Here is a 144,179-nt window from a genome sequence, read left to right on the forward strand (position 1 = left end):
TTCTATTATTTCATCATACATTTCTTCAATTTCTTCGTCATCTGCAGAGCTAGTTGGCATATAAACTTGTACTACTGTAGTAGGTGTGGGCTTCGTATCTATCTTGGCCATGATAATGCGTTCACTATGCTGTTTGTAGTAGCTTACCCACATTCCTATTTTTTTATTCATTATTAAACCTACTCCTGCATTACCCTTATTTGATTTTGTGTTTATAACCCTGTAGTCACCTGACCAGAAGTCTTGTTCCTCCTGCCACCGAACTTCACTAATTCCCACTATATCTAACTTTAACCTATACATTTCCCTTTTTAAATTTTCTAACCTACCTGCCCGATTAAGGGATCTGACATTCCACACTCCAATCCGTAGAACGCCAGTTTTCTTTCTGCTGATATCAACATCCTCTTGAGTAGTCCCCGCCCGGAGATCCGAATGGGGGACTATTTTACCTCCAGAATATTTTACCTCCAGAATATTTTACCTCCAGAATATTTTACCCAAGAGGACGCCATCATCATTTAATCATACAGTAAAGCTGTATGCCCTCGGCAAAAATAATGGCCATAGTTTCCCCTTGCTTTCAGCCGTTTGCAGTACCAGCACAGCAAGCCCGTTTTGGTTATTGTTACAAGGCCAGCAAAAAATCTTGTGGGGACACCGTTTGGGCCAGATGCCTTTCTGGCATCCAAGGATCTTAATTATTTAACAATCCCAGATACACTAAAAACTATATCAGCCATCCTTGCTTTTGTTCGATAATTGAAAGAGGGTGTTTTTGAAAGCTAGGTTTAGAGTTTCGGCCTTCTGTTTATCAGCAACCATTACATTACCCGTACTGTCAGCAAGAGAAGATATTGATTTATTTGTAGCGTTCATAGATTTTACATATGACCATAATTTTTTGAGTTTCTTTTTAGAATCTGCAGATAAAATATTGCTATCAAATTCGTTAAAAGATTCTCTCATTGACCTTTTGACAGCTGCTATCATTTCATATAATTTCTATTTGTCAGTGGGGCAGTGACTATGTTTAAAACGACTGTGCTGAATTCTCTGCTTTCTCAGCAACTTCCTAATATGTTTGTTGAACCAAGGAGTATCCTTTCCCTCCCCTATATTTTTGCTAGGCACATATTTCTCTAGCATGTGGTGGACAATACCTTTAAATTCCGACCAAAGATGCCCAATATCTTTGTGTCCCGCAAAGAATGCTTGGAGCTGACTATGAAGAAATGCATTACTGACACTTTTATTTGCTTTCCCAAGCAAGAAAGCTCTACAATGTTTCTTTTGCTTTTTTGCAGCTTCTACGGACATAGAAGCAAAAATGACATTATGGTCGCTAATTCTTTCTTCTAGGTTAACTTCTTCAAAAAGATCAGGTCTGTTTGTCACCAAGATATCTAATATGTTCCCATCTCGAGTTGGTTTTCTAACCAATTGCTCAAGGTTGTATGTTGACAGTACTCCTAGAATAACTTCACAAGTGTCTTTGCTTCTGCATCCTGTGATAAATGTGTAATTTTCGCAGACAATGGACGCCAGATTTAAGTCTTTACCTATAACTAATGGATAATTTGAATGTTTATTTCATATTTACTCAAGACTTTCCCTGGAACGTTCTTCAACATTTGTTACTGATGCTGGTGGTCTACAAAAACATCCTAATACAATGGTCACTCCTTGTCTGATTGACAGCTTTATCTAGACTATTTCACGGTCTAACCCAGTATAGACCTCAACTGTGTTTCAACAGCTTTTAACTGCAATCACCTGCTATATCATCAGTCCTATCCTTCCTAAACATGATCCAATCCGAGTTCAAAATGTCACTGCTACTTATGTCTGGTTTCAACCAGCTTTCAGTACCTAATACAATATTGGCATTACTACTGTTTATTTCGGAGAGTAACTCAGGGATCTTCCAACAGACACGTCAACAATGTAGTAACATGAGATTTAGCATGTTTAAATCCTTTGGAATGACCTGTTTAGGGGAACTAACAATTTTCACAGTTGGTACAGTCACATCAGTGTAATGAACTGGAAATTTTTCAAGCCAACAGTTTGTTTCCTGTAGGGAGGAACATAATCTAAAAAAACCATTGGCAATCCGCAAGTACTGTGCTACCCATGTAGCTGCTACCTGTGTATAGTGCACCCCTTATCTATTGAGGGGCGTCCTACAGCTTTCCACCCAATAGCATAGGTCGAGGAATCTAAAGCCAGTTTCGTCACAGAGTACACGTAGCCTCTGGTTGAAATTCTCCACTCGACTCCAAACCAGAGGACACCAGTCCATCCTGGATACAATGCTGCGAATCGTCAGATTCTCCACTCAACTCCAAACCAGAGGACCCCAGTCCCTGGGTACAATGCTGCAAATCGTCAGTTTGGCTTCCACTCCTTGAGAGATGGAGGCCACCTTCGCTAATTTAGCCAGTCACCGAATGGATCCAAGGATTTCCTCGGAACTCCAACGACTGGCGTCTTTGGTGTCGCCATGTGCAACAGTCTGCAGCTGACTGCACCTTGCATGCTCGATATCTGCCAGAAGAACCTCTTCCACATCCCGGACAAAGCCCCCCAGCAAGCACACTGAGTAAACATTGGACCCCTTCCCTACCCTAGCCGCTATGTTCCTGAGGAGTTCCATGACCTGCCTAACATTGGAGCTCCCAATATCTAACAAACCCCCATCCTTACATGCCTGTCCAGACCTTGCTGAAGGAGCAGCCACTATCCTGGCAGAAGGTGCATTCTGATCCAGCCCAGCATCAGATAGCACACTGAATCCATTAGCAAAGTGTGTGGGATTTGGCAGGAGCCTACATGCCCTATGCAGCCTTTGCCTTGTGGCTCGAAACCTCGACACAGCCTGCCATTCACACTGAAGTGAGAGTGAACCGACTGGCTCAGTTATATTTAAGTTACTTACTTCTTCATATCACATTTCAATTGGGTTGCGCCTTTTGCCAGTCTGTCACATACGCACATAGGTCAATGCCTCCTCTCCTACTATTGTTGTCAGTGCATATTGTTCAGTGTGCAGCTGAGCCATAAGTTAATTCTGTTTATACCTTCGCTTTGCTTGAATTGATGTATATCTTCTCATTCCTCTAGATTTTATGCTTAGGTGTACAAATCAAAAGAATTACTAAATTCTACCCTGATAAACGCTACATTTAGAGTTATGTACACTATATACATTATCGTGTGATAGAAATAAAAATGTTACTTTGCATCATCATTCTAGAAAAGCTTTTATACCTTCGTGAGGGTGGAGACCCTTGTCTCTCCCTGTTTTCTGATATACTAATCTGTATGTTTCGGGGTAAGGTATTTTGGAGATTATATATGGTCCTGAATAGAGTAATTGCTACTTCTTATTCAGTTAACCAAGTTTTGTTGATTTAGGGTTCATCCATAAGAGGACTTGTTGCTCTTCAAAAAATTGTGTAACACGTTTCAGTTTCTTATTATAAATTTTCTTTCTATACTCGGCATTGTTTTGGAGTGTTATCATGGCTTGTTTGATTTTGTCCTGTATTGTCACATCTGTAGTGGATACTTTTGGTATGGGCGATTCCCACTCGTTCATTTGTTTTGTCTTGAACATCAATTCGTTAGGTGTGAAACCTATTGCAGAATGTAGAAGGTTATTGACTATTTGCATTAAAGGATTTATTTATTCTACCCAGCAGGTGTGTTTGTGAGGAGTGTATGTCCTAATAAACCAGTTAAATTCTTTAAAGACTCGTTCTACTAGGATTGCTTCTGTGTAAAAAAAAAGCTTAGTAATACATGTTTTATGCCCTGTGATGTCATAAATTGTTTCCACTTTTGCTCAACAAAATATGAAACATTATCAGTTCGTAGTACCTTTGGTTTTCCTATTCTTTTCGAATAGTCTTCCTCATTTTGTTCTGATATTTGATATTTGGCGCTGTTGCATTTTTAATGGCATACATTTTGATATGTATTGAGAAAATATCATATAATGTCACTACGTATCTTACACCTCCCTTACTTCTTGGATATGGACCAGCTATGTCCAGGGATATTATATCTAGAGTGATTTTTGTGAGTAATGGGTGTGGCTCAGTATATTTTGACACACTGGACTGTTTTGATTTCTAACATATTTCTTACTTTCTTAATATCTATAGGACTCACCTTCTCAAATTTGGAAATAACAGTGTCGCAATTTCTTCAGTAGATTTGTGTACTCCATAATGTCCCCATACTTCATGTGTGTGTCTTACAAATTCGTCGATATACTCTTCAGTAATACACACACACCATTCATCAGATTTTTCATGTTTCCGATGAAACAAAAGGCTCTTGTACTCCTGATACCACTTACATACCTTTCCACCTTCACTCGCTTAAGGTTTTGCATGACTTTAGCCCCATCTGCGATCTTGCTGTTGTATACAAAACTTTTGAAAATCAGAATGTCATGTCTCTGAATTCCTCTAAACCTTGTGGTAACATAGACAAGGCTTCTGCAATAACATTTTGAGTTCCTTTAATATAAATGATCTCAAAATTGAATTCTTGTAAATATCGAAAACACCTAGCTAATTTAAGGTGCATGTTAAAAGAAATGACAGTGACTGATGGCCACAGTAAACTTTGGTGTTCTTACCCCACAAAAAATATTCAGAGTTTTTAAATGCCCATACTACTGCTAAACTTCCTAATTATGACACAGAGTAGGCTATTTCTGCTTCTGATAATGTTCAACTAGCAAAACTTATGACCTTGGGTACTTCTTTACCTTCTTCTTCTTGCATCTGGGACAAACATGCCCCTTACCTCTGAGAGAAGGCATCTGTGCTTAGATAAAAATCGTTGGACACGTCAGGGTGGCTAAGAATGTCTGCATTGACTAATGCCTGCTTAATGTTATTAAAGTCCTCATGACACTTATCAACCCATAACCAAGGCCAATTTTTTCATAGGAAGTTGAGTAATGCATCACTGTTCATCAGTTGCTCTGGTACGAATTTACAGAAAGACGATGCTAATTCTAAATAAGCTTTTAGTTGTTTTTTATTCCTTGGAGCTGTACGGTTGCGTATGGCATCAATTTTTTCGGATTGGATAATATACCTTATTTTGACACAACATGTCCTAATAATTTGGCCTGTTCCTTATCAAATCTAGACTTTTTTTAAACTGCCCTTTACTCCATATTCTGCAAATCATAGAAGTACTTGTTCAATCAGCCTGATATGTTCTAATGACGTGGGTGTGGCTATTAACATGTCGTCTACATAAACAGTGGCTCTGCTACGCAATTCTGGTCCTAAGACTTTGTCCAGTGCAGATATAAACATACCTGCACTAATGTTCAGTCCAAAAGGTAGCACATGGAATTCGTAACTTCTGCCACCACAAACAAATGCTGTATGTTTTTGACTTTCTGCATGGAGAGGACGCCTTGAGATCGAGTATTCTGAAGTAAAACTTTAAAAGCTGTTCATCCAAGTTGTCTGGTCTTATGCGTACTGGTACTAAAATCTTGTTGATACCTCTAGCACCGAAATCTGATCTTACAGATCTGTCTGGTTTACTTACTGGTGATATAGGACAGCAACAGGTTGAAAATGAAGGTTGTGTAATTCCCCATTTAATCATTTGATTGACCTCTTCCCTTACTGCCACTCATTTTGCCTATGGAATAGGATATACACCACACAAAATGTTTCATGTGGATAAACTTCACATTTATATTCATAGTCTTTGATTACTCCTGGCTCCTTAGTGAAAACACATGACAAATTAGAAAGTTCTTGTCTTTGCATATCATTTAGTATGTGTGATTCATTTAGTTTCTGTTCTAACATTTCGTAACTGACATCAGTGTTTGCTTCTTCTTCAGTATCAAAATTATTTGTGAAATATATAATTGGAAAGGAATATTGTACTATTACATTTGACTCTGGTTTGTTTTTGTTTCTTTTATCAGGTGCTTTCACTAAATCAATGGAAAAAATCTGATCTTTTACATAAAAGTGGCATTTGCCATTACCTATGTAATGTGTGTTTTGTATGTTCTGGACGTGTACATGCCAATACGAAAATTAACTATAAGGTTGACAATTATAAGAAAATTGCACTTCACTGCAAAATGTTCAGTTTGTAATGGAATAAGTGTCTGGTGCTTTACCAGTTTAGTCTTACTGCCTTTAGCAGTTTGTACCTTGCAATTTTGGACAGGCAATGTTGGAAATATGGCTCTCTTTTCTTAATTCACATAAAATGCATGGGTCATAAGGTTGGTAGTTGAACCTGTATCTATAATTAACTGTGTGTCAATATTAAATATGTTCACCTTAATAATTTCTTGTACTTGTTCTTTCTGGAAATTATTCATTTTGTCTAGCTCGTGCTGAAACAGATCATCCTTTATGTCACCTTGTTTGTAGTTTTTCTTTGCCCCCATTTCCTGAAAGGTCACTAACCTGGGGCTTAACTATGACGAGTTGGGGTTTTCTGACAGCATAATGTGACTTAATTCATTACTTGGAGTAATTTCAGTTAGTTGCTCAGTGTGGGTACTTCGCCAATTTTTGTTGTTGGCTGCTCGTGTTATTCCTTCGCGAATGTTCATGTTATTAATTACAGCTGCTGTGCTGTTATTTTGCTGCCCAGGGGTTGGCTGCAGTTCAACATAAGGCAGGGTATTGTTGCAGTGCATTGGCCACTGATGCGGCTGACTGTTTCTGTTTATGTTCAGCATATGGCCTTCTGATGGTGGATTGAAATTACTCCTGTTGTTTTCAACATTTCTTTTAAATCGTTTGTTTTTTCTGTTCCCGTTCCTGTACTCGTTACTTCTGGGTATGCAACTTTGCTGTTGTGTGCACCATCCCTGCTCTGTGTTTAGATCACGTTTCACTGATTGGTTTACATAACTATGTTGTTGTTGTGCCTGATTTTCTGTTGTTCTATTCGGTACAGGTCTTGCCTCATAGATTAACTCGATAGAATCAAGCACTCACAGAAGGTATTCAGAGTCGTACTCTGGCATTGTGACAAATTTTTCTCTAATGTGCGATGGTAAACGACTTTTCAAAGTTTTTAATACGTCTACCTGTGATATGGGTTCGTCCAGTAGCGTGTCTTGTTCAGGTATTTTTCAAAGTATGTGCTAGACTACCATATTTGCCATTGAATGCTGCAGGGTTGAACATCTTGCATCTGAGTGTTTCTTGTACTGCCGTCTCAGACTGGCATGTGTCGAGGAAAGCACGTTAAAATTGTATATAAGTGTTGCAAGATTCGGCCACTTCAGTTGCCCATAAAAGACGCCACCTAGCGCATATCCCACAAATCTGATTTTCTGTGCTTCTGTCCAGTTGCGTGGAAATAGTCGTCGAAAATCAATGATAAATACTACTGGGTTCATTCTTTTACCTTTGGTATTGAATGTAAGAAACTGTCGATGTCTCAGCAAGTCCTCGTCTTAAAAATGGTTGATAGACATATGTCATTTTCTGTTGTATTTATGTTGTTATTAGAGTTACCTGTAATTTCGGTTGGTATTTGCTCACGTATTGGACTTGCGGGTGTGTTTGCATTTTGCACTCTACAACTGTCACTGGTACCTACTGGAGGACCCATGACAATTTGTGAATAAATACTTATAGGTTGTGATTTGTTCACTGTAGCCTGTTTATTGTTTACATTCATATTTCGAGATCCAGTAATATTTTCTTCTAAACGATTGCGGATCGTATTTTCCATGGCTTGTAGATTAATGTTTACCCTGTTCACTATTTCCTTTTCCTTTTTCTTAATAACTTTTTCTACTATAGCTGTGTATAACTTACAATCGGTTACTAAGTTCTCTGCAATAGTATTACTCTTATCTAATGTACCTGCTTCAGCTTGACTAATGATGTCACTTAGATTTTTGTTGAACTTCTGTCCCTCCTTCTTAGCACATGATGAGACAATTTCTAACGTTGCTACCCTTAAAGTAAGCTCTTCTATAGCCAAAGGTACACCTTCACAGTTTTTGTTTAGTTTGTTAACGGCAGTGATTACCTTTTTTACTGTTGAACACATTTGATTCTGTGAGGCTTCAATGTTTGTGTTTACATCTGTGATTTTCTTTATCTGTTGCTCTACTAGATCATGATAGTCGTTAAAAGAATCTACCTTCTGTTTTAATTCCGTTACTGTTCACTTCAGAAAATACTTAAGTTTTTCGTCAATTTCAGTGCGAAAATGTTTGGCTAAGTCATTGAACTTCTGTGAAACCACGCCTTGCAAATCTTTGAATACTTGTTTTTGTTCGTGTTTGATTGTATTTAGATTTTGTGTAACAGTGTTTTGTTTCTGTTTTACTGTGTTCATATCTTGTGTGATGGTGTTCAGATTCTGTGTCAAATTATCAATTTTAGTATTCGTATCTTGTTTCACATCACTGAAATTGGTGTTCATATTTATCTAATTTCGTATTTATGTTAGTTAATAACTGCCATAGCTGTGCATCAGTTGTAATACTGTGGTTTCTGTTAGCTGTACTTTCCAAGTTAATGTTTACTGTGTGAACAAGTGGTGTTTGTAACATGTTGTCAAGATTCATATTTGTATCACTCTCCAATGTTTCACTCATAAGTGGTATACCGTTCTGGGAGATGCATGAGTTTGTCTCGCCAATTGTAAACATTGTGTCATCAACGTTATTACGCTGTGGCGCATCACTATCATTTGTCACAACTGTGACACTCATCTAACCTACTTAAACATTCTGTGGTAGACATACAATGCGCCTGAACTTCAGTTGTTCGATCACGCAGTTCTACATCAGTTTGGCTGATGGCGTTTTCGCTATTGCTACCGACAATGGACATATATTTTTCTGTGTGTTGTATGAATACGCAAAAATAAAAAATTCAAAAGAATGGAAAAATTTTGTGTGCTAATTATTAAACTTGATAATTGTGATTTACGCGATGTCAAAGCCTGTTTTACATGTGCTATGACACACAGACTATTGTGTTGGAATTCTTTGTTTCACTGACAATACGTGTCACATTTAAAAATTCCTGCAAAGTTTCTACATTAAAATTCAAGGAAGGAATAATGAGGAATAGGTTTCTATCTACATTAAAAGAGTCGCTACGAAGCATAAACAAGCAAGCAGCTTGCATAGCCGTCCTACCATTGCTGTGTCGAACAAAACAGTTTACTATGGAAACTTTTTATATAACCTGCGACCAACTCTTATTTCATTCCCAAAATTTCTCCTCAATTTTTGCCTTTTAGCTCTACTTGCTCCCTATCGTGATTCATGCATCTAGATAATACAGGCAATCAATTTTTATGACCAACAACAATGTCATAGAAATTTCTTAATATAACAATAGTTAACTAACCCTACTTACAACCGGTGTCCTAAAGTCGTGGCACTTAGGTCGCGAGATGCATTATAATAATAAAAAAATGGAGATATATAATAAAAGTGGAAAAATTAAAGGATAGTCCAATTGCACTGTTATTAAATGTTCTGCCTGTACGAAATTGTGCTGTTGTTCATTCACTTTACCTTGTGTTGTTTCTCTTTTTCCTGTGTCGTCTTCTGAAAGCTGCTCCTTCATGTTTATCTTCCTTAAATATGACTGTGGACTTCCTTTCCTACATTTCAACTTTATATGCTGGTAGCTGACTCATGGAACACCAGTGCCTCTCAAGATATGATGCATGAAGGAAAATCCTCCCAACTTGGCTCCACTTCACTTCAATAAAAATACAGAATCACATATAATACAAAACACTCATAGCACGTCATACCCCAAGAAATACATCTTAACCATCCTTTTACATGACAGAGAGTGAAACAAAATGATGTACAAAAAAGTGAATGATGTTTTTTGTTCATTTGTCTTCGCCTTACTGCGAACATAATTAATGTCTTTGCCGACGCTTTAGTCGGTGTTTTGGTTCTGTCATTATCGCTGTTTTATTTTTTAATAAATTCTGACTTTACCATATTCGAGGGTCTTTCACCAAATATCTACACACTACACTCTGCGCAAGTGAGAACATAAACTGAAGTGTGAAGTTTCTTTAAATATCCTTTCTTGAGGAGAAAAAGATAGCTCTATTTAAGGAGAAAAATACAGTTATTTGTGATATTATTTGGTGCACGGGAAAAACCGGAATGACTAATATACATAGGCTCTATAAATATTGTTTGATGTCTTTGCATATACATATTTTTGCCATCATAAGAATATCAATGTTCTGAAATGTAGTTTCACTTTCAGTAGATTGCCAAATAAAACTGATCAATAATGTATGTTATGAAGTTTGCATCAGTCATTAACAAACTTTATCATAATTACTTTCTTAATTCTGTTTCTGTATTCTGCCTTTTGCATCACATCTCTCATAATCACTTTCACCCCTTCGGTACTGTGTGATGTGATGTGACATTAAGTGTACATTCCATGTAGTGTCAACACTCCACCATTTGACGTTAATGTCATTGAAAGCAAAGTTTCCATGGGCATGAATTTCTTACATGAGCATTCTCCCACCTCTATCTTTAAGCCATCTTTACACAGACGACTATAGTACATTTAAAATTAGTTGCGACTTCTGACTTTTGGCTGACCAGAGGAGGACATAACACTACTGCCCAGGTAGCACCAATGGTAAGCTAGCTTTTCCTACCACACCACCAGTGGCTCTGCTGGTAAAGCACCCCTGTTGCCATACCATGAATAGGCAGCATCATGTGGTATCACGATTAGATGCAACAACTTTCGTCATCTCTAATTGTAAATTTGCATTTTCTCTCATTGAAGTGTCTGTAGGCGTCAGTTATTGTGTACAAGTGTTTTGTGTTGGCGTTGCATTAATAATAACAGAGCAGTATATCTAAATACTACATTTGTACTACAAGTGTCGTCCAAGAACACGTCCACTGGCTGGGAAGATAACTTTCTGCTACAAAACATTTCCTGGAATCCAACAAGACTAATAGATGAAACGCCATACACTCAGTTGTGATACATAAGGCTCCAACAATGCAGTGGAGGAAAGTGATTATTTGCCTCCAGGTGCAAAGAAGTGTTCCATGAGATGAAGCTGAAGGTGAAGTTAATGGAACTTCTAGTGCTGCACAAATCAAAATTTCAAGCTACCATGTCGATGAACTGGATAATGTCTAAGGGCACAGTTTAATCAAGTGTCCTCTGTATCACGCGCATTTAAATCTGATCTAGCCAATATTGACCTAGGTGAAAGGAAATGTGACAAAAAACAACAAGAAGTTTACGCTCACTGAGGCTGAGAAGAGAAGCCACGTTGACAAAAGAAGCCACTGCTAATGTTACACGACAGAAATAGTTGTGAGTTGTCAGCCATACAAAGTAGGTAGTTGGAGGGACATTGATTCATGAAGGAGTGTGACAAGTTTTGACAAATATATAACTTCTTTTGCCATGTTAAAATCTGATTCCTTTGTCAAAACACAGCATAGTTTGGAAATATTCTTCTCACTAGTGTTGTAATGCAGCTGAAATTGCGACAGAATCCTGAATAGTATGTTATTAACCTAACAGCTTAGTGCGAGTCAGGTTAAAACACTTTATCAAATGGCTCATTCTTGATATAAAAATAAACATGTAACTTCTTTATTGATATTGTTACAAAACCCACATCTGTTCCCAGTTCACCAGCTATCGATGGGCCTCAATAATTACGTTAATTCGTCGAAAAAAATCTGTAGCAGCTTGAAAAACGTGGAAGCATGTATGTTTCGCATAATAATCATGTAGCAAAACACTGTCGTCTTTGAGTGCTATCATTTGCCAAAATCTGGTTTCGGTGTCTCAAACCATTTATGAGATACAAGGCGTTTATGAATATTTCATTCTATTTTTTTCATTAACACACGAGTTCGTTATGGAATGCTTTACATACATTCCATATTGTCGAGTTTGGAAACAGCGATATCGTTCCAAGTTTAAAAAATAACTCAATATATTATCTATACTTTATATGCAGCAACATGTAAGCTAACATGCACCAAACACAAATTCATAGCGACACTGGGTTTCGCTGCATACTAAGAATTTCTTGCAGTAGTTTACCTACTATTGAATTATCACAATAACTGTGACCATTAACCAAGTAATATGCGATTCATCATGAAGCTGACGGATTAAACTACAAGATGTTCGAGAGTGAGAGCTTATTACCGAATGGTTTTTTTCAGAATGGGTTGAAAAAGATCGCAGATTGGCCAGCTTGGTGTTCATGCATTCAGGTGATCCTGGCAGATTTCACTGAGAGTAGGCCTTGCAGTACACTCTGCTCAAGTGCTGAGGCTTTCTGTAATGGCATTGTGAACTACCGTTCACACAGGGGACCACAAATTCTACGTAGCTGCACCTCATTCAGTATGGCGTCAACTGAAATCCTGTGGGTGAGTATGAATTTTATGGTGCTGGTTATGGAGTTAGAGTTAAATACAAGGAAGATGAAACCCAAATGTTGGATCCGAAAATAGATTTCGCACAGGTATAAGTCAGGAGCCACATCACATTTATAAAAGAAAAAGCACTCGACGATGAAAACGCATGTTGCAATGACAAACTAACCAACTGGCCACGTCACACTAGGGAGCTTTTTCGTGTGTATAATCCACAGTTTATAGAATGATTGGTCTCACAAATCAAGAATTTTATATGATTTGCTTTTTTTGGTTACTTGCAATAGGTTTATTCATTTATTCATCCAAAAATCTTTAAAGATTGTCGACTATGTGATTGGTTTGCAAATATTGCCACCCCCCACCTCTCCCACACACACTGCTGCAGAAAATCAAACACTGGGCTCTGTACTTGTAGTTACAGAAGCTGCGAAGATGTACCTCCCGACCACTGTTTTCACATTTACGGTAATAAAATGAAAGCACACTGAGATAGTATGTGTAGAGCAACAGTAACTGCGGCAGGATGCTTGTGTTTCGAAATATCGCCACTAGAGAGCAGTGGTGGAACTAAAGAAGCGCAACAAAGGGGTACAGTCAAGTTGAACTTTTTGTGAGATTACAAAATATGTGTCTCTTAAGTTGCGCCGCTAAAAACAGGGAGTTCACACATGAAACTGCATTGCAATTGTAGTATGCTATGAACTGTGGCAACACTTATGTTGCATGTGTGAACCTGGCCTAAGAACCTCTCTCTTCGCACTTGAATTACTCTTCTTGAGGAAGGTAAGGAGGCGTCTGTTGTCGTTAGACATTGACTGCACTTACGATGGGTCGAAGTATGCTGGGACGTTTGGAACTAAATGGATAGTTGTGCGTAGTAAGTACTGATGATTGCCGGTCAGAGACAGGCGGTAGGCTACATGAATAACAGCGACACGTTGGCTAGGGGCCTTTACTTGACTGGGCATGACGACGCCTAGGACTGCCTGTCAACGACTGACAGAGCGAGTGATTGATGATGATGATGATGATGATGAGATGATGTGGTGATAGCTGTCCATCACAGTAAGGAGGAGAGTCTGCTAAGTCCTCCTGGCGTCTGGGTGCTTGTTGTTGTTCTTGTCCTTGTTCTTCTTCTTCTTCTTCTTCTTCTTGTATGTGTCTACTACTGACACTTTGGCATCTGTCACGTCCTCCCAGCTGGCGGCTCCGGCGTCTTCAGCGGTCCTCGCCTCTTTTTCTTTGCTTGCATTCTCACTTTGTTCTATCGAGGCAACGAGAACTTCCCACTCAACAGGAGTGAGTTGAGGGCGGGCGTTGTAGGACCTGAGAGTGTCCAAGTCGATGGACACTATATTCTGCAGCTGCATCTTGGAGAGGGGGCAAGGAGCTTCCTCCATGATGACCTGGGCTGCCTTCGTTTCGCCACAACGGATGTCTGTACGGTTGCGTCTTGTGTTACCACCCCTGTGGCTTCCGATATTACTACAGGCTCCAGGGAGGTGACAGTCTTCGTATTGGCGTCCTTCTTCTGTTCTGGACGGGGCTGGCTGGCCAGTGCATCACGGAGACTATGCACCAGCTGCCGAGCCTCAGCTAGTTCAGCTTGGAGTGTTGCCCTCTCTTCCGCCATTGCGGCTTTGAGGGCAGCAATTTCTTAGTCGTCGTCGGCACACACCTCGCTGTCTGTGTCCAGAGGATCAGCCGCGTCATCGACCACCCCGTATCCGCCAGAGGGCGGGAGGGGGGGGGGGGGGGGGTCCACGACGCAGCGGCCGCGGTCCGCGGTTGTGTCCGCCTTCTTGCGTCTTCGTCTTGTCGTCTCACCGCGACCCCAGCTCTTAATACAACTGCAGCAACTGCAGCCACAGGTGGCGCAGCAGCGTGTGGCGTCCTTCTTTGTAGAGTGGCACGAATCGTATGCTTGCGCACACTGAAGGCACGCCACTGGATTTCGACAGTACTTGGCAACGTGACCAAGTTTTTGGCAGCGGTAACACTGCTTCTCCGCTCCGTCGTCTTTTTGCGTCCCCCATCTTCTGTTGCGCCAAGCATCATTGGCGGCATCTTTGCCTCCCTTTCCGAGTCGTCCAAGCATCCTGGGGAGTGACAGCGTGGGTAGCAAGCGAGCACTTAACGTGCAGCGATTCGCCCACCTCCCGGCTTAAGAAATTAATGCTTGTGGGAACGTGACTTGACGCTCCTTCCCGTTCCGCAGGCGTCTGCTATGAATAGCATACAATGGAAAGTATCTTCTGTCATGCACTTTAAAGTCTTATGCAGAGTATAGGTCTACCTAGGTTTAATTCAGACATTTTTTTCCAATCTGGACTGTGTACAACAGTGAGTACTTAAATATTAGATTAATCTTGCATTAATACATCTAACATCTTTGAGAAACACACTTTCATCGCAGGATTGTAACATATCTGTCTTGGCGAGTTCTCTGTAATCTGTGTCGTTGTCGGCGTCATTTCGGAAGAGGTGCTGTGAAAGGTAATACAATATAACGAGTGTCTTTAGAACAGATAAGAGTAATGAAATCCGAACCTTCAAGTCCTAAACGAGATCGAGATAGGTAAGTGTTAAGAATGTCGGCCGTACGGTATATTCCTAGTGGAAAAATTTTGAACCGCGCTAAGTTGCTTAAAAATGGCGGCTAAACATGGCTTTCACGAGTATAGTTTTGGCGCGATATACATGGTGAATCATGGGTGGCGGTTTAAAATATGTAATTGTTGTTTTACTTTTTGTCGAGGAAGATAAAATAAGTAGCAAAGTGGATGTTTAGTAAAATTATTTTACATTTTATATTGATTGCTTTGTGGCTAACCGCCCGGCGCGACTCCATTTTCAAACATGACTTGTTTTGTGGAAAAAAGTGTTGCGGTTTTCGCTGTTTGGTCTTGATCATTCTTAACATTTTCGTTGTGTGTCAATGAGGGTGCAGTCAGTAATTTCTGTTCCGAATATTTTTTTTTGATGATCGCGAACAAAGAATTTCGGTACGATCGATCATTTTGAGGCTGTTTGTTGAACGTTTGTTGAATTGCAGATGCTTAAGTTTGTAATGCATTTTTTTTTTTTTTTTTTACCCAATCTTCTTCGTGTTTTGTGGTTATGGCCGAAGTGTGGCCGTCTCTTGCGTGGTATGTCATTGTATTGAAATAGATGACCGTTCGTGAAAATAACTTTCGACGGTGGTTGACAAAGGTCAATGTTGCTTGTTGTCGAAGAAACATGTATGAATAATAATTATTTAATTCGTTTGGCTGCGGTAACATAGTATTATTGAGCGAACAGTTTTTCCATCGAGTTCATGTCCTAAGTTTTAATTTTCTGTAATAATGGTGTCCTGGAAACGTCAGAGTTCGTTGTTGAAATGGGGTTGGTAAATTTTCATTAGACTCTGTACACAGTGAATATCTACTCAAGAGTTCAAACTTAAATCTGGGATTCATGTCTTAGGTATTTGTGTTAGCTAGTGAACTGTTAATTTGACGTTAAAAATAAAATTTATATACCAAATGTTAAAGCTGTTTGTGCTATAAATATTCTGGTTATGTAATGTGATACTGGACAGCTGTGGGGAATTTGTGTTCTTCTCCGAGTAGAAATGTGTAATTTTTATGTTAGAAATTGATTTCAAGCAACCTAGACCTTGAGCTAGGCTACTGATCTGTAGCCAGAGTATTCATTCTGACAATTACTGCCTGATTTAGCCAAGAATGCTTTTACTTTACATTTTAGACACAGTGCATTTCTGGTGGTCCTATCAACTACCTCGCAAAAAATTATGAAACACCTGTATGTACAAGCCCTCTCATATTCCTTGATTTTGAGTGTGTCATGTAAATGCATACTGATATTAAAGATAGTTGCATGAATCTCACTGCTAGTATCTTCTGTTTACATTCTGGAGTTACAAATGGAAATATTTATTAACAAATATTCATTGATCATCTTTTGCGTGAATTCAACTAGGAAAAAGGCTTTTTGTCACTCACTTAAGGTTTTGATGAAACTAGGCATTTTTGGTCTCCTTATAAAGGTTAATAAGCATACCAAATTTTAGCATCCTGTTTCCATTTTACTGTGCTTAAAAGTTCTGAAGTTGTCTTTTTTCTGTATTGATTGCACATTTTTTCTAACCTCACATGTGCGCACAAATGTGTGTGCCCCTTTGCACTCCAGTGCACAGGGCTTATGGACTATCAGACCAAGAAAGGTTAGCAGTGAAGTTGCAGCAATTATAGACCATTTTCTAGGAGAGTAGTTATACTGTTGTGTGAATTGAGCAATAAAATTGAAAGAACATCAGCCGCAGCTTGCAGAGGAAGAAGACAAACCTGTTGATGGCATTTGTTCCTGATGTTGGTAACAAATCTATGAAGATTAACAGTACTCTGGAAACGTAATGTCTGGTGTGTGCTTTGCTAGACAACCCATACGATAACATTGTTGTTCTGTTAAGGAAGGCCTTGGACTTGGTTTACAAAGTCTGCCATATCCTATGCCATTGTCAGAGCAACGGTGTCGCACAGATAACAACCAAGTCAGCAGTGGTGGATCACTGCCTCTCCAGTGGACATGAATTATAATGGCACCAAGTTGACACATTCTGGGATTGTCTTACAAGAATCTGGCTACATGGGCTGGTAAATAGACAGGGTTCCAGTCGAAGGCGGCTTAGAGCCATGAATACAATTAGTACTGAAATGTGATCATCTATCCTAGTGAACATACCCACCCCTGTGATGGCAACACACTGAGCACTGCAATCTGTTCCTGCAGTCGTGTGGCCTGTTCTCTTGATCCTCTACACCAGCATAATGCAGTGAACCCTGATGTACTAAAAGACCCATAGTCCTAGGATGGTAGTCAGTGCTCCATGACTGGTGGCAAGAATGTGGCCAACTGTAAGCTGCCTCAAAGGTGACATTTTTCATTATGGTTGGAAAACTGCTGGTCAGCTGACTTAATGCAGAAAATGGAAAGTATTGATAGGAAACATTTTAGACCTTCATAGAGACCAACAAGACTAGGCTCCCCTTGTGATTTGAGTGGGCTCACACTAGGAGCTCAATCCTAATTGTGTGTTCCTGTTTGTACACAAATGTTCAATAAGGGATGTAAAAAGTGTTGAAAAATGTTGCTGACAATAAACATGCTTAGGTGTTTGCTATAGTTCTACATTGAGCAGAGGTTATTTAGTAGTAAAGTTCTGAGAGTGCACTTTCCAAGAGATTTTGGGCAACAGTTGCTGTACTCCCATATATATCTTTCCCATTGATCATTAGAAAATCAGAAATTAAGAGCTTTCTTCCTTTGTGTGTTCATGAGTGAGTGGAATGGGGGAGGGGATTTTACCCTGATTCACTGTAATTGACATGTTATGCTGTCCTACTACAGCTTTACATGTCTGCTTGGCAGTGGGTTTCCTGAATTTTCATTGGGCAGATTAAAAAAAATCATGTATAGCTATATTAAAGCTACTAAAATTTTGTAGTCACTTGTATGGTAGGTGTTTTGTAGTATTAACTCAATTTTCCCCCTGCATAAGCAGGTCTGATCTGAATTCTTCTTTCATCAGTTGGGAAAAAGATTCTTGGTTCCTGCTTGTGTAGCCCATGTTTAAACTTTTGTTCTGTTTACAACCCTGCTTTCTTCAGTTTTTTCTCTGCTGATGAAAGCAACTTTAATGCTAATAATGCTTTCAGTAAGGAAGAGAAACAGATGTATAGGCATGAGAATCCTGTCAATATCATAGGATAAAATCCCCCCCCCCCCCCCCCCATTCCACTCACTCATGAATGCACAAAGAAAGAATGAGCTCTTAATTTGATTTTCTAATGGTCAATGGGGAATAATATATGGGAGTACAGCAATTAACTAGCTCTTGCAAGCTTGCTCTTGCTGTTAAGTTTGTTGTGAAGCCATTGTACAACCGGTCATGAAAAACTACAGAGAATGTTCCAAATATCACATTTCAAAATAGGTACATAGCATTCTCAGTACTGCTAGTCACTTTGTTGTACCTCGAATAACACTGCGAGATTACTGTCTGTGACTTAATGGTGGGGATGAGGGAAGTCAATGCTGCCATCATTCCACATTTCTTCAACCTGCTGACAATCTAGTTCTGGTTGTAAAATGTTGCTGAGTTTGTAAGCTTTCTAATAAAATTAAAATACTAATATGGGTCCTGTGAGTGGACACACAAATCTGAAATTGAAAAGCCTTTTACTCTGAAAGTAAGTTCAGCCACTGCTTCAGCAGCAAGTGTCTCAAATTAGCATATGTAAATATCAATTACTCTAGACAGACAAGTTTGAACTAAATGTGAAAAATTTTTCATTTCTTGAGTAATTTTTGAAAGAATGTGAACACTTATACATGCAGTTAAGCACCAGCTCTCAGTGAGTGTTGTGTGTGTTTGCAATAGCTTGCTAGAAACCTATACGTAAATGAAAAAAAATTGAAAATCACTGCTGTGCATTGTTGAACATCACTAACATGAAACAATCACACCATTTGGCCTCAGTTGCTCTTTTGTGCTCATGTGAGATGGGTCATATTCATTTATGGTTAAGCCATTTATCATTCTGTTAAATGCAGTGTGTTTTTAACTGAAGTAGTGCTAAATTTCTTATGGTGCCAGATAAGGTCTCGTGTAGTGTCAGAAAATGTGTTGTATAAGAGATACTAAAAGGTATCAGATAGATTATATAATGGTAAGACAGATTTAGGAACCAGGTTTTAAGTTGTAAGACATTTCCAGGGGCAGATGTGGACTCTGACCACAATCTATTGGTTATGACCTGTAGATTAAAACTGAAGAAACTGCAAAAATGTGAGAAATTAAGGAGATGGGACCTGGATAAACTGAAAGAACCAGAGGTTGTACAGAGTTTCAGAGAGAGCATAAGGGAACAATTGACAGGAATAGGGGAAAGAAATACAGTAGAAGAAGAATGGGTAGCTCTGAGGGATGTAGTAGTGAAGGCAGCAGAGGATAAAGTAGGTACAAAGACGAGGGCTGCTAGAAACCCTTGGGTAACAGAAGAAATATTGAATTTAATTGATGAAAGGAGAAAATATAAAAATGCAGTAAATGAAGCAGGCAAAAAGGAATACAAACGTCTCAACAATGAGATCGACAGGAAGTGCAAAATGGCTAAACAGGGATGGCTAGAGGACAAATGTAAGGATGTAGAGGCTTATCTCACTAGGGGTAAGATAGATACTGCCTACAGGAAAATTAAAGAGACCTTTGGAGAGAAGAGAACCACGTGTATGAATATCAAGAGCTCAGATGGCAACCCAGTTCTAAGCAAAGAAGGGAAGGCAGAAAGGTGGAAGGAGTATATAGAAGGTTTATACAAGGGCGATGTACTGGAGGACAATATTATGGAAATGGAAGAGGATGTAGATGAAGACGAAATGGGAGATACGATACTGCGTGAAGAGTTTGACAGAGCACTGAAAGACCTGAGTCGAAACAAGGCCCCCGGAGTAGACAACATTCCATTAGAACTACTGACGGCCTTGGGGGAGCCAGTCATGACAAAACTCTACCAGCTGGTGAGCAAGATGTATGAGACAGGCGAAATACCCTCAGACTTCAAGAAGAATATAATAATTCCAATCCCAAAGAAAGCAGGTGCTGACAGATGTGAAAATTACCGAACTATCGGTTTAATAAGCCACGGCTGCAAAATACTAACGCGAATTCTTTACAGACGAATGGAAAAACTGGTAGATGCAGACCTCGGGGAGGATCAGTTTGGATTCCGTCGAAATGTTGGAACATGTGAGGCAATACTGACCTTACGACTTATCTTAGAAAAAAGATTAAGAAAAGGCAAACCTACGTTTCTAGCATTTGTAGACTTAGAGAAAGCTTTTGACAATGTTGACTGGAATACTCTTTTTCAAATTCTAAAGGTGGCAGGGGTAAAATACAGGGAGCGAAAGGCTATTTATAATTTGTAGAGAAACCAGATGGCAGTAATAAGAGTCGAGGGGCATGAAAGGGAAGCAGTGGTTGGGAAAGGAGTGAGACAGGGTTGTAGCCTCTCCCCGATGTTATTCAATCTGTATATTGAGCAAGCAGTAAAGGAAACAAAAGAAAAATTTGGAGTAGGTATTAAAATTCATGGAGACGAAGTAAAAACTTTGAGGTTCGCCGATGACATTGTAATTCTGTCAGAGACATAAAGGACTTGCAAGAGCAGTTTAATGGAATGGACAGTGTCTTGAAAGGAGGATATAAGATGAACATTAACAAAAGCAAAACGAGGATAATGGAATGTAGTCAAATTAAATCGGGTGATGCTGAGGGAATTAGATTAGGAAATGAGACACTTAAAGTAGTAAAGGAGTTTTGCTATTTAGGAAGTAAAATAACTGATGATGGTCGAAGTAGAGAGGATATAAAATGTAGACTGGCAATGGCAAGGAAAGCGTTTCTGAAGAAGAGAAATTTGTTAACATCGAATATAGATTTATGTATCAGGAAGTCGTTTCTGAAAGTATTTGTTTGGAGTGTAGCCATGTATGGAAGTGAAACATGGACGATAACTAGTTTGGACAAGAAGAGAATAGAAGCTTTCGAAATGTGGTGGTACAGAAGAATACTGAAGATAAGGTGGATAGATCACGTAACTAATGAGGAGGTATTGAATAGGATTGGGGAGAAGAGAAGTTTGTGGCACAACTTGACTAGAAGAAGGGATCGGTTGGTAGGACATGTTTTGAGGCATCAAGGGATCACAAATTTAGCATTGGAGGGCAGCGTGGAGGGTAAAAATCGTAGAGGGAGACCGAGAGACGAGTACACTAAGCAGATTCAGAAGGATGTAGGTTGCAGTAGGTACTGGGAGATGAAGCAGCTTGCACAGGATAGAGTAGCATGGAGAGCTGCATCAAACCAGTCTCAGGACTGAAGACAACAACAATAACAACAATTTGATGACGACTTATACCTCAGTAAAAGCTCTTCAAAATTTTCAAGCTGAAGACCAGATTTGATAGTCCAATATAAAGAATGACATGGATGTTGCTGTTACTATTACTTAAGTTTTTGAAAGCTGTCACAACGTGATGTGATCCTTTCAAAATACAGGCAGGCAGTTAAAACATTCTTGTTCAGTAAGTCTGGCTTTGTCTAAATCATTTAATACTAGCAGAACATACGTCAAACCACACAAGTAACTTTGTACAACTTGTCAGAAGATTCGAGGAAATGAAAGTGATGCCAGTGATCTGAAGGTGATGTTTCATGAGCCAGTGTTAAAAAGTTGCTGGTGTAAGGAGATCTGAAAAAAATTCAAATTTTAACTTTAGCTTCTCCCTCTTGATCAAAGAAAAGAAAGTTGGAATTCAATGTTAGTGAGTATGCAGTTAAACAGGCAAGCTAACTGAAAATGTAGGTATTGTATCAATTCCTAAGCCAAAAATAGCGGTGGATGTTCACCACTGATATGGAAATATTATTTGAATGTTGCCAGGGTGAAAGACGAAAGTTAGCATTCAGAATAATGTGTATACACAGAAGAGACTTATCCTTTGCAATCTAAGGAAACTAAATTATTGTTTTAAGTGGGTGAACCCAAATATTAAAATTGGTGTTTCTGTGTTCATTTTTAGCTGTTGCTGCGAGCACTCTGTCTCTGTGGTAGCCACCAAAATGTAATATTGCGTTTGAATGCTGAACACATTCAAGGAACGTGTAAAGAACTTAATGAATTTCTTGTACATGACTCTGATAATGGACTACTTGCTTAATCACTGATGACTGTCCAAGAGAGAACAAATTGTTAGAATTTTGGTGGGAAAAGTTAGGTTATAACGATTCTAATAATGAAATTACCTACAGCCAGTAGGTTAACACATGTTCAGATGGAAATAGTGATGCAGTATAGGGCTGTTGGTGAAGACACCGATATGTTGGTAACAAAACTACAGGCACTTGCATCATGTTCATTTTTGTCAGTCAGGTTAGGGCTCTGAACAATTTTTAAACAAATCTAACCCTGGAAAAAGCAGTTCTGTTGGTGGACTTTGTTGAAAACAATAGTACTAGCAAACCATTGATTTGAGTGATGATCCATGATGATGAGTGATTTGTTAATGCTGTCCAGAAGGAAATGAAGTGGTTATCTGAACACTACTAGTGTCAAGAAGCTGCATTATTTCACTGATGGTTTGCTGCTCAATATAAAAATAGAAAAAAACCTATAAGCTTTAAGATTTTCCATTGATGTTGAACATTATATCTTTTTTGCTATTAGCTACTATAAATCTGTGCGATGGATTAGAAGGAACTGTAAAATTAACTGTGAAAAGTTTTATTATGAAAATCTAATCAACTAGAGGATGATGTACAAATAACAGCATCTGGTGTTTACTATTTCTGCAAGGCTAATATTGACCATTCTTTTCCATTTCATAGAGAGAATCCTACAGAAGAAACTCAAAGAGCAGATTTTTGACAATCTGCACAATACCTGATACCAGCAATTTTCACAATAACAAACCATTTCCCTGTGATTCATTAGAAAAGTAACTTGTTCTGGAAAGCGTTCCTTGATTTTTCTGTTTCAATGAAAATGTGCCGCAGTGGGCATGTACCTCTCAAGAGAACTACTTTCGTGGCAGCTGTCTGTTATGACAGGTGGTACTTAGCTTTTGTGAATAATGTGTGTGATGCAGATGTTGAAGGTTTTTCTCCACCCACCTGGACTATCAGTGTCATTCTTGCAATTCTTTTGGCCTGTGAAGGAATATTTGTTTTGTGCCTAACATTTTATGTACTGTTGGTGTACCTGAATGAAGCATGTTAAGAATGTATTACTTTTATGAAAACCCTATAAAGGTAACAGAATCTAAATTCTGGCAGTGGATTCAGAACATACATTATTAAAACTTTTCATTGGAGAACTGAAAGAATCTTTTGTGCAGACTTTTTCAGTTATAGTTACAACTTTTGGTTTTGTACTTCTATTGTTTTAACAAAACATTTATTACAGCTAAGCAGTCTACAGTATGTGTGACCTGAACAATGTTGCAAATACTTAATATATATAAATAAGAAACTGATCTGATAATTAACCAGAAGTTGAGTGGAGTTACTAAATATTTTCTGGCAAAGACACCATCTTCTCCTGGCATTTGGTTAAATGATTAGTGATGTTGAAAATCAGCTAAGGACTTTTTTTTCCTTAAAGTCATGCAATTAAAATGGAAAGCTTCAGACACAGTATGCAAGCTGTTTGAAAACTTTACGGTATTCTACTTCAAAAATGTATAAAATACATGAAAGAAATTTTGCATTGGTTATTACTGCCTTGAAGAACCTACTAGGAATTACCTATGTTTTGTGTGTCCATTTAAAGAAAACACTATTTTTCTTTTTTAGAATGTCTACAGCCTTGAGTATTATTTAAGACCATAACTGTGTTCTCAGTAGATTGGAGAAACATGTGGTTTTAACGTCCTTGTAATTTTTTGTAGAAAATCACTATATTGGAAATTAAATGTGAAGAAGTTTGTCTGGGGCATAAATAATTTACAAAGATTTCATGAAATTCTGAGATGAGATGATGAGTGATATGACCTGGGAGATTTGATGATACTGGTACTCCACATCGATCCACTGTAGGTGATTGCCTTCTTATTTTTTCATATTGCTCCAACCAGGACTTCCCATTATTGTTATACATTGCCCTTTGTCAAAGTTGCTTAAATTAGTGGTTTGTGTATTTTTGGCTTATATCTGTGCTAGAATGATTTGCCCCAAGTGCTGATTGACTGAACTTTTACATACTAAACATAAATGTTGTTCATTATATATACAGTGTGGTTTGTTTTTCCAGCTATTGATGTTGTACAGAAACAAATTATCTGCAGCTTCATTTCTGAGGTCTATCAGACTTAGTGAAACTTAAGTAGAAGTAGCTTGAGTGGTTCTGGACACGTGAGTAGGTGAATAATTGAAAATGGGAAGTGATGTTGAATATAATTTGGGAAGTCTGTTGAATGTATTTATTATTTGAGACTAAAACAAGACTTGCATATGAGTCTAAGATTTCTCGCTTCAGTGATAGTGGGAGACCTTAAAACAGTGCCAAAGTTTTTGTATAGGCTATGTAAAATGAGTCACATTTTTAATAATTATAATAATAATAATAATAATAATAATAATAATAATAATAATAATAATAATAATAATAATCCGCACACAATGTGCACTAGGGGGAGGGGTGGCTGCAGTTCGCATGTATCTATCTGTATCTATGTATATTTCCTTTCCAGGTCTCCATTTGGACTAGACATGGACAGGAATGAAGAAAATGACAAAGATCGTAACAAGGAAAGAGATCGTGACCGAGCTCGTCGTGGAGACAGGCCGACCAGATTTGGCCCACGTAGTAGCAGTACAACACGGGACAGAGAACGTGAACGTGGAAGGAAATCCACTTCTGATAGACGAATCTATGTTTCCAACATAGCTTATGAGTACAAATGGCAAGAATTAAAAGATTTATTCAGACAAGAAGGTGAGCCTTAGTTCAATCTGTAAACAATGCTTTGTAAGTATTGTGTGTGTGTGTGTGTGTGTGTGTGTGTGTGTGTGTGTGTGTCCTGGGGAAGAGCCTTCCTTTATTCAGTTTTGTGACATGTTTTTCAATATTTGGTAGTTTATATTTAATGTAGCAGAAAATGTTTTAAATTGCAAGAAATGATATTTTGCTGATAATTTTGAGAGTAAATTTTTATCTTTTTATCAGTGTAACTAACCTCAAATCTTATTCAGTACATTTGTTGACATTTTTATTAGTAGTTATAATTTGCATTTTTATTTACTGTGATAAGTCAAAAGTGATAACGCTTGCACAGTCTTGTCAGAGGTACGTAATGGATAAAAGTGACCTTGTACTCACTCTACATTGATTTTGCCCACTGTTATGCGTACTTATAACTTGTTTCAGTATTTTTGAGCTGTCATAGAATCCTGCACTTTTTATATCGTAGAGGAAAAGGTATAAACATGGAAACCCATGTTTGTGTCTTTAAGGTACCTTCTTTTGTAAAAAATCTACATTTTATATCTTCATGAACAACTATAACAAGTTTAAAAATTAAGAGGCAAAATAATTATCAATCATTCCTATTCAAAAACAGATTTAAAAAAGCTTGTAAAATGGAACATGAAAAAAGGGGGGGTGCAAATACGGGCATCCACAAAAAGGTGCAAGAAATATTTTGAAATATTTTAATGAAATGGGTTAAAACAATACAAAGTGGTACACTAGTCTACAAAAAGCAAATTTTGTACTTCTATACATGAAATCTGAAATTAACAGTGAATGCAAGTAGCTCCTTTAGTGTTTGTGCAGTCTTAAGTGTGCCCATGTTTGGCACAAAATACATTTAATCCACAGCTCTCTTATCTTGAGAGAACTTTTAATCAAAGAAGATGCAACTTGCTTCGCATGAGTCTGGTGTATCGCCATCGTTCACATCAAGGTCGTTATTGCTGTCCACAAGGTGAGGGCTGCAGAAGCCTGAAGAGTCAGATGATGAATCGGAGAGTTTTGTGGAACAAATTTTCTTTTTTTGAGGGCCTTTGGGTTTTGCACCTCTGTACACTGGGCTGCCTCTATCCCCAAAGAAACTAATGACTTGCTCTTGATAGCACTTTGTCAAGTAACTTTCTCAACTGATCTTTGTATAACAATCCCATGATGTGGCAGGTGGTTGCTGCTTCTCGTCCCCGCATTGTTTTTCTCTTAATATGTTGCATGGTGAAACTGCATTTGTTGAAGTCCCTTGAACTTCGCGTTTCTGTGGCTTCTTCAACTGGCATAGCTAGAGCTTGATTTGACTGTAAATGAGCATAGCTCAAAGTAGTAGTGACGTCTGTTGGTTCAGAGATGAGGAAGTAGAGGAGCATGTGATTCAGAATTTTTTTGGCAACCAACGTACCTGCTATGAAATCAGTGTTGGTGAAGTTGTAACGGTTCCTAGGGTATAACCCGGTTACTTTGAATCTGTTTATTGCTATTTCAGCAGATTGGGTGTGAAGGTAGGCTTGGCCAAAAACCTCCATGATCTAAGGTGTGAGGATGCCCATTGTGATGCAGCCATACTCAGTGCCTCTCTGTTTTCAGAGGTCCCATGATCGTCTTATGTAGAGGTTGCAGTTCGTGAATGCAATGTTGAGGAAGTGAGAAAAGTCGTGGTGTTCTTTCACAAAGTTGGTCACATCTGGATTTCAGATTGCTATAATGACTATCCAAAATAAGACCTTTGTTCAGTTGGACGTGTTTTCTTAATGAATTGAATGAACCATCTGATGAACAAATTGTTTTCAATGCATCCTGAAGGATAGGCCTTAACAATTGCACCAGGGGGGCAGCTGCTTATTAGAGCTTGGGACAAGTCGGTTCTAGGGAAAATTATCATTGGCAGAACATAATGTCATGAAGCACTAATGCATGTGATTGTAGCCCCTATTTCTGCAGATGTTAAAGCTAAAATTTGTTTCTTCCCTTTCATCCCTCACACTTTTGCAATTTTGCTTTGGGCAGTGGGCAGGCCTGTCTTGTCTACGTTACACACTGTCTGCTGGATACGGGTGTTTGTTGAAAGTGTGTTACAATAAATCAAAGAAAACCATCACATTCTCTTTATTGAAGCCTAAGGGCCTGGCATGTGAAGTCCCACAACATTTGTGAATGCACATGAATGTTCTTGCAGCACCTTTCACAGAAGCCTCCTATACTTTCACAGCTGCCATGGCACATACCATCTGATATTTATACCACTGATGCCCCTGGTTCTTACATTTGTAGTGCTCCTTTTGTTTTTGGCAAGCAAGGGTGAACAAAAGCATTAGGGTCTATTATCACAGTTTCAAGATTCTATTTGTTTGATTGTTGCTGTGTGAGTTGTGTATGTGAACTTCAAACAAAATTTGACTAACCACAACCCCATAAAATTGTTTAAATCTCTTACGTTGTTTAAGAGAAGAGATGGTGTAATTATGGGCCTTCCTTAAATAGGGGCCCATTTTTACACCAACCATTCTTAAGCAACATGGCCACTATCATGTCTAACCTAAAACAGTGTGTTATGTAAAATGTGCTTCTAAAGTAGCTTAGGATTTGGTTGTTCTGGATATCACTGAGAAATTGTTTTAAAGTAATCAGGATATAAAAAGAAAGAAAGATTTCACTTACATTTGCAGTCCTGAACAAATACTAGTTCACAAAATAACTGACCAGTTCACAAAATAACTGACCAGTTCACAAAATAACTGACCAGTTCACAAAATAACTGACACTGTAACTACACTGCTTGAAGTGATGCTTCCAACTGTTCACTGCTACCATCTGTCAACAACAGGCACTGTTTTCAGCCCTTTCCCATACTCTTTGTAAAGGGTGCCCATTTTTTCACCTTTCTGCTGTGTAATGTAGGAACTGAACTTTCTTCAATAATTTTAATGCCATTCAGTAAATGATCAAGCCACACTAATAATTCACCTCTCTAACTTGCAGCAACAAATTGGGTTCCTGTTGATGGGTATGCCTTACATTTTTGTCTGTAACACATTAGCCTTTTAATCATTTCTATACCCCTCAAAGTACAATGTACATCTGTTTTTTGAGCTCCATTTAGAGATGTCATTCACAACTTCATAACATAACTCTTCAAATATTATTGGGTATTGTCTCCTTAAATTTCACGTCTTGGCTGACAATGACTGAAGGCCTTTGTGGAAGGTGAACACAAAAGCCAGACACCAAGGCCAACTACATAACTTCTGCAATGTTCTGCTGGTTCTATACTGTGATACTGGCTGTTAGCCTGATGCATAACCAAGAGTTACTTAATCTTGCTCACCTTATATCAGCACTGTTATTGCTGGAAATTAATCCAACATTGTCTGTAAAATATAACAATGAAAATAATAAATATTATTGGATAGATAAATATACTCGCCAAGTGGTGGCAGGAAAACACAGCATGAAAAAGGTCTTACATATGTAGCCTATTAGAGCCAGTGGCTCCTCCTTCCGGCAGAGGAGTAGAGGGGGAAGGAAGAGGGTTGAGGTAAAAGGGCTAGATAGATTTAGGAAAAGGAGTAGAATTTGGAGAAATCACCCAGAACCCCCTGGTCAGGGGAGACTTGCTGGACAGGATGAGGAGTGATGAGGGATTGCATCAGACAAGGTTTGAAAACCTGAAACCTTAAAGACAGAGCACTGCCTTCAACATCATGCATGAGTTAAGGAGTGAAATGTTAAGTGTATTGTGTGTAGCAGAGGTGGGAGTAACTACTACTTCCATAATTTCATGCAAGTTTTCCACATCTCTCATTTTCTGACCAGTCTATTTTTCGCTGTCTTCCCTCACACCTCTGTTTTATACAATGCACTTACATTCTTCACTCTTACTAACTTATGCACAATGTTCTAACAGTAATATAACATATTACCTGTTTCCCACCTTCAAAGCTCTTCTCCAGTTCAGTCCCCACGATGTGTCTCCTTCTCATTCTATCCTGTAAGTCTCCCTGGCCTGAGGTTCTGGGGGACTTTTCTCAACTCTATCCCTTTTCCTAAACTTCTTGAGTCCTTTCCCTTTACCCTCTTCCTTTCCCTTAAACCCTTCTGATGGAACTTCTTCTGAAAGCTTGCAGAAGTAAAACCTTTATGCGTGTGCTCTGCTGCTGCTTGGCGAGTAGGTTTTTTGTTCGTACAATCTTATTATATTGTGAAACAAGTACGATACTTATGATAAAAAGGTGTATTGTATATTGTGCTTCTGTGAATAGGTGATATAAATGTGCTGTATCATGTGGAACACCACAAACGTTGATGTTGACTAAAAGTCCAAAAAAGTCTTTTTTGCAGATTACATTTGACTTGGAGTATAACAAGTTTTCTCTTTGTCCTCATAACATTACAGGCATTGTCACTCTTTTCTATGGTACTCACCCAAACTCCCAGGCAGGAGCCAATGACATTGACAAATTTCTCGACCAGCAGGTCGGCCGATCTTGTATGATGTGTGTAGTCTTGGCTTCCAGATATAGTGCATCAATGTTTCATGATACATGTGCATAAATGAAACACATCCAAACCTTAGAGTACCTCAATCCAGTGCTGACCGTGTTCAAAAATGCTTGTCAGCACATCACTTCGAGAAGTGGGATAACAGTACAAACTTCAAATTTTTATCCTCATTCATCAGTGCTCTAATTTTTGTGTGGGTTCAGTTAACAGTAATTACAGGGATGTGCATATTATGAGTCAGTCCCCCAGGCGGTCCACATCTCTCTTGTGGATACGTTGTGGCGAGCACGTGGCCCCGATCTAGTTCAGTTCTCCTTCCTTTCTGGGCTGTCCTACCACCCTTCCCCATCCCTCTTTGTCCTCAATCCTCCCCCCTCCCCCTCCTTACCTACCTTCAAACTCCCTCTTCTTTTGGGGGTAATGTATCGAGCCTTTGTCTGGAGACACTTTCGAACACTCCAGGATCCCATTTCCATTGTTTTTTTCCCCCGTCTTACACTTTCTGCCTCTGTTGGTCTTTCCCTACGTTCACTCTTCTCCTTGCTTTCATGCCCTTACTTCTATCTCTGCCTCATTTTCATTGCCCTATTCTCCTTGTCTTATTCTCCGCTTCGGTGTTGAGACTCTTTCTTCTACCCCTCTCTCTCTTTCCCCTCTTCCCTCTCCTTTCCTCCCTGTGCGTGTCTGAAGGCCGACCCACTGTTCGCACACGTAGCCGGTGACGGGATAACGCATAATTCCTCGCCCTGGGTCAACAAGTAAGGCACGCATGTATCCCCTGGTAAAGGTAAGGCCCAGGGAGGGATTGCCTGAGCTGTTACTTTCCGAACGTTCAGATTGGTCCCTCCGTCCGTTTCTTGGGAGGTGTGACCTGAGGACAAACCACTAAGACGGGAGTGCCCTCTGAGGGGGGGGGGGGGGCGGCACAACGATGGAGCACGCCATCAGAGACGTTGGCAATCATGGGGATTCATCCACAATTGATTTTTCTTCTTCTTTTTCCCTGTCTTTTGCCCAAAAAAGAAAGTTAGCTGAAATTCCTGTTACGAAAATTCTGCTACCACCACCACCACTGTGAAGTTTCTTGTTGTCACGAGGTCTTACGGTCAAGATTTTATAAGTCAACCCTTAGGTCATTCAGTAGGGTGTAGATGCGATTGCAGGACCAGCGAAACCTTGTACTCAGTTGCGCTACGGTACCTTGCTGTTGGAAACAGTGCCCCCTCCTTGGTCCCTCCTTCACTTGCGACTTTGCTTGCATTTGTCCTGCGGCTCCAAGTCCTCTGTTCCACCTGCAGGTCTTTGTCAACAATTACTGGCTCTTGCCTTGTTTAGCGATGCAGGTATAATCTACATAGATGGTTGTGTGGTCGATGGACGCACTGGGTTTGCTTTCATAAACGGCGACTACGTTAAGCATCATTCCCTGCCTTGTGGGAGCAGTGTTTCCATTGCGGAGCTGGTTGTTCTTTATCGTGCATTCGCTCACCTTTCTTCCTGCCCTGGGGAGTCATTTGTCATGTGCAGTGATCCCTGAATAGGTAGCAAGCACTCGACCCATGTTTTTCTCTGGACCATGTGGTGCGCGGTAATAAAGATGCTGTTTTTGCTCTTGCCGAGTGTGGTCACTCAGTGACGTTTGTGTGGACCCCGGGCCACATCGACATTCAAGGAAACGAACGTGTCGATTGGTTGGCCAAGCAGGCCACCACTTCCATACCCCTGGAGCTTGGTCTCGTGGAAAGAGACCTCCGGTCAGCCCTACATTGCAAGGTCCGCAATGTTTGGAGCTCTGAATGGTTGGTCTTGAACAAGCCAAATAAGCTCCGCATGGTCAAGTCGTCCACGGCCGTATGGAACTCATCCTTGAGGGGCATGAGTTAGGGACTCAGCTTTCTGCCGTCTCCGAATTGGACATAGGCAGTTAACCCGCAGCTATCTCCTTCGTCGTGAGAACCCGTGCAAGTGTCACTGATGCAGGGCTTGACGGTGGTCCATCTTCTGATGGACTGCCCCCTTTTAGCCCCCTTGCAGCAGTCCTTTAATTTACCAGCTGCACTTCCTTTAATTCTAGGTGGTGATGCCTCTATAGCTGACTCAGTTCTACGTTTTATCCATGTAGCTGAGTTTTATCACTCACTCCAGTGTGGGCGCTCTCGCATGATTTCACAGGCTACACCCACTCCAGTGCCTTTTAATTCTGACGTGGATACCAAAATAGTGTCTTCTATGGTAAGAAGTTGTGTTGGTACCCTCTGTCAACGCTTTCCAGCTGGAGGTTCTTCGTTTGTAGTTGAGTTGTTGACATTTTACCTGATCCAGCAACCACTGTAGTCTGTTTACTCTTATCAACTATTTGCTCTACTCCTTCTTTTCAAGTGTCCTCTATTTTGTGTTATTGCGATGTTCATTTTAGCTCTGTACCCCTTGGTGTTCCCTCCCTCTGGGTGCAGAGGTTACACTTTTACTGTATAGGCCTTTTCTAATTATGTCTGTTTGGAACGAGGGACTGATGACCTTGATGTTTAGCCCCCATCAAACCCCAAAACAAACCAACCAACCGAGTGCCCCTTCCAGGCCCAAAAATTACTTCGAGCCACTCCTACACACATTCCATATACAGGTGGAGGCCCACTGCACCTTGAATTCGTTGCATGGCGAGGTGTATACCAGGCCACTCGACGGACTAACTTATGACGAGATCATGTCTTTTCTCCCTGATCAAGGAGTTAGGGCTGTCCATCGGGTCATGAAGAGGGTTGATAAGAACATCATACCGACCCGAACCATATTCCTGTCATTCGACAATGTGCAATTGCCTTCATGAATTAGTGCGGGTTATGAGATCATTGCTGTTCGGCCGTATGTATCCCGCCCTACAAGGTGTTACCAATGTCAGTGGTTTAACCATACGCGGCAGTCTTGTTAAAGTGCGGTTAAATGCATTACTTGTGGCGCCTGTCCACCTCCGTCCGCTCGTTGCGTCAACTGCTTGGGCGACCATGCTGCCTCCTCTTGCGACTGCTCCGTCTACAAAGATGAGAAAGGTATACAGGAAATTAGAGTGAAAGAGAAGGTGGCAACCTCAACTGCTCACAAGTTATTCAATAGCAGAAAGCCCACTGTGCTTCCGGCAGGGATATACAGTACCTTTCTTGCCTCTCCTCAGCCTACCAGGGAGGTAGCTACACAGACTTGCGATCTAACGTTTAGTGATTCGGTCATCAGATCGGCCAGTGCCAAGATTGCCCAATCAATGTCTCCTCTTCCTCCCACCAACCCTAAGGCTCAATCATCTACTACTGCCAAGACGAGGTCCTCTAAATCAGATGCTTGAACCTTCAAAAAAGAACATGCAAAGATTTCTTGCGTACCTGAACTGCGCAGCCATCAGCTGTTCTTTCGACCAAACGTAATTCTTCAAATAAGGCTCATAGTAAAAAGAGTTCTCCATATCCACCGAGGTGCATTTCTTCTCCTGTGCCACCTAGCGGTTGCTGTCCCTGGCCATCTTTAGTTTTGCTAGGCCGCACCGCTGGAAGCTGGTCACCTGGCTTTTCACTGGCGGAGGAGGTTGCCCCTTCTGACAAGCTCAGGAAAGTGGCAGACACAACTATTGAGTTGATGGACCATAACTCACCACCTATAGATTGCAGCAGCAGTGCTCCTTCAAAGCCAAGCCCTCAGCACCCATCAAGGTGACCCTTTCTCTTTTTTTTCTCTTTTTCATAATGGCACTTCCTCAATGGAATATTTGTGGCATTCGGTCCAACTGAGAGGAACTACTATTGCTCCTTCGAATGCACTGCCCACTTGTTGTAGGTCTCTAAGAAATGAAGTTAAGTCTATGCAATTGTATTGACCTGGCACACTATACCTCTGTGCGTTTTGACCTACCATATGTGGCAGGTATTCCGGCTCATGGATGGGTCATATTGCTGGTTCGGGATGATTTCTACTACGATCCAATCATATTGCACACAGATCTGCAGGCAGTTGCTGTCCGAATTACTCCCCCCACTTTCACATTTTCCATTTCTACTGTTTACACTCCATCATCGCCTTTACTGCCTTTACTAGGGCGGACATGATAAAACTGATTGCTCAGCTTCCTACACCATTTTCGTTGATTGGAGACTTTAATGCCCACCATCCCCTTTAGGGCTCTCCAGCATCCACCCGAAAGGCTCCCTCTTAGCAGACCTTTTCAACCACTTCAATCTAATCTGCTTAAATACCGGTGCACCTACCTCCCCTTTGGATGCAACACATACCTATTCCCACTTGGATCTCTCATTATCCACTATCCAATTTGCATGTTGGTTCGAGTGGTATGCTCTGTCTGACACATACTTGAGCGCAATCCATCTCCTGCATCACACCCCTTCTCCACGTTCCACTAGCTGGAACATCTCCAAAGCCAACTGGGGGGCTTTTCACCTTCATTGTGACCTTCCATGATCCTGACTTCTCCAGCTGCGATAGTCAGGTCGCACACCTCAGAGACTTTATTCTCACTGCTGCTGAATATTCCATCCCTTGTACTTTATCTTCTTCCCATAGAGTCCCAGTCCCCTGGTGGACTATGGCATGCAGTGACGCTATTCATGCTTGGCAACGTGCTTTACACCCCTTCCACTGCCACCCCACAATGGCAAACTGTATCAGTTACAAATGACTCTGTGCACAATGTTGTCGTGTTATTAAAGAAAGCAAAAAGGCTTGCTGGGTGGCTTTCAGCAGCTTATTCAACAGTTTTACTCCTCCTCCGGTTGTCTGGGGGTGGCCTGTGCCGGCTATCTGGTGCCAAGGTCCACTCCCCAATTTCTGCCCGGACTGTAGTGAATGACGTTCTTGTGGATCCTGAGGATGCCTCAAATGCCTTGAGCCGCTTTTTCGCGGATGTTCCGAGCTCTGCCCATTACCACACTGCTTTGCTCCCCCAGACACAATTGGAGGTGGTATGGCCACCTTCTTTCGTCTTTCTTTCTTCAGTCCAGTTCACCATGCGGGAACTCGTGCAGTCTATTGGTCCCAATCCTCTGCACCGGGGCCTGATGGTATCCATATTCAGATGCTGAAGAACCTTTCTCCTGCAGGTAAAGACTTTCTTCTTCGTGCCTGTAATCACATCTGGGCTGAAGGTCGTGTTCTCACATGCTGGCGTGAAGCAATTGTTGTTCCCATTCCCAAATCAGGAAAGGACAAATACCTTCCTTCCAGTCTGCAAGGTGATGGAGTGCACGGTAAATTCTAGATTGGTTTGGCTCCTTGAATCTTGATCCTTCCTTACCAATGTCCAATGTCGCTTTCGTAGGTGCTGTTCTGCTGTTGACCACCTAATTACATTGTTGACCTTCATTATAAACAACTTTTTGCATAAGCGCCAGACGGTGGCTGTGTTCTTCGATTTTGAGAGGCCTCAAGACACCTGTTGGAGGGTGGGCATTCCCCGCACTATGCTTGCTTGGGGCCTTTGCGGCTGCCTCCCTCTTTTTGTTAATGCTTTTAATGGATCGAATGTTCAGGGTACGTGTGGGTTCTCATGGTACGTGTGGGTTCTGTTTTGTCAGATGCCTTTCGCCAGGAGAATGGGATGCCCAGGGCTCTGTTTTGAGCGTGGCCCTTTATGCCATAGCTATCAGTCCAATAATGGATAGCCCTCCCGCTGACGTTTCAGGCTCGTGTTGCCTAGACCGTCTATATTCCTGGAGTGTCGCTAACGGTTTCAGTTTTTCTGGTGAGAAAAGTCTGTATGAACTTCGGGTGTTACAATCCATTTATTCCACTATCCTTACATCTCGGTCCCGTTGTTCTCCCATTCGTGGAGACGAACAAAAATTTTAGGTCTTACATTTGACAGGAAACTTTGCTGGTCTCCACATGTCTCACTTGGCTGCTCGTTGTACCCGTTCCCTAAATGTCCTCAGTGATCTCAGCAGTATGTCATGGCGAGCAGATCGGTCCATTGTCCGATCGAAGCTAGATTATGGGAGCTTTGTCTACTCTTCCATCCATCGTACGCCGTCTAAATTCAATCCACCATCAGGGGTTACATCTGGTGACTGATGCTTTCTACACCAGCCCTGTTGAGTCTGTATGCCGAAGCTGCCGAATTACCGCTAAACTACAGACGTGATATGTTGCTTTGTTGGTATGCCTGCCGACTGACGTCAATGCCTGACCACCCGTCATATTTCTCTTTCTTTGAAAACTCTCTCGAACGCCAATACGGGCTGTAAGTATCTGCCCCGTTACCTCCTGGAGTTTGCTTTCATCGCCTGCTTCAGCAACTTGATTTTACCCTCCCTACGACTTTTCGAGTGAGTGAGAGCCCGATGCTACTTTGGCTCCAGGCTCAGGTTCGCGTTTACCTTGAACTCGGCTCGCTCCCAAAGGAGAGGACTGCGGATTTGATATACCGCTCGGGGTTTGTCGAACTTCGTTAGACTCGCTAATAAAGTTTTTATTTACACGCATGGCTCAAAGACTACTGCTGGTGTCGGATGTGCCTGTGTCGTTGGAGAGGATACCTTTCAGTATCGGCTCATTGACCAGTGTTCAAGCTTTACAGGTGAGCTTTTTGTTCTCCATCAGGCTGTTCAGTATATCCGCCGCCACAGTCATTCTCCCTATGCCATCTGCTCGGATTCTTTGAGTGCCATTCAGAGTCTGCGTGACCCATATTCGGACCACCCTCTTGTGCAACGAATTCAGCGGTCGCTTCAGTCGTTAGCTGATACTAGCGCTCGTGTTCTCTTACTTTTGGATTCCTGGCCACATCGTGTGCCTGGGAACGAAGCTGCTGATGCTGCAGCCAAGGCTGCTGTCGTCCTGCCTCGGGCAGCTTCCTTTTGTGTCCCATCAACTGATGTTAGTGGGGTTCTTTGTTGGCGCGTTTCATCATTGTGGCATGAGACTTGGTTCTCTCTCCATGAAAATAAGCTTAGGGCTATCAAACTGATCCCGACGGCTTGGACGACCTTCTCACACTGATCCCGGCGAGAGTAGGTCATTTTGGCCATGTTGCAGAGTGTGCATTGCCGATTTAGCCACTGCTACCTGTTGTCAGGTGACCCTGCCCCGCAGTGCCCCTGTGGTCATCCATTGACGGTGCACCATGTTTTATTGTCCTCTCCCCGTTTTATTCACTCTCGTCTAGGTCTGCCGTCTACCTTACAGGAACTTTTAGCTGATGATGCTCGAGCAGCTGCTCGTGTCCTTAATTTTATTACACTGACGGACTTGTCCAAAAATATTTTGTTTCTCTGTGGACTTGTAAGTACTTTCTGATGTTGATGTTGCCCCCTTGCGTTTTTCTACGGTGTTAGTGCACTAATGTTTGTGACTGGGTGCTAATGACCTTAGTAGTTGAGTGCCCTAAACAAAGAAAGAACATCAGTACATGATACAGTTTATAAAATTTGGAGTATGAAACAGTTTCATAGTGTTAATATTGAGAAAGAAGATAGGTTGTTAGGGAGAGGCTTTAGTTTTTTAAACACTTAAGTGCTCTCTTGTATTGGTTATTATGACAATTTCTTTTATTCATTGGATGTTAGGGTTTTACAGGAGAGGTGGTGGTCTGCTTAAAAAGGTTTTTGTAAAGATTGAATGGTATCAATTTTGTTGTTTGTATCTAAATTAGGTACGAGGATATTTTACTATTGTCTTTGCCATAGATTAACCGAGACATTCACTCAAGTACACAGCATTGTTGTTTAGAAAGGGGGTAATCATGATTTGGTAACCAGGGACATTTACTTACTCAAGTCATAAGTTAAGTCAAATAAGTTTGACTGTCAGATGGAACCAATTTTGGGGAGAAACTGATTAGGAAATTAATTTTCCTCTGGTACTTTGTGACATTAAAGAAGAAGTGATAGAAAACTCCTCTGACATTTGGAAACTTGGAAGATTTAATGAGGTACAGGCAGCTTTAATATGTGATAAGGCATTGTACTAGCTGTATTTGGATATTTGTTTCCCTGTATACTCTCATTGACTCAAGTGTTCAGTTATTATGGCATGCCACTGGGAAGTGATGGAAGACCCCACTAGGTCTCTTGAAAAACTTACTTACGAAATAAGAGCAAAAGTTAGATACTGCGCTTGTAATATGTCTAGTGGTCTTAGTCATGTCTTTGTGTTCAGCCATCTAAGTACAAGTGTGTGTGTGTGTGTGTGTGTGTGTGTGTGTGTGTGTGTGTGTGTGTTTTCAAAGTAACAGTTCTGAAAAACCAACAAGTGATTTTTTGATACTAAAGTTAGTAAGGTATTTGCCACTGTGCAGCTATTTTTTGTAACACTGAACTGCTTGAATGAATGCTCTGTAAACAGGAGTGGCTCATGATGTATTACATGTCATGTTTTCTTGAAATTATATGGAATTATACTAATTACTAGAGAAAAAGGTGCTATCCAAATGTAAGTTAATGAGTATTTGTATCTATTTCAGTTGGAGAAGTTTCATACGTTGAACTCTTCATGGATGAAAATGACAAACCACGGGGCTGTGGAATAGTAGAATTTGAATCGCCAGAGTCTGTGAAAAAAGCTGTGGAAAAAATGCACCGGTTTGATCTTAAAGGCAGAAAGCTGGTTGTTAAAGAGGTATCTCATTCTATACGATTTAAAGTGGTTGCAAAATAATATACATTTTAGATTCACATCACACTTTTCCTTTAGGAAGTTAATGGACATAGCTGAACCACATTTGCTTCTGTGCTTAAATTTTCTAGGATAGAATGTGTTAAAAATGTCAAGTGTGTGAATGTTTCATTGATGTACATTGGCAGTAGTGGCTGTAGTGCATTCTCCATTTTGTCATTTTCAAGTTTCATCTTGGACCAATTCATATATAATCTCTCTCTCTCTCTCTCTCTCTCTCTCTCTCTCTCTCTCTCTCTGTGTGTGTGTGTGTGTGTGTGTGTGTGTGTGTGTGTGTGTGTGTGTGTGTGTGTCCACTTCATTGCCACTTAGCACTTCCAACAGGGCTGTGTTTTGTGATATTACAATTAGGGTTAAGTATTTTCTTATTATTCTGTGTTCTAATCTCGTCACATGGACACAGTTGGTTTTATCAAATACTGCTTTTATCATTACACAAAAGAAAACATTGGAGACAGATATTAAAAGCAGAACTCATGTATAACTTTCCTTAATGTTTCAGGACTTTGGTGTTGACAGAGACAAATATGGTCGTCCAATTAAAGGTGGTGGTGGCGGTGGTGGTGGCGGTGCTGCTGGTGGAGTAGGTGGGGGTGGCACTGCAGGCATGGGCCAGGGAGCAGGTAATTTAGCTCGAGGGAGAGATGACGTCCGTGCCAAGTGGGATCATCCTGCTCCACCACTACCATTGCAGACAGCATTTCCAGCATTGGGGTCTCAGCAGGCAGCAAATGCTGCTGCAGCTGCCGCTGCAAGTAGCAAGTGGGGAAATACATATGGACTTAGTCCGGAATTTCTTGAGTCTCTCTGGATAACTGGCCCTTTGAACACAAGAGTTTTTGTTGCCAATGTAAGTAGTGCAAATAATTTTGTGGCATTAAAATAATGGGTTTTGTTGCATTTAATTATATTTTGTGTAATTAAATTTACTTCTTAGAAATTTCACACTTCAAAACTGATTTGCTCCAGTCAGGACTAATACCACATACTTTATCTATGTGACACAAACAAAGAATCAGTTTGCTTGCAAACTGCAAAATATCTGCTGCTCTTTGTCCAGGACAAATTTGAAATACTCACCTCCATTTACTCAGATAAGGATACTGTGAAGGTGGTATAACAGATAATGTGCAGAGACCCTCGTACGCCCTCAATCTCTGTGCTCTGCTCATCTTAGAGTGAACCTGATGTAAACATTACACCATGTATTCTTCCGGGTTTGCTTGAATCTCATTGGGTTTCGTTTAATGTGGAGTGGAATCCAAGCTGTGACCAGTACAGTGAAGTATGATCATAAATATAAGTTTTACGTCGCGTTACATGCACATATCCCACGATAATGTGGGACAACAGCTTTACTGGCGCATTAAATTTGGACAGCACTGGCCAGCCAGCAGTCCAACTAACTCAAATTACGTGAGCAGTTGCAGTTCAGATATGAAGGGACGAGCAATAAAACAATATGGCTTTGAATGTCATTTTATTTCTAAAGAGAATGAAATATTTGGAGAAACTCCAGTACTACTGCCTGCTTCTTAGGTGACCAGACAGCATAAAATGCTCTTGCTCTCACCTGACATAGTATTCTAATTACAAGCTAGAGTGATGAAACTTAAAACAGGGATTTTACTGTACTGTTGAACACTGAAGCCACTTAAGGTATTGATTACAGTTCTTGCTTATGCGATTCTGAGAAATACATTTCATTCTGGAAGTGTCACGTGCTACGTTGATACGGAGCCTATCAACAACAGAATCCATGAAGCCAACTAGGCACTGCGATTTCTCATCTTTTATGAAGAGTCGTTCTATATCCCGCCAGCGTTCAGCAGTGACTTTGTGTTAGTTCCAGTATGTCTGGCGGCTTAACTTCTCTGGTCAGATCCCACAACTTGGCTCGATCAGTTCTGGTGGGTTCATATTGCAATCGTACAATAGCAAATGTTAAAATGCAGCATTTGTATGATGTGCTCAATGCTGTGGGGAAGATGAGTTTCATGTTTCTACAGTACTTACCTACCTCTGTAATAAAAAAGATGGACGTAGTCCAAATAATGATTTGTTTCCCATTTTTACCTTAAAAAATTAAATTGTGTGTTCTCAATGAACACAACTCCTATGAACAGTCTTTTTTAAAACATTGATAATTACGAATGTGTATTTGAAGTGAAAACAGGAATTCCATGTCCAATACATAATTAGAAACAAGAAGTCGAGCATAATTCATAAAAAGTGATAAGTTTTATGATTGAGATTTCGATATTTCAAATCGAACAAAAAAAGATACTGGGGACTATTGAACCAACGAACCGTTAACTGTTCTTCGTTAACATTACATTATGCTCCCAACTGCACTACACATGTGGTGTGGGATTATGTATCAACTGTGTTTCATACAGTGGCTGGGAAAACTTCAAAGCCGATTATCTCTGTAAATTTATGAAAAACATTACGAACAGCCTATTTCTCGGCGCTGTTGAAATAAAAACTATGTAGCTAAAGTGTGATTAAGAGAAAGTTGATGGCTGTTAACACATTTGAATATTGGTTTCACTTAAGGGAAGTTGGAACACCCTATCCCGACAATGTTAAATTTGTGATTCGGTTTCCCTGTATTTCAGGAACCACCTTAGCCATTGGCATGAAACTTCTACAAGACATGAAACTGTTTGTTCTGATTCTGTTGAAGTACAATAATTGCATTTTTAATTACATGTTTAAATTTTGTGTACTTTCATGAATGTTATCCTAAATGATTTCAATTATACAAAGACATGTTCTTTTAGTTCAGTGGACTCAGGATATGTATGTTAAAATTTGAATACTCTAGTCGAAGTGGTTTCTGAGATTTAAGGAAAAAAGCAACAGAAAATTTAAATTTTCAGAAAAAGCTTCTGAAGTTTCAAAAGACTGCAACTCACTTAATATGAGCTTATTTTTTTAAATTTTTAGTCACTCAGAAGCACCCAGCGCCATACTGTACATCATCCTTTTGATCTTTTACAAGTTTTTTCTTCGTACTGGACTCCTTAGTGGCCAACTATGCTATCTGCTTCATCAAGGCAAACCTTGTCCATTCGTTAAAGTTCTCTGATGCAGTTTGCTCCAGGATTGCCATATGCTGTAGCACTTTCACCCTACCAGTGTTGCGATCATTAAAAGCATCACTGATGCTCCACTTCAATGTTTTCATTGCAACAAAAAAAAATTTGGTGAGTGAGTCCGTATAAAATTATAGAAAGACTCAATGGGATTTTGAGTCCGACCATACAGACACTTCTTTAGTAATTCAGGACACGCCAGGTCTCTCTAAATAGGTTTTATAATACCCATTGTAAGACGCCTGGGAGTACAATTGGGGGGGGGGGGTGACTACCTTTAAACTGTTTGTCGTTTTGGATTGCTGCTTTGCTTGACTGTGCGCCCTGTCCACACCAGGTACCAGATAATCCCGCAGCGGTCGTATTGTCCTGTCCCACACTGCTGTTGGTTTGCCTGAAATTATCTATTGAAATACGGGTTTAGGGGAGCCACTTGACATTAAAACACAATACTGTCTGACATCTGGTATGAGCAAATATATTCTGAGACGATAAAAGAAAGTTACAGATTGCACTGTTTACATTCTAAGTCGTACATGTTAATCCCAATTAACAATCTTGATGATTAACTGTCCACAATATCACTCAAGGCGAGCGTATGCGTAACCGACACGACGCGGGTGATTGATGATGATGATGATGATGATGATGATGATGATGATGATGATGATGATGATGATGATGATTCTGAAGCCGAATGATCAAATGAAAGTTTTTACACTCGTCACATATTCAGATATCTGGTAATAGTCCTCCTTGACACTAGTAATGATATAACAGTTTGTAAAGTTAATTTTTTAGTTTCTTGGCTCTCACTTGTACAAGTGTGTAAGTAAGTATTGTGTGCGACTGATTGTAGATATGCGGAACGCGATGACCGAATGCACGTCCTCACACTCGCTACAACACACTGGTACCTGACTACACTCTTCTATGGTAACTAATTTTTACTGATTCACGTTCGTTAATTCCGGGAGACTGAACACGGCGCGGATGATAGATGCTGTGCGACACGCAACGAGAAGATACATTAATACATTATTGACGGCACTGCTTATTTTCAGTTATTTCCTGACACACTTTCCTCTGAGCTGTTTCCATATATCATCACTTTACTATAATAGCACTGGTAGGAGCACTTCAACTTCCATACTAACGTGCCTCTCACAAGCAGAGCTACACACTACACAACATATCAGTTCCGTGTCCCGCACTCGACTCTGCAGACATGGCTGCTCGCAAAGATACTCCCAACAAAGCCAGCGATATGACAGTATGCTTACACCGTGACTGCTGCTGGGATGGAATTTTATGGCTGTATGAACTGTAAGAGTACTGGGCATTGCGATAATTGCACCATGAATCCGGTCCGGGAGGGCAAAGGTGGTGTATTGGTTTTTCATCAGTTGACAGTCAGCGGAAGAAGGTAGCCCATACTGCCTGCTGCATTTTCAACAAATCCTCAGTATTATTTCTAATGGCTGTCCCATAATACTGCTGTAGTTCATCAATCATTTCGCCTGTCAGTTTATCTCTCAAGCTCTGTTTCAACTTTCTCAAACTGGTACCCATCCTCCTACCATTACAAACATGTAATTTAACCTTTATAATAATACAGCAATGCACTGCCTTCTATATAAAAAATACAGAGTTTGAGATCTTGAAGTGATGCATGTAGGTGTAGGGTATACTCAAAAACTAAAATACTTCCCATGTGATATATATAATCATTTTATTTGGATAATTGCAAATTTTATCATTGGATAAAAATCTGAAGACATGAAAAAATTTCTGGTTTAACTCCCCTTATCGTAACGTAGTAATAATATATCTAATACATAAATAGGACCTACTTCCAGGACTGTAGCTCCAGTGTGTGTGTGTGTACACTATGGCTTTTTTGACCACTCATTGTGTTTGTGTTTATTTACCTCAGGTTTATTCGTATGATAAATGGATTGTAGTTGTATAACCCCTTTCCATACTTCATAGTAGGGCAGAGGTAGTCGGCATGATGATATTTTGCCGACATACCCAAATTTAAATATATACATTGGCCAATAATAATGCACTTACTTGTCTCATCACACAACAGTCTTGTTGTTTAATTTGCATCCTCACAGGGTCAAATTTGTTGTTCCCAGGTACTGTCTTCTGTAATCACTGCATTGGAAGTAGACATTTTACAGTAAATGTGTTCATGCTGTTGTTGAATAGTTGTTTGTAACTGCATCATTTGATAAACATATATTCATCAGTTGATGTTGTATGTGGGTTGTTTTCTGTAGCTTTGAGTTTCAAAACCCTTTCTCTGTTATCTGACTTTCACCTTTGTTGTGGTGGGTGAACCCCAATTGCATGAGACATGTTAAGTAGGAATAAGCAAAGAAAAATGCAGTGCAACTTAAAGAAAAATGCTGTCTGGTGATATAAATGTTGAATTAAGTTTGGAATTTTAAATAGGAACATCTATATAAATGAAACTTCCTGGCAGATTAAAACTGTGTGCCCGACTGAGACTTGAACTCGGGACCCTTGCCTTTCGCGGGCAAGTGCTCCACCAACTGAGCCACCGAAGCACGACTCACGCCCGCCACTCACAGCTTTACTTCTGCCAGTATCCGTCTCCTACCTTCCAAACCTTCTCCGCAGTATCCTTTCTTTCAGGAGTGCTAGTTCTGCAAGGTTCGCAGAAGAGCTTCTGTAAAGTTTGGAAGGTAGGAGACGGATACTGGCAGAAGTAAAGCTGTGAGTGCCGGGCGTGAGTCGTGCTTCGGTAGCTCAGTTGGTGGAGCACTTGCCCGCGAAAGGCAAGGGTCCCGAGTTCGAGTCTCGGTCGGGCACACAGTTTTAATCTGCCAGGAAGTTTCATATCAGCGCACACTCTGCTGCAGAGTGAAAATCTCATTCTTGATCTATATAAATGTTGAATTAAGTTTGGAATTTTAAATAGGAACATCTCATGCCAGAATTTAAAGTTCAGAATGGTTCCACACGCTGAAATGAAGTCTTTCAAATATTGGTGGACTTCTTATATTATTTCGCTGTACTACCATACAGTGAAAAGTGGATGTCTGAAATTCAGTGTTAGATTGTAATTTTAAGTCCTGGGGTATTTACAATGCCTAGAAGTCTAAATTCAGAAATGTATGCACTGACACACGCGTAGAGATTGTTACAGGTTTTGTGCTCTTTGTCAGATTTGTGGTACTGTACTCGATCACCCCCTGGCCTTCTCATCACATTCCAGTCTCTCAGATCGCGACCAGTGAATAAAAAGTTTTAATAAAAAATTTCTAAAAGTTATTTCAGCTAGTAGTGGTCCACACCTACAAATGTCACTCTACAGCCTTGATGGTTACATTTGTATTTTATCTCTGACAGATATCACTGGACGTACAATTTTGGAGATGAATCAAACTTTGAAAGATACATGAACTATACAAAGAAAACTTTGTATTGCAGTAAAAACCATTTTTACCATTTCCAAATTACTTGAAAATAATGGTGTAAAACATGGGAAATAACTTGTACAGATTACATACAGAGCCCCCCTTAGAATGTATGTTTCATATGTCAATGGGCATCAAAAGTACTAATAAAGGCCTTGTTTATTATTTAATAAAAGTTACTTGAGTTTTTTGCTACATTTAGTAGCTGACATGAAATTTAGTGACACTTTAGCCAGCAAATTACACTAAAAATAATGCAAATCGAGCAGCAGTCTCCTGTTGATTTACTTGTTTGCAAAGCTAAGGTGATTTGTTTGGCTTTTTATTATTTAAACTCACAGCTTACAAAAAGTGCAGCTCACTTTTATAGTGTTGAAAATCTAAACTGCATCTTGCAAAAGTGACTTAAGCAGGTGTATACAGTAGCCTAGATTTATGTAGCTGTTCTACACTTCGTTAAGAAAACTGTGAAATACTGTTAAAGTGCATTAAATACGTAATACACCACAGATATGTCACTGCAGTCTTTATAACACACTCACTGTCTTCGTAAACCAGCAACCAAGTTGCAACTTCCAAATCAACCTAGATGTGCAGGTACGGTACAATTTGGCCTGTATCCCCAGTCAAGATTACAGGGGGGGAGGGTACCATATTAAATTTTAGCCTTTTAACAACCATTTTAGTAAAACAGTAAAAATTGTTTTATACTGACCTTTAATTTGAGGTTTTAACGTAAATGTGTTGTGAATAAATGGGTACAGTAGTTACTACTTCGAACAAAGAAATCGAAAATTGTTGGTTATTTTAATTTTTTAGTTAATTTCCTGTGTGGTTTTTAAGTTCGTAAACACAGTGGAAAGTGTTGTCATAGACATCTGCAGCAGGAATATAATTTCTAAAGTACACACTTTCGAGAAGTCTGTTTTTGCCAGCCTCTTTCAAAGTTAATACCTGCTGCACAATTCATTTCCTGTAGTCTTTGAAGGCATGGGCAAAACCCAAATCTGAGGGTTGTAAGTTGGTCATGAAGTTTATCAGCAGAAACTACAATTGCACTAATGTAAACTTAATTTTTTTTAATATGCAGGGCAACAATTTACTAATCAGAAATTTACTGTTGGGTGTTCAAATTATTCCATCAAGCCAATGTAATTGCTTCTAGAATAATTCTGGCGTCAACCACACTGGTGCTGTAGTCTGTAGTCTGTTGGCAGTGTTCCTACCTCTTTAAAATAATGCTGTTTTTTTTGATTTGTCAGTCACAAATGGTTTAATTTTTCTGTGGCCATCAGCATTTCAGCAGTTAACTTTGCCTTCATGGCAGTTTTCACCTTTGAAGGCAAAAGTTTTGTTTGGCAGGATGCCAAAAGAGATACCAGCATCATTAATGTTGAAAGTAATTTTATTAATAATTGATTGTTCCTTTGGTTTATATTTCTTCATTTGTTCTTATAACCTGCCATTCTGCCATTCACTAACATATTTTGTATCTACACTCTTTCCTTTGCCACATCGTTTTGTACACAACATTGTACAGGTTCTTAAACCTATCAGTATACCCATTGATATGCTGAAGCCCTTGATCTCGAGCACGTTGGTGACTTATAGTGCATTTTTGTGTTATATCACGCTGTTCACTGTAATGTTCAAAACATATGCTGTCTGAAACCAGTTCTTCACAATTCCTTCTAGTTGTGAATATTTAGACTAACTGGCATATTTTATTGTTTGTGGCCCAGTTGTGCTTGTACTTAAAAAAATAGCCTATTTTCAATGATTTTGTTCAGCTTGTACACAGGTCTTCCTATAGTCTCTGCTAGTGCCACGATCAACTTTAACTCTTTCAAAAAATTTTCTTTCTTTCCATTGAAAGTGTCTTTTTTGGTAACATCCGTATTTTCTAACTTAAAAATAGGAAAGGAAACAAAACTTCAAAGGAGGAACAAATGACACACTTCGGTCACTTAATATAAGGCTACAGACATGTTACACACACTAAATGCATAGCATGTCAGTTAAGGAGGGTAGCTCTGTTGATCAGAATTGACTCACCTCATATGTAGTAGTAGTTTTATCAGTGCTGCCAGTGATGTCAGCCTTAGCTAGCAGACAAACACTGTTAAGTGCATATACGAACCATAAAGGAAACTGCCATGTATTATGTGACAGATACTGGGAAATGGATGTCCTCTGCATACAATCATAATCACAGGGTGAAGTTGACACTGATACAGTAGGGTTACAGTACAGGAGTAGGTTTAATAATGAGTAAAAAATAGGAGTAAGCTACTGCAAACAGCATAGTGAACACATTATTGTGGCCAAGATAGCCACAAAGCCCACACCTACTACAGTAGTATAAGTTTATATGCCAACTAGATCTGCAGATAATGAATAAATTGATGAAATGTATGATGATGAGATAAAAGAAATTATTCAGGTAGTGAAAGGAGATGAAATTTTAATAGTCATGGGTGACTGGAATTAAGAGAGTAGGAAAACTGAGATACGGAAAAGTAGTAAGTGAATATGGATTGGGGGTAAGATATGAGGAAGCCGCCTGTTAGAGTTTTGCACAGAGCATAACTTAATCATAGCTAACACTTCGTTCAAGAATCATAAAAGAAGGTTGTATACATACAAGAATCCTGGAGATATTAGAAGGTGTCAGATTATATAATGGTAAGACAGATTTAGGAACCAGGTTTTAATTGTAAGACTTTCCAGGGTCAGATGTGGACTCTGACCACAATCTATTGGTTATGAACTGTAGATTAAAACTGAAGAAACTGCAAAAAGGTGGGAATTTAAGAAGATGGGACCTGGATAAACAGAAAGAACCAGAGGTTGTACAGAGTTTCAGGGAGAGCATAAGGGAACAATTGACAGGTATGGGGGACAGAAGTACAGTAGAAGAAGAATGGCTAGCTCTGAGGGATGAAGTAGGGAAGGCAGCAGAAGATAAAAAGACGAGGGCTAATAGAAATCCTTGGGTAACAGAAGAAATATTGAGTTCAATTGATGAAAGGAGAAAATATAAAAATGCAGTAAATAAAGCAGGCAAAAAGGAATACAGATGTGTCAAAAAGGAGATCAACAGGGAGTGCAAAGTGGTTAAGTAGGTATGGCTAGAAGACAAATGTAAGGATGTAGAGGCTTCTCACTAGGGGTAAGATAGATACTGCCTACAGGAAAATTAGAGACCTTTGGAGAAAAGAGCCACTAGCATGAATATCAAGAGCTCAGGTGGAAGGACTATATATACAAGAGCAATGTACTTGAGGAAAATGGAAATGCAAGAGGATGTAGATGAAGATGAAATGGGAGATACGATACTGCATGAAGAGTTTGACAGAGCACTGAAAGACCTGAGTTGAAACGAGGCCCCGGGAATAGACAACATTCCATTGGAACTACTGACGGCCTTGGGAGAGAGTCCTGACAAACCTCTACCATCTGGTGAGCAAGATGCACGAGACAGGCGAAATACCCTCAGACTTCAAGAAGAATATAATTATTCCAATCCCAAAGAAAGCAGGTGTTGACAAATGTGAAAATTACCAAACTATCAGTTTAATAAGTTATGGCTGCAAAATACTAACTCGAATTCTTTACAGACGAATGGAAAAACTGGTATAAGCAGACCTTGGGGAAGATCAGTTTGGATTCCATAGAAACATGGGAACATTTGTAGACTTGGAGAAGCTTTTGACAATGTTGACTGGAATACTCTTTCAAATTCTGAAGGTGCAGGGGTAAAATACAGCCAGCGAAAGGCTATTTACAATTTTTCCAAAAAGCAGACAGCAGTTAGTCAAGGAGCATGAAAAGGGAAGCAGTGTTTGGGGAGGGAGTGAGACAGGGTTGTAGCTTCTCCCCGATGTTGCTCAATCTGTATATTGAGCAAGCAGTAAAGGAAACAAAGGAAAATTTGGAGTAGGTATTAAAATCCATGGAGAAGAACTAAAAACTTCGAGGTTTGCTGATGACATTGTAATTCTGTCAGAGACAAAGGACTTGGAAGAGCAGTTGAATGGAATGGACAGTGTCATGAAAAGAGGGTATAAGATGAACATCAACAAAATCAAACCGAGGATAATGGAATGTAGTCGAATTAAGTCAGGTGATGCTGAGGAATTAGATTAGTAAAGGACACTTGAAGTAGTAAAGAAGTTTTGCTATTTGGGGAGCAAAATAACTGATGATGGTCGAAGTAGGGAGGATATAAAATGTAGACTGGCAATGGCAAGGAAAGCGTATCTGAAGGAGAGAAATTTGTTAACATAGAGTATAGATTTGAGTGTCAGGACGTCATTTATGAAAGGATTTGTATGGAGTATAGCCATGTATGGAAGAGAGCCAGGGTGATTAATAGTTTGGACAAGACGAGAATAGAAGCTTTCGAAATGAGGTGTTACAGCAGAATGCTGAAGATTAGATGATTAGCTCACATAACTAATGAGGAGGTGTTGAATAGGATTGGGAGAAGAGGACCTTGTGGCACAACTTGATTAGAAGAAGGGATCGCTTGGTAGGACACGTTCTGAGGCATCAAGGGATCACCAATTTAGTATTGGAGAGCAGTGTGGAGGGTAAAAATCGTAGAGGGAGACCGAGAGACGAGTACACTAAGCAGATTCAGAAGGATGTAGGTTGCAGTAGGTACTGGGAGATGAAGCAGCTTGCACAGGATAGAGTAGCATGGAGAGCTGCATCAAACGAGTCTCAGGACTGAAGACCACAACAGAAGATGCAAGTTGCAGGTGCATATCTTCATTCTTTTTCAAGTATTTCTCTAACAATTTTTCTCGTGTCTTCCCATCCGTAACCTCCAAAGGCTATTCAACCAATGGCAGGTGGAGGGAAGTTCATGCACGTACTGTAATTACTAAATTGTTGAAATTTGTGACCAGGTAACCAAAGGTAAGTGGTTGTCTAAACTAAATTATGCTTGACCAGTAACATTTTATTTCCTATGTGACTTAGGTAGCTATGAATCTGAATATAATTTACCAGTGGCTTTTGTATACGTGCCAAGTGTTGGCACTTTAGTTGTAACAAAGTCAGTCAGTTATTCTACTAAGAAGATCATTAGAAATTTTTCAGCACTTCCTTATATCACAAGATAAGGGTTAGAGCAGCAGTTCTGTGTGTGGTACATAAAGGGATCAAAATTACCTCATTTTAATGTGATATTGCAGGATCATATGAATTGAAAGTGCAGAAAACCTCTGTTCGTTTTCAAAAATGTGGTTAGAACATATTTCTTCTGATATTTCAGGAGCCACTTTGCCAGTGGCATAAATGTTTTTGCCGTAAATACAAGGGTTGGAACTTTTATAGTGGCAGATAACAGAACGCAGCATGTCATTCTCAATGGAGAGGTGTCTTCCGAAGTAAGTGATTTCAGGTGTGCCGCAGGGGAGTGTCATAGGACCGTTGCTGTTCACAATATACATAAATGACCTGGTGGATGACATCGGAAGTTTACTGAGGCTTTTTGCAGATGATGCTTTGGTGTATCGAGAGGTTGCAACAATGGAAAATTGTACTGAAATGCAGGAGGATCTGCAGCGAATTGACGCATGGTGCACGGAATGGCAATTGAATCTCAATGTAGACAAGTGTAATGTGATGCGAATACATAGAAAGATAGGTCCCTTATCATTTAGCTACAAAATAGCAGGTCAGCAACTGGAAGCAGTTAATTCCATAAATTATCTGGGAGTACGCATTAGGAGTGATTTAAAATGGAATGATCATATAAAGTTGATTGTCGGTAAAGCAGATGCCAGACAGAGATTCATTGGAAGAATCCTAAGGAAATGCAATCCGACAACAAAGGAAGTAGGTTACAGTACGCTTGTTCGCCCAATGCTTGAATACTGCTCAGCAGTGTGGGATCCGCACCAGGTAGGGTTGATAGAAGAGATAGAGAAGATCCAACGGAGAGCAGTGCGCTTCGTTACAGGATCATTTAGTAATTGCGATAGTGTTACGGAGATAATAGATAAACTCCAGTGGAAGACTCTGCAGGAGAGATGCTCAGTAGCTCGGTACGGGGTTTAGTTAAAGTTTCGAGAACATACCTTCACCGAAGAGCTAAGCAGTATATTGCTCCCTCCTACGTATATCTCGCGAAGAGACCATGAGGATAAAATCATAGATTAGAGCCCACACAGAAGCATACCGACAATCCTTCTTTCCACGTACAATACGAGACTGGAATAGAAGGGAGAACCGATAGAGGTACTCAGGGTACCCTCCGCCACACACTGTCAGGTGGCTTGCGGAGTATGGATGTAGATATAGAATTATTTACAACTTGGAAAAAACAGATACGTCTTTCGAAGTTTTACTGACCTTCACAGTAGTCCCAGCATTGTGTATAACCTGTTGCAAGCAATGTGGAAGTTGTAGGATACTCTTAGCAGTGCCGGTTGTGTTCACAGTTTGAGCAGCCCAGTCTATTGCCTCCTGAATTTGTAGCAGTTCTGAAGTGAATGTCGTGAAATGTTTTCTTTAGTTTAGAAATCGAATTGAACTCGTGGGGGCTTACTTCAGGAGTGTGCAATAGGTGGCATAGCACTTGGCAGCCCCATCAGTAAAACAAATAAGTAACCGCTTCCACTGTACGTGCGTGAGCATTGTCCTGCAAAAGTCTGATCCTGCAGAAAGTGTCATCACTTCTGTCTTTAAGCTGGTTGTAGGTTGTGTTCCAAAATTGAACAGCATAGAGACAGAAGTAATTCCACTTCCTGCGTGACTGGACCATCATTTTGTAGGACAATGCTCAAGCATGTACAGTGAAAGCTGTTACTTACTTGTTTGACTGATGGGGCTACTAAGTGCTATACCATATACTGCACTCCCCTCCACTCGTGAGTTCAACTTGATTTCTAAACTGAAGGAAACACTTCATGGCATTCGCTTCAGAACTGCTACAAATTCAGGAGGCAATAGACTGCGGTACTCAAACTGTCAACACAACCTGCACTGCTAAGAGTATCCTACCACTTCCACATTGCTTGCAACAGGTTATACACAATGCTGGTGACTACTTTAAAGGTCAGTAAAACTTTGAAACAAGTATCTATTTTTTACGAGCTGAAAATAAATAGTTGCCACTTTCAAAGTTTCAACCTCGTATTACAAGAAATGTGGATATCACAGATGTGTGCTCAAAATTTGATGGATATTTGATCGAAAAGAATCAAAAGTGCATTTTTGCTTTTTGTTTTAAATGATCAAGAATGAAAGTTACGTATCGTTAAGGAAGTCACAGATATGCCCATATTGGCATAGTATGTTAACAGTTCAGAACTATTTTTGTGTGTTCTGTTACTTTGAATGTTAAAAGAATTTAATTTTTATTAATGCTAGAGTCTTTCCCTTGTATTTAAATGTGTTTTTTCCTTTTTCAGCTGGACTACAAAGTAGACGAAAAGAAGCTAAAAGAAGTATTTAAACTGGCTGGAAAAGTGGTCAGTGCAGAAATTAGTACTGATAAAGAAGGCAAGAGTAGGGGATTTGGCGTTGTTGAATATGAACATCCAGTGGAAGCTGTTCAAGCTATTTGTATCCTTCTGTATTTCTATTGCGCCTTTGTGTGTTCATGTATAACTGGACATCAATGTGGTCTCCCGCTAAATGTTTTTTATATGGCAACTGTTAGGAAAGCAGGAGAAATTTCTAATTTTATAGGCAGTTACTGTACTGGTTAGGATTATTCTAATAGGATGCCACATCCAGATAGGTGTATAAAACATTCGACGTTCTGTGTATTCACTTTAATTAAATTCATATTTTCTCTGGAGTTTTAAATGTAGAGAAAATGTAAGTGCAAAATATGTAACATGTGAACATTAAGGAATTAAGACATTTCTCTCTTGTGCAAGAATCATTAAAATAAGTGATCTACTCAGCTTTGAAAGAGACAAAAATATAACAGAATTGAATATTTCATCTCTTATGTGACACATTTACAACATTTTTATGTACAGTGGACAGTTACTGAAATTTCTTTAAATGGCATGCACATACCAGCAGAGTGCTTTAAATTATTAGTCAAAGAATGAGCCAGCACAGATGCATGTGGCAAAATTAAAATACTTACAGATACTAATTTTTAAGACACGTATAATAGTGTACCATTCAATGCAGATTTTGGAAGGGCTTAGATAGCTTGAAGTCTTTGCCAATCTGCTGTTTCTAAATCTTGGTTTAGTTTGTCTTTAATCATGGTGTATTTCTCATAATAGTTGTATAATAATCCTTAATGATTTCTCCAGCTATGTTGCATAATCAGATGTTGTACGACAGGAAAATCACTGTAAGGATGGATCGCATAGAACACAAACAAGAAGGACCATTGAAACTTCCTGAAGGTTTGAGAGGCCTAGGAATGGGTCTTGGTGCTGGCGGAGCTCCACTTCAGGATGTTGCAAGTATGGAAAATTGATTATTTCTTTAAATGTGTTACAGATTGAAGTGACAGTGTGTAATTCATGTTACTAATGTACATGGAAGTACAAGGTAGGCCTTTCCATTTGTCAGTTAGGGACTTGAAAACGTAGAATCTATTTTGGACAAAAGTTGCACCCACATTATTTGTTTATAAATAATCAAATATAATTATATGAATGCATGGTCTGTTTCAACAAATGATCATTTATGTTGAGAAATGCATAAACATTTTACCCCATCAGTCAACAAAGTGCTTGTCTGATTTGAGTTTTTGACACTGTCTTTTTTCCACTCAGTTCAATAATTACAGAATTTGCAGAATATTAATGGTTTTTCGGGGCAGTTATGTCATGAATGTGAATGAACTAGACTTCATACTGCCAGAGAGGAAGGACTGGTGTGGGGAAATGAGCCCATGCCTTGTCCAAGCAGGGCAGCAGTCTGCACAAAGCATTTCCGCCACAGCAGAACTAACACATCATAGAGATTGCCATCCCTTCTGGTGTTGAGTTTTAATGAGCTCTGTGATGACCGGGATTGGTCTCTCCGGATAGTTCAAAGCACAACACAACATTCAGTAACAGCTACCATGCAAGTTGGTAGAGCCGTAAACAGGGTAACTAGACTCAACCTCTACTGTTATTTGATGCAACTACAGTTAAACTGCTACTGGAAACTACATTTAAAAGCAAGTTGGTTGAAATCTGACTATTGTACCAGCTTTCAAACATAAGCATTCCTTTGTTAATGCTAGGTCCTGTTGCAGATTTGTTACATGGTGTATATCTTGGAGGCTATTCTACCGTCAACAATTTGCGTGGCACTTGAACATAGTGCACTGATGCATTGTTGCATTGTTACATTTGTGCACTTTCATTTTGCAAGCATGTTCTCGCGTGTGTTCTTTCCAAATTTGAGTTCGCCAGATGCCCGATATTAGTAGTTGTAAAATTGGTTACATATGCAATATTTGTAGAAGAAAATAAGGCTATTTAAACTGATTTAATGGTCATCTGGATAAAACGTATTATGAAATAGGGTCTGTTAGGTAACACCATTTCTGCATTATGAGACTGCATTTGCATCTGTATTTCCATTGATTGAAATGCAAGTTTTTTTCAGGTTCCTAGTTGTAATAGAATGTACCTTAACATTAATGTCCTGAAGTTTATTCTCAAACTGCAGATATGTGTATCTTCTTTCCTGACAGAATGTAGTCAGTCAGTTTGAAATTGTAGCTAAGTGGTATTTTTAATCTTCAAAAATATCAATTTGATTATGGATCAGTAAAAAAATTGAATTTTGTAATGTTTTTGTCCTAATGTAAATTGTCTGTGGCTCGTGGTGTAGTGGCTAGCATTGCTGCCTCTGGATCACGGGGTCCCAGGTTCGATTCCTGCCTGGGTTGGGGGTTTTCTGTGCCTGGGGACTGTTAGTGTTAAGTGTTGTCCTCATCATTCCATCGTTGATGAATGTGACGAGATTGGTTTGTCAATGTAGGGACTTAGTATGGGCACTGATAACTGCGCAGTTGACGCCCCACAAACTAATCATCGCCTAATATAAAGACTGTTTTTCTGAGTGAGATTGGTTGTGCTAGAGTGGAGGTAACTGTATACAGATTGTTTTTCTAAGAAAGTCTTCTTTGCAACAAATTGGGCAAAATAGCGAATGGAAAAACAAAAACTTATACCCTCTAACTACTTTCTGGTACATAATGCATTGGGAAACAAATGACTTAAGTGTTGATTACTGAGGAAAGTGCATCCCCTTTTGTAGAATGTTTAAGTGGAGCAGTTACAGTGCCTTTAAGTGGACAGGAGGTAACAATTTAAGAAAGTTTACCTTACTTGAGTCCACTTCTAATGGTCATAGACAAATGATGTATAGTCTTTGTGCTCAAAAAACTTTAAGGGAATTTTAAGGGAAATGTGATCTGTTGAATTTTCTAATATTGAAATGTTTCTTGAAGAATGAATCGAAGCAACAGTGGAAGAGAAATTCCATACAATAAAAGAAGTTCAACACAAAAGTGAGAATATAGATTACTGGCAAGGATTAAGGGGGCTTCAAAAGTGGGGAGAATTGATTGTTAAAGAAAACCAGTGGGAAAGCAGATATGTGGCTCAAATTGTATTTATCAAACTGAAGCTTTTCACTTTATTTTTAAAGAGGTAATGCAGATCAGAAAATGTGGAGGAGACCGATTCTTTCTCAAAGAATTTTCCACATTGCGTGAATATGCAAATGACCAATGTTGTGGCTTGTTGCCTTGACCAAGGTCGAAAAGTTGACTATTGTGTTAATTAGGTAGGCTGCACAGTTGTGATGGTAAAGCCCATCTCACACAGTAAGATTCTGTGCAAGTTTGCTACATGATGCGCATGGCTGCTGGCAAGCAAGTGGGGGTGATGGCCACCTTGCAAGCTGAACCTCTTACATTGTTATGATTTGGTGTGGAAGCTAGCTGGTGGCTTGACACCGTGAAAGGCAGGGCGCATGGGTCGGCCAAACTGTCATCTTTCTCAGTTGATCGTAAAGAAACTACTCAGTATAATAATTTGCATATCTTACAGCTTTGCTCATCAACTTAATGATGAATAGCTTGTAATTTGGTTAATTATCATATTTATTGTGATATTTTAGGATTAAGTAAATTACTGCAAGACTTTCGTAAGGTTTGCAGTGAAATAGATGTTTCTTTGAAATTATGTTCAGTGCTGTATACCAAATGTAGCTAATATATTGAATTTGTCTTCAATTTTTGAAGAATATCCCTATTACCAGGCTTGAAAAAATGGATCATATATAACGCACTTCGTCCTGAACTCGTGTATTAGTGAAAAAGTTAAAATATTCACAAAATTCCTCCTATCTTGTAAACGGTTTCAGACATTGTAATAAGATTTTGGCAAATGTTAGTATACAATGAGGAGAGTATTTCGTCATCTGATTAGTTTGTGGAACTTCCTACTGTTATATTAAAGTGACCACAGATTTTTCAATTAAATCAACAGCTGTTGAAATGAGTTACTATGGGTTTGGAACAACAGACATGAGGAAGTTTAACTTTTTATGGTAATGATGGGTAATTTCATGAACTTCTGACGTGTCTTAAATGATGCTGCAATTTCAACTGCATTAGGATCTTAGTGACATAAATATTTACAAACTGTGCTGTGTTTTGGCAGGAGAAGCATATTTAAACGTGGCAGCAATGGGACTTAAGTATTACTGACAACTTGCCACTCATGATGTTTCTCTGAAGAAAATTAAAAGCAATAAGAATTCTTGTGAAAATAAATTGATAATTTTGTTGAAACTTGATAAACTGGCCCCGAGTAGACTGCTTGCCAATTATACATGATTTGTTGACCACTACATGTAATAATTAGGCAGTAAAGAAATATCAGGTAATTCAACCAACTACTTCGAAACAATAGATGACTATTGGTTGGTGACATTGAGAAGTCAAGTACTCAGGGCTGATTTTTCGTGTGCCAGCCTGTACTGCTGAAATAGTATTGTAGAAGTTACTGTATTTTCTTTACAAAATGACATCAGACACTAGATTATGGGGTGCAGGCTTCATTTGGTAAGTCGGTCTGCCTTCCATAACAATGAATATGCTATCTTATCTTGGATAAAAAAAGACATAATGACACTCATGTCTGCCGTGCTGGCTTCCTTTGCATGTGGAATAAAAGAAAAACTTGCCTTTTTATAAGTATGTCTTCTGCTGTTCATTGAAATAGTGAAGCAAGCTGACATGTTCTTCTGTTATCTGAAAAGATGTGTGTATTACATATCATGTAATTTTTATGTAATTTACACAATTATAAAGGACATTGTCATTACCGGTTGTGGACACTGAGTAGAATATGAAAAGAACCGAAGTCCAGAGTTCAAAAAAGGTTTGAATCATCCAGAATGGGTGTGGACAGCGAATGAAACGAAGAGCTTGATACTGAACTAACTATGAGCAGCCAGCAGTGGAACTGCGATGAGTGGCTACGCGAAGGAAGAGTCCGGCTGAGGAAAGACTGAGACAGAGGCAGACGGGAACGGGACCGATGCTGGAATGAGACCGGCCAATGTTGATGGAACGAGGCAGACTGTTTCCCGTTCCTGGGAACTATAAGTAGAAAGCCACAACCAAATTGAACTATGAAAGACTGTTCTTAGAATTCGTTCCTCGCTCCTTCCGTTCAGCTTGGTGAACAGTTCCTTTGGACCCTTCAGTTCGTGAAAACCTATCTCTACTGATGAAGCTGTGGTGTATGGGAAGGTGGTGTTGACTGTGGAAGGATACAATTTGATGTAGACAAAATTTGTAGTTGGTTTGATGAATGGCAGCTAGCCTTTCATGTAGAAAAATGTGCAGATAAATTAGGAAAAAAATTCCTGATTTTCAAATAAAATAAGTGTGCTGCTTGACAGTGTAAGGTAGATTAAGTGTCTGGGTTTTTTATGTTGCAGAGTAATATGAAATGGAATGAGCATATAAGGATAGTAGCAGGGAAGGTAAATAGTAAACTTTAGTTTGTGGGTTAATTTGTGAGAAATGTGGGTCATCTGTAAAGGAGACCTCATAGTTGAGTATCTTACTGTGTTTGAAATCTGAGCCAGGTTGGATTAAAGGAAGACAACATAGCAACCCTGAGGTTGACTGTTAGATTTGTTACTGGTAGATTCGAACAACACACGTGTTAGAGATGCGTTGGGAAATTAAATGGGAATTGCTGGAGGGAAGGTGACATTTTTTTCATGAACCCTATAGAGAAAATTTTGAGAATAGACTTCTGAGTGTGATTGTACAGCCACCAATGTACATTTTATGTAAGGACCACGAAGGTAAGAGATATTAGACCTCGTACAGATGGATGTAGACAGTTGGTTTTTTTTTTCCCACACTCTGCAAATGGAACATGTAAGGAAATAGAGGTACAGGGTACCTTTGCCACACACCATTTTGTGGCTTGTGGAGTATTTATGTAGATGTAGATTACTGTTTTATATTACTTTACATAATATAGAATTCATAATGCATATTTATCTTCCACTTTGGAGTGATAACGAAATGCAGAGTTAGACAGTAGTATTGTCCTGCATAATACTTCCAGCAATGCCAAGAGAAGTGACACAGGTATTAGTGTTGGTGTTCACGAACAGCTGAAATTGCTAAAATCAACAAAGCTTCAGCACCTGATTGAATGCCCATCAGTCTGTAACAGATTTTAGTCTGGGTTAGCCCTCTTTCTACCATAGTATGTAGCAGTGGTCACACTTAACTTCCAGAAGTGAACTACAAAACGTGCGTGCAATATCTTTATCATCAATTTCTTATATCAACTTCAAACATATTGTGATCCCAGATGTAATAAAGTATATCGCCCATGCCAACCAGCATGGTTTCTAGAAACATCAGATTTGGTGAAATCTGACTTGCAGTTTTTTCAGGTGATGTCCTGAAACCCATGTACCAATGCAGTCAGGTACAGTATTTTTCAATATCTGAAAGGTGCTCAAGTTAGTACCACATCTGCACTTACTACCTAAAGTGATTGGAGAATCAAGGAAATTTGTGACTGAATTGAGTTTTTTCTAGTGAGGATGCCGCAAGTCAACTTGAATGGTCATTCATCTACAGGTGTAGAATGTACAGTGGGAAGTGCTGCCTGCCATGCATTTACCAGTATTTTTGTTTTGCACAGTATGGGTGTTGATGTAGAATTCTTGTTACAAAGAAAATTGTTTTGAGTCACGTATGGAGGGAGCAGACATGTGTTAGGAGGGGGAGGTAAAACTGTAGATATTACAGTTCTTGTTACAGCCTCTTCAGTCTAGTATGTAAAGTGTCCCCTTGGTGCTACTAGCTGCTGGTCAATTCTTGGAGTTGGGATGTGGGGATTATTGGAACCTTCCTTGGCCTTTTCTGGGTCCTCTTTTGCAGTACTGAGATATATCCTAACTATTTTCACTAATAAATCATCTTCACACCAGATGCTTTTTACTTTTAACATAAAGCATCTTCAGCAATCATTCCTCTTCCCTCCCCCCTCCCCTCCACCCCAATTTCCTAACATCCTTCTACAAACAAATGTTAAATTTTTAGCATTTTTGTTTCCATGTCGTGTAAATTGTTTTGCCAATTTGGGTGACTACAGAACATGAAAACAAAATTATATTCTGTCTCTGTGAAGTGCAGTGTGCTAGTCTGATTGTAAAAGAGATTAGTTGGCTCCTGAAGAGACATTACCAGCTAAAGTACACCATCTCACGAAGCCTGTGAAAGACAGTTTCCTCCTTAGAGTGTGTGGTGTTTATCACTGAGAGTGCAGACAATACTGTCTGGCAGACCCTACAGGTGATAGTCGGACTGAACGTCTATAACTCTTCTATTTGGAAACATTGGTGGAAGCTGGACATGTATTAGATACCTGGCCTAAAACTGCATTCCACAACTCTTGTATCACAAAGGCTCATTTCCTGGTAGAACATAACTTAAAGTTGTAGAGATGAAAATGTCTGGGGCTTCAGTTCTGCCTTTAGGAACATCAAAAGCTATTCCCGCTGCAGACGAATTTGAAATTCCTTTCTCCATATCCCCTAAACACAATATGTCTATGTAATATTGATAAACACAGCTTGTGATACTTTTACAAAAGTTTGAAGATATCATTATTGATTGAATTTCCAGGAAATTTACCAAGTGTAAGTGACCATGTTGGTGGTCTGGTTGGAGCTGTTGCAGGAGGTGCAGCAGGATTGGGAACTGGAATAGGTAAGTTCCCAGTGTCATTTGCAAAACATACTGTTGAATGATGTGCTGGCTGATAATTGAGCTTAGGGTCGGGTACAAACCATTTATCAGAATGGTGCTGCTTGTCTATAATTTTGCAGTGTTTGCAATGAAAATTGTTTTGTTAATTTTCCAAACGATAAGCAAACTGATTCCTTAAGACGATAGTGCAAATTGAAATGTGAAAATTATATTTAAATTTTGAGTGGTGGTGACAGGAGTAGGATGACAACTCAAATAGATGCTAGTAGGTACAAAAAGAACACTACACAACGTGTGTGTGTGTGTGTGTGTGTGTGTGTTTCCATTGATGCTATCCATTACAGTGGCATTGTAGTTCTGCTGCAAGTCCCTATGAGATCTAAAAACTCGGGAACATTTGTAATTTTGCTCCAATGGTGTGTTAGAGTGAAATGGTGTAGATGTCCCTCAACACATCCCTGTTTAATGTTTAACTGGCAAAAGTTCGTTATATGTCTGTTATTGAGTAGAATGTTGTTGCACAGTGTGAATTTAGAGAAGAGAGTTAGAGGAGCAATGAGTATGTGTCACATTTTGTGTGAAACTCAGGAAAACCTCAACAGACACACACCAAATGATGCAGCAAGCCTACAGTGCCGAGTGATACAGCTGTACTGTTAAGAGTGGTTCACACGGTTTAAAAATTGCCAGACAGAAGCTAAAAGCAGACCCTTGTTATGGACGCCTTTGATGCCTATTGACAATGCTCATGTCAGGAACTTGCACAAAAATGTGCACGTCAGTTCAAGGCTGACTGTCAGGGATTGCAAAAGAATGTAACATTTCAGCTGGACCATGTCATTTAATGCTTACATAGCATCTTGGAATGTATCGTGTTGCCAGAAAGATCTTTGCCTCACAATGTGTGAATAGCTTCCAGATTGCACAAATGAGAATGAGATGTTCCTTCAGAGAATCATAACTGGTGACAAGACATGGCTGTTTTGGTTATGTTTTGACCAAGGTTGTCTTCACAAAGGCTCGGAAAGGTTCTCCGAGACAAAAAAAGCTGGTCAGGTCAGGTCAAATTTTAAAGCCATGCTGGCTGTTTTATTTGACTTTGAAGGATTAGTTCATCATGAATTCTTGTAACAGGGATCAACTTAATTGATGGTCGTATTGGTCCCTGTTGAGACCTGAGAGAAAATGAGGGAAGGAAACTTCCTGAAATGGGGAGACAATTCGTGGCTTTTGCATCATGATAATGGACTCGCACATTCATCTCTGTTGGTGTGTGACTATTGCATTAAAAACAAAATCGCTGTGCTGTGTCATCCTCCATACTCTCAAGAGCTGGTTCTACAGACTTTTTATTTCCAAAGTTGGAAACTGTTTAAAGGACCAAGATTTACAATGGTAGACGAGATCAAAAAAAATTGGCAAACGGCTCTTTGCACAATCCAGCAAGAGGCATACCAAGTCTGCTTCCAGAAGTGGAGAAGGTGTTGGGAGCAGTCAGTTTTTGAGGAAAATTTTTTTGAAGGAGACCATGCACAATAAGTAAACAGTAAAAAATCTTGTAGGCGAAGTTCTGAAATATTTTGAACAGACCTCGTATTGTAAACAGTTTAGTGATACCAATCAAGCAGTAGGTGTCCCATGACAATAGTGGACATAACATATAGTGACAGAAAAGCCACAACACATGAGGACATGCTTAAATATTATCTGTATTTATTTTCTATAGAGATAGCATCATACATGGATCTCACTGCAAGTTTTAGTACAACATACTGTTAATAATGTCTACAAGATGTGCCACATTGAAAAATGTAACATACACACTACCTTCCACAAATTTGGAGACCACATATTGCAATGTAACGAGAGGTGAATGATCTACGTGAGTTACTGGTTAGAACAGGTATGTTGTTCTCAGTTCAGTTCAGTTAAGTTTTGTTTGTATGAATGTAGGACACACAGCAAAAGTAACCCCAAAGTGCCAGATTGCTTATGATTAACAGGTAAAGTACATTGTTTTGCACCCACCAGTGTCACACAAATATAAAAGAAATTGAAGATTTCCAGCATGAAGATAATCTTCACTCGAGCACATGGGAAAACGGCAAGTCAGGAAAAGTATTAAGAAGTATTTGTTAGTGACCATGAATAGACTGTTTAATTCAACACAACTAGAGATACACCTGTGAATGATTCAACAGTGAGACAGCACCTGGCAGAAGAAAATCTTCCAGGATTATGAAGCAGCAGAGAAGCCATTGTTGCACAGTGTTGTCTGCCTTTTATCGCATGAATACTTGAATCCTCTGTGTGTAGTTTCAACTGTGAAACATTTGGGGGGGGGGGGGGGGGAGGGGTTCTGGTGGTGTAGGGTCTTTTGGAAGGAATAGTCGGTGAAAGTAGACGGAAAAATGAACCAAAAGGGTATTGTGCCATTCTTCAACAATACACTCAGGCATCTGGTTTGTGTCTGACTGGAAAAGGGTTCTGCTTGCAGAAAAACAGCACGAAACATGACAGCCAACTTGTCAGAGCTGTCACTTCTGTAGAGCTTCAGAAAGTTTTGGAAAATGTGGAATGGCCTCCCCTGTCCCCGATAGTAACCCAATCAAGGTTCTGAGGATGAATTGGACTGGATGATCTGAAAATGGGAATCATGAGAGGGACACAATTCTGGAACTCAAAAATGAAATTTACCTAAGGGCCGTGCTGTTCAGGTGTTACTTTGTTTCTGCTGCCAGTTGCGGCAGTTCATTATGTGACCTTCGGGCTACATATGCATCTCACATATAGGACCTTGGCATACTGGGGCCATATGTTTCTGCATGGCTCCAGTAAGCCAATGTCAATTACGTTTGAGGTGCATAGGGGCCAGAAGATGCAATTATGAATTGCCGAAACTGGTGGTGAACAAAATCACATCACAATTGCATGGCTGTTGGGTGAATTTCATTGTTAAATATTTGACCAGCCTATGTACCATGTCCACAATGGGTAAACATACACTTGTGGGGAGGTGCTGCAGTAAGAATGGAGACTAATTTCAACCAAAACCTTAGCAAAATCAACCTATCACAGGCTGAGATTGTGAGGCAGTGATGAAAGCAATTCAATAGTTTCATTTACCTATGTATTGTGTGAGCTTAATAAACTATTGAATCTCCCCCCCCCCCCTGCCCTGTTTTGGGTGGTGTATCAGTTTCTCATTAAGTGACAAAGTACCCACAGCAGGTAAAACCTGATGATTTTCACTAGCCTTAGAGGAGTTTCATGGCATTCTACAACAATCTTAGAGTAGCTGCATGGGCTGGTAGAGGTGTCAGAGCTACTTTAAATGCTATGGTCTTTGCAACACCTATGCAGATTGTCCTCCAGTTGAGGCTGCAGCTCTGTATACCATGGCTCCAGTATCTTGGTCTGCTAACAGATCAGTAAACTAGTCAGTCATTTAAGTGGTATTGTGGTTCTGTATGTCATTGCTCACTACTTACTATGGTTCTACAGAAAGATTTGTTGAAGGATCTGGTTGTTATTGTATGGTCAGTTGGCATTTCCCCAAACATTGCTATACTTGCATTCTTTATACTTGCATTACTGCTGCAATCTGCATATGCTAAATATTTTCAGTTTATGTAACTGTGTGCCAGTGCTGCTGCCTCCATTGTAACCGAAAGATATAAGGGGCACATGACCAGCATAGTCTCCAACCCTGAAATCTTGAATAAGAACATTGCATTTTCATTGTGGATTGGGAATTATGGAGTAAAAAGTACGAAACTTTGGTGACACTTCCTTTGCTATGCTGCAGGTGGTGCTGTAATTCATGAGTAACACCATTTAATTCCAGAACAGTATAATCTTGTGGAAAATGCATTGGATAAAAAAAAGCAGTGTTCAGTAATTTTGAAGAAAAAAATTGAGGTGTTGCCTCTCACTAATGGGAGCTTGCTTGTTAGAATTATTTCACAGTAAGTGCTCAGAAATTCTTACACGATCTTCCTGTATTGTTTGGAGACCTTTACTTGGATTTGTAACAGACAATATGGTTTCCACTTGATCGTTGTCCACACACAATATGTAGCAGCATGGGAAGTATTAAAGCACTTGCACAATTGTCAGTGGACTGGAGAATGCAGTCCAATGTCTTGGCTTGCAAGATTGCAATATCTTTCTTGCCTGCCTGACTTAAGTTTGTGGGGTTACTTGAAGAATGGAATTTATAATGAAGTGCAACAATGCATGATAATGTGGTTCAGATTACATTGGAAACACTTTTCACTTGTGTTGAATAATTCCATGTGTGGGTAAATGAGTGCATTGAAATGGGTAGTTACTGTGAAATAATTCGTACAAATGAGCAGCCTGTTGGTGAGATTCTAGAGGACACCTCAAACAAGCCTCTTTCACAATAAAACGGAACACATCTGTTTTTCTTATTTTTATGCAATACATTTTTCTGTAGATACCACCATTTTGGAACTCAAATGCATTGTCACTTACAGTACCATCTATCAGAGAACAACAAAAGTGTTACATACAGAAGTTATGTATTTTTCCCTTTGAATCTGAATCTACATTAAAAATAGGATGTTCCTATTTGATGCTGAGGTTGTCCCCAGGGTATGGAGTAGGGGATCAGTGTACGTATCCTCAGATAGCATTTTAGAAAACATTGAACATGTAATTTTCTGTTTCTTAATTTTATGTGTAGTTCTCGGAATATTTTTCTATCTCAACCTGTAATATCTTCACTGTACTATTGGCTCTCATTAGTGCCTCTGGAGTCTGGTGTTTCAGGTTGATGACCCTCTGTTGTCTTACATAAAAAATATCTAACGTTATAAATGTGAATGCCATTTTCCGTAACAACCCATTACCTAAGGGGGGGGGGGGGGGGGTACTTCATGCCCACCCTAAAAAAAATATTGCCAATTGTTATTGAACTGTATTATCCTACTTTTCAAATAGGAACTAATGTGTAAGTGCATGTCTGAACATGAAAATACATTTCAGCACACATAGTAATATCAGTGATTTTCAGTAATGTGTGCTACCAATTTTGAGCACCAAAAATATTTAAAAAATGAAAATTCTAAGTGTTGCCTTCTCATCTGAACATACATACATGAGAGAGTGTAAGGAGGGACCTGAATCTGGTAATACAGAATATGACATTCAGTGGGGAAATAAACTATTAACTAGACTTCTAGTTCAAGGCAGAATGGTACAACAGCCCCAGTTATGAAATAATTCATTGTTGCACTTAGCACATTTATGGATTTGTTTTGAAGTGTGGAAATGTGGCTTGTACTATATACTGTAGTTCCTTTAATGATTGACCAGCTTCCTGCAATCGGTAGTGAATCTTCTACTGAGCTATGTGACTTGGAGATCTGCATTGTTGCCCTTGAAAATGCTATTGTTTGGGATCATGAAGTTCATGAATGGCAGCAAATGCAAATGATCCCGAAGTAGCTGAACATAGAAATTTCCAATCAATGATCAGTTCAGGTGGACTAGAGGATCCTGTCTATTCCTTGTACACACAGCTCATACCATTATGGAACCACCAACTGCTTGCAGTGTCTTGACAGCTTGGTCCCACAGCTTTGTGGCTTGGTGGTGATTCTTTTGGAAAATCTTGAAATTTTCAGGGAATTACATTGTAGCTTGAAAAAGCTGCTAAATCTCAATTAATTCAACAGATTTCATAGTTTGTGAATTCTTTTTTGAACCTAGCATTAGAATTTAATTTTATTGCATTTTGTGTGTCACAAATTTTGAAATACTTAAGTATTTAAGAGAGAATTCTATTAGTATTATTGCATATAAATTATCAATGTTTAAAAACTGCAGTGAAACTAGAGCTTGTGGCTAGAAAATATCAGTTGGGCAGAAAGAAAAGTCGTTATTGTGAGTCCCCCCCCCCCCCCCCCCCTGCACTTCATTAATCCATCTGGAACTTCTATCATGTTGCTACCCATACCTGAAATTCTCAGGGAATTTTTTTCCCCAAATTTGAGTAGCCACTTTGTGCAGGGTTTGTGCCACAATTAAGTTATCCAACAAAGCCGTGGTTTTGAAGTAGTCTCAAACTGATTCGGTCACGAGCACAGGAGAGGCTGTGCAGGAGAAGATGTGCATTTAGCAAAGGCACTTGCTTTGTTGTCAGCTGTCAGTTCATTAATGCCGTACCAGGTACGGGGAGAAGGAAGGAGGGTTATTTTGTGTGTTCAAAATGACACTCATAAGCAGCCAAATGATGTTAGTGCCACCGAACTATTGACCAGCTGCCATTGTTTCCGATGTGATACGATCATACGATGGCTCGATAGTTTCTCATAGCTCATTCAGTGTAGACGAATTCTGTTGGTAAACTTTTTTTTCGGGGCCCCCACAGGCAGAAGTAGAGACGTTGGGGACCCTGGTGGGTACTCGGCAGCTATTCTTCAATCTGCCCTTTCTCAGGGTGATTCTCATCAAAGGATGATCTGACATGGGAGTGAGACAGAACACTGTTTTGTTGTTAAAAAAAAACTTTCATTTCCAAACACCTTTCGCATTGCAGGTAAAGTTCATGTTTGCAGCATATGAAGATACCTCACAAGTTATGGTACATTCAAAGAAGAATGCTTCAATCAAACTGTGTAATGACAGACAGCACCCCACATTACTATTCAGTAGATTAACATGTTTGTGCATGTTACCATAACTACACTCCTGGATATTGAAATAAGAACACTGAATTCATTGTCCAGGAAGGGGAAACTTTGACACATTCCCGGGGTCAGATACATCACATGATTACACTGACAGAACCACAGGCACGTAGACACAGGCAACAGAGCATGCACAATTTCGGCACTAGTACAATGTATATCCACCTTTCGCAGCAATGCAGGCTGCTATTCTCCCATGGAGACGATCGTAGAGATGCTGGATGTAGTCCTGTGGAACGGCTTGCCATGCCATTTCCACCTGGCGCCTCAGTTGGACCAGCGTTAGTGCTGGACGTGCAGACCGCGTGAGACGCAGCTTCATCCAGTCCCAAACATGCTCAGTGGGGTACAGATCCGGAGATCTTGTTGGCCAGGGTAGTTGACTTACACCTTCTAGAGCACGTTGGGTGGCACGGGTTACATGGAGACGTGCATTGTCCTGTTGGAACAGCAAGTTCCCTTGCCGGTCTAGGAATGGTGGAACAATGGGTTCGATGACGGTTTGGATGTACCGTGCACTATTCAGTGTCCCCTCGACGATCACCAGAGGTGTACGGCCAGTGTAGGAGATTGCTCCCCACACCATGATGCCGGGTGTTGGCCCTGTGTGCCTCGGTTGTATGCAGTCCTGATTGTGGCGCTCAGCTGCACGGCGCCAAACACGCATACGACCATCATTGGCACCAAGGCAGAAGTGACTCTCATCGCTGAAGACGACACGTCTCCATTCGTCCCTCCATTCACGCCTGTCGCGACACCCCTGGAGGCGGGCTGCACAATGTTGGGGCGTGAGCGGAAGACGGCCTAACGGTGTGCGGGACCGTAGCCCAGCTTCATGGAGACGGTTGCGAATGGTCCTCGCCAATACCCCAGGAGCAACAGTGTCCCTAATTTGCTGGGAAGTGGCGGTGCGGTCCCCTACGGCACTGCGTAGGATCCTACGGTCTTGGCGTGCATCCGTGCCTTGCTGCGGTCAGGTCCCAGGTCGACGGGCACGTGCACCTTCCGCCGACCACTGGCGACATTGATGTACTGTGGAGACCTCACGCCCCACGTGTTGAGCAATTCGGCGGTACATCCACCCGGCCTCCTGCATGTCCACTATACGCCCTCGCTCAAAGTCTGTCAACTGCACATACGGTTCACGTCCACGCTGTCGCGGCATGCTACCAGTGTTAAAGACTGCGATGGAGCTCCTTATGCCACGGCAAACTGGCTGACACTGACGGCGGTGGTGCACAAATACTGCGCAGCTAGCGCCATTCGACGGCCAACACCGCCGTTCTTGGTGTCCGCTGTGCCGTGCGTGTGATCATTGCTTGTACAGCCCTCTCGCAGTGTCCGAAGCAAGTGTGGTGGGTCTGACACACCGGTGTCAATGTGTTCTTTTTTCCATTTCCAGGAGTGTATTTTTGGTTTACATTACTGTTCAGTCTGAATCGTGCCTCGTCCGACCAAATAACCATCTCTGCAAACTGTTCCTGCTCGTGAAACACGCCCTCAAACCACTCGATGTACTACATGCTGCAATGTGGCTCATTCTCATTCATAGAGTGCAGTTATCTTGGAATGTATATTTTTCACATCGAGTCTTCAGAATTCGTCTTACACTGGATTGGCTCATCCCACTTGCACATGCACCCTGTTTCATGGATATTTTTAGGTGACGTAGTAAAATGTTGCAATGCAGCAGTGCTAGAAGCTGGACTGGTTGAGGTTTTTGGTTGGTCACACCTTCCCTTAAGCACATGCTGAACAGTACTATTGGCTTCTGATTTATCCTGACTACTGTGTTGTTGAACATGTTGGTGGCTGAGTTGCATAATCATCATGCAATTGTCCTTGCAACGCCTCCATGTTTTTGTACTTCTCGTACCACTTCAATATGGCCTTGGGTTGCTCAGATAATCATCTTAGTTCATTCATTGCTGCACTCTCATCTGCTGGCAAACACACACAGAGATCTGTAGTGTGTCCGATGGACTAAGGTACTGTGCAAAATTGCAAGGTTTTTGATACTCTGGAGCTATCCTTAGATGGAACATTGAACACGATTGTGGAGTGTTAAAATGTTTTCATACCCAAGAATTTCATGGTGTGCAGAGTTAACAGTAGTGAACAAGTAAGGTACGTGCCACGTTGTCGACACATGCTGTCGAACATTAAACAGTGTGATGCCTGATAGCTTTTTGCATCACAGGATGAACTCTGCAAACAACATACTGTAATCAGTCTTTGTGTAAGGACACTTGATTAATTTTAACTTGATGCAGATAATCAAAACTTGATTCTAATTGTTCAGATCTGCTGAAACACTTTGTCTGGGAGGAAATATATTATTTTTAAAATTCTATGTCGACCAGGTTTTAACATTGATTTGTTCTTTGAGGATGTCTTACACTTGTCTTCCTTCTTTAGTAATAAAGGTTTAAGCAACTGTTACATGAGTGTCCCTTTTTGAAAGCCCCTAAAATTGTTTATGAGCCATAATCATCTGTTGTTTCCATTTTGTTTGAAGACAGCTTTAGAAAACAGTTGTAGAATTCCTGTTCATATGAATCTGTTCACTGTAGGCCTTAAAATAAATTTAAGAACAGAAAATTGTGCATCTCCACACGTGTAAGCTCAAATTTGTGAAATACATAATTTTCCTCCTTTACATTTGTATCTGGATAATTTGGAGGCCTTGTGTGAATAGTACTGATGGTTGTTTTATGTTCATGTGCATTAAGTGTTGACTCTAAGAAAATTTGTGATCTGGGCCAACATGCATGATCTAGCTTGTGCAAAATGAACCAGATGCAGTTGGTTCAAAACAGTCTTAACATGTGCAATTGGCTGACAAAATTCTAGTATTTGTAATTTGCTCGGGAAAGCTTAATTTGAGAACATGAAGGATATTGATATTTACTGATCCTGTAAAATCCGATATTAGCAATCCTGTCTGTAAAGAATTCCCACTTTTAATGGGTATATTTGTTCCAGTGAAATTGCCAGAATTATTTTACGAGAGTGTGGTTTAATGGGCCTTGCTTTAAGAAAGTCAGTCAATTGTTTGCAAACTGAAATGGTGATTTCCAGACATGTTTGAAAGTTTCCTCTACTCTTAATTTCTGATAGTTACATCAAATTGCTGATAAAGTAGTCAGTAATTCATAATCAGTTGTTATTGCCAATAGGTTGTTTTTAGTTCATATTTTTGGACACAGATTTTCACATGTAGGTTACCTGATCTGACACAACCAAAAATAATTGTAGAGTGAACAAGTTGATTTGATTGTACATTGTGGAAGTTAGGTTATGGGCAGCGAAAGAAAGAAAGAAAGAAAGAAAGAAAGAAAGATAACAGATTTTTTTAGACAGTTGGAATGCTAAACTTGCTCACAAAGTAAAGGATACGATTTGGCTCTTCCTCCTTTGTGTGGTATGTACTCAGGGTGTATACAATCCGGGTAAAACCCGGGAATATTTTAGAATTCTGGGAATTTTTCACGGTTTTCAGTTAAATTTTTGTAATTTTGACTGGTAAGAACCGATACTCTTAACAAAGAATATTACTGTATCCCGCTACTGCAGAATAATACTTCAGCAATAAAACATGAACGAGTGAAAAAACGAAAATAAAACTTAAACTGCAAAGTAAATGCACCATATACAGCAACAAAACAAAAGTGCTCATGCAAGTGTCTGCCAACAGCAAAACTTGTCAAAGGCTTTAGGAAGAATATGCAATGATTCATAACAACAAATTGCCTCTGATGAGTGTGAGTCACAACTTTTTACATTAGATTCGTTTTAGCAGTTACAAGTGGAATCATGCGCATTTGCAGTTGAGTAGTACCTTCTCCCACTTCAGGCTGCAGAAACGTGGCTGTTGGCTGTGTAAGCAGCAGGTTCGAATGTCTTGTTTCTTTTATGACCTAATGTAAGATCTTTTAATGTTTTAACGTATGAACACACGGCTCCCTACGACATCATTGCTGCGCAAGTGCGGTGACGCCTGTCATCTGGCGCTCTCTGGCAACTGCAGAAACGCACCTAACAGGTCGCGGGGAAATATTCAGAATGGTGGTTTGAAAAGTGTTACTATTAAAGAAAATTTCCTTTTACGCAAGTTGAACTACGTAAGAGAATGTACGTTGAATTTCTTAAATCAAAGAAGGTTGACTCTCTTTTAAAAATCGTCTTTGATGACGAGCCATTTAGATAAATTTTGAGCCCAGAACAGACATTTATGTCGTTATTAAAAATTTTAATGGCACATTTGTGTGACATATCTTAAATTGTAATACGCGCATAAAAGACCAACATTATATGTGAAAGCTTAGCTTCTCTTCCAGCGTATTAATCTTATAGACCAATATTATAAGTGACAGCTTCACTTTTCTTGTAGCAACACTGTGTATATTAATTTAAGACATTAACTTTTCTGTTTGTGTGTTCTCACTACTTATGTGATGTTGCTGTTGACCGACTTCATCACGTGTCATAAGCTCTCAATACCTCGAATCATAGGTTGGTGAAAATCACGTGACATGAGCTATGACTGGCTTACAAAAGCGGATCGCAAACTCGATTTCAATGCTTCGGAAAGTAACGTGCGCTGTTTGGTGGAATTAGAATTTATACTTTCTTAATACAAAAATATGCAGTGTACATGTTACTGCATATCAAAGATCTTTCCGAAACGTTTTCCCCCCTGTGTTTCGTTTTCTAAAGTGCCGGAAATTCTACGCCTGATTATAAAACCGTAACCATTCTAAGGATGGATGGGTTAAACAGATTCGATAGGAAATTTACTGTCAGGTAACAGGGAAAAAGTAAGTTTTCACCCAGGAGAAAATGTATTTTTAACCGGGAAATCCGGGAGATATCGGGGAATTTTTTCTTTGTCCGCGTATACGCCCTGGTACTGAAAAATTAAGGGGACATTCCTGAATGCTGAAACTAGTATCTCTGAGGCATTTTAAATGGAAAAAGTTTCAGCTTCGTTCTTTAAAGTTTAATTGCCCATTCACTTCTAAATCCTTAAGTTACCTGAATTGAGGGTGTTGAGACTGCATTTAGTAATGGCCCCTTCCCAAGTTACTCTCATTTGTGGCTTTCTGTGCATGGTTCGTTACTGTAACAATGGGAGGCAGAAAAGAGTTGCAGTTGTTTCATTAATTTTTTGTGCAGAGGAAGTGAGGTTCATTTTTGTTCACTACACAATCATCAGTCATGTCAGACCCCCAGAAAATTTATGATGTTAATACATTGTAGATGGCTGCTTTCTGACGTCATTATGTTAAGATGACAGGCGACAAGGATACTGAAAACTGTGCAGTTGCCCGAGGGAGCAGCCGATAGATGAAATTTGCAGTTCTCCCTTATAATAGTACAGTTGAAGCTTAGATAAGATTTTACATCGATTGGCTCTGGAGCTAAACTGAGACGGTAGGTGCCATACAGAATTGCAGACCGCCCTCTTCCTAATAAAATGATATTATGAAATGAGAAATGGATACATTCCTGTAGGTGAAAATTTATTGACAAAGGTTTCAAAAATTTCCTGAGATTGGGATAGAAGATTAAAGTGCATAGTGGCTGAGAAGACTGCTTGGAAAAAGAAAGATTTTACTTCTCCCACCAAAATTTATATAGAGAAAGTAAGGCATTAGACACGAAAAGAATTTAATGTTAAAATTTTGACACAGTTGATGACAAAACTATTATGAGCCTAGAAACATTTTTGATGCTGGTGGGACTGGGGTCTTCTTTACTTCCTTTCCAGAACAGGATGCCAAGGAGAATAATTTTTTATTATTAGTGGCATCACTAGTAACACACTAAAATCGACGTATTGCGGGATATAAAAAATGCTACTGTGGACCTAAAATTTTGTTAGCAGTACCTCGCTGTCTGCTGAAATAAGAAGTTTGTTAGTTGAAATGTGGAGATGGATTCAGTAAGAAGAGATAATTGTTATTGTTGACATATCTTCTACACATGAAAAGGTGGTGATATGTCAGAAACGTATGTTTCTTCTTTCTAAATGAACACACCACCTACAGCCTGTAGACTTGGGTATAATTCGGCCTGTGAACTCTAAATACAGATCAGGTTTTGCATGGAGTTCATTATCTTTGGGAAAGGACAGTGAAAATATTCTACAAATGATGCATGTGGAATGTTGTAACCCAGTGTGTGTTGAATTCATTTAAAAATTCTGGCTGTGGGTCAGTATCAGTTACTGAAGAATAGGAGTATTATTTCCCTGTTCGGCATTTAAGTGCTTTGCTGGGATGACAACCTGAGTTCTGCATACATTGGATAGGTGAGACTTGGATGAAAGGGGTGGGGGTGGAGGATTCTGCTGGACAAAGTTTAATTGTGGATGCTATTTCCTTATTCAGTGCGGATGAGTTTGTTTTAGCCTCAGCTGTACTAAGTTTCATTGTGGTGCTATAAACTACTTTTCCTTATTCAGTGCAGATTAGTTGGTTGTAGCCAATATCAAACTGTTGGTGTGATAACACTTCTCAGTACAATATGCTGGCAGAAAATGTCAAAGCACAAATCCCAAAAAAAGGGATTATTTTTTTCTGTGTAACTGTAGTTACCTATGGTGTTACTCAAATGACACAAGTTCCAAATATAAATTTGTTATTCATTCTGTATGCTTTATTTAAATTGACACCCATTTGTGGTTTTACACGAGACTACAAATTAATGCTTATTGTGTTCATGGACAGAGAGTGGCAATATGTTGCTGGGGTTAAGTTGTGTGCATTTGTGATACAGCCTGAAAATCTCCAGATTTCTGATTACAGATCACTTTGTTAGCAAATGACCTGAAACCCTATTGGAGGAAAAAATGTCTGTAGACATTGTTCTTTTACTGTATTTTGGTGATTGCGAAATATGTACTTCAGAATAACTTTTTTTTTACAGGAGCAGCATCAGCACTGTCTAATGTTGTTGGTCCAGCATCTTTGGGTAACTATTTTTCTTAACTTTACCGGAAGAAACTAAATTTAGCAAGACATGCAAATCTTAGATGTGTACCAGTATAATAACGTGGAATGAAATTTGCCTGTAATGTCAACGTTTTTTTCCCTTGGAAATATGTAAAAAGTGAATTTCATTGGTTTTATTACTTTGTTGAAGTATGATACATGCCTAGGATTTGCTGTTGAACTTGGTGAAAGTTAAAATTCTACCAGGTGTTACCAAGAAGACACGTTCAGTATTTGGAACACATCTGTGTGTGTGTGTGTGTGTGTGTGTGTGTGTGTGTGGGGGGGGGGGGGGGGGGGGTGCGCAAGTGAGTTGCATGTGGGTAATTTGGGAAGAGGCCTCTTTGGCCAAAAGCTTAGTTACGGAAGAAACTTACAGGTTTCATATTTACATTGATCTCTGTTCATAAACCTAACTTTCTGATTCTAAGTGTTTTGGTATCTTCAAATTTTGTACAGTATAGTTTATGGTGAAATAATTACCAGGTTTTTGTCATTTGCTCATTACCAAGACAATTTTCTCTTTATGTTCTTCTGGAAAGGATTAATTTGTTCTTCTCAAAAGTTCTTCGAATTTTCAATCTTGTTATTTTTGCTGTTGTGTATAAAGTTTATGACAATTTTGTTATTGTTGGACTTCTCACTTACCTTGCCCATTTCCAAAAATATTGGTCATTTATTAGATTCTAAAGATTCTCGTTTAGGTCCTCTAACCCATTAAAATGTAAATATGTTGAATCATTGATTTAAGTGATTACCATGGAATGTGTAAGAGGTCTGCAGCCCCCACAAAAAGATAAATGTAGTTTCACCTCACACAGCTTGAGGTACGCTACATATAAGTAGTCAAGCACCAGAGAGATACAGCTGTTAGTGGAATGCAGGCAGTGTGCAGTGCAGAAGTTGCTGAGAGCACTAGTCTGCAGGACGTGGTGTAATGGCAGAAGGTCGCCCGCAGTACATATTGTCGACTGTGTGTCCTTGACTCTGTTAAGCAGTTTACCAGTTGTAAGAAAAGTTTATTTTGAAGTGTCATACCGTGACTATATGTTATACATCAACCGTGTGGGTCACCTACTTTCGGAATGCAGTGAGGATTGTGGGGTGTTGTGCTGATTAATGCCATAGTGTAGAGATAGTGTGACCTCTGATAAGTGTAAATCATCATTAAGTTCTAAGGAGAAGGGATTAACAGCCTCACATTTGTGTAAAATTCAAAAATATAACATTTAATTACAGCAGAACGCCGTAGTGATTATTATGCAGTAGGACTCTCTTGATGTGTTAATTCATTATTCAGCAGCACCTCGCACAGCAGTATTAGCTTTTCAGCCCCTTATCTTTGGGACACATCAATCTCTTTTATTCGGGTCTCAGTGATTAATAATGCCCAGATCAGTCGGGAGTGTGTTAAATATCGTTTTGTTGGGAATGTCATTTTTGAAACATCTCATCCTACAGGCATATCTATAACATTGTTGCAGAACAAAGATCTCAGTTTCCGTTCTGCTCTGTTCTTCCATATGCCCTAATTTTAATTAAATTTTGTCTTCTCTTCCTTTTTTATTCTCGTTTTCTGCTCTTTTGGTGTAAATCATCAGATTTGTTTTTAGTTAACTTGTCTATCTCCACTAACTTGTCTTCGGATCCAAGAGTTTTGCAATTCTCTCAAGTTCATGCAGCAAGGTACTTTAGTAGTAGTAGCAGTAGCAGCAGCAGCTAGAAGTGCCCCATGGTTGATTCACTGCTGTATTGCCCTTGATACATCACTGGCAGTATCTACTTCGATGTGAAATCAGTGCCCCCATGAAATCACGTGTTTCAATAAAGTTTCTTACAACCCTGTCCATGATACATATCTGTGCCTGGTTTGGGGAGTGATGTAAATATTCTGAAACCTTGGTGGAGGTACTCTCACAGGAGTCTGTCCTGGTTGGAGTGTGTGTAATTGGAGCCTGTAATCAACTTAGCAAGTTCATGTTGCGCATCATCCCAGTATTGTTGATAAAAACATTTTCTTAGACACAGTATGTTAAGTCTGAAAGGGTTGTAGGTATTGCTTCATAACACCACACGCAATGTAGTGTGTTCAGCAGCCAATCCATAATTTTCCCACTCAGACACTTCAGGTTCTTTACCTTGTGGCTGCTAAAAGGTGCATGTTTATGGGCTCACAGGTTGGACACATGCATCTGCCTTTGCTGTACCCTTTGTCAGTATGGTGCATGTGACTCTTCCTGTTATTAATTTCCATAGAAAAATATTTTGTTAGTTTTTGTATTTGGGGATTAGCTAACTTGTACTCCTTGAAATTTATAGTTTAAACGGTCATAAAGTTAGCTACTTTATGAAGTCGGGTCATTTGTTACTGTGTTTAGATGGTGGAACATAAAAACTAATACATAAATGTAATTTGTTGTAGTTTGAAGTTCATTGTTGTGTCAAAAGGAAAATCTGTTAACAAAAATAGTAAATTATTAGACAGAATTGTTGAGTAGATTGCACACAGAATGATGTCAGGCAGATGTGCAGTTGGCTGAGCAAGTGTGGGTGAGAGTGGTAGTGGAGGGGTGGGTGGGTGGGTGGGTTGTGCAATGGCGTCAATGCGCTATAGGGGAAATGATTTGTGCTGGAGAGGAAGTGCAGTTCTAAATGTAACCATCTAAAAAGATCCACAATCACTCCTTTGGTTGTTATCAAAAAAGAATTCCGCTGAAAATAAAACAAAAGCAGAGTTTCATTTTCGCTTGACTTGTTAATGTTTTGCAACTTTCAGAGAAACAACACAAGTGATAAATTTCCTTTTGTTGCTGTGTTAAAATTTGCTTCTTTTGCCAAAACACTTGTTTACATAATGTCACCTTACTGACATGTGCAGACATAATAGGCAACAATCCTGAAATAATGATTATTTAGTTTACTACATGAGGAACTGAGGACAAGTAAGGTCAGTAGCTTACTTAAATGCATATTCTAAATGCAAAAATAGATGTGTAATGTTTTCAGTTCCATTGTTCCCAAACCTGCAGCAATTCTCGTTTTACCAGATATCAAAGGCCCTAAAAAAGTACATAGTTTCTTCAAAAATGTCTACTAGTTTTATGGTCAATAACGAAGTTCTGTGTGTTAACAGTATGGCAAAATACTACTCTCTTCGCGTGCTGTTATTTACCGAAATCGCATTTCAGTATATCAAACTGTTAATGGTAAGTGAGGAATGTTGTGGACATATCATTCTAGCCTTACTGCTGGTGCGTGTGATAAAAGCAGTGACATATGATGTAAAATGCACTAATGCAAAGTCATTGAAATCCATATATTTTTTGTTTCTTTTTGAAATTTGCATAGTGTCATAATTAACACAATACTATGATTATTAATGAAGTGGACACTTCACTGTGAGGCTACTAGGAACACATAAGCAAATTTTTTTACCAAATTGTTTTGGGACAAATGTTTCAGAAAGATTGCAGGGCGTGCACCTCGATTCTGTCACAACAGTACATCACCGACTGGTGGAAAGCGGAAAAACAATAGCGGCCTCCTCCTCCGAACAAACGAATGAACTCACCCAGTGCTTAGTATAAAAAGTTGTTACTGTGCACCAGCCACCATATCCTGCATGGACTTGCTGCCTGGAGGCAGAATGTTTAATATTGCCAATAGATGTACATCAGTGAATGCACTTCTATTTCTGTGCATTTATATTAAACATTCTGTTTATGTCCACCAACGTAGCTGAATGGACAGCATGCTGGCTTGCCATGCTGGGGCCGAGGTGCAATTACGTCTGGGTTGGATATTTTCTCCACTCAAGGAATGGGTGTTTGTGTCGTCTTCATCATTATTTCATCCTCATTGATGCGTAAATCACCGAAGTGGCATCACCTTAAGACTTGCACTAGGCAATCAGGTCTACCCACTGGGAGGCCCTTGCCACGCCCCGCTTCATTTCATTCTGCGTCTTGACAGCGAGTACTGGCTAACAAATGTCGCATAAATAATTATTGTCAGGGCAGCATGTCGTGTACAATACAATAAAGATATTTACGCATGTGCAAATAAATGGGAATCGTGTACTGCACAGAGCAACAGTTTTTTCATTCGACTTATGTATATTAATTTTTTTAATGTGTTCTGTGCTTAATGGGAGTTTCTTTCTTTTACAGGTTTGAGTAACAATGCAGCTTTGCCTGCCAGTTTAACTGGTGTGGGTGGCTTAGGAGCTGCTGCAGCAGGTGGCCTTATGGGAGCCGGAGGTGGTGATATTGGCTTAGGAGGAGGAATTGGGGCAGGTGGTGCCTTTGGGGGAAGCAATTTAGGTGCAGGATTAGGTGCTGGGGGAGCAGGACTAGGTGTTGGTTTGGGTGGAGGAGGAGGATCATTTGGAGGTAATATTGGCACTGGAGGTGGCAGTTCATTTATGGGTGGCGGTGCTGGAGGCGCCTTCGGTGGTGGAGCAGCAGGCTTAGTGGGTAATAGTGCGTTCGGAGGCGGTGGGCGTGATTTTGATTCTCTTAACTCTAGTCTTGGGGGTGGTGGAGGAGGAGGTGGTTATGGCTCTGGTTTAGGGGAAAGAGATTTTAGAGGGGCAGCGGATGGTGGATTTGCCAATGGACCATCAAGAGGAATTGGAATGGGAGGTGCAGCAGTTCCAGGCCATAGAGGTTCAGATACTATCCTGATCAAAAATGTGAGTTGACTCCTGTTCATTTTATGTGTAATGGAATCCAGAATAATTTTTTGTATTAAAATCAAATCACATCGTCAGCTTGGTGGCATCTGTAACATGATTCCACTTTCGACTCATTATTGATTACATAATATTGCATATGTGATGTATTTGTCTGGTACTGAATTGCATGATCGATTGCATGAGATATGCTTGGCTGTAAATGAGCAGTAACTTAATTAAGAAATTTATAGCCAATGTGAAATGTGTTGTACTAATTCCCACTCCTACCTGAATTGTCTTCATTGGACTGACCAAAGTTTTGACTATTGTTCTCATAAAAATTAAAGTACAAAAACAGTACCCATTAAGATGTACTATCACTTAATTGTTGAGTAGTTACAGTGATGTTGCATTATATTCTTGTATTTGTTAATAACAGGCTTTATGAAAAAGTTCCATATTATTTCATTTTCATTTGTCTTTTTCCGCCTTTGTTACTAAGTTGTTAATGGTCTCTCTTTTCAGCTTCCTCCCTCTGCAACATGGCAGATGCTTCGGGATAAATATGGGGAGATCGGAGATGTCAAATTTGCAGAGATTAGGGGTAAAGAGATTGGCTTAGTGCGTTTCAGCTCTGAATTGGAGGCCGAGCGTGCAGTCCGTATCCTTTATTAACCAATATGACTTACTCGCTGTGGAAATAATTTCTTATAAATGTTGTGAATGTAATGATTTTGTTGCATGATAATATTAGGCATGCAGTTCGTTAGTTAACAGCAAGGAAAGATGTTACCTTTTCTGTGGTTACTTCAGTACTTAAATATTCTGGTCTCGTGTTACACAGAGGGGTAGTTCATTGCCTTTTTAATGTTTAGTTCATGAGTGGTGTGGGAAGAAAGAAAACATTAAAGTGAAGGTGCCTTTTGCTGTCATATGGTTGAAATTTAAATTAATCTTGCCCCTACATTTTTACCATACTAATACAAATTTTCAATTGTAAAGAGGTTCATATTGTACCTTCGTACATTTTAGTGTAATAGGGTTAATTTCTCTTGTAGTTCATCTACATAAAAATATCCCAAGTAAAGATACGTAAAGTACCAACAGTTTGATTTCTTGATGAAAGAGAACTGAGAGGCTTGCACAAAAACTTGATTTCAGACTAGTTACACTTTAAAAATTTGTCTGAGGGCAGAGCAAAATGGTGAATGACAACAGTTGTGAACTGTTTTTCTTGATGTAAGTCAAAACTGACTTGAAAGTATGAATGGGTTGGGCCAAAAATTCAAGTGCTAGAGAAAAGAAACACATATAGAATGTCATCATACAGTTAAGCTTTTTCAACTAGAGTGAGCTAGTAAGGTTGAAAGAGTACAGGCTTGCCAGAGTGTCAGTATGAGCGAGAACAGGTTCGTCCACTTCGCATAGGCCAGGGATGCACAGACCTCGTGCTGTATTAATTTTTTTAGCTCATCATCTTTCTTCCACACCTAAAAGGGAGAGTTTCTCTTCTTGAGCGAGAGCCCATGAAAGTTCTTGTAGAGTCAGTCGTGTAACAGGACAACCATATAGACATCTGCCAAACATGTCCCATATATGAACAGTGGTGTTTATGTAGGGACTCGAACACGGGCCATTCTGTAACTTAATTCCAGGCTTCAGAAGACACTCCTGCTGAAGTCCACCACTTAGGGCGGTGGTGCCCGTAACGCCACATTGCAGAGATAGCCAGATACTTATCTTCATGTGGGGTTCCAGTGGATTGACAGACTTTTTCAACTCCCCTTTCGTACTGCCTTGTCTCCCTGTAGTATGTTAATGTCTGTATGGTACATGGATGGACACTGCATTGCATATACTTGGGTTGAATTAAACCTCCACAAATGACAAATGCTGTCTGTGTACCTCACTAGAACACACACTGGTACTCTCATCCTCCTGATTAGGATTAGTTACCTGATACTGTAATGCATAACAGATGACCTCAGCAGTTTGGTACCATAGGAACTTGCCACAAACTTCCAAAACAGCTAATAAATGGCTAATGATTTTAACTCTTCTGCATCGAACTGGAAGATTTTAAAAGATGTATTAAGACCATAGGTACCCTTCTATCAAAATAGTAAACATACACGTGTTCTCTTAATTCCACTACTTTTCATATCTAGTGTGTGACTATAATAAATGGACAGTGTTGAGTGCTGCAGTGTGGGCTGTATCACAGGATGCTGAAACATCATAGGTATGTTCATTAATTGGTGTGCTTGCAGTGTATGCTGAAAAAAGCTACACTTTCTGCCACAGGGTTAAAATATGGTGCTGTAAGCAGTCAGAATGTTGTGTGGATGTAGGAAAAATGGGATGACGACGAAACACATGATACTGGTGTTTCTAGCATATTGGTTAGGATATGATCAGAAGTTAAATCTGTTCAGTGTGGTCTCCTGTGTCAGTAATATGCAGCATACGTAACATGACATGGTCGACAGTTGCTCGCATCATATCAAGTGTAAGGGGATCGATACGTCATCAAAAGCAACCTTTCAGATTAGAACAACCCTAATACATCTCTGATGCAACGCAATCTTTCAGATATCCCCAGAGTCAAGTCACACGGATCTGGAAGCCACACCCCTTGAAATTACCTAGAGCTGATGCAGTTTTTACCAAAGGTTTCCAGAGCTAATCTTTCACATGGCAAGTGACGTGTTGCCCCATCTTGTGCAAAAATATACAGAGGGAGAAAAGGAAAGTTGCTACTAACCATATAGCGGAGATGCTGAGCTACGATAGGCACAATCAAAAGATTCACACAAACATAGCTTTCGGCCATTAAGCCCTTCGTCAGCAGTAGACACACCCGCATATGCGCTTCTGCAGTCTCTGGATGGGGTTAAGGAGGAGGCTGGGGAGGGGAGGGATAGTATGGTGGGAGTGGCGGACAGTGAAGTGCTGCAGTTTAGATGGAGGGTAGGAGAGAAGGTGCGGAGGGGGGAGGGGGTAAGTAGCGGAAAGGAGGGAAATAAAAAGTAAACAAAATTAAGACTGGGTGTGGTGGTGAAATGACGGCTGTGTCGTGCTGGAATGGGAACAGGGAGGGTGCTGGATGGGTGAGGACGGTGACTGACGAAGGTTAAGGCCAGGAGGGTTACGGGAATGTAGGATTTATTGCAGGGAAAGTTCTCACCTTGACAGTTCAGAAAAGTTGGTGTTGGTGGTAAGGATTTATATGGCACAGGCTGTGAAGCAGTCATTAGGATCGGGGTATCATGTTTGGCAGCGTGTTCAGCTACAGGGTGGTCCACTTGTTTTTTGGCCACAGCTTGTTGGTTATCACACCTACATAGAATGCAGCATAGCAGTTGCAGCTTAGCTTGTAGATCACATGACTGGTTTCACAGGTAGCCCTGCCTTTGGTGTGATATGTGATGTTTGTGACTGGACTGGAGTAGGTGGTGGTAGGATGATGTATGGGACAGGTCTTGCATCTAGGCCTATTACAGGGATACGAGCCATAAGGTAAGGGATTGGGAACAGGGGTTGTGTAAGGATGGACGAGTATATTGTGTAGATGCAGTGGATGGCAGAATACCACGGTAGGAGGGGTGGGTAGTACATTCCTCATTTCAGGGCACGATGAGAGGTAATTGAAACCCTGGTGGAGAATGTAATTCAGTTGCTGCAGTCCCGGATGGTGCTGAGTTAAGAGGGGAATTCTCCTATTTGGCTGGACTGTGAGACTTCGGGAGGTGGTAGGAGACTGGAAAGGTAAGGCACGGGAGATTTGTTTTCTACAAGGATGGGAGGATAATTACGGTCAATGAAGGCTTCAGTGAGACCCTCGGTATGTTTAGAGAGGGACTGCTCGTCACTTCAGAGGTGACGACCATGGGTGGTTAGGTTCTATGGAAGGGACTTCAGACAGCTGCTATCCATTTCATACCAAGAAGCCAAGTGTGTGTGTGTGTGTGTGTGTGTGTGTGTGTGTGTGTGTGTGTGTGTGTGTGTGTGTGTGTGTGTGTGTGTGTGTGTAAGGCCTTAATGGCCGAAAGCTATGTTTGTGTGAATATTGTTATTGTGCCTATTGCGGTTCAGCATCTGTTACATGGTGAGCAGCAACTTCCTTCTCTCGTATTGTTACATTCCATCCTGGATTTTCCATTGTTTGAAAATATACAGTGGTGTAGAGTTGTGTAGACACAGTTGCATTCATGGTTCTTACATCAGATGTCACCGTACACTTAAGACCCAAGATGTACCGTCTCGTGGAAAGAAACTGGACTGAAAACTGCACCACAGTCACATAAGCTGAGTGCAGTGGATATTCCTCCGAAAGATATGGTGAAGTTGAAGCCCATATGAGATGGTTCTGTGCATTCATGGCACCATGCAGCCTAAAATGTGCGTTGTCTGTCAAATGAATATTCCCCAGCTGCATCATCCATTTTTGGGCTTGCCAAAAGAACAAAGGGTAAAGTCATAGTGTTGTAGCCTATCTAGGGGCTTCATTTGGTGCACATTCTGAATCTTGTAGGGATACCAGTGTAAGATGCACCAAAAAATGTTTTGAACTGTTGACCATGCAAGAGGGAATTCCCATGACAGAATTTGAGGCACATGTTGCACTGTGAGCTATAGTCATTCACTGTCAGCTAAGCCTCAGCAACTTAACCAACTATTGCCATGGAAATGGGCCACCTTGCTCTCTGGTGCATCACCTAATTCACCTATTTCTTCATATTGCTTCATCATATTCTTTAGCCTGTCGACATGGAATCTCTTCACAGCTGTTCGTGTCACAAGGCATTGCTGTTATTGCTGTCATTCTGATAAAAATACTTCACCAGCATTGCACAGTCTTCCTTGTCAATAGCCATTGCGTGTTGTATGGAAAACTTCAATCCTTTTAACCCTTTACACAGTCACTTAACAAATGAAAGTAACATAATTTGCTTAGTGACAAACAGCATACTGGCATCAAAAAGTAATATTTCACATCCTGGCTGCTTAAACATCTATGTTGTCTCCTGGTGACAGAAAGTGGAACGAACTGTTCCCTTCCCTTCTCCCCATCCCTTCCAGCATGCTCCGTGAGTGCACCAATTAATGATCATGCTTAGAATGTTTGTCCTGCAAAGTGTACACCCTACACTGCAGCACTTGGAATACTGCCAGTTTAATTGTAACTACCCAGTATAATGCAATAGTTGTGATTCTCACTCATTGTTAAATATGGTTCCCAGTTTCAAAAGGAACACTTACTGGAGCTTCTGTAAAAGATAACACGTTTTTCGCATCTAAAAATAATGCGCAAACTCTAGGTAACAACATAAGCCTTTCAAAAATTAAGTATCCTCAGTAGTGGGCCCCGTCTCAACATTGTCACTCAAACTAATATATAAGTGTTACTAAGATATTTTATAAATGATTAGTCTGTTTGCAGTTGTGATGGACACACTTATTTTCAGCTGATAGCAATCTTGTGGTGGCTGGCTGTTGTGGCAGAGTGGTTCTAGGCGCTTCAGTCCGGAACTGCGCTGCTGATACGGTTGCAGATTCAAATCCTACCTTGGGCAGGAATGTGTGTTACCCTCAAGTTATTTAGGTTTAAGTAGTTCTATGTCTATCAGACTGATGAACCAGATGTTTAGTCCCATAGAGCCCCAGAGCCATTTGAACCATTTGAATTTGTCTTGTGGTATGAAATAGTATACTAATTGCCAGTCAGATTTTTTTAAAGTGATTTAAATTGTTTTCCAACTCAATTTTTTCCCATCTCTGTACTTTCTCTCCCCAAGTTTCCTTAACATTTTTACAGATATGACGGATCGCACTCGTTTGGAAGGCCGTACTATTGATGTATCTCTCTTCTATTAGGTAAAGTGGGAAGAGTTAAAAAAGTCGCTTGTCATGTCTCATTTGCACCTAGAAATATAGAATCCATAGTATATGCATTTTCTTATGTGGTCATTGTAATGGTGTGGAAGTCTTGCTCTACACAGTCTTCGGAGTTCTCGTTTTTATTGTGGCTTCTGCAAAGAAGAATTGTGAAGCCGCTTTTGAACTTTTCTGACTTGAAGATTGTCCATTGTAGTTCGTTGACTTCATGTGTCGCTGTTTATAAATGTACTGTGTGTGAAATTCAGTGGAAGAACGTTTGTGTTAGGATTTTGTACTTTTAAAAGTTGTTTCTCACTACATTGATATATACTGACAGTAAACAAAATTCAGTAGGAACATTGTATTTTAGTTGGACAATTGTATTATTGCAGTCAGTCTTAAATAAATGAATGATTTCGTAAAAGTAAAAGGTGTTTTCGATTTTTGCTGAGGTATCTGCACGATGTGTGTCTGGCATGATTGTTGTGGTTGTTGTACAAACTAGATTCTCTTGCCCTCAATTCAAGAAATGTGTTGTATTCTTGTGGTGCGCGTTGAAAATAGTGTCAGTGAATCTCAGGCATTTGTTTGAAACCTGTTTGTTTTAAGTAAGCAGGTATTTGCAGCAGCTGGATGCAGTGTCATATTGTTTTCACTGCCTGTTTCGCTAGTGGATTCATCGCTGACATTGAACAACAGGCTGTTTTCGGTTTAAACCTCATCAGCTTGACAGATGTATTGTTTCCCCTGGGAAGTTGTCTGGTAAGTTCTATAGGCAAAGGATAAATAGAATGGTGGTGATTGCACCTGCTTAATTTTTATTTTACTTTTGGCCAGTTCTTCAAGTAGTGCTCTCTGAATTCTGAGGAGTTTTATCAGTTTCCCTATTTGTGTCGATACATGTGTAATTGTTGTCTTGAGATATTGGTACTTCCATTATAAATTACTATTAATCCCATTATAAACTAAGTTTTGCCATTATGGTGAAACAGTTGTTTGATTACAAATATCTGTTGGACTGAAATTGAACGAACACTACAAGGAAATGGAATGTTGTGTATTACAGTTAACTTTTAACAGGCAGTTTCACTGCATTTTTGTTACTTCTCTTCCCCTTCACCCAAAGTATGCAACCTTGGTGTAACCAATAATGGGTTTAGAGTTGATTACATGTCGGTTGCGTGTACACACACACACACACACACACACACACACACACACACACACACACACACACACACACACACACACACACAGTGTTTGGTCTGTTAAACCTGAATAGTTAATAACGCAGTATGGAGTTCAATGTTTCGAAAATTGGTACAAAAGTTTAAAGGGATTCAAAATTTAGTTCAGCTGTAGGACACATTCTACTGAAGGTGGTAGTCTCGTAGGAAGTATCTTCGTGAGATTAGGCGTTAATTGTGTAAATCTTCATTCAGGTTTTGTTTTTGTTTGGATTTGTCTGGAATCTAATCTTCACATTTATTTTGGTGCTTTATTAAATACAATATGCAGCAGCTTTTTGTAGTATTGTGAGTGAAGAAATGTGACTGATCTTTCCACATACAATAATACATATGGTATTATTTGCAGCTTCTCATTTAAAGAATGTAAAAGTTCGTAAGAAAATTTCACTCTCGCAAGGATGAGATTGAATTCAGTGTTGCAAAACAACTGTATCAAAGCTGTTTGTGTTAATGGTTTTGCTGATACTGTTAAATGTGTAGTAAAAGCTTTTATAATTATTCACTCAAAAGAAGGGAATGAGATGTATGAAGGAATTACTGAATTTGAGTCAGTTTTTCACATAATAGTAAACAGTTTTTCTTTTCGTTGGGGTAATTTGGTAAATTGTGGGGAAAAGTGTGTGGCCTGTTTATAGTTGCCTTTCTGTGCCTGTTTCTCAGTGTTGCAAATTTGTGAGGTTTCAAGCATTGTTTGCCAGTATTTGTAGATCTGGCTTAAAGGACTCAGATAATTGATGCACTAAACTGCAGTGCAGTGTATCATGTTCCAATAATATGGGCAATGCTATTTGCTTAATGTTGGCTCAATTTAAGTTTTATGTATCTGTGTAATGTGGTTATCAAATGGAGTTGGCCAGATACTGGTCTTTTATAGATGTTACACTTTCATTTTAGTCCATTTGTTTAACCAACAACATATTAGAGCACCTCCACTTGTGGCAACAGAGTTACTGTGCAAGGGGGTAGGTTTTGGAAGCCTACTTTGAGATGACTGCTAATAGCAACTAAAACTTCTGTAGAGGGTCTACTGAGATTTCAGAAGTCATCATCCAGAATATTGAAAAATTTGAAATACGTGTGCACTCAGTTTGTCATCTGTTAACAGAAGTGCCATGTAAACTAAATTCGAATGTCAATTTGAAATTGAAATGTTAACTCTGGACATCGTGCTTTAACACTCAGTGGAACATTGAAGGTATTTTGATATTTTTGGGTGGTGTTAGTTGGCCACATGTTTCTTCTCACTATGTTAATTGATATTGCACAGTTTTAATTTGCTTATACTTGTACAGATTCAACATTCCATTTTCTCAGTTTCTATGCCAGTGAATGTATGTAAATCAATGTATACTTGAATTACTTCACTTTGCGTGAAGATTTTAATATATTATGAATGTTCCGTGATTTTTGTATGAAGTTGCCAGTGAATTTGTCCCCTCTTATACAGTCTGAAATTTGGGAAAGTTCTTTGCACCATGTATGTTATTAATGTTGCCATTTGTACTGTTTTCATTTTTCTTGGCGTTTTACAAATTTTTCAGCAAGTGCTTCTGTCTACTTTGATTCCCTGCTACCTGATGATAGAGAAATATTTCTGATTTTTGTGGAATTTATTTTGTGGAACTCAGTAAGCCATGAAAATCCTTCTTTGATCCTTCTTATATTAATTGCTATTTTGTGAACCTAGTTGCTGGGTTCAAGGTTGTACATAGCTGGTGACTCTAGAAAAAGGTGTCACAGTTACTGGAAGTATGTGCAGTATGAAGGAGTAAGAGAGGTGCAGAGAGCTAAAATTTTGGAATGTGGTGTATAATATACTGTAAAGGCTGAGATGTTTGTATGTTGCCGAAAAGTAAAAGAATAGTTCATCCTAATTGGGAAGCATTTTACTGCAACAGTTCCATTTCCATGACTTTGAATGATTTAGAGATGTTAGTGTTTCAAGGTGAAGTGGATTCTACTCCTACAGTTTTATAGATGAGAAAGTTCTATACTTTTCAAGGAAGTATTTTACTGTGTGTGTATTTTAGTGATTCTTCAGAAATGACATTCCTAAGTAGTTCAGTCCACAGTAGTTATATAACAATGTTCACCTTTCTCATTTATCTTCGTCTTTGTAATGAGTAGAGAATGTTCTTTGAAATCATTGCTTAAGAGTATTGTATAACAAAGGAAACCTTTTGCTTCTATTTGAAAGGTGATGGAAAATTCCACTGCCTTCAGTCAGTTTTTGTAAGAGATAAAACTTCATGGCACATAGTGTGTTGCTTACTACGCAGTAATGTTGGGCTACGTAAAAAATGTTAGACAATGTTACAATGTTTGCAAGTTTGAAAAAGTTATTGTCATATTTCTGGCTGTTTCTAAGTAAATAAATTGTTGTAAATAAGATACCGCACTTTACGGATACAAAGGTTGTTGAACTTTGAGGAACTGATGATGTTGCTTCCCTTTTTTCCACTGGAGAGAAAACTTGGCCCAAAATTCTTGCTTTCCCTGCTATTCAGAAGGGGGAGAAATCACATGAAACCAAATATGAAGTGACATTTCAGCAATAAAGTATGTGACCTTAAAATGAGGTTATTGCAGTGTATCCACTTAACATGCAGGGTTAAACAAGTGCCTGGTGCTTGTGTGGTTGTCGGCTATGGCCTAAAATTTTGGAAATTTCTGTTCTACACTTCGGTGCACTGGCACACAGTAGAACTTCAGAACATGTAGGGTAGCCAGGTGGAAAATGAGATCATGTGATAAGTTAGAAAGCTGTCTGATGCTTATGCATCACACATTTTAAAAGAATTTAGATTTAATACTTTTAATTTCCAGTACAAAACAAATGTAATCCAACCAAGAAATCACATGCAAGTGTGATAAATAATAAGTCTTCAAAAATCATAACTATTACAAAATATTTATGTAATGAAGTAACAAAATCGAAAATACCCTTTCGTCCACAGGTGAAAAGAATTCTAAATGTTTGCTTGTAATATTAATACAGCAATTCAAACAGAAACCAGGATTTTTGAATCAGTGTACATACTGTTCTGTCATGTATGTAGGCTTGGTCCATTTTAATAACTTCATCTGTTCCTTGTGCCATGCATTTTCCCCATCACTTTCTCCTGCTGTTGTACAAGGTGAGTTTGTTCAGAAGGTCTCTTTATCATAATTTCCATTGCTGGCAGCTGTTTTTTTTGTCCGGCAGCACCATTTGAATCATCAAATGTTTATTATATACAGAATGTGAATTGCAGTGTAGTATCATTTACAGGAATTACCATGTTACAGGCAAGGGTCTTTAATTCACATGGATAATAGTATTTTTAGTACTGCCTATCAGTACCATATATACGTGTAATATAATCACCAATTGCTAGAGATCTTGAGTCGATTTACTGGTGTTGGACCAATACTTCCACCATTTTATGAAGTTGTTTTTAGGAAGTAACAGACCCTTAAAGTTCATTCTTTGCAATCAGGCTTTGTGGCTACTGAAAGTAGTATGTCCACTTTCCTAGTTTTGCAGATACATATTTAAAACCTTCCTTTAATGTAATACTATCGTAATGTATTTCCAGGCTCAAGAGTCTTAGCTTTGGTGAAACTGTTGTAATTATCCATGTAAATTTGAAGATCAGCTTGCTTCTTATTCACTAACCTTTCCCAATATGACCTTTCCTGCTTAAATCCCATATTATCAAACATATATGTGTACATATCATATTTATAAATAACTGTTCATAATGTTCAGCATGTGCATCATGTTTTATATATATTTTCCGTCACTCTCTCTCTAAAAGAGTAATTAAACTATTGTGGGTAATACAATTAAAGACATTTCCTTAAAACTTCTGCCAGATTAAAACTGTGCTGGACGGAGACTTGAACTGGGAACCTTTGTCTTTAGCGGGCAAGTGCTCTTCAAAATACTCTACTTCCTACGAAAGTCAAAGATCTACAGTTAGTCTTCGTCCAGCACGCAGTTTTAATGTCCCTTGAAGTTTCATATCAGTGCACGTTTGGCTGCAGAGTGAAAATTTCATTCCAGCCATTTTCTTGTATTACATTTTGCTGTATGCTGTGTATCTGGTTTACGGGTTAACATTTGCTACTGCTGTGTCACCACTGTCAAGTTTATGTATTGGGAATCGTCCTCTGGAAAATATAGTTTTACTTATTTATTTTTATTTTATTTATTTGTGATTTGCATTGTTTCATATGAAGTTGGGAGAACTTTCCCGTAAGGCTTCATCGGGTTTGGGCAAATACACACACAAAGTGTGGTCAGTAGACTGAATAATATATTTTTGTAGTGTGTTAAGCAATCCTCCTGTTCTCTTTTGTTTCGATCATCAGAATCCTAACACTGGGTAATTGGCATATCTCTGGGTGAAATTAGTGCACCCATATTTTTTCACCATTTTAAATGTTGATAATTGTTCTACTTTTGTTCAGTGTATCAAGCACACACCGAGAGAATATGATAAGTTTTTTTTGTTTTTGTTTGTGGAGTGTGTGCGAACTGCAAAACTTAGAAATGTGATGAGTTGCATGCAAAACTCTCCGTAGTACAAAAATTTAACTACACCCGACTTTTGATCTTCAGTACCTGTCAGCATACAAAACACTTCCTGTTGTAAAGTGATTGATTTTGTGGAGCTGGACTGATTTTTGTTGTACAAACTGTTTTACCTTGAATTTTGAGCCATCGGGCTGTGACAATGGAGTGAAAAGATCTCTAAATACAGATGTAGTAATCTTTCAATTACATGGTTATTGGTTGATATGTGGCATAAGGCAGCGGATGCTTTCTCACCCATTCTAATTGTTGCACATCAGTCGACGAAAACTAATTTTTTTCTTATATTGAAACCCTTTACCGAGATGTACAGACTTGGATGAAATGTTCTGACATTTTTATTAATGGCTATAGCTTGCTCTGGATTCAGTATATCACTTAATTACCACCACCTATTCGATGCAAATTGTTCAGAGGTTGAAGCATTCTAAATATGCTGCTCTGATCCTGGGGTATATTTAGTACTCGCAAATGTTGCTGCAGGATATGTTAACTTCTAACCCCTTTATACTATTGAGTGAGTGGTGAATATTCAAGTATTTACCAAAAATGTACACCCAGTATCATTCGTCATATATAGTTCACTGTTCAGCAAGTTTGTGCTACATGTTACCACCAGATGTCACTCATTCCTACGGTGTGATAGATTTTGTCAAGTGCCTGTTGGGATTTGTTGGCCCTGTCATTATAAAAAGATAAGTCTCTGCTACCATGCTGGTTTCCAATTTAGTTGATTGTGGTGTGCATTTTAAAATTGTTGGGTGTTCAGATGCAATAAATCTATCACACTTTTTGTGGACAGATTTTCTTCAATCTCCAGTCATTGTTGTGAATTGCCTTTCAAACACTTGTTCCAATAACAACTTATATTTTGTTGTTTTGTCACTGTGCACAAGGTGGTGTAATTTTCTCTGCAAGGTAGCAGTTGCTGTTATACCATCAGAAATTTATTTTCAGTTGCCTCTTGACTTGTGTTGAAAAATCTGTAATATTTGAAACAGGTTAATCTGTGATTTAAATATAATTCATGGTTCATTCCTGTTCATGCACTGTTGTACTATTTCTGATAGTTGTCTGTTAGAATGCCATATATTACATTGTATAATTAAAAAGCAATCAGATAATCACAGCCTGTGTATAAGTATATGCAACATACAGTACTTCTATGTTGCGATACATCAGCATTTAGCAATAGAAGTTGTATATCTGGTTACTGAATTAGCAAGGGACACAAATAAGTCTTCTGTTACATTTGAAACAGTTCTAAAGTTGTTATCTAAGTAAATTAATGCTGTATGCACTCATTTCAAATAGTAAATGTTTACATTCAATGTGGACATCATCTTGAAAAAATGTTGTGCAGGTAGAAAATAAAAACTTAAATCGAAGAGCAGTGAGGGGATGTCGGGGATTAGGATAATGGTGTTGCACATCAGCATACTTTGTGCGTAGGTGAAATGGAAAACAGATCATTGCTGCGTTCAGTTTTCTTTGTACTGCAATCTTCATGTTTCGGATAAAATTCAGAAACATCATTTTTAAAATACTTCACTTCAGCAGTTGGCAAATGTACATTGGAACATGTTTCTGGTTACGTAACAAATTTTATAATTGCTATTACACTGTCAGTTTTATTGTTGAGCAGACGGGAAGTGAATGAAACAATGTATGAAATGTGGAGGAATATTGTGTTCAGCCTCTGGAAATTAGTCATCTCTACATTCGAAATGATAAAATAACCATTGAAATAAAGGCAGTTTAAATCCAGATTGTATTGAAAGGAATGTGTGGCTGCTGATTTGTTTTACTGCCTTACGATGCTACCTGTCTTAAGCTGGTTTGTAATTAGTACTTGTCCATTCCCTGCTGAAAGATTAGAGTGGCAGTGTACCAGAAATTAACTGTTATTCATGGTAATTGTCACTTCATGATGAATTTTACTGTTGTGTTTTAATGAATTTTGAATATGGAGTCGGAAAGTCCTGAGCAGCTGTTTCCATTGAAATTGTCAAAAGTTTCTGTACTTCAGATTACAAATACCAAAGTTCTTACACGTTTGTAAGAGTTGGTCACAATGCTCACACCTTAAAGATTCCACAGAATCCATTTTCAGTAAAACATTGATAACTTAGATATGTGTGAGGCATTGATTCTTAAACCACCATTGACAAAAATTTAGTGCACAGGTTGGAACAGTTTATCAATTTTTTTTTGTAGACTGTTTGCTATATTCAGAAATTAACAAAATTCATTTTGCATCAAAGCAGAATAATTCTGCAGTAAAATTTTTCGTGTTTGGTAAGTTATTGTGGGTTTTGCTTGATGTAATTTATGGGCTCGTTTAGATAGTTCATTGTTATGTAATGTAGTTGTTCATATACTGCTGCAGAAGACATGCAAAGTATTTTCAAATTTTTGCTAATGAGTTTTTTCCAGCGTCAAGAGTGCTGTGAATTTCGATGATGGTGTTGTGGCTCTCAAACTGCATCTGATAATCTTCACTTGATGTCCTGTTCTGTGTGAGGCTGGTCAGAAGTAACTAAGTAATGCCTTTCTTATGAAACATAAATACTCTTTCCTTTTATTTATATTTAAATGTAACTCATGTATAAATGTTTATACAAGTTCTGAAGAATATCCTTAATTGGTCAGGTTTCTCTCTTGTATCTTTGTTGCTCTTTGAGAAGTCTTCTTGGTATGCACTTGCAAAGTGCTTATAAATTGTAAATTTCATAACTGTAGCCACCGTTTTAAGTTTCCTTTGGTGTTTTGCATGTTTTTAACAATTTATTCTTAGAACTGTAAGAAGTGTTTTTTTACATTCAGTATAGTAATAAGTCACACAAAATAACAACAGTTGTAAGTGTAACATTTTAATAGCATAGCTCCATGTCACTTCTTATGTTTTAAAAAATGCATTATTCAATGTAGCATCTGCATTCACATAGATGATAATGGTACATTTTACATATATTTCATATTATTTTCACAAAGTAAAGTGTCTATTTCATATATCGAATTATAAATTGTCTGTAAAATTTGAGTCTCCACGTGCACAAAATATTTACACCTGCAAATTGCACATGAGCCAACAAGATCAGTAGCCTAGCAATTTGTGCAGCATAAGACAGCAAAGGCATGACATTACAGCAAATAGTCTGGAATTTAATTTGAATTGTAATTGGTTGTGGTGATACAAAACTGTTCAAATGAAACTTACACCGATACAGCTTTTATGTAGGATACTTAAAAGGGGTGAAATGGAAAATGAGTAATTACTCAACTACAAAAAGAGCAAAATGGAGCTATTCAGAATAGAAGGAAGAATGTTCCTTAGAGATTTTTTAAAGTGGAAATTATTGAAGTAGTGTGTTGTTGAAATCGTGACATTATATGAAATAAACACTGAAATAATTTTATGTTAAATTTGTTGAGGTAAACACAGAGGGTGTTTAAAAAAAGTTTTGCACAGTCTCTAATTTTTATTTTTTACAGGAGGAGAATGAAATTTTTTGTGAACATATATGGAACATTGAGCTATACATTAAGCCTACTCAATATAGCCTCCTGCAGGTGTGACTCACGTGGCCCAACCTTCTTTCAATGATGTAAATGCACTTAGGTAAAATTCTGGGGATTGACTTTTATAACATTGCTTGACACAGGAAATAAGGTTTTTCTCAATATCAAATGTTTTACCATCCAGGTGGCCAGAGGGGTAAAACTCTGGCGAAGCCAAGTCCAGACTGTAGGGAGGATGAGGAACAATTGTCCAACCAATTTTCGTGATTTTCTCCTACGTCATAAGGGCTGCATTGGGTTTGGCATTGTCATGGTGTAGTCTGATGAGCTGACCCTGGAGGTGTGGTCTGTGGGTCTTGAAGGCACGTCGCAGCTTGTCCAATGACAAACCGTAATGGCTCTAGTTAATTGTGGAGCCAGGTTCCAAAAAGTCATTGAAAATTACACCACATTGATCCCTGAAGGAGACTCTCACCTTCCGTGGAAGTCTTGGTTTCTTCTTCCGAGGGGAATGCGGATGATGCTCCATGTATTGGATTTTGCCCTCGGGTTCAGACGAAAACAACCATGTTTCATCCTGGGGAATGACACCATCAAAACAGTTTCCACTCTTCAGTAACAGTCTTCACGAGACTGTTGCACACATTCCTCCTCATCGTTTTCATTTGTCATGTCTGTAATCTAGGCATCCAATGTGCACAGAATTTTCTGTACCCTGGTGACTGTACCAGTGATACTACACTACTCAATAACATGTCATTTCAGCAAGCTGTAGTCTTGTCAAACATCTGTCAATTTGGATGATGTGATCAATGTCTCCTTATTCACATCAGTCACTGCCCTCCATGGTCTACCGCATCGTGGATTGTTCAGTAGAAAGGAATCACCTTTAAATCTCTGCAACCACCGCTGGATACTGCTGCGTCTACTGTGTCCTCTCCATAAACAGGGAGCAACTTCCTGTGACTCGAACTGGCAGTTGTTGCCAGTCTTGAAGAAGAACTCAATGTGGACCATTGTCACAACCTGACATCTACTTCACAGTCCATTATGGTTCACCTGTAAATAAAAATTACTTTTATATACCAACTTGTAGTTACATGTTCAAAGTATGTTCACAAAAAATTTCATTGTCCTGCAAAAATAAAAGAAATTAGAAGACCGTGCAAGACTTTCTGAACACCTTTTGCAGCTCTGCCTAGAATACATCAAGTGGATTACTTCCTCATTTTGAATACCGAAATGTAATGCCTAAAAAGAACGATGTATCAAAATATACCTGAAATTATGCGCAAGAAGTTGTGGCATAGTGAATTCAGAAGTTGCACAAAATATTGAATAGCACTTGCAAGAAGTATAATTAAAGATGTGCCAGCGGTATAAAAAGGTGTCTAAGTAGACTTTCATACTTCTGGTATGAAAAGACTTAAGTTTTGATAATGTATCACAACATTTCATGTAAAGGGGCAGTGTGTTAAAATCCTTAGCCACTGTCTTAAGTTTGTTTTTCACAGTGTTCCTAAATCAGTTCAGTGTAACAATAAGATGATTTCCTTAAAAAGGTTGTGCAACTTAATGTTGAAGGAATAATCTTCTCATAACTTGTGCGAGGTAGCTGGTTAGGGAGCAGACTATTCTGGTAACTGTTCATTTGAGAGCAGTCACAAATGGTAGTATATTGTGATTTCACTGCCATTAGTATGTCTGCACCTTTGAGTAAACATTTGATAATGGCTATATATACACAAATACTATTTGTGGGAGTAACAAGTGCTGTAACTAAATATTACTGCTTCAGTGAACCATGTCACTCTCATTTTGAAACAAAGCACAACACAGAATTTGTCTTTAAAGTAAATAGGAAGACTGAAAAAATCCAAATGTGGATGGTCAGGCAGTTGGAGGCTTCCTAAATAACATGAAATGATGATTTCCTTTAAGAATCTGGATTTGTGGTGCTATGAGATTTTGAAAGGATACTGTACAATTTTCTGAACTGACATTGTATTAATAATCTACAGCCAATACTATTACTAATATAAATATTGCTGTGGAAAGAAAGAAAACTAGGTAACAAATTCTGAGCCCTGTAAAATTCTTTGCAGGAAGAGACGAGCTCTCACTGCCTTTAACATTATACACATTTATACTTTGTCTTTAAAACAGCTTATTTTCTGGTCTGGAAATCCTGTAAGTGCACCAGTTTGTTCATTCTCCACTTGTGTGTGAATCAGATGCTACAGTGATGAAAAGTAACAATTTGTTTTATAAAAGCAAAATGACTAATCTTAATTTTCAGTCATTGAAAAATTGTTCAGTTTAATGCCAACAGTTCCCACACAAGTGTAAAAACTGTTCAAAAAGTAATTATGGCTGATAATGTAATTTGTCACATACATAATATAGAGTAATTACGAACATCATCATAATATTACTAGGAAATAGGTGCTGTCTTGACGACTAAATACTCTTCAAACAAGTATTTGAGAAGTCTTCAGAAAAACTTGTTCTTAAAATTGAATGCATGGCAGAATATGATGCTGTTAAAAGCTGGTGTCTTAACAAATTCACTGTAAAGTAATAGTTCGTTAATAACAACAAATTTTGTAAATAGTCATATAAGCTTCATTTGTTTTTCTGGAGTTTTAAAATGTGGAGGCTTCCCTGGTGTAATGTCTCAGATTTTTGGTTGTTGAATACTTAATTTTAGCTTCATATGCAGACAAAATTTCTGTGCTTTCAGAATCCCACTTGTCATTTGTTTATAAATTTTCCACTCCATTGTAATCCTGTAGTGCGACAGTAGCAGTTCTGTAACACAAGCAGCAGTGGTATATCTACATTGTATAGGCAAGTTGAGCTGATCCACATTGCCCACTCTTTGTAATAGTGCACTGCCACTGATAAGATGACATTGCTTTCAGATGCTCTTTCAACCATTCTGGATGCTCTTTCAACCATTCTGCTCATACTTGTTGGTTTGCCTTTGAATTTGAAAATATATTCTCAACACAGACTTAATCACACAAGGTGCATGGATTAATCATCTATTGGATGTTCTGTTTATGGTAAGAGATTTCTCTGTGGTAACTAGAGATACCAGTATTTAAAATTTAACAGTAGTCACAACAGCTCCTGCGAACATGCCACTGAGTTTTATTTGCAGTAAAGATTTTATCTTCCTTCCAAACTCATCTAAGTTTGTTTTTTTAGCATTCTTGTGTTACTTTCATCTTTCATGGATCAAATATCTTCCAGTGTGGTACATAAGTAGCAGGTTTGTTACAATTCCTTAAAAGGCTATTCATGCCTTAAAAAACTGCTGGTCTTGGGCTTTGATATTTTGTACATTTCATTCTTCTGGAAATTTCAATAGTGTTTGTGCCAGAACATCAAAAGAAATACTATTTGTTGACAGACTGCAGTTGCTTATTCTCTCCTTTTCTATTTGGCAGTTACATACCTTGACTAATTCTCATGTTTGTATTGAGAAGTTCAATGGATGAGAATAATCCATTCCTTTCTACTTTGTCACATCAGGTCTACCTAATTCTGCCATGCCTCTCGAGTAAGATTTAGATTGTTTAAGGTTTAGTATAATGATAATTCTGTGAGGTGGGAGACACCTTTTAACATTCTCACGACTTTTACAGGGTGGTTGGAATTGTGGTCATCAGTTGGAGTTTGAAAGGCTACAAAGACGGCTGCTCGGCAAATAAGCTGAACCTTACTTTCTTGGGGTGTAAGTGGGAGTTACTCCCATGTTTGAGGATACCCTCTGAGAAGCAGTAGCATGGAAGTTCTCCAAGGAAATTTTAAAACAGCTGATCATTGACAACTGGGGAAAATATTTCACTAAGTGCTGCTTAGCCTGTAAGGTTATCAACCTGTTTCATAGTGCACCAGTCTGCCTATAAATTCAAGGTAAGTCTGTTTCGTGTTAACACTCGATACATTGTTTCCCAAGCACGTAAACAATATTTATTGCACAACAGCATACTTAGAAAGGTTATACTTCATTTGTTGTGCAAATTTAAGTAACAAAAATACTCCCTTATAGAATTTAGGTAACAGTATGATTTATTGAAGATGGTTTAACCAGATCAAACTGTTCCATTTAGGCCGCTAAGGTTTTACCGTGTTGACATGAATCAATATTTGGTTGTGGATGTATATGAAGAGCATTTATCTGTCAAAGGTATTCTGATTTTGTTCATATACATACATTATTTTTAATTTTTTAAAAGTCTGAAACAATGAAAACAAAGGGTTTGTTAATAAATAATCTTCCTGATGTCATTTAACATATTTTAAAATTCATATTCTACATAATGAGTTTTGGGATTGATTCCCATTTTAAAGTGTTTGTTTCTTTGTACCAGGCCATTTTTATGTAATGGTTTTTGATGCGTGAAGTTTTGCTTTGTTTTGTTGACTTTACCATAATACATAAAAACACAGTTTTTAGCTGGTTACTTACGTTTATATGTAATTAGTGGCAAAATCTGGAAGAACATTGATGTAGTTACCTTCTGGTGTATTAGTGCAGTGTGTCACAGGTGTTAAACATCACTCAAAACTTCCAGTGCCCAGTACACATAATTTCATAAGCAAACAGTTACAAAGATGTGTTCAGATGTAGTTGACAGAGATAATATTAAAGGTCCTCCACAGATCTGAGTTTGTATAGAAGATATTTATCTTAACAATATGTATTATAATTTGCTTACAACTATTTTACATTGGTACTTCTGTGTGTTGCTACTTTTATTTAAGTGTATTATCAAATCATCTGAAGAAATTCACTGATTAACTTTTAAAGTTTTTCATTTAGCATTTTGCATAAATTCTCCAGTTTTTCTAACAAATCCATTTTATGCCCTTAATTTTGTCACTGGAGTACTTACACGTTTGCCCTACTTTTCCAAATGGTGTCTTGTCTTGGGTGTGGGTGTGGGTGGGGTTCAACCCAACAGTCACTTCTTGATTTTTGGAAAAATTTGCAGTCTTCTGCGATATATTGCCAATGTGTGGGTTGGTAGATATGCATATATTTTTTTTTTTTTGTTTCTTTTTCCTCGGCGGTGCAATCTGCATTCGTGTCTGTCTTCACCTGTTGAGGTCTGTGTCAACCATGGAAGTAGTATAATCATTAACTACTGCAATATGTTTCACTATACTTACTATTGTTGCAATTTTTCTTGGTTCATAGGTATTAAAGCGTGCGCGCGCATGTGCACGCACGCACACAAAGCTATAGCTACACACATACATAATACAGGACACCTACTTAGAACAGCAGAGCGAAATATCAAAGTACTCCACCAACTAAACAAAGGTCATAAAATGGCTTTGTTAGAAGATCTGGAGATGCACACACATTACAGAAAATAGGAAGACGAAATCTTAAGTGAAAAATATGATATTGAACTGGTGAGATTCTTCAGAATCCTTGACAGTATACTTTGTTAAAAGTTGTAACACACAGAAATAACCATCTTTGTGAAATAGGTGTAAGCATAATTCATATTGTTGACATAAATACCTTCTGTACAAACACCTGTGGAGGCCGTGTAACATTATCTCTGTCAGTTACATCAAGAAACATCTTTGTAAGTGATTGTTTATGTGAGTTACACTCGATGTGTGTTGCCCACCGAAAGTTGCAAGTGGTGTTCCAACACGTGACACTCTGCGCAAATAGACAGTAAAAAACTGTAAGTACAAGCTCTTCCAAATTTCACCACTAATTACATATAAAAATCAATAACTAAAAATTGCATATTGTGTATATATTGCAGTAAAGTCAACAAATCAAAGTGGTACCTCAAAAGACATTATGTAAAAATGTCGCAGTGCAAAGTAATACACAATTAAAAAGGGTATATAATTTCCCTAAACATGTCTTGTAAAATATGAATAAAGGAAAATTGTGGCTAACAGCAGAGAAGTTATTTATAAACAAACCCATCATCACTTGGCACAAATGTTCAAGAATATTATTTGCTTCCCACTGTGATTTTAGACATTTAATTTCTTCTGTTCATTAGTGTTTCTAAGCTGGTGCTAGGTTCTGAAGTGTATTCTTTGAACCTATTTTATTTTGCTTATGTGTTTTCTGATGGAAATTTATAGCATGCAGGTCATGATGTATCATTCATTATTGCCTGTGTAATGCATTAGTTTCCTCCCACTGATGTTCACTTTGTAGGCTGTTGGTGCAATTGTATCGACTGCATTACCAATAATATAAAGTTAATAATCAGTTTTGTAATTTGAGGCTTTGAACTTCAGGAGCTCATTGACCCTGTACCCATTTCTGTGGTGCTAAAATTCCCTTTTCATCTTGTTTGTATCTTATAAACATTGGTGCAAATGTTTATAAATTCCAGTTGTATCCACTGCTGTGTGTGTGTTTTTTGCCTTCTGTATAGATCTTTCACAATTTGGTGATTACCCTCCCCTCCCCTCCCCTTCAAAAGTATACACTGTATTGTGATAGTCAGATCAATCAGTGTGAAAGTTTCTGCAGAAACAACTTGATTCCGTAAGTGTGTGTGTGTGCGTGCGTGCGTGCGTGCGTGCGTGCGCGCTTTAGTGACAGGTCTGTCACAGGAATTGTGCAATGAGTGGTTGGGCCAAACCATGATGGATTCCTATGACAAGTACTTAACTTTTTTTGCTTTGGTATAGAATACTGTCATTGTGTTAGTAGGAAGGTAGCTGGTGCTGGCATGCTGTAGGTCTAGGAAGGTGCAATGCAGTGACTGGTTCTATTTGGTACGTGACAGTCAATGCTCTTGCCTGATGAATTGAATCTCCCATGATGTAATTTTTCAAACAATGGAAAGTCCAAGTTAGATTATCGCCAGTGCTATGAAACTGTGCCACTACAGCCAAAATGCAACTGTTGTGTTCAACAAAAGCAGCAGATTGCGGTGGGGTGAGGAAGGGGAACTATAGCAGGTGGGGCATACTATGTTCCAGGTGCGACATTGTGAGGATATGGGGAGAGGGAAATTGGGAGTGGAAAACCAGAGTAACAGAAGGGTAAAAGACAGTTGTTATCTGAAATCTAGCTTCCCACGTTGCATGTACCAACTAATTTAGTCAGTCACCACTATCCCCACCCCTTCACTTAGTGGATGCCCGCTTGTCGCTGTTGACACCACTTCCTCACACACCAGCGTTTGTCTTGCCCATAGTCCCCGAAACAATTACCTCATTCCACATACACTTTACTAACTTCAGCCTATCAGGCCATGGGCACCCTCTTATCCAACTTTTTATGGCCCATATAGGTCAAAAAACCAGCCTCAAAAAACTGCACACTCCTGACCTGGTTCATGTTCATTGACATCATTATCTGGACTCTGGGGCAAGACACTTTGTCATAATTCTTTCACAACTTCTACACCTATTCTCCCACCCTCTTCAATCAAATGTGCCTCCATCCTCACCTCTGTCCACATTAAATCCGCCAACCAAACAGACCTACATTTAGATAGCTGCCACTCTTTACACATCCATACAGCTTGGTCTCTGTGGGAAAGCATACTTGCAGTAACAAGAACTCTCTTGCCCAATATGCAGAAGCTCTCACAAAGTTCTTCACAGACTGGAACTACCCCCAGACCTAATCCACAGACAGATTTTGTGTGCCATATCCTTACACACCCCCAACCCCTAAAAAACTCAAAAGGGGAATTCAGAACAAATAGAAGAAAATGCTGTTGCACTTCCCCAACCTAGTTCAAGTAACATTGTGAAGATGCATATTACATTAGTTATTTAAAGTTTTTAACAAAAATTCTTCATAATAAAATCCACAATGGTTTGATGTTCTGTATAGAATTACATAACGTCTACAATGTAGACCTACAAATTCTTGGTGAAAAGTCTTAAGAATTATCATTTGGATGAGGCCTGGGTCCAATTTTGAGCCAACAAACCAATTGTTTCACTTAGAGAACAACCATTTGGTATCAATTTTCCCCAAATGAAGGAAGTCACACTTTGGAGTCAACGTCACTCTCCGGTCTGAGAGCACCGCTGCCTCAACTTAGTGATTGTTTCGTCAGAAACGGATGGGCATCTGGAACGCTCATCATCATGGACATCAGTACTCGTTTTTTAACTCTGCGCCATTTGCACATTTGTTGTACACACATACACTTGTCTCCATAGATTTCGCATAGCTGGGAATGGATATCTGCTGGCGCAGTGTGTTTTTTGCAGACAGGAAACTGGATCATCCAATGCAGCTCACACCTGGCGGGCGAAGTGAGGTAGAGGTTCATAATGCCAAACCAAGACTGAGCTCTGCAGGCAGTTCGCTAGGGAGGGGATTTGTAGTGGGGAACCAAGGTGCACTACAGAATCAAGGGATCCATTGTAACAGCAATTTTCAAGACTGTAGCGCCATGGGAACTTTACTTTACAGGCAACCCTCGTATTACCTGAAAAGAGGAGGCAAACTTACTTTAGCCTTCTATTTACATCTTTTACTCTTAATTAGTATTATTCTTTTTAAGAAACTGCTTCTTGAGAGTTAACTCGTGAAAAAAATTCGATGTAGTTTTTAACCCTCCTATGCCCTGATCTTTTTATCAGGGCTTTGTTGGGGTCATAGGGACCTACTGTTCTACGCCAAATGCATTATCACTATTTTAATGAACTATCACGACTACATATGTTGTCATATTCAGATGTGTGTAAATACAAAAGTGAACCAAACATCATTGGACACAGTTGGCTCAAGAAGGTGAAATAATTGTTTTGAAAACAGTGATTATTACTGGGTCATACTGAACAGTGGTAGCAGGAGGGTTAACTAAGAGTAGTTGTGTAGCATGAGGAAATTCTATGAGGGAATATAGATTTAAGTTGGAATCATTTACTAAAGGAATTGCCATTTTAGTTTTGTCATGTTACTGTTGAGTGTTTGGATTTTGGTTGTCAATCTGAGCTGTATTTGAACCACTGTCGTTTGATTGAGTGAGGATTGTAAATCAAACAAATTTTACAGGAGATGGGTTTTGCATGTTGTGGAAGATTCACTGACTTGATCGTTTGGATTATATATTCTGATCAGGAATGCACATAAAGCCACCGGTCCAAAATGAGGCAATAAAATATGCGATGCAGTTCGCCATATGATGACACCAGGGAGCACATATAAACATAGTGTAAGTGGTTTACCTGAGCTTAAAAAAATTATTCATGGAGGTGAAGCAGAGTTACATCCACCTCTATAGTTACTCAAGCTGTTACTTTCCATATAAAAATTATAAAAAAAACTGTTGTGAATGAAAAGCATCTGTTTTGGGATTTGTCCTTCCTCTGTTATACATTTTCTCTCATTAGAGTTTGGGGAAAAATGCTTCTTAAACAAGTAATCTGCTCCTTACAGTCTGACACCACAGCCTGATAATCAACTGGATTTCTTATCGTTGTTGCTGATAGTTATAGGTTATACATCTCTGTACAAAATTAAAAAGACAATGGAAACAGTTTATATTTGTTTTGCACTTGGTGCACTGTATTTTAGTTTGCCCAGACAGATTTTGCCATTTTCACTTTAAGGCATTGTCAGTGAGATCTAGAATGATACAGTTTTGTTTTGATGTTCATTATTTGTAGATTGTATAACAGTTTAATCTTTTTTATGTAAATAAGTGATTAATTTTTGTTGTTGGCATTTACATAAAACATTTGTGCTTGCTGTAGAGGATGGCCAACAGTTTATGGTTGACGGAGCTATTCTTTCTTTGGTTAGCTATAGTAAGTTAAATGGAAGTGTATAATTTACTTTGTAATTTAAATAAATGTAGGTAGTGTCTAGCAACAACATAGATGAGGCATTAAGTCACAAACAGGCACATGGAAGGATTTCTATACAAAAGCTTTCAGCTAAAAGGCCTAATTCACTAATAGTGCTCACAAGCCTCCATATTGAAATGCCATACATATCACTAACATGCTAATGCCTTCAATCTGTGTAGCCATAAAAGCAGTTAAACATTGATGCAGAATTGATTTTTTTGCCACCAGGAGAAATGGCCAGGAAACTTAATTTGGATCCTACAATTTGGTCTTGGTAATAAACATTCCAGCACAGGTGGATAAAGGCAGGACCATAATTGATAATGTTTTCTTCAGTGAAGTTCAAAGAAAGAAAATAATTTTTTATCTAATAACAAATGCTCTCTCTGATCAGGATGCAGATTTAGTTAGGATAAATAGCGCAGTGCCTTAGGGTATGGATACTACTCAGTGGGAATCAATTAGAATAATAGATGACTCCAGGAAAAACATTTTTAGAATAGTTCTCCAGAGATCTGGGATGAAATTTATAAAGTAATCTGTTCCATGATAAATCTGCATTTTCTTTGAAAACAGCTTTTACGAAACCATGATTGAAGTATCCTGTGAAAGAAAAACATAAATTTATCTTTTGGCAAGAATAAGTAGGGATCTTGCAGTAGTTGCATACTACAGAAACTACCCAAAATTACTAAGAAGATCACAAAACCAAGGAATGTGCACATCATTCAGAAAAAGTAATTTCAACATTGGACTTGGGGCTATATGGAATGCATTGAAATGAGACACAGGACAAATCACTATTGAACTGAATGTAAGGGTGATAAATGATGTCACAGGTGGCAATGCATGTGATGATAATCATTTCTTATATATAGTAGAAATTGTAAGGATGAACAGTTAATAAACAAAATTGCAACAGTATCTTGAAAATGTAACTTCACAAAATTTAATCATATAAATGTATCACAAAGTTCTCCACCTGAAATTAAGCAAATCATACATTCTCTCAAAAATAAAAGCTCATGTTGTTTTGATGGAGTTTCCAGTAGAATGCTAAGGATTTGTTCCCTTGTTATTGTTCAGTTCTACCTGAAGTATATAGTGCATTACTAACTTAAAACATTTTTTCTGGAGAGACTGAAATGTGCCAGTGTTGAAATCACTTTAAGAAAGGTGTTCAGAGATGTCAATAACTACTGACCTGTTTCAAGCCAACATCATTTCTAGAATTTTTGAGGTGGTGATGTTTTGTAGCATATCATCTCACCTTCACAGCAATATTATTCTCAGCAAATCAGAGTTTCAGGTGGTTTGCTCTACTGAGAAACCTGTTTACATCTTCACTTGCTATATTTTACAGTCATTAAATAATAGCACTGCTTGGTGTTTTCTGTGACCTTCCTAAGGCATTTTACTGTGAATCACAGTATTCTAGTTCATAAATAGAAGTCTCGTGGGATTGATCATATAGCCAGCCAAATTATTTAATATCCAATGAAAAGAATGCAAAAAGTTGTACGTAGTAATTCATTCAATAATATTTGGGAAAGTAATTCAGCTGGGGAGAACTTAGGTGTGGGGTTCCTCAAGGTTCAGTCTTAGATCATCTGCTCTTCCACCTATATGTAAATGATCTCCCATCTAGTATACAACAAGCAGAATTAGTCGTCTTTGTAGATGTGATACTAGTATTGTAATAAAGTGAAGCACACATTCTGAAACAGAACAAATGGTAAACAAAGTTCCTAGAAGTATCATTGTCTGGTTTTCTGCGAAAGGTGTCACCTTCAATTACACGACATAATCGATGTTTTTGAAAGCCTGCAGCTATCATTCATTATTTAAATAGTGAAATATTGCACTAGTGAAGTATTTTTTAATGCTTAACAGGGTGCATTTCGAGAATTTTTTTGGGTGTCAAGTGCAAATATGTAGACAAGCATTTTGTGGTGTTCGCATTGTTCTGCTTGTCTCTACTGAGGTCATCTTTGTGAGGTTATCAGGTCACAGTGCCTCCTCAGTTATGTAAAAAAAACCACACACGCAAATTATCACTCACATTCTTTACATTGGAAAAAAATACATATGTAAATACTGGGTAACATCGGTAAAAAAAAATACATACATAAATACTGCATTTAACGAGAGTGAATTCTTGAAACATCTTCTGCTCAGCTTAGAACAGTATGTAAATGGTGCTGTGTTTATAGGCCTACTGAAAACATTTGAGCAACGCAAAAGTGAATGAAGGTGTCAATTAGTGCTGCAAGTGGCCAAATGCCGAAGCATGTTAAATGTGTTTCACACGTTTACCAGTTTAAATCTGCTGAATATAGTGCCCTGGTGTCAAGAGACTTGACAGTGTAATATTTGTAAACACTACTGGAGGGCCAACATCATGCCAGCCAGTGTCCTTTTTCTCCCCATGAACACTTCCTCATAATGTGTAAATTGTGGGAAAATTGGTGTATAAGTAAAATGAAATTTAAGCAAAGATATAATAAACACAATACATGTGGAGGAGAAAACATTTGTAAAACAAAAGAAATTAAATTGTAATTAATACATAAAATCAATTAAAAACATACGAACTAAGTTTGCAGAGTTTGAAAAGAATGATAGGAAGAAAAACTGAGAGCAGATGAAGTTGTTATGACTAAAATTGTGACAAATAAATGGAAATAAAAATTTACAATTAAATCAGTTAATTGAATAAAAATGATAAAATAAAAAAAAATGTGCATTTCACAAGATTTAAACTCTCAATCACTCTCTGTAGCACAACTTTTTTGACATTAATCAAGCATCACGCAAATTTCTAAATTTTTTGTCAAGTATACACAAATGAGAGTGGCTGCAGTGTGAGATGCCTGGGTCCCTAACCTACATAACCATATAGGCGACTACAATGAAAAGTGGATACTAGTGCTGGGGATCTTCTTGTCAGCCTGGCAATAGTATGTTAACCACCATATTAGTCAATAGTTTACCACAAGATATAGATCCAGGTAGCCAACTTGTAAGGGGGGGGGGTGTTGGGAAGGTAAATGGAATCACATATAATAAATCAGCGTGAATTTAGCATGTATTACTGTTAATTAGCATGAAAATGCTCATGTACAGTACCAGAAAAATTAAGAAACAAATTTTATATACCTAATATGACTTGAAAATTCAGTGAAATTTGTCAGTTTTCAGTTATAATGATTAGTTGTTCACAGTAATATGGTCTCTTTATTTTATAATATTTCTGCTGCTTGTGCTTATCGGTAGTGTGCATGGGTAACCAATGGTCATTTTAAGGTTACATGTGAAACTGGGAATGTACAGAACAAATTTCAGTATTGAATAGCTACCATTTCTCAACCTTGATAAACTGCTGCTGTTACATAAGTTTCACACATGAATTAGGAAAATTTCAAAATTTAGGTGTAATTTTGTGTTATCATTAAATAGTTTACTACTTATGCAAAATATTATTTCTAGTTCTTAGTGACAATGCTCTGTGTAAGCACACATGAAAGAAATGACCTTAAGTGCTGTAGTAAAGACTAAATAATATTATTTGTGTGATTAGCTACAATAAGCTTATTTTGTTGGTAGGTTGGGCTCAGGACTACAAATTTTAAAGACAGTTGATAAAGGTTCACTTTCCCAGGATACATACTGAATTGAACAGAATATGAGCAGTATTGTAAGTGTGTGCTGAGCTGTAGAATTTAAACTTATATCTGATTCCTGTTTTGGGGAGAAGTACATTTGTATGGAGTATTGTTTAGCGGGTAGGATAAGTTTGCGTGCGCACGCACGCACACATTCCAGATGTGGAATAGACATAATTGTACTTAGGCATGCATCATTGTTGGCGGGCCACTTGACTGAAACTTGCACTATGTTTTGTCTTGGTATACTGTTTAAAGTGATCCTCCAGACTGTGGTGTACCCTCAAACCACTGCCTTTCTGCACGTTCGTGTGTCTGAAAGTTCCCAAGCTCTCGCAAAAATCCTAAAAAGGGTGTGAAATGCTGTGTGAAGGGGTTGGTGTCAATTAGGGTACTTTGGTATAGCCAAGCTGCTTCTCAACCATTTCCATCTGCTGGGCCATACATGAACACCATCTCAGATTGCTCCTGATGTGTATACTGGACCATTCTGCTGCTCTCAGTACATTGCATCAATCACACAGCTTCCAACACCCAAGAAATACATGGTGTGTGGTCAGTGGAACTGTCATTTGTCAATGCCAGCTACTGTGGCAATGATGCGTTCCTGGACACATGTTCATAGGAGTTTTTTCCTCCATTCAGTTGGCAATCCACCCCTGCAGTTGGGTGTTTTTATTAATGTTCACCCTGTATAAAGATGAAAGTACTTATAATTAATTTGTTCCAGAACTTCCATTTTTCTGGTGTCTGTAATTATATAAGAATGTGGAATTGAGACAGTGAAATTTTTTATTCTGTACTTAATTGCTTGCAGGGATTGATAATATATACCGTATAAATTAGAATTGATTACACCAGATTCTGGAAGTGAGGAATGAAATATGGACAAATGAAACAATCGCTCAGGCTAAACTCAGCTGGAAAAGTTATCTGCAGTTTCTGAAATTGGGCTAGAAGTCGTGCTTAAATAATTTCGACAGTCCCAGTGACTTCAATCATATGGTAGCTCATGTTGGAATGTGAAGTTTTGGGGCCAAAGGTATGTAAAGTATCTTACTATTACTAGCAGCACCTTCACTCTCATTTCCAGCATTTGCAATTTGGTAATGCTACATTAATTGGCTTCCATAATTTAACACCAGTATACATCTGAAGATGTAAGAGGGCATACTGAGACGCAATACCTCCAAATTTTTATGTGAAAAGTCTTAAAACCTTCTGAATAAAAAAAACATTATTTACAAAATAAATCTTCATGTCCCTGTAGTTATTTCGTACACAATGGAAAATTGATGTTGAAATATAAACAGCATTATGAAAATAATAAATATCTATTTACTGTTCAGATAATACATTGAGTTGCATAAAACATTCACGCAATCAAGCACACTTCATGTGCACATGACACCAGGAGCAGAAAAGGGGAGAAACAAGAAGGGGAAAAGACAGATGTGTACATCGGCAGATAGCAGTCCATGAGGGTGATGAGAGGTGAAATCTGTGGAGGGGAGAGGTTGTGGAAACTGTTGGGTAGAGGGTTTGGGACAGTAAGTTACTGTGAAGTTGAGGCCGAAATGATTTCAGGAGGGAGAATGTGTTGTAAAGATAACTCCCATCTGCGTAGTTAAGAAAAGTTGGTGATGGTGGACAACACAATTTCTTCAGGCTGTGAAGAGACATTGAAATGAAGCTTTTTCATGTTTCCCTGCATGCTGTTGACAGGGTGGTCTATTTTGTTCTCGGGCACAGTTTGGGAGTGGCCAGTCATGGTGGACAGCCACTTGGTAGTCATACCAATATAAAAAGCTGTGCAATGATTGCAGCAGTGCTGGTATGACACAGGCACTTTTGCAGGTGGACCACCCTTCGATGGGGTAAGATAAGCCTGGGACATGACTGGAATAAGAAATGGTGCATGGTTGGATTGGACAGGTCTCACATCTGTTTTTCCCACAGATATGATTGCTGTGCAACAATTTGAATTTGAAGTAGGATGTTGTGGTGGTTGGGTGTGCAAAGGAACAACACTTCAGTAGGGGTGGGGAGGATGCCCCTCATTTCAGTGCATGATCAAGCCCTGACGAAGGATGTGGTTCAGTTGTCCCCTTCTGGTGTGGTATTGGACATAGAGGCAACTCCAATCCTTCGTAGTTTGTTCGTGGTGGTTTGGAGGGGTGTAGGAACATGGTATGGGAAATTCTTTTGTGATCTAGGTCTGCAGGATAGTGCCTGTGTGCGAAAGGCTTTGTGAGGCCTTCAGTATATGGGCAAGGAAGTTGTCAGTGCAGATATGACATCTCTGGGTGGCTGAGATACATGAACATAGCTATACAGTATACAGCTCTGCTGCAATCATTGTACAGCTTTTTATATTGGTATGATTACCAACCAGCTGTCCACCAGAAACAGACTACTGCTGAACAATGGAGAAGAGTAAAGTAGATCACGCTGTAGCACAATATGCAGCTGAACATAGTGTGCTAGATTTAAATAATGCTTCACAACCTAGACAGTCTGGATCATCCCCCCCCCCCCCCCCCAATCACCAGCTTTCTTGAACTGCACAGATAAAAGTTATCCTTGCAACAAGTTCCCTACTTTCAAAATTATTCTAGCTTCAACTTACAATACCTACAGTTCCCATACCCTTCGTCCAAGCCTCCTGCCCCCTTTCTGCTGCTCTCCTTTTCCACTCGCCATTTCTCCCCCCTCTGCCTATACCATAGCCTCAGGCACTACACGTGGTAGCTTTGTCTTCTTCCCCTCCTTACTCCGCTGCCATCTAGTCCTTGCACACTATGGAAGATGGTGCTTTTACGTCCACACGTGTACTGTGTTATCGCTCCACCTTCTCTGCCCCACTTGAAAATGGCTGCTTTCGTACAGTGTGACACCTGCATTCTGGTTGTTGCAGCCAGAAAAAGGTCATGTGTGTCTGGGATGTGCTTACTAGCGTGGATATGCGTTTTCTTTCCTGAAGAAAGTCTTTGATTGTGCCGGACAACAAGTCAGTGTGTAATTTTTAAGGCTGAGCAATTTTAACATTTTTTCGCTACCTAAAGGAGGTGACATGTGCTTTCCAATAGATGATTAAGTGAAAGATCCAGTCTAACTGGATATTCTCACAGGCGGCACATGTATGTGACTATATAAAAAAGTATAGAATGTTACGACAAATAATTGTACATAACACAATTCAGAACCACCTGTTAATAAGAGTGCTGCAAATATGCAGTCATGAAGAATAAAGATGTAGAATAGTTATGGAATTTGTTTTATTTGAAAGGCTTTCACATAACAAGTTTGAAATGTTACTTTCAGTGTGCCTCATACTAAGCTACGGAATTGATTGTAGCTGCAACTAGGCCTTCACTAGAACTAGGAGTAATATGTTTCAATAATTAATTTATATTAAAATCTTGTATCATTGGGTAAAATATCCAGAGGCAAATTGTATTTTAATGCATATACATTTTCATTATTGGTGCACTGTAAATTCCATCTGCCTCCAGCTGTAATAGTCCTTTCTGTAATGTTGCTGGCCATTCATAATCTCTGTATAAGTTGCAAGTTTGCTGATTTTACTGTCATTGGCATCTTGTCAGATGTAAGAAGTAGTAATATATTGCTGTGAAACACACTGCATTTCCTTTCCTTTATTTGTCATTAGTTACGTGATACTGTCATGTTTCTTGTACTGAGTAAACAAACCCATTAGAAAATACACAATTTGTAAATCTTTCCTACTCCCTATAGTTGTCTTGCATCAATTCTATTACCATATATTGATAAGAAGCTTTTAGTGGCGTTCTTCATTGTGTGTGCTAAATTTGTGGAAGTGGTCCCCCCTCCCTAAGCCCTTTCGCTGCTGTGCTGGTGTATGTTTTGCCCAGGTGCTGTGAGGTGTGTACATGAGCGTCTCTTGGTTATTCCTACAGTGCTGTGGACAAGTGTATGCATCTTGAGCTGCCAACTTACCTCTTCTATGGGGAAGTTACTTTCCTATCTTGGTGAATAAAATAGTTTTGTACGTGCAATAAAAGATACGTGCAAATAATTTGGGGGGGGGGGGGATGAAAACTTGTTTTGGTCTCTTAAATTATTTGTGATATTAAGATTGCTGTGACCACATGATCAGTGATGTGCAAGGACGTTAATGGGCATGCTGAGCACGACCGTCCATTTTGTATAAAACCTAATAACTCGAACAAATTGAGGCCTCAATCTCCGCGGTAATTTCAAGTTGCCGCCACTCATCCACCACCTGTCATTCAACATCATCTTTGCCTCTGCACTTCCACCTCGACTGACATCTCTGCCCAAACTCTCTCTTTGTGTGTGTGTGTGTGTGTGTGTGTGTGTGTGTGTGTGTGTGTGTGTGTGTGTGTGTGTACCTGTCCCTGTCCCTCCCCCCCTTCCCCTCCAAAGGTAAGTCTTTCTGCTCCCGGGATTGGAATGACTCCTTACCTTCTCCCTTAAAACCCACATCCTTTCATCTTTCCCTCTCCTTCCCTCTTCCCTCTTCCCTGACGAAGCAACCGTGGGCTGCGAAAGCTCGAAATTTTGTTTGTGTGTTTGTGTTTTTTTTATTGTGCCTATCTACATTGTAGTTTAATAAGTCTTAAAATTATTTGTGTGTGAATTCAAGTTGAAAGAAATATATCATATGTAACACTGATTTTGAAGCATCTGCAAATACTATTTCTAAAGTAATAGAAAATGACTTTTGTTCCAGGTGCCAGTCTCGGAGTATGTGTTTCTTCTATAAGGCAATAAATAAGTAAAATTTACACACTGGTAATGAATTGTATAATGTGGACATAATTTTATAACAGTACAAGTGGAAGATTATTTAAAATCGTAGTGTAAAGACATTAAAAGAGTCAAAATGGAATAATGTTTTTTCTTTCATCCAGTGCTTAAGCCTTAACTGTTAACACATTTCATTAAATGTGTGCTTCAGCTTTCAACAAAGTCACCACAGGGATTTCTTTATGCAAGTGACTTGGTTGAGGTAGGGATTGCATTTTCTCACAGGATTAATGCTTCCCCAACAAGTTTGACCGTTTCCTATGAACTTTCCCTATGACATCCTTCCTACAATAGCTCTGATGAGAATGGATACCACTCATATTGCTAACAATTGTAATTATTTGTGTAAAATGATGGGGTTTTAAGAGATTCATAAAATGAATTAAAAAACAAATACCATATTGTCAGTGCATTATTGGCAAAGAAGAGACATAAGTGTTCGTATACACTGACAGTTTAAAACAGACCACATTTTTACATAGTGAACAGTTACAGAAACAGTTTTCGCAAATGGTATGCAATAATGTTTAACTCTGTATCGAGAGATAGAAGCAGGTATAATGGGATGGTGTATACTTGTTCATGAAACAGAAAATTGTAGTGTTGGTATTCATAGGTCAAACTTTTGTGAAAAGTGTGCGACAAATAATGAAATAGAGGCAAGGCAGGACATACTGCGCTATTGCATTCTAAACACTGCTCATTAGGTTTCTTGTCAAGTTCTGTTAGATGGGGTGAGAAATTAGAACAATGTAAATGAGAACTGTTTTACTTACTCTGCACTACATGTTAAAATACAGTGAGAGGGTTATTTTATAAATAGAATAGTAGGCTGACACTAACACACCAGTGGGTTCTTAAGAACATGTCCAACTGTGTGTGTGTTCTACGTTTAGTGGTAAATTTTTGCGAGAACAGCTGCATTTTTCTCTTAGTTTTTGATATAAACTTACATTTTGTCTTCTAGCTAATTACGTGTCACATTCTGTTTCGTGAAAAAGATTGTCTTGTGTGATGGCCCACAGCTGGACAAATGTTTAAGGGGAGACAGAAGGCAAATATGCTCAAGAAATGCCTTTTTAGATTTTTGTGTATTTGATGAAGGAAAATTTACAAATCTGAATGCATTCAAGGAAAGTGATTACAGTGAAAGTGGTTATATTTGTGCACTTTTGATGATGGCAGGTGGCAGAAATGTGGACCTACTTCACTAAATAGTGTGGTGGCAGCATCATTTCATTCCAGCAAGGAAATTAATACAGTAATTCTAAGCAATACTGTATAACTTGCAGAAGTGGAAAATGGGTGAAGGCTCCTGTCGGAAGAATTATATTTGTCCGAGTGATGGATGGAGGAAGCAGGAGTTCTCATGGTTTTTTATCGATCAGTAGCAAGTAGAGGTGTTTGCAGCCAACACAATATTAAGGGGATGGTGACAGCAAGACTATGACTAGATATGTGCAGAACCACCATACGGTTCTTGTCAAAAATTACAAATCTGAATGCACTGTGCATGTGTAGAAGAGAATCGGGTCCAGTTAAAGATTAGTAGAAGGAAAGTTACAAGCAATACCAGAAGATAGTAAAAAGTCAGGTGGAAAAGATAACTCTGATTGAGGACAGAATTATTATGGCTTGTCCATAAGTAGTAGTGCTGGGAATTTAGAAAAGTGAAAAAAGGTGTAAGGTCCATCCTTCTCTATGAACTGGCGTCAAATGAGAATTCTCAGCATTTTTTGTACTTGAATGATACTATGTGCAAGTACAGGAAGAGTGCAACACACAACCACAAACATTCTTTACCTGTTGCAGTAATGAATGAAATTAAACCTAAATTTAGAGAGCTTTGTAAAGATACTTAGTTGAAGAAATGTCGTAATGGGGAAAATAAAATTTAAATGAATGTGTAAATTCTGTCATTTGGAACTGGTTACTGAAAACTGTTTGTTCAGATTACAACTCTCAAATTTGGTGTTCTTGATGCAATCTTATGCTTCAATGATGGTTTTATTGAATGTTTTGGAAGCATTGGGCATAAAATCTAGTAGAAATAATGCAAAATCCTCTGTGAAAAAGACACCGCAAAGCAGAAATTGCTTTTTTAAAAGGCCGAAAAGAAACAATACAGAAAAGGAGACCAAGAGAAAGTTAGTAAGTGTGATTCAGATCAGCATGATGCAGGAAAATATTAATTGTAAGTAATTCTCCTAATTCACTATCCAAAAATTGCAATATTAAACTTCAAATTGATTTTTCTCAAAGTTATATATTACAATTTTCAGGTACCATTACTTTGTTCTAAATGGCTGAGAAATTTAAAAAAAATTGTACTCAGGATGGTAATAAGTTATTACAAGTGAATTGAGAAACACTGAGCCAACAGTTTTACACCAATTCCAAATCTGCCAAAACATTCAAGAGCACAGTGTTTTGGGACCGAAAGGGCACCATTTTCGTCAAATTTCTGTTCCAGGGAAGACCACCAATGCCCCACAATATTGAGAGACCCTAAAAAACTCAAAAGGAGAATTCAGAACAAATAGATCGAAATGGCTGTTGCACAACAAAGTTAGCCCTTACATAGCCTTTGCCACCATGCCATTCTTGGAATCATTTGACTGTGATAATTTTAACCATTCCCCGTGTTCCTACTTTCCTAGAGATTGTCATCTTTTCATTTCCAGATTAGTGAAATTCTTAACCAACGAGCAGGGGCAGGAGGTGTTTCTTAAGTGGGGGAAGGAGCTGGTGGGAGTTCACCAAGGAGGGCAAAGGAAACTTGAGCCATGGCTCACCACATGCATTGAACAGGATTGTGATTATGTAGGAAAACAGTTAATAAGTTGATCAACAATACCCTGGAATTTTTTCAAATATAAAAATTTAGTGCACTTACCTTCTGAACATGTCTTGTACACACAGTTTTTTAAGAGGCAACTGGAAGGCCAACCCAGAGAATGTTCAACAGTCTGCACATCATTACCCAACGTTTGAGGTAACATCACATACAAATGAATGTTCCATCTCTAAAATACAAAGGTAATTTGAGGGCTGTGTTGTCAACATAGGATCCTTAAGCCTACAGTCAACTTTTTAATTGTGGGGTGTCTTCCACAAAAATCCAACCACTTCATTAGCACCTTACTGGATGAGGCAGGAACCATTCGGAGGAATGGCCTGCAGAATCAGCTGACAAATTCTACTAAGCATACTTTGGATCAGTTGCAGTTTTCACGCATCATGACGGGGATCACAAACTGGATGACCTCAGGTGGCCACCATTTAAGTGGGGGAGATGTTGATAACATTTTTGTGCACTTCATGGACAGCAAAACAATGAGAATCTGAGCATAGACTGAGGATTTATGTTGTTTTTCTTTAAAGTTTTTTTGTTTCATACTACTTTATTCATTTCCTTCTCCCCGAAGTCTGTCCAAACACATTCACAGATGTTCAGGCATTATTAATACTTTTATTTAGCTGTTTGCAGTAAGTATTTCAGTGAAGAAAATATGCTTTGATTTACTGTTGCATAGTTGTAGTGTGCAGTTTATGCAAAATATTTCAATGACTGCCCAAACTGTCTTATTCAGATACTGAGAGTTTTGCTATTGTGTGCTTGCTGCTGGACTCAAATCAGGATGTCAACTACTGTTGGTTTCACACTACCAAATCTCGAAGTTCACTATGCCCTTAGATCTTTTGTTTTATCACAGCTGTCACTAAAATTCTGCAGACACGAACTCATTCAGTGTTTTCCAATCGATCTTTGCTATAACAGTGGCAAGACACCACTTGTAGTTCAGAGCCTCGCTGGAGCTCAGGAAACTGATATAAGTTAAAAGCAAAATTGACATCACCTAGAGAAGAGTGCTTGTTGTCATATGCATGAAATGAAATGACTTGACTTCTGTTCACCACCCGGAAGCACAACAATTGCAATGAGGAAGCCAGGGAGACCACAAATAAAAAAATATCGTAAAAACTTTCTACCTTCACTGTAATGGCAGACAAATTGGTTACAGTTGCACAGCTGCCTTTTTGGTACTTGGTATTTTTAGGTGGCACAAGGATTTCATGAAAAACAACCAACTGAAATAAACTATTCAGAATTAGATTTCCACTCTGCAGCAGTGTGTGTGCTGATATGAAACTTCCTGGCAGATTAAAACTGTGCTGGACTGAGAGGTAGACGAGGTACTGGCAGAAGAGCTGTGAGGATGGGACGTGAGTCGTGCTTGGGTAGCTCAGTTGATAGAGCACTTGCCTGGGAAAGACAAAGGTCCCGAGTTCGAGTCTCGGTCTGGCACACAGTTTTAATCTGCCAGGAAGTTTCATATCAGCGCACACTCCTCTGCAGAGTGAAAGTCTCATTCTGAAAACATCTCCCAGGCTGTGGCTAAGCATGTCTCCGCAATATCCTTTCTTTCAGGAGTGCTAGTTCTGCAAGGTTCGCAGGAGAGCTTCTGTAAAGTTTGGAAGGTAGGAGACGAGGTACTGGCAGAAGTAGAGCTGTGAGGACAGGGGTGAAAGTCATGCTTGGGTAGCTCAGTTCGTAGAGCACTTGCCCTTGAAAGGCAAAGGTCCTGAAGTAAACTATTATTTGTGACACTATTTATTCAGAGCAACAAATACAGTTAACAGTGAACTTACATTTTCCACAACACTATCAATGCATTTTTTGAGACTATCACTGCATTTTCTACACACAGCTTTGTCATGTTACCTTAGTATTGTGTAGTTCTTTCATTTTAACACTCTGCACTGCTGTCTACTCCACTTACTCAGTGGTTCGTCTTCATTTTTTATTTATTCATCATTACAGGGAATACTTTTTGGCACCTACTTCTCACATATTCATGTCTCGTGAGATTCTGCTGGAACTGGTTCTTTTTACATGCACATTTACACACTGTACCTAATCAGTGGTAAGACAGTTTCTACTAAAAACTATTGACAGGTTTAGGGCTCAGTTAGGTTCTTTGAAATATCAATGAGTTTAATTACAGAAAAAGTGTAGAGCAATGTTTTGGGGGTGCAATACTGCAACAGGAGAGAAACATTATTTTGGAATAGGTAAGCTTGTCACAGCTGATTTCCTCTAAATGGAGGAAAGATTGGAAAGGTTACTTCTGTGATGATACCATTTGCAACAGCACTCTAAGTGCATGTCATTTTAAATGATTAGAGCAAACTTCCCACTATTTTCCATGACAATTCGGAGAATCATGGCAAACCTGAATCTTGATAGTAGTAAAGTATTCCAACTCATACCCTCATAAACTCACCTGAATTCAAGTCCAGTACCATACCCACTGTACCAACAACCCAGATAAATTGTCAACACCAATGATTAAATGTTATTTGAAAAAAATTGACAAAATTTGTGGCATCCTCCCATTATGATAACACTTTCTACAATTTGCTTATTCATGTTTAGTTTCTGAGGGACAGCTTAGAAACCGCTAACAACATTGGATTATGAAATTGTACTGAAGAAAGAAATTTTGCACTAGCAAAGTTATATTTGGTGAAGAGTGTGTATTAAAACCAGGTTTTCAACCATTTCTTTTCAAACTTTTACAACATTAAAAAGTATTATTACCATGAAAGTATCACTGCAGGTGGAGCCCCCTCCTGCTAGGACTCAGGAAACCTGCCCTTTTTAATATTCCCACTTGCCACCTCCCCCCCCCCCTCCCACCCACGTCCCTCAAAAAGGATCTAATAGTTCCAAAAACCAAGATAGTGTACGTACTTGTGGGTGTATCAGCAATACAGAAGTTTCATTCGCTGAAGGTAACCAATGCCCACTAATTTTGTCTCATAAAAAAGATTTAACTTTTGTCTTCCATTTAACCCCAAGTTTTTCATAACACAAGCAGGTGTACAGTGCACTTTGCACTCATGTATAGGAAAGCTTTCTTTATGTTCTCAAGTCATGTATGATCAAAATCAGTTTACTCTTTGTATAATTAAATGGGAAAAGAAACTTACATAATATGAGCTTAACCACTGTTTAATAAAACAATGATGAAATAAATTTTCACTGTAACACACTGTTGTCAAGGACATGTGTTGAGACAGTAATGACCCACTGGAAACATTGTGCAGTGCAGTTGCATCAGATCCCATCCAGCTGTTCATTCGATCGCTAATTATCTCATACACAACAGCCTCAATATTGCTAGTTCGTAAGCAGTGTCTTTTTTTGTATGGACTGTATATTTTTATCTTCTGTCTCAGTTTGTGTTTTATATTACTGCTGCTCAGTTGGACGTATGACATCACCATTTATCGCTTTGTTACCTGAACCAATTTTGAATGCATGGGTTTGCTGTTGTGAAACAATGAAACTGCACAAAATAAATTTATTTTCGATTGGCATGGATGAGCGCACCTGCTCGAAGGTTAATAACATCTGTATTCACAACTACTCTCTACTAACCACACTGAGGTGCATGGCGGAGTGTACACCCCATTGTACCAGTTACTAAAGTTTCTTCCTGTTCCATTCACGCATGGAGTGCAGGAACAATGATTCTCTGAATGTCTCTGTGCATGCAGCAATCATTCTCATCTTACCCTCACGATCCCTTTGTAAGCAATACGTAGCGGGTTGTAGACTGTTCCTAGAGTAACCATTTAAAGCCGGTTCTCGAAACTTTATTAATAGACTTTCAAAGGATAGTTTACATCTATCTTCATGGGTCTGCCAGTCCAGTTCCTCCACCATCTCTGTGACACTCTCCCACACATGAAACAAACCTGTGATCATTCGAGCTGCCATTCTCTGTTCACGTTAACTATCCCCTGCTAGTCCTATTTGGCTTGGGTCCTTACACTCTAAAGCTGCCTTCTAGAACCAGTCGCACGAGTTACTTCTAAGCACTTCCAATAAACTGAAGCGTACCACCCACTTTACACACAGCTGAACCTGTGATCACTCTGTTTCATATGCCTATGAAGTATTACACAAATGCATGGGTGTAAATTGGCCAATTCGAACAGTGACTCATTGATTTGGAATCATTACAAAATCTTCGCAACTACATTAAGAAGAGATGGCCGACAACTTATCCCTATTCTGTCAATGCTATTTCACTCTCTGAATAGGTACACTTTTCTTAAGAACTATTAGTTTTAGGAAAGTGAAATTTTGAATGAATGTACATTACAAGTCACAGAACACCTCCAAATATTGTTACCTTCCTTTCGCCTGGCTTAGTGCAGCAACTTCACATGACACTGACTCAACACGTCATCGGAAGCCCACTGCAGAAATATATCTCCTAAATGTTTGATGGGATATTTCTTGTGATTTGGGTGACTAAATTTCAAGAAAGTTCGTGAAACCAATTGAGGCCAGGTGACATGGTGCATTGTCATCCACAAAAATTCTATCCGTTTGGCAACATTAAGTCTGAATGGCTGCATAAGGTCTTCAATATGTCGAACCTCACCATTTCCAGTTAATGGCTCTTTAGTTGGACCAGGGGACCCAATCCATTCCGTGTAAACACACCCCACACTACTACTTAGCCAGCACCAGCTTGCAAAGTACCTTGTTGATAACTTGGGTCCATGGCTTTGTGGAGTCTGCACCACCCTTAGGCCATACCATTAGCTCTAACCAATTGAAATCTGGACTCATCTCTGCACCCCAATGTTTCCCAGCCTAGAGTCCAACCAATATGGTCACAGCCCTACAAAAGACAATGCAGGTGATGTGCTGTGCTGTTAGCAAAGGCACTCGCACCAGTTTGCTGCTGTAGCCCACTAATGACAAATTTCACTGCAATGGCTGATATATTTGTTGTATGTCCCACATTCATTTCCGCTGTCATTTCACGCAGTGTCACTTGTCTGTTAGCACTGACAACTCTGCGCAAATGCCCCTGTCCTCTGTTAAATGAAGACTATCGGACATTGCCTTGTCTGTGGTGAGAGGTAATGCCCGAAATATGATATTCTCAGTACAGTCTTGACTCTTATGGATATTAGAATATTGAATTCCCTAACAATTAAATGTCCCACGCATCTAGCTCTTAACTACCATCCCAGGGTCGAACTGTTGTGCAACCCATAATATGCCATAAAACTTTTCACGTCTAACACCAGTGTACAAATAACTCCACCAATGCACTGCCCTCTTCTACATTGTGAACACAAAACTACTGCCATCTTTATGTCCATATCGCTATCCCATGTTTTGTCAACTCTGTGTATGCCTGTATTTACAAGTAAAATGAACGAAATACCTCTTACAGATTTCAAACAATTTTTTTAATCTTTCACTAGCAAAATGGCATTTTTTTTTTACCCCAATTTGTTGTATGTCCCACATTCATTTCCACTGAAGTGACTACCGTCCTGTCTGAGATGTATAATAAGCTACCCATGTTTCTTCTCCAGTTACCGTATAGCTTATAAAAAAAGGCAATGAGTTACAGTGGTGAGACACTGAACTAGAGATGGGAGATACACTCCTGAACTGATTCAAAGATCTGGATCCTTCTGTGGTGTGAACTGTCTGTGATCAGTAAATAGAAACTACCTCTTCGTGTCTGGAATCTCTCTCCCAGTGAGCGGAATGAAAATTTCCTGAACATGCTGCTCCAACGGGAGCCCAGGCAGTGTGGTGAATTAATGACTATTGCTTAGCCCATTATAGTAAGCAATGTCTCCCAAGTTGCAGAAAAATGCACTTTACACAAGCCTGTGGCAAGCTTTGGTGATTCACGTACGTCCTTAGTCCCAACGGCTGCCTGATCATGTGATGTGACAGCAGCACTTGTAGTACATAAAAGCAAAACTACAGCATCCATGACGTTTGTGGACTAACGCAATGATATGAATGGCACCACTTTCCCGACACACCAGACCAACAAATTATAGCTCAAAACGCCCTTTTTACGAACACATTCAATGTATACTCTCCTGATCTACATATGTTAAAATTTATTTACATGTTGTAAATAATAGTTTCTTTACTTAAAACATTGTACAGTTGTTGACGTAATGGATAAAACACAATCGCCTTTTTTTTCCCCCTTTCTTGATTCATGAGTGAGTGAGCTCAACAAATTAACTTGCAGGAGCTACATGTCCACTTGTCACACCTTTGCTGCTACTGACTCAGCATGCCTGTGCAGTAGTCCTTTGTGTTCGTTCAACTCTGTCAGCACTATGTAGAAACAAACTGAATCAAGTTTACCACTCAGCAGCTGCTGTCTACTCTTCGTTGCTGCAGACTGAACGAAACGGATTGCACTAAGACTCGGAAGTACTAGACTGACCCAATTCCTTCTATACACAGTGTCCTCCATTAGAGGTCAGCTCACTATAGATACGGTTTTGTTACTATAGTACCTGTATATCTTATATACATGCTAGCGCAAGTATAGATTTCAGAATACATCATTTACGCATTTAACAGTGGAATTCTCATTGCACTCTTAAACATTGTTTTGACTTCTCTATATGCTGAGTCAGTCGGTCTGACAATGATTTCTTTTCCAATTTCTTCACATTTTTCATGCAGCCGTTTTGTCCTAGCTTTCCTGCACTTCCTATTTATTTCATTCATCAGCGACTTTTTTTTTGTATTCCTAAGTGGCCCTGAACATTTTTATACTTTCTTCTCTTATTGATCAGCTGAAGTATTTCTTATGGTACCCATGATTTCTTTGCATTTACCTCCCTTGCACCTATGTTTTTCGTTCCAACTTCTGTGATTTCTCTTTTTAGATATGGCCATTGCATTTCAACTGTACTGCCTATTGAGCTATTTCTTATTGCAGTATCTATAGCCTTAGTGAACTTAAAGAGTATCTTGCCAATTCCTAGTACTTCCCCTATCCCTCTCCTTTGCATATTGATTCTCCTGACGAAATTCTTATACACTCCTGGAAATGGAAAAAAGAACACATTGACACCGGACACTGCGAGAGGGCTGTACAAGCAATGATCACACGCACGGCACAGCGGACATACCAGGAACCGCGGTGTTGGCCGTCGAATGGCGCTAGCTGCGCAGCATTTGTGCACCGCCGCCGTCAGTGTCAGCCAGTTTGCCGTGGCATACGGAGCTCCATTGCACACTGGTAGCGTGCCGCGACAGCGTGGACGTGAACCGTATGTGCAGTTGACGGACTTTGAGCGAGGGCGTATAGTGGGCATGCGGGAGGCCGGGTGGACGTACCGCCGAATTGCTCAACACGTGGGGCGTGAGGTCTCCACAGTACATCGATGTTGTCGCCAGTGGTCGGCGGAAGGTGCACGTGCCCGTCGACCTGGGACCGGACCGCAGCGACGCACGGATGCACGCCAAGACCGTAGGATCATACGCAGTGCCGTAGGGGACCGCACCGCCACTTCCCAGCAAATTAGGGACACTGTTGCTCCTGGGGTATCGGCGAGGACCATTCGCAACCGTCTCCATGAAGCTGGGCTACGGTCCCGCACACCGTTAGGCCGTCTTCCGCTCACGCCCCTACATCGTGCAGCCCGCCTCCAGTGGTGTCACGACAGGCGTGAATGGAGGGACGAATGGAGACATGTCGTCTTCAGCGATGAGAGTCGCTTCTGCCTTGGTGCCAATGATGGTCGTATGCGTGTTTGGCGCCGTGCAGGTGAGCGCCACAATCAGGACTGCATACGACCGAGGCACACAGGGCCAACACCCGGCATCATGGTGTGGGGAGCTATCTCCTACACTGGCCGTACACCTCTGGTGATCGTCGAGGGGACACTGAATAGTGCACGGTACATCCAAACTCATCGAACCCATCGTTCTACCATTCCTAGACCGGCAAGGGAACTTGCTGTTCCAACAGGACAATGCACGTCCGCATGTATCCCGTGCCACCCAACGTGCTCTAGAAGGTGTAAGTCAACTACCCTGGCCAGCAAGATCTCCAGATCTGTCCCCCATTGAGCATGTTTGGGACTGGATGAAGCGTCGTCTCACGCGGTCTGCACGTCCAGCATGAACGCTGGTCCAACTGAGGCGCCAGGTGGAAATGGCATGGCAAGCCGTTCCACAGGACTACATCCAGCATCTCTACGATCGTCTCCATGGGAGAATAGCAGCCTGCATTGCTGCGAAAGGTGGATATACACTGTACTAGTGCCGACATTGTGCATGCTCTGTTGCCTGTGTCTATGTGCCTGTGGTTCTGTCAGTGTGATCATGTGATGTATCTGACCCCAGGGATGTGTCAATAAAGTTTCCCCTTCCTCGGACAATGAGTGCACGGTGTTCTTATTTCAATTTCCAGGAGTGTACATTGTGATCTGAATTTATCTGCTCCTGTGTATGCCTAACAGTGTGTGATTTCAGAATCTCTGTGTGGCCCTGATGGAATCTAACTGAAAGCTTCCCATGCCACTCACCCCTTTCCAAGTGATCCTTGAACAGATTATTCTATATTACTAACCCCTGTGACTATTAGACTGTGTCCCTTTACGCACTGAATTACGCTTTCAATATCCTTATGTATGTGCTCTGTCTCTTTGCCTTCAGCTTGCGGCTTTGGCAACTATACCTGAACTATTGTTGACAGAATTAGTTTCGTATCGATTCCGCTAAGAACAAACCTTTCTTTCAACTGTATCTCTCTTAATAACGAGTCGTACTCTTGTTATACGTTTTTCTGCTGCTGCTGTTGTCCTATATTCATCTGACCAGAAATCCTTGCCCTAACTCCATTTCACTTCACTGACCACTGCTGTATCTAGATAGAGCCTTCACATTTCCCTATTCAGATTTTCGAGCTTCCCTACCATGTTCGTTCTTCTCGTATCCAGCCTAATACTCCCGTCCGGCCTCCTCCTTGCATCTGACCCTCTTCCCGCGTCCGGAATCTTTAGCCAGTGTAGATATCTTGACAATTTCTCTGTCACAGGCCACATACCCAGTGGGTACACATCGTGTGTTGTTAATTTAGTGGTTCCGTTACCTTCTGCTTCCTCATGCTGTTGATCATTGCTGATTCTTCAACCTTTCGGGGCTGTTTCCCACCCCAAGGACAAGAGTGTGCCCTGAACTTCTGTCCACTACTCCGTCCTCTTCGACAGGGCCATTGGCAGACAGGCTGACTTCATGTACTGTAGTCTTTGGCTGCCCATGCTGAGTGGTGGCGGATTTCGAACCCAGGACTAAGGATGTTTTGATTGCTAATCAGAGACGAACACCTAGATTTAACAATATTAAAATATACAAATATAAATGTTTTACCACCTCGCCTGTTCTCTACCCCCCTCTCCTCTGTCTCTCCCACCTCTCCTCTCTCTCTCTCTCCCACCTCTCCTCTCTTTCTCTCTCTCTCCCACCTCTCTTTCTTTCTCTCTCCCACCTCTCCTCTCTCTCGCTCTCCCACCTCTCCTCTCTCTCTCTCTCTCTCTCTCCCCCACATCTCCTCGCTCTCTCTCCCACCTCTCCTCGCTCTCTCTCCCACCTCTCCTCTCTCTCTCCCACCTCTCTCTCTCTCCCACATCTCTCCTCTCTCTCTCTCTCCCACATCTCTCCTCTCTCTCCCACATCTCTCCTCTCTCTCCCACATCTCTCCTCTCTCTCCCACATCTCTCCTCTCTCTCCCACATCTCTCCTCTCTCTCCCACATCTCCTCTCTCTCTCTCTCTCGCCTCTCCTATCTCTCCCACATCTCCTCTCTCTCTCTCTCTCTCTCTCTCTCTCTCCTCTCTCTCTCTCTCTCTCTCTCTCTCTCCCGCCTCTCCTCTCTCTCTCTCTCCCACCTCTCCTCTCTCTCTCTCCCACCTCTCCTCTCTCTCTCTCCCACCTCTCCTCTCTCTCTCTCCCACCTCTCCTCTCTCTCTCTCTCACATCTCTCCTCTCTCTCTCTCTCTCACTCTCCTCTCTCTCTCTCTCTCTCTCTCTCTCTCTCTCTCTCTCTCTCTCACATCTCTCCTCTCTCTCTCTCTCTCTCTCTCTCTCTCTCTCACACATCTCTCCTCTCTCTCTCTCTCCCACATCTCTCCTCTCTCTCTCTATATCCCGCCTCTCTCCTCTCTCTGTTCCACCTCTCCTCTCTCTGTTCCACCTCTCCTCTCTCTGTTCCACCTCTCCTCTCTCTGTTCCACCTCTCCTCTCTCTGTTCCACCTCTCCTCTCTCTGTTCCACCTCTCCTCTCACTGTTCCACCTCTCCCCTCACTGTTCCACCTCTCCCCTCACTGTTCCACCTCTCCCATCACTGTTCCACCTCTCCTCTCTCTGTTCCACCTCTCCTCTTACTGTTCCACCTCTCCTCTCTCTCTTCCACACCTCCTCTCTCTCCTACCATCTCTCTCCCCCCCTCTCTCCCACCATCTCTCTCCCCCTCTCTCCCCCCTCTCTCCCACCATCTCTCTCCTCCTCTCTCCCCCTCTCTCCGCCCCTCCTCTCCCCCCTCTCTCCCCCCCCTCTCTCCGCCCCTCTCTCCCCCCTCTCTCCGCCCCTCTCTCCCCCTCTCTCCCCCCCCTCTCCCACTCTCCCACCCTCTCTCCCCCTCTCTCCCCCCCCTCTCCCACTCTCCCCACCCTCTCTCCCCCCTCTCTCTCACCTCGCTCCCCCTCTCCCCCTCTCCCACCCTCTCTCCCCCTCTCTCTCACCTCGCTCCCCCTCTCCCCCTCTCTTGCCCCTCCCTCTCCCTCCCCATCCCCCTTTCCTTCTCCATTCGCTCCATCTTCTGTCCCCCTGTCCTGCCCCCTCACCCCCCTCTCCTCCCCTCTCTCCTCCCCTCTCTCCTCCCCCTCTCTCCTCCCCCCTCTCTCCTCCCCCTCTCTCCTCCACCTCTCTCCTCCCCCTCTCTCCTCCCCCTCTCTCCTCCCCTCTCTCCTCCCCCTCTCTCCTCCCCCTCTCTCCTCCCCCTCTCTCATCCCCCTCTCTCCTCCCCCTCTCTCCTCCCCCTCTCTCCACCCCCTCTCTCCTCCCCCCTCTCTCCTCACCCCTCTCTCCTCCCCCTCTCTCCTCACCCTCTCTCCTCACCCTCTCTCCTCACCCTCTCTCCTCACCCTCTCTCCTCCCCCTCTCTCCTCACCCCTCTCCTCCTCCCCCTCTCTCCTCACCCTCTCTCCTCACCCTCTCTCCTCACCCTCTCTCCTCACCCTCTCTCCTCACCCTCTCTCCTCCCCCTCTCTCCTCCCCCTCTCCTCCTCCCCCTCTCTCCTCCCCCTCTCTCCTCCCCCTCCCTCCTCCCCCTCTCTCCTCACCCTCTTCCTCCACCTCTCCCCTTCCCCTCCCCGCACCCTCTCCCCTCCCCGCACCCTCTCTCCTCACCCTCTTTCCTCCCCCTCTCTCCTCACCCTCTTTCCTCCCCCCTCTCCCCCTCCCCCTCCTCTCACCCTCTCTCCTCTCCCTCTCCTCCCCCTCTCCTCCCCCTTTCCTCCCCCTCTCCTCGCCCCTCTCCTCGCCCCTCTCCTCGCCCCCTCTCCTCGCCCCCTCTCCTCGCCCCCTCTCCTCGCCCCCTCTCCTCGCCCCCTCTCCTCGCCCCCTCTCCTCGCCCCCTCTCCTCGCCCCCTCTCCTCGCCCCCCTCTCCTCGCCCCCTCTCCTCGCCCTCTCTCCTCGCCCTCTCTCCTCACCCTCTCTCCCCTCCCTCCTCACCCTCCCTCCTCACCCTCCCTCCTCACCCCCTCCCTCCTCACCCCTCGCTCCTCACCCCTCACACACACGCGAGACAGATCTCTCTCCTTCCCCTCTCTCCTCCCCCTCTCTCCTCCCCCCACTCTCCTTCCCGTCTATCCTCCCCCCTCTCTCCTCCCCCTGCTCTCCTCCTCCCCTGTGCTCTCTCCTACTCCTCATCCCTCCTTTTTACCCTCCTCCCCCTCTCTCTCCCTCCATCATCACTAACTGCTGTACAATCAAAGATGATTGACTGACCGACACCAGAAGTTATCAGTAGAGGTAGCATCAGTTGTCCCTCTTTTTTTACATAAATGAGAGCAGGGATTCGTACAGAACTTATGGGATAAGCCTCCAACTTTTCTTATAATGTTTCTTGCTAATTTAATTTTAACTGCTTCCTTAATAACACTACCCTATTAACTGAGGAAATGCATGCCAGAATATCTGTGTTACTGTGTTCTGTATGATGACCAGTGCGAAGACAGTATCCTGCAACAGCAGGTTTGCTCAGGTGTTGTAAGTGTATTGTTGTGTCCTGGAGGGAGTTAGAAAGATATGCGCAAAGTGTGATGGGGGAATGTACCTTGTTTGAAGACAATGTGAGTGCTTGTGGTCTGCCTACTATTGCCCTATGTTGGGTGAAAGTAGGACATTGAGAGATGTAGAGCACGGAACTCGGTATGATTTTGTCAGGAATTGAATGTAAATTATATACTGGTAGAAAGGAATACCTTCCCTGGAAGTACCCCAGACACATTCCATATGTACAAATCACTATTTACAAGTATGCAGAATTGATTATATTAGATCATACTACTCTTGTCTTCAAAGTACAAGCCCTACTGTGGTAGATAGTACTGCATGTTCCAAATAATGGAAGTCCAGCCATTGACCCCGAGCGACAAAGAGGTATGTCCCAGATAACTGCTCTCCCTCTCCAGTTAGTAGTTGGTCTATTTATAAGGACCTGTTGTACACTGACGACTATTCTGGAGTGTTCCATGATGATTGTGTCCATTGGGTTGGTCATGTGGCTGCCACATGCTGTCTGCCATATACTTTTCTAGGCGCTGGTGCTTGTACCGTTCAATGGTCAAGTTCCTTATCCCGCTACTAGCCTCCCGGCGCGCAAATGTGCGCTTCTTGTTAACTGATCAAATATTGGATAGAGGCATCAAACTCGCCACACAAATATTTCACTTCCTCTCGCCGAGAAACTATTTCCCAACTTTCTCAGTAAAGCTTGAATATTTTACCCTTCGCAACACAACCCTCCGAGATTACAAAAGTTCCATCATTTACTATCGTGTCCCAGTGGACCTTGCCAGCTTTTATTTTCAATGTTATGTTCCACTTTACGAAGTTTATAGATTCTGTACTTCACAACAATTTCTACGAGAGCACCAAGTTTATAAACAAAATTACATATTGGTTGTAGTGCAAGGTACATTTCAACAAAACTATTCGAGATCGCTGACCTCAACCTCATTCGTTTCGTAGCTTGCTGTGAGTACACTCCTCACATTTCACCTTAAAGGTCGGCTATAGGTCACGCTTTTCACTTCACCAAATGAGTATTCAAGGCATTACATATTTACACATGGGATGAGGCAAATCACCTAACGACCTCGATACATTGCACGTTGCACTTACAGCTAAGGGATTGGTGGTAATTTCTCTCCTTTCAGACCGTAGTGCTAGCACCTCCCAACACAGGCCTATTTGCCTCCATCTTTCCCGCCCATTTACAAAGCCATTTTCCACACCTTCTAGACACTTAGGATAAACGCACGAACAGCTGGTTATAATTTTTGTCAGATCACTACCGAGCCAGCTTATCCTCACATGGAATACACAATCCTCCACCATCCCCTGAAGGTCGTCCGTTGTTGGTACTCTCTCTCATATTGTAACCTGTGTATTGTACGACCTGCTACTTTTAGATCATCTAAATGCCTGGCTATTCGTATACGCCCTAATGGTGAGAGGATGGGGATTTGAGTCAAGTTTTTATTTTCCTCGTCTATTGTGCAACAATCTATATCTATTTTTAACTTACGATGTCTATCTTACTGATATTTGTATGAGTGATATGGTTGGCCTGCAACAAAATCTGTGGTCCATATCCCTTGCATTTACTGTGTCCCACACAATAATTTTGCTGGGTGGTGGCGAATCATTACATGATATTGTTAAGCCTTCGTCTTATGAGGCTATGTACAATCATTCGTTGTCCATATACTTTCGTTTAATACAATGTATGTAACATAGAAATCTTTGGGAATATATCTTACTGGTTGTAACAGATCAGCTTCACATCGCTCATGATCGTAAGTGGACATTAAGCGAAAATTCGGTTAAAGATTTGGTTTCTCAAAGTGACAGTTTTACAGCGCAGCTGGTCACTGGACAGTTGCACATACTGTTTTTTCACTTTGGCTATGATTAGGAATTCCTTGTCTGGTGTTGCATAAGCAAACAATTTCTTTGGCTTACCGTACTCAGCTGGTAGTGCCCATACCTTATATAGTGCATATACATTAACTGCCAACTAGGGGTACATTTAATACATAACGTATTGGTGACTAAAAATACATATAAATTTATGGTAACAACGTAACATATCCTTAGTACTATGGAGGTTCAGCTGAGAACTTTTTGTCTTTCAACTCTCCCTTTATTAGCTTCAGACACTTAGCTACATGCACAAGATTTATTAAGTGTGGTTCTAAGAGACCTTTCTGCACATTCACGATGGCAGAAACCAAGAAGTCAACTTCTCATCCCAGATCATTGAACACGGCTGTGATTTGCACTAGCTGTTCTGTGGTAGTTATTAGAATTAGGGCCTGTTGCACCATCTTGCTGGTTCTGTTTTCATAATCTTCCATATGCATGCTTAACTTTTTGATCCCATCAGTGATAATTTGAGCATTCCTGGTTACTGCATTCAGAGTCTGATTTACCCCTGTCAGTGACACCCTTGCTAATGTCACTTGTTCTTTGGATAATAAAGAATACCGCATCGTCTTCATCTAATTTACCAAACAATAACTTGGTTGGCTCACCAATGAAGTTAAGTTAATCTAATTTATTAGACACAGTTCCTGAATTTTCTTAAGGATCTACAGTAGACTTCTCCAGCACGTGCCAATAGTCTGTTTATCTGCATGTAGTTCAGTTTTCTATGGTCTGTAGTATGGAAAGGGACTGTGATTGTTGTTTGGTGGGCGAGCCGAGTTAGTGACACTTCGCTCTCAGTACCAGGCTGTGATGACTTCAGGTGAACAGCTTGATGCTGCAGTGGATGGGCTCCACTGTTGTGGGCCAGCTGTGGGGATCCGACTTACGTTTAAGTCCTCTGATCGGCTCTCACTGGTGGCCAGCCCAGTTACTGATCGCACTGAGGTTGACCCCTCATCTGTGGTCGTGAGATATTGCCATGGGGCGTAGCAGGCAACTAAACACTTCCCAGGGAGCCGCATGTAAGGCCACCCTGGTTAGTCTGTGGCTGATACTATCGCAGAGCCAGATGCCATTGCCTGTCCTATTTCATAGGAAACCTCTTAGCCTGCAAGATCTGGACAGTCCCAGAGAATGGGATGATTCATAATTGGGAGCTCCAACGTCAGGCGCATAATGGGGACCCTTAGGGACATGGCTGCCAAGAAATGGAAGGAAGACATCGTGCACTCCGTGTGCATACCGGGTTGACTCATTCCAGACGTGGAATGGGTCTTCCCGGATGCCATGAAGAGCACACGGTGCAACCAACTAGGTGATGGCTCGCGTTGGTACCAAATAGTGTTTGTCATTTTGAATCAGAAGAGATTCTCTCTGGTTTTGAGCAGCTAACAGAAGTGGTGAAGGCTGCCACTGTTGCTTGCGAGATAACAGCAGAGTTGACCATTTGCAGCATAGTCTAAAGGACCGATTGCGGACCTCTGGTATAGTGCCGAATGGAGGGTGTAAATCAGAGGCCCAGATGGTTCTGTGACCATCTAGGCTGCAGATCCCTTGACTTGCAACCAAAAGGGTGATTGGGTTTCGGGTTCTGCTGTATAGTCCAGGAATCCATGATACTCAGGAGGCGGCTACATAGGTAGCAGGGGCTATGTGGCGTGGATTGGGCGGTTTGTTAAGCTACGTTTAAGCTGAGGGATTTGTCCCGGAGATTTGTACCCAGCAGAAGTCTCGGAGAACTTGAAGTTGTCATGTAGTAATAGCTTTTTCATTTTAAATTTTCGTTTAAATAAAAGATAAAGATAACAGTTCCTACCTTAATTTCTTCTTGAAATGCCTTTATTTCAGCTTGACACACTTCTGGTATTACTTGACTGATTTTGGACTTGAAATCCTGTGCATGTATGTACATCAACTTGAGTTTTATTTCAAACACGTACCCAGCTCATACGGTTATAGTTGGTGGTGAGTAGTAGGACAGAGAGTGTTCTGCGCCACTCTGCATTTTTGTCAAATTCATTCGAGATGGCGGCATGTAGACTTGGCAACAAGGCATAACGTTGTTCAAGATGGCGCATTTTGGCGGGAAACTTGGTCAATTGGGGTAAGTCCACTAATATAAACCTCAGAAAAATGGTGGAAACATTTGAACTTTGGCGGGAAAAATAGGTTAGTTGGGCTATGTCCACTAACCTAACCCTCCAGAAGAAATTGGCGCCAAATTCAAATTCCAACAGGATAATGGCTGCAAAACCGTACTTGTCTTTATTATTATTATTATTATTATTATTATTATTATTATTATTATCATCATCATCATCATCATCATCATCATCATCATCATCATCTTTATCTTTCTTTTATCAGACGTTATGTCTGGTCGAAAATGGAAAGTGACGCGGACGTTGACCAAGCGTGACTTCCTTTTAACTGTAAGGTATATGTTACATTGCATTTAGGAACTTTCGGGTAATAGTACATGTATCAATAATTACAGATTTCTGTGGTTGTATATATAAGTTTGGATGTAGCTGCATTGCATTGATGTACTGGTGGATATTGCATGGTATGACTCCTGTAGCTGATAGTATAATTGGTATAATGTCAACTTTATCCTGATGCCACATGTCCTTGACTTCTTCAGCCAGTTGGATGTATTTTTCAATTTTTTCTCCTGTTTTCTTCTGTATATTTGTTGTATTGGGTATGGATATTTCGATTAGTTGTGTCCATTTCTTCTTTTATTGGTGAGTATGATGTCAGGTTTGTTATGTGGTGTTGTTTTATCTGTTGTTATGGTTCTGTTCCAGTATAATTTGTATTCATCATTATCCAGTATTTTGTGGTGCATACTTGTATGTGGAAACGTGTTGTTTTATTAGTTTATGTTGTATAGCAAGTTGTTGTTGTATTATTTTTGCTGCATTGTCATGTCTTCTGGGGTATTCTGTATTTGCTAGTATTGTACATCCGCTTGTGATGTGATCTACTGTTACTATTTGTAGTTTGCAAAGTCTGCATTTATCTGTTGTAGTATTGGGATCTTTAATAATATGCTTGCTGTAACATCTGGTGTTTATTGTTTGATCCTGTATTGCAATCATGAATCCTTCCATCTCACTGTACATATTGCCTTTTCTTAGCCATGTGTTGGCTGTGTCTTGATCGATGTGTGGCTGTATTAGATGAAACGGGTGCTTGCCATGTAGTGTTTTCTTTTTCCAATTTTCTTTCTTCGTATCTGTTGATGTTATGTGATCTAAATGGTTGTAGAAGTGGTTATGAAATTGCAGTGGTGTAGCCGATGTATTTATATGAGTGATTGCTTTGTGTATTTTGCTAGTTTCTGCTCATTCTAGAAACTATTTTCTTAAATTGTCTACCTGCCCATAATGTAGGTTTTTTATGTCGATAAATCCCCTTCCTTCCTGCTTCATGTGAATCTTTCTGTTGCTGATTGTATGTGATGTATTCTATATTTGTGGCATTGTGATCGTGTAAGTGTATTGAGTGCTTCTAGGTCTGTGTTACCCCATTTCACTACTCCAAATGAGTAGGTCAATATTGGTATAGCAGAAGTATTTATAGCTTTTGTCTTATTTCTTGCTGTCAATTCTGTTTTCAGTATTTTTTAGTCTTTGTCTATATTTTTCTTTTAGTTCTTTAATATTTGTATTATCTATTCCTATTTTTTGTCTGTATCCTAGATATTTATAGGCATCTGTTTTTTCCATCGCTTCTATGCAGTCGCTGTGGTTATCCAATATGTAATCTTCTTATTTAGTGTGTTTCCGCTTGACTATGCTATTTTTCTTACATTTGTCTGTTCCAGAATCCATATTTATATCATTGCTGAATACTTCTGTTATCTTTAGTAATTGGTTGAGTTGTTGATTAGTTGCTGTCAGTAGTTTTAGATCATCCATGTATAGCAAATGTGTTATTTTGTGTGGGTATGTTCCAGTAATATTGTATCGATAATTTGTATTATTTAGCATGTTGGATAGTGGGTTCAGAGCAAGGCAGACCCAGAAAGGACTTAATGAGTCTCCTTGGTATATTCCATGCTTAATCTGTATTGTCTGTGATGTGATATTATTTGAATTTGTTTGGATATTAAGTGTGGTTTTCCAATTTTTCATTACTATGTTTAGGAACTGTATCAATTTAGGATCTACTTTGTATATTCCCAATATTTGTAGTAACCATGAGTGGGGTACACTATCAAAAGCTTCTTGGTAATCAATGTATGCATAGTGTAGCGACATTTGTTTAGTTTCAGCTTGATATGTCACCTCTGCATCTATTATCAGTTGCTCTTTACATCCTCGTGCTCCTTTGCAACAGCCTTTTTGTTCTTCATTTATAATTTTGTTCTCTGTTGTTTGTGTCATTAATTTCTTTGTAATGACTGAAGTTAATATTTTGTATATCGTTGGTAGGCATGTTATGGGGCGATATTTAGCTGGTTTTGCTGTGTCTGCTTGATCTTTAGGTTTCAGATAAGTTATTCCATGTGTAAATGTATCAGGGAATGTGTATGGGTCTGCAATGTAACTGTTAAATAATTTAGTTAGATGTGAATGTGTTGAGGTGAACTTCTTTAGCCAGAAGTTTGCTATTTTATCATTTCCAGGGGCTTTTTAATTGTGTGTAGAATTAATTGCTCGGGTGACTTCATGTTGCAAAATTGTCACCTCAGGCCTTTGTGGTATCATCTTGTATGAGTCTGTTTCTGCTTGTATCCACCGTGCATGCCTATTATGTTGTACCGGGTTTGACTATATGTTGCTCCAGAAGTGTTCCATGTCTGTTATGTTTGGTGGATTGTCTATTTTAGTGTGTGTGTTATCTATTGTCTGGTAAAATTTCTTTTGGTTTGTGTTGAATGTTTGATTTTTGTTTCCTTCTTTTTTCACTTTTTTTTGTATCTTCTAAGTCGTTTGGCCAATGCTTGTAACTTCCGCTTCTTTTCATCTAATTGCTGAATTTATTATTATTGGACCACCTCCACTAGAAATTCCAACACGATAATGTCTCGAAAACTGTACTTCTATTTATTATTATCATCATTTATTATTTATTCAAGATGTCCGATTTCGGTGGTAGGAAAGCCACTTGTGTTACATCCATAACAAAAATCTGTAACAAGTTCAAATTCCAACACCATAATCCATCACACCTATGAAATAGTCCACAGCCTACGAACTTTGACTGTCACTTATGTTTTTTCACTGCTAACCTATTAAAATCGCATCAAATAATAAACTGCACTTGTACTAACGTAATTGACATCCTCTGATTTTGCAGGGAAAAAGGACGGAAGTCTTTATTTCATGCAGTACTGTCACTGCTTGTTCTCCAACAGACTTAGTACACATCTTCGAGGAGGCAACACCCAGTGCACTCGCCGCTGGGTCCAGACTCCAACTGACTTATTTCAAACCATCGCCAGCAGAGGAGGCTACCAGTCAGCGGTAGCCCATGTGCACGCCACTGATCCAGCGGCCGCTCGGGTGCAGCAATGTAAACATGTTTTGCCCATTCAAACCATGCTGATTCTGACGTCACAACAGTAGGTTGTCCGTTCACCATATGTATTTGTCCCTCCCACATGATTCGCGCTAAAATTGTTCGCCTGAGAGTGGTATCTTCCCGAATGTCACACAACAGTCGGTCTGTTGGTCCAGCATGTGGTGGACAAAGAATGCCCTGCCACACTTAAGGCACTAAAATTGTTTTCCTGGACAGTTTCGAACCTGCCGATGCTGACGTTACAGCGGTTTGTTAGCGATCCACCACGTGGTTTCGTGGCGGACAAAGAACACGCTTGGCACTAAAGTTGTTTGCTCGAGAGTGGAATCTTGCCTGACGTCACGATAGGCGATCCACCACGTGCCTTTGTGGGACAAACAACGCTCTCACTAAGTTAACTCATCACCCAAGCCTCATTATTCACTCCACATGGTCCGATGACCTAATCCAAGATCTTAGTGAAAACGCGCATGTACGCGTGAACTATCGCTCAAGATACATACCTCCTCAAGTCATTCTAACACAAAGCTCGCAACTCAAATCAAAAAATGACAACTCAATATTATTCGGACATGTGTGAGCCATCGCACGCTCCTAGCTACTCAGTGTAGCAAACTTCTCAACTCACATACCTATCTACAAAAAAAGTAAAGAACTCACTCAAATTCAATATTGTCCCACAAATACTTAATCTTCCATTTATTCATACAAAACAAATTCGCTCCCTACCATAAGCTCTCTACCAAGAAAAATGGCTAACAATATCCATATCCAGACTTTCTAAAAATCATTTCCTTTAGCGCCATTCTTAATACCACCAACCTCGAATTACTCATATGTAGCATCCCCCACACGCATACTTTTAATAAATCATTTATCCTAACACAATAGCTCCTAATATACACACATAATGATCACATTATCGTCCAGTCTCTATTCTAAATATCATCTTCACTCCGAGTATCAATTATTTCTGTATAATTTTATAAATTATAAAACTCACAGTTCTCCACCATACCCCGGAAGCAGCTGACAAGTTCAGCTTTCAGCCACTAGGGTTGCTAGTGGACTCAATCACCATCCCCTACAAAATTCTCAACACCCATTGGTTCATCCTAAGATTACGTCATACTACGTCATCACACGTATATAAGAAGTCACCACCTTCTCATCTTTCTCACTCATATGTTATCCTCTGGATCGTTCGTTTGTTTGTTCTCATGTGTTCTTCATCGTTATCTGCAAAGATGAAGCGTGTTAACTGCAGCAGCAAGCCCTCAACAGCCAAGAGACACAGATGGAGGCTATTCAGCGACAGTTATGGTAGAACAACAACAGCCTACTTGTAAGTATTTTTAAAAAAATTCCTATCTCTAATAATATTAATATACTTATTTCTTTTTCTCTAACAACTCCATTTATATGTATCTTGTTTGTTCTAGATGATTATAACCACTTTTTCGATGATGGGATGGATGAGTTTTCTGAGGGGTCAGTAGACTGCACCAATGAATTGTTCATGGCGTGGAGTCGGAGCCAAAAAGGTAGTTATTCACTCTCCTTATAACCGTGTGTATGATGGTTATAGTTCACCACAGTAAGCAATGTACTTATTGACTTTATCTGTATAGCAGTTGACTCTCAGCACGGCGTAGCGCAGACACCTTGTGCGGCTACCCCATCTGGACAGCAGAGCCTGCAGGGACACACTTCCCCGGTAAAGGTGCCACTGGTCGCCATGCGCGAAGCTGCCACTACCGCTGCTACCGAGTTCATGGAGCCTGTCCCTGTCTGCCACGTGCATCACCTCCACCTTCAGCTGCTGCTCGGGAAGCGGCTGCCACCGCAGCTACCAAGGCCACGGAACCCACCGCGGCTGCTCACACTGGGGCACGCCTGCCGGCCCCTCACAGCGGCCACCGTGTGCATCACCTCCATTGTGCGAGTTACAGCATACCTCGCCTAGTTATAGCAGTAGTATTAGTGATGGTGTGGCTAATGGCAGTTCTCTCACCTGCCCTTTTAGTCAAGTAGATCAGTTCGGTGACACCATACCTCAGTTGCAGTGCTCAGCGATTGCGGACGCCTTTGAGGAGCGAATGTCGATCACTAGGATCCAAAACCCAGCAGGCTGGTACCGCGGTCCTGTTGGATTCCTCAATGCTTGCCTCCCTTTTCTGGAAATGCAACTCCCCCCCCCCCCCCTCCCTCCCAAAGGCCGGTGATGGAGAGACCAGTATGGGCGGATAATGGTGTGATAATGCGGAGCACATCAATCTCCGAGTGGTTTCGTAAATCCACCTTGAGTATCATATTGGGTTGGTTTTCAGAGATGGAAGTCAACGGCTCAGCTAAGGAACTCAGCAGAATTCTACACCTGGACATCCATGTTCATGTCCACGATCTGTTAAATGGAGGGTCTAGCTATATCAAACTCCCTGAAGATACAGCTAATAAGCACGCGTGCATTAATGTCGATAACAGAAAAGATCATGCTTGTTTTGCATGGTCAATTCTGGCTTTAGAGAGAAAGTACGATAGAAGAGATCACCCTCATCGTCTGACCAGTTACAAAGTCAGTGTTCTTAACACATACTATAACTTTCATGGGATTGAGTTCGCTGTCAAGGTCCAGGACATACCTAAATTTGAGGCACAGAATACTGGAATATAGGTACACGTTTATGGCCTGGAGAAGAAAAGCAAGCAAATTAATATATATATATATATATATATATATATGTGTGTGTGTGTGTGTGTGTGTGTGTGTGTGTGTGTGTGTGTGTGTTCATTCTATCGGAACAAATGTTTCTGACGACAAATGTATGTTCACCCTGTTGTTGTGGGGGAAAAAAAATTTAGACCAACTTACTTGAATGAAATGTATTTTCAATTGGTCTTTTTAATGGAAAATGTTTTAGAGCAACTAATTTGTGAGAGGCACCCATATGCCTTGCTCATACTGCGATATCAAGCAGTCAGGCCTGCAAGATGAGTGGTCTGCTGCAAAGCGAATGGATTTATTCATATTTCTTGAGTAACATCAATTACTGATTATGAGCTCTAGTACCCACAATTAAGCTACAAACTATTCTCCTGTTCAACATGCATAACCCACTGCCTCTGAACCTATATGCAACCACATATACTTAAATTACATGAAATACATCACACTGGCAACATAGAATACATCACAAAGAATAGTCACAACGTTACAATCACTTCACTTTCAGCTTTCCCACTTTAATTAGTATTCATACCAGTTTCACACGACACTGCCCCACTTCATAACTTTTCTTTCCTACTACGAACTCTGGAGGATATATGCACGTCTTCCTGTGCAATGCAAGCCAAGTGGCGTTGCTGGATAGACGGCTGACTCACCTTGCTTCTCTCTCAGAGTATTACAGTTTGAATCTAGTGTTAGACGGAAACATAACACGCAAAGTAATATTGAGACCATATTCGTCACACGCGAGTCCTCATCTGATACATTGGACGAGTACTTCTCTTTATCCTTTGTCTCATACACAGATTAAGACTCACACAGTACTCACCACGTGGAAGTGCTCATCTCTAATTTCAAGTCCTGCACACGCCATTTCTTAAATATTTCCAACTTATAGTACATACGCCAGTAACTCAGCTTAACTTTAGCACTTGGAAGTATTTCAACTCAGTATTAGCACTCGCAAGTGTTTCAACTTACTGCTACATGTGGTTTCATTGTGACCGTTGGTCACTTCCTAGGATTACTATGATCCCCTTAATATTACCTGCCTGCATTTAATTCTCCCCCCAAAAGACCCTGAAATAGAGAAATAAATATTCCAAACTACTCTTAAGTATTTCACATGCATACCATGTCTCCACTCTTTTGTCTTTATGGAGAACACCTAAGACAGGTCTTACCAACAAAAGTTCCAGCGCCAGAGTGCTGAAACATGGCCGTTCTTCAGGCCATCTCACATCTCCGCTGAGGTGGGGGAGCACCATGCTACCGTATTGGTCAGCCGCATTTCAGGCGCTCAAAGCTCAGGTATATTTCATCTCATGTATTACCACCAAAGGTCCGTCTCAAAGATGATCATTTATTGCACACTCACTATCTGCGGTTAGCAGACGACCATACATTCTTTCATTTCACAGATCTCACCAAATTGGATGTCGGGATTTATTTTGTGGGAGTGCACATGTGATCAATTAAACAAATAAATTGTCCTTCTTTCCTACACTGGTATCCAGCTTCAGTGTATTAAGTGAAATTGTGTTGTTGTAGCAAAAAATATGTTGTTCTGACAAGAATAACGAAGAATGTTGTACCTATTTTCAATGTCGGGCGGTACTGTACCCTTTCACTTGAAGTAAAACTTCGTTTGCCTTTAGTTAAAAAAATGTCTTTCCAGTGAAACTTCACTAGCGATACTGTTATTTACCTTGTAAGATAGTATAATTAACTTGTGATACCTCTGCTGTAGTTGTAATATATATATTTATATATACATATGCTTATGAATAATGTAAAACACTAAAACATGTCTCCAAAAGAGCAGAAATTTCATATTGTACATGAAAATAAATAATGTATCTGTAAACTCATATAATGTGAAAAGAAAACTGAATGATTGTACTGATATTTCGCAAAAACCGTACAAAATTCTGAATTCTATAATAAACTGACTTATTTTATTGTAAAAAAAATCTCGAATGTTTTTATTATTTCACCCTCAATCATGATCATTCTTTTTTATTAAAAATATTATTAATATACACAAAACGTTGATAGAGACACAGTGCACTGCAGAGAGACGTACAATGTTTTTATTGCTTTAAAGACAGAAATGAAATCTGAATGATGAGTCCTGGACTTCGTCGACTGGTGTAAACAGACAACAGCACTGTCTTTCAGGTCCTGTCACTTTAAACGGCAGACATCTAACGAAGTGGATCCTACCACTTTCCCTCTTTCAGATCCTGTGCCTTTCATCGCTGAGCAGGAGAGGTGGAAGCAGGTAAACTGGCTCAGACAGCTCTAGTGGAATGCGCTTCATGCACAGTATCACCAGTAAACTTACTTATAAGGATGTAGATGTCGCAGAAAGAAAACAACAAGAATTCTAATCGAGGAAAAAAAATAATTATTTATTTGTGAGCCATTTTAAAAGTAATTTTACATTTTCACATGTCGACACAACATTATTATTATTTTTCTTCTTCTTCTTCTTCTTCTTCTTCACATTTTCGCTGTCTTAGTTGATTGAGAGGTGGACAATCATAGTATTCCAGGTTCCGAATAGCTGCAAACTTGAAGATTCGACGCAGCCAGGTAATCTTCTCATCACCTTTAACGTAGATGATTGTCTCCTTGAGATCAAATACTCCCAGTACTTGCAACAAATCTGTATAAGAGATGCCAGGGTCATCCCACTGAATTCCATGTCAGAATCTTGCTAATCGCATCGCGCTTCTAACCGTCTTACTGCACTTGACATCTTTCAATGGTTTCGGCGATTCAACTCTTGATTCAAATGTTCCTATTAATCCATCACTTTGCGTGAATGCTTTTAATGCAAAGTCTTTAATTATGAATCGCCTATGCTCATCGTAGTAAAATCTTTGAATGTCAGCTACGATCCTCACACCTTGAGGTAACATTGTGATCTGCCTTAGAGCTAGCAGTGTGTCTATTAATTAAAACTACTCGTTGCACTATACCAGTGAGCGGGCAGTAGTTAACAAGACGATCATTCAGAACAAGAGAATACGCCGAAATCTGATCAGGGAAGATGGCTGAAGATTCAGATTCATTCCATACATCTACAGGTCCTGTTTTAATTATCTCGTTCTATTTTGAACAGTCAATCACGATTATTGGTGCTAGCTTCTTGAAACTCTGTGGACTCAGTAGGCATCCTTCATTTTCAACGCCTTCGTAATAAGATGCTTGGAATCTGGCATACATATCAAATGCTAGACTGTATACATTGCTGTCCCACTGTAGATGTAGATTCTTATATGGGTAGTATTCGGAATTCAGGTAGACTCTGCCATTAGTTAACTTACAGTGGTCAAATTCAGTTGAGTCCTTTGATACATTCCCATGCTTTTGAGTTAGAAATGTAAGTACGACGAATCGAGGTGATTCCAACTGCACTGATGTTTTAATAGCCCACGTTTGTGTGGATGCTGTAGGTAGGACTGGATATTCAAAAAACTCCCATGATTGGAAGGTTAGTGGTAGGTAGGTACCAGCATTCAGAACTTTTAAGAGCTTCAGGTGTTCCTGCGTCAGCAACAGTGATGTGAGGCATTTTCCATACTATACTATTACTCTTTATTTGAACATTCTCTGCAGCTGTTTGAATGAATGAATTCATGTCTCTTGCACTCCGCACCAAAATAAGTTCCTGTTTAGCGTTCATAATAATTCGCTGCATGTCCTGAAAATAACCCATAATCATTTTTAGTGGCATGCACGTTTCAAATCGGCTGTATCCCCCCTCACCATCAGGCACATCTATGAACCATCCTGCATTTTCGAAGCTGTTTGAATTAGAGGATGAGGCTGAAAGGTACATCTCAAGGGTTGGTGTTATGTTGACATTACATGAGTGATCTATTTCAATACGGTTAAGTTCATATCATATCTCTTGAAACAGGGATGCTAGACCATTTCGTGTGAGCTTCGATAGTGTTACCACAGTGCCGTCAGCTTTCATAAATGTACAGTCCAGATACAGGAAGCTCTTGCGAGGCAATGGTATAGCATCCTGATGCTGGATAACAGTCCTAATTTCATAATTTTTGTTAAATGTGCTTGAAGCGTAGGGTTTGTATGAGTGGCATTCATACTCTACTCATCATACTCTACTGACTGAGTTACGTTGAGCGACGTCATTCTGCGCTTTTAAACATGCTGATATGAGGAATTCATAATTTAGGCGTGTTATCACCTTGCCCTTCCGCGATGCACTGATGGGTTGTGAGCTCGGTGTGCTTCCCATCTCGCCTTAGATGCAAGCGTACAGTGATCTCTTCTCCTCTGCAGTTAACAAGCTGATTATTCTGGTCCACAATATGCAGTTCCAGGTAGTCCAGTGCCTGAACTGTCACGGGGAGATATATAGCGTTTGTGGGGCTTAAACTATTTTATACCCAGTACTGACCAGGAAAGAATCCGTAAATGAAGTGAATCAACTTATCATTGAGGTAAGAGTTTGTGGCAATATTACACTCAACGTGGATTGTGCTCACTGGAAGTATATCTACAGCTTGATCTGATGCCTAAAATTTACTGGCATCCTTCACCAAACCACGATCCTTTGCAAAACCTAGTTGTGGACCTATTGAATCTCTCTGTGTAAAGTCGATTGTAGCACTCTCTGTCCATATTTCATATTTAAGGGTATTAATGTTCGCCCATAGTTCAGTACCTTTTCCCAACTGTTTTAAGACTTCGTTTAAATCATCAATATCGTAGCCACCTGGTTGTATGTGTAGAATCTCCTTCCGACCATCAATTTCAAGATGAAGTTTATTGTTGTTCTTTGTGATATTTGGAATGCCGTGATACGTCTATAGACCAATTAGTGCAATACTCACACACCCCATACTTAAATCAGTCGGTGGAAAGTAATTTGCGCGTAATACTGATCCTCGCTCTTTTAAAATCAGAGTGTACGACATTGCATCTAAACATCAAATGAGGGCCATGCTTTCAACGACGGCTCTTTTATATGTCGCACAGATGGTCTCACAAGGACAGGAGAAAGCGCACATTCTGTACTTCTCGGTCTAAATATAGCGCACATTGCAGGGGTTCGTCGTCGCTGTGATTAGGAACATAACGCAGAGACGCCCGCACAGGTATGTGTTAAGTCTTGATATCGCCGGAAATTGTAGACGACGCGTCTTTTGTTGGTGAAGTAGCGTTGTAATTCTTCAGGCGACTGTAAATACCCGAATGAATCGAAATACTGTACTGTATTTGCACTTTTCTTAACATACGCCGCCCAATGGGTCCCTGGACTCCCAGTAACATCTAAATGTACAATTCCGCACTCATTAGCCCGCCACATGGTCTTCTGTAATGTATTGCGCATAAAGACGCAGCGGAATCCACGAATGTGAAGTTTTTCTTTAAGAATTTTAACTAGATCTTTATTCGTTAGCGTTCGGTCGGGTAGGATAACTGACGGTCTTTTTTGTTTATTTATGAAGGCACCTAGTCCTTTCCTGTATGGTTTCAAGTAGCTGCTGCCTCCATAGCGCGATTATGTCTTCTGGTTTCCTCTAGTTGTGCTTGTGCATTCTGCGCGTTTTTGACCGTTTTGGCGACAGCTGCGCCCCACCTGTAAGTGAACCTACAGCGGACAGGGCTGCAAGAGCTGGAACGAGAAACGCAATAATTCCACCTGAAGTCTTTGGTAGTGGTAGGACCCTAGGTGGTTTAATTGAAGTCCTGTTCTTGTTCTTCTTCCTGTTCCCACCATTCAACACACTTTTAGCTGCCCACATCGAAGTGAAAATACAGTTTTTCAAACAATCGGGGTCGTTGTTCTTCTTCTTCGTCGCTCGCAAAGCTGTTCGCGCTGCTTTCATAATTCGTTTAAAATTCATCACCCCCAAGCCCAACTTAATTTTTCCACGCATGGTTTTGTCAACTACGAATGCAGCAACGCGTTGGCCTGTTCTGAGATCGTTTCTTCGCTTTATTTGCTTGGCTTTGTCTGCCAATATTCGGTCAGCGACGTGGCGTGCTGGGAGATCCTTATTTGCAGCGTATGCGAGGTCGTGCTCAAGGCAGGCTTCGTCTAGTACGTTAATACCTTTGTCACCTCGTGCCAGGTGTTTCTGAAGCTTTGTCCCAGGCCCTCAGGAGCTATATCCTGGAATGTGCAATTCAACAGGCAACTTGTCGAGAACACCACCCCCACCTCTTATTATGATGTGCCTCCTATCGTGCATGGTACACTACTAAGGAGATAGACGTCTACGCTCCCTGTTATATACTAACTTGTCAGCGTCAATCCAGCTGTTTTCTGAAGATGGAAATCCTAACCATTTAAGTAGCGCTCTATTCCCGCAACGTCTTATCACGCGTTCGATAAGAAAGACATCTGGTACAGAACTCTTCTGCAATTCCTCTGTGTAAAAGCATCCTGCAATTTCTTCGCACTTGCCATCCTTTAAGATATGTCCTAGGGTTCGTTCTCTCTACTTTGGATACTGTGAATATCTCCATTGACCAGTTTGGTAAGTACGATTTCTGGAACGCAATCTTGTGTTTTGAAATACGTACTAAGTCGCCTACATTGAACTTCTGTTTGCGAGGGTCCAGCAATTTAATGCGGAAATATACTGTGCCCATGAGTGAATTATCGTGAACAATGATCGGTCTCATTTTTATTGTACTATGTTTGGTTCGATTATACCATGCAATTATATGTGGGAGGATATCTAGCCACTTGTACGAACCCTGAATATTAAACTGCATCCACATTAGAGCTCTGACTGTTCTGTTCAAACGCTCCACGATGGTAGCTTTTAGGTGGGTAAACGTGGTGTAGTGATGTATCCCATACCGCTCCGTA

At 39.9% G+C, this 144,179-nt stretch overlaps 1 protein-coding gene and 1 long non-coding RNA gene across 5 annotated transcripts; both read left to right on the forward strand.

Moving 5' to 3' along the window:
• The first annotated feature begins 14,882 nt into the window (after window positions 1–14,882).
• Window positions 14,883–84,737, forward strand: LOC126281367 (myelin expression factor 2). Of its 4 annotated transcripts, none has more exons than XM_049980282.1 (11): window positions 14,883–14,965; window positions 24,788–25,032; window positions 38,018–38,172; window positions 38,732–39,079; window positions 52,210–52,363; window positions 53,077–53,232; window positions 59,952–60,035; window positions 73,688–73,732; window positions 77,922–78,445; window positions 78,953–79,088; window positions 84,246–84,737. In XM_049980282.1, exons 2-11 carry the CDS (start codon window positions 24,807–24,809, stop codon window positions 84,302–84,304), a joined length of 1,887 nt encoding a protein of 628 aa, XP_049836239.1. In that variant the 5' UTR covers window positions 14,883–14,965; window positions 24,788–24,806; the 3' UTR covers window positions 84,305–84,737. The 4 variants fall into 4 exon arrangements, with proteins under 4 accessions (XP_049836239.1, XP_049836238.1, XP_049836241.1 ...); XM_049980281.1 differs by having other exon boundaries at window positions 14,906–15,047; XM_049980284.1 differs by lacking the exon at window positions 59,952–60,035 and having other exon boundaries at window positions 14,924–14,965.
• A 7,948-nt stretch (window positions 84,738–92,685) lies between these two features.
• Window positions 92,686–112,048, forward strand: LOC126281369 (uncharacterized). The gene is made up of 5 exons (XR_007551258.1): window positions 92,686–96,726; window positions 97,312–97,582; window positions 102,687–102,846; window positions 107,966–108,190; window positions 111,887–112,048. It is a non-coding gene; the product is annotated as an uncharacterized LOC126281369 (long non-coding RNA).
• Window positions 112,049–144,179: the final 32,131 nt, after the last annotated feature.

The sequence above is a fragment of the Schistocerca gregaria genome, chromosome 7, assembly GCF_023897955.1.
Source record: "Schistocerca gregaria isolate iqSchGreg1 chromosome 7, iqSchGreg1.2, whole genome shotgun sequence".
NCBI classification, from domain to species: domain Eukaryota; kingdom Metazoa; phylum Arthropoda; class Insecta; order Orthoptera; family Acrididae; genus Schistocerca; species Schistocerca gregaria.

Coding starts and splice junctions, on each gene's coding strand:
- LOC126281367 (XM_049980281.1), top strand. CDS start 15,007: ATGAAATCCGAACCTTCAAGTCCTAAACGAGATCGAGATAG. Junction 53,233..59,951: donor TCCACTTCAGGATGTTGCAA/GTATGGAAAATT, acceptor TTGAATTTCCAG/GAAATTTACCAAGTGTAAGT. Junction 79,089..84,245: donor GGAGGCCGAGCGTGCAGTCC/GTATCCTTTATT, acceptor ACATTTTTACAG/ATATGACGGATCGCACTCGT.